Here is a 140,655-nt window from a genome sequence, read left to right as displayed (position 1 = left end):
GCCAGCTGGCTGTGATCACATGCTGCGGGCCCTGCGCACAGTGGCTGGTTGGCTGTGACCACGTGCTGGGGGCCATGCGCAGAGCTGCCCAGCCGGCGTCACCTGCACTCAGTCACGTGCTCCACGCGGCCAGCGGGCCGCACTTCCGTCTGTCTGAAAATGCACTGGCGGGCCCCAAAAAACTTCAATGGGGCCACATGCGGCCCTCCAGATGCCAGTTTGACATGCCTGGCGGTGTACACAAATCCTTGCTTTGATCAGCCTGGCTCCATTCCACCGAGCGCCCCCTTCTTTTTGCCAGGTGCTGGGGAGGGGACACTGAGCGAAATAGAGAAATGTTCCCGCCAAAGGCAGAGCCCGAGACTGCTGACCACTCACCTCTCAGGTTGTTGATAAAGACCCCCGCGCTGATCCTGTCCACTGCCAGTCAAGGCCCCCAATAACCCTCTCTCTTGGGGCACCCAGGTGCGAGAAGCTGCTCTGGGTCCAAGCCACGGAGCCCTTGTTTAATATTTACCTCCCACAGTCAGGAGTTGGGTGAATTATTTCCCTTGGCAGGCAGTGACCTCTGCCCAAAGACCTGCTGCACCCATAGTGCTGGTGGGGGGCAACCCTTCCCCAGATCACAGGCGTTTTGGGGAGGGCAGGTGCTGGATGTACAGTCCCTAGGAAATGAAGCCCAACGCTTGGGAAGCTTGGGGGGCAGTGACTGGGTTTCTCTGGCTCCACCATAGCCTAGCATGCAAGGGACAGCTCCCCAGTGGGTGCACATGGGTATCACGCCATTTATATCTCTTGAGGTCCAGGCCCCACATGCTTATTAGAAGCCTGCCCACATCTCTCAGCTTCCCTCCTGTGCCCCCCGGCCTCACAGGGAGATAAGGGGATCGGCAGGAGCTGGTGGAAGAGAGAGGAAGTCCCTGCAAGCTAGATTCCAGCCCCTGCTGTTCCTGCCCAGCCCAGCTGCTGCCTACAGGCCCCTTTGCTGCTCCACTCTTGTCTCCCCCACCACACCCAGCTCTTCTAATGCAGCTCAGCTGCGCCACTGCCATCCAAGCGCCGCCCCGCCCCCCTGCAGCTGTGCCAATGCCCCTCCATCCTGATTCACAGCCGCCCTGCAACTCCAGCTCCAAGCTCCCCCCCTCTGCTGAAGCCCTTCCCTCCTGACCCCCCCTAGCTCACCCTCCCCCCTGCTCTCACAGCCCTGCCCCCTCCCAGCTCTGTGGCTCCTCCTGACTCCTGCCCAGCTCCCCCCTCACTTTCCTAGCCCCAAATCCCTTTGTGTTACACTTCCTCAGAGCTTCTGAGGAACAAACCCAGACAAGGAGGGGTGGGCCTGGAGCAGTATGGCTTCTGGGGCTGTTTATTGGCACAGATTCTTAAGAGTCAAGTGATACTCACACAGGGTACGTCTACACTACAGCGCTAGTTCGAACTAACTTAGTTCGAATTAGTTAATTCGAACTAAGCTAGTTCGAACTAACGCATCTAGAACTAAAAACTAGTTCGAACTAGCGTTTTGCTAGTTCGAACTAGTAAGTCCACATTGAGTGGACTCTGAACAGGGCTTAAGGATGGCCGGAAGCAGTGCCGGCAGGGCATAAAAGGAGGACTTAGAGCATGGAGATACTGTCTCAGGCTAGCCGAGGGCTGCGCTTAAAGGGTCCCGACCCCCACCCCGGACACACAGTTCTAAGGGGTGCCCCGCTTGCAAAGAAGTTCTGGCTTGGAGTGCCCTGAGTGCCCACACTGGGCACATCACACCACTCGGCCATCAGCCCGGCTGCACTTGCCGCAGGCTGCCATCTGGGGAGAGGGAGTAATTGGGGGGCTGCAGGAGAGCTTCCACCCCCAGAAGCCCGCAGAGCCAGCCCAGTCCTCCCCATCGGGGGCTCGTACCCCATTCCTCCCTCACCTCCTTCCACTTGCCCTTCCCTAGCCCCCCTTCTTATTGATGTACAAAATAAAGATAACGTTTCTTCCAACATTGACTCTGTCTTTATTGAAAAAAACTGGGGGAGACTGGGAAAAGGAGGTGGGAGAGGGGAAGAGAAAGGCTGGGAGAGGGGAGGGCAACTAACATGATCAGGGGTTGGGAACAGGTCCCAGATGAAGAGAGGCTACAGAGACTGGGACTGTTCAGCTTAGAAAAGAGGAGATGGAGCGGGGACAGGATAGAGGTCTCTAAAAGCAGGGGTTGGGTGGAGAGGGTGCATTCAGAAAAGTTCTTCATGAGTTCCCATAAAGAAGGACTAGAGGACACCAAAGGAAAGGACTGGGTAGCAGGCTTGAAACTAGTAAGAGAAAGTTGTTGTTCTTCACAAAGCAAATAGTTAACCTGTGGAACTCCTTGCTGCAGGAGGCTGTGAAGGCTAGAACTAGAACAGAGTTGAAAGGGAAGTGAGATCAAGTGATGGAGGTTGGGTCCATGGAGTCCTATTAGCCAGAGGGTAGGAGTGGTGTCCCTGCCCAAAGTTTGTGGAAGGCTGGAGAGGGATGGCACGAGACAAATGGCTTGGTCATTGTCTTCGGTCCATCCCCTCCAGGGTCCCTAGGGTTGGCCGCTGTTGGCAGACAGGCTACTGGGCTAGATGGACCTTTGGTCTGACCCAGGACGGCCATTGTAAGCTCAGGGCTCAGGGTCGGGGGTCTCAGTGGACCCCCTTGATTTTCATGCACACCTGGTCCTGGGTGGCCAGGCTGGCAGCTCTCCTGCCCTAGCCGGCCACTTTCCTGTGCCTAGTGCGGAGATCGTGGACGAGGTCCACGATGTCCGCACTAGCCCAGGAAGGTGCCCGCCTCTTGCGGTCCAGGGCAAGCTCCCGGGAGCCGCCAGCCTGGTCCCGGCAAGAGGGGGTGGGCTGGGGGGCATCGGGTGGGTGGCTCTGTGCCGTGCCAGGTGCAGGGTCTGCTAGCTGGGTGCTGGCAGGCTTGCACCTGGCACGGGCACCGTAGCCAGCCCGTGCCCCTTTAAGGGGTCCGGGGCCGGGAGGGGGGCATAGAGTTTCCCTGGTGTTGGCCAGAGTGGCCACCAGGGAAACCTGGGGAGGGCTAGCCTCCCACTAGTTCGAACTAAAGGGCTACACAGCCCTTAGTTCGAACTAGCTAGTTCGAACTAGGCGTTAGTCCTCGTAAAATGAGGTTTACCTAGTTCGAACTAAGCGCTCCGCTAGTTCGATTCAAATTCGAACTAGCGAAGCGCTAGTGTAGCGCATAGGAAAGTTAGTTCGAACTAACGTCCGTTAGTTCGAACTAACTTTCTAGTGTAGACATACCCACACTCACACATATCACAGTCATGCTGGCAGTCTGGAGACAGGCTGCCAAGTGCCGTGTAGATTACTTCAGATTTCGCTGGTGGCTGGAGTGCTGGACAGGTGACCGCTTCCTGGAGACTCGGCCATGTCCCAGGTTTCTGCTGTGATGTTACATTTTGGCCAAGAGCGAGGGAGAGATTTTCTGGCTGCGTGTCCATTAATGTATCTGCTCGCAGGGTCTTTGTCTGCCTGAAAAGATCATGGATCCTCAACTGCCTTTTTGGTTGGGTATTTCTCATTCACACTTCACACACAGTGCACAGGTTCCATAAGCAATATGGTTTCTAAGCAGAGTGGTGTAGCAATATCGTTTTTCTGTAACCATGTTGGAAGGCCTGTAGCCATATTGGTAGGCATGAACTAAAGCCTTCTTCTACAGCCAGAGTGGAGAGCAGCAGCCATTAGCTGGAAAGCCTGGAGTCATAACCTCACATTCCATCTAAATTGCATTAAAATAGTGTCACACTAGGCTGTGAAAAGGCGACCTTGTCCTAATGGCCCCCATTGTCACCAGATAAAGAAAACAGATCTCAAGATGGGCAAAGAAAACTTAATTAACAGCATTTCGTCTGGCAAGAAACTGCTTATCAATAGTTGTGGTTGTGGAATCCTCATTCTTTGATTATTGGCCTCACATTTTCCTATTGTTTGTCTGTGTGATCTCTGTCCGGTTTGTAACCATTTCTGTCTGCTGTATAATTAATTTTGCTAGGTGTAAATCAACCAAGATGGTGGGGTATGATTGGTTAGGTAATTCTGTTACAGTATGTTATAATCACACAAAAATCATTGGTGAAGGCAGTGTTTCCCAATTCTATTTGGCCACGGAACCCTTTTAAACTTGAAAGAATTTTGCGGAACTCCCAATAACAATCTAATATATGGACAACAACGCTGAGTAGTGACATCATCGTCCCCACTCTCTGGCTAAGCTGGCATTACACAGGGGCACTTATCGTGGCAAACACAAATGAAAATTGTTTTCAATAAAATTCATAAATGCTTAAATATGAATTATTTTTAAATCATAAAATGTTATTGTAAAGGAATTTTCTCGCGGAACCCTTATTTTCGCTTCATGGAACCCCGGGGTTCTGCAGAAGACCATTTGGGAAACACTGGGTTAAGGTGTAGCTAAGCAGGACTCAGGCGTCACTATATAAACTGGGGTCCAAGAAGGAGATCAGCAAGAAGAGCACAAGTAATAGAAGCAGAAGGAAAGAAAGGAACACCAAGAGGAAGGGGGAAGACCTGGAAAAAGAACTCACCTCCAAGATCAGAGGCCTAAGATCAGAGCTGCCAGGACTCTCCTACACAACCATGACATGCAGCAGCTAAGATCCAGAGAGACTGACCTTGCCTGGCCAACAGGGGAAGTCTGCCTGCCTGTATCAGGATTGGTGAGCATGACAGTGTGTGCTTAGCATGTATATTCTGCTTGCTTGGGAATTGTCAATAAATAGAGGATAAAGATATTACTGAGTGAGGCTCTTTCAGTGGCTACAGATCCTGCAAAACCTGCAGGAAGTTCCGCCCTGAGCCCTCGGAATTAGGTAAGGGTGGGTGTGTAAATTAACAGGGTTGCACCTTCAGTCCTAGGAACTAGGTAAAGGTGTGTGTCCCTACAGTGTGGAAGCGTTAGAGAAATTTGTGCAGGTAACAGTGGGGTCTCATAGCGTTGAATGCAAGAAATTGCATTGTAACATACCAAAGGCATGATAAAGAGCGTAACTAATTATAACTAGGAAAGCCGAGGTCAGAGAAGAAGGGAAAAGCAGAGGAGTATGTCTTGTCAGCTAGACACCAGTGAAGAGGAGGGAGGGGTGTTGTCTGACTGGTTACACTTTGCAGGGTGGGAGCAGCACTAAGCTGGCTGTGAGGGGCGGACATGTTTCCTCTCCCTGCCTCCGGCATGCAGACAAGCCAGGCAGGAACTGAGTAGCAGCTGCCAAGAGACAGCCCAAGGCAGCAAGTCTAAGGGCCCCAAGGGCATGGACAACCCTGAGGGCTGCAATGGGTGGGGAAGGGGGAGGGCAAACTATCCATGAGCTTGATGGGCACTGGGCAAGTGTCTAGAACCAGACCAGTGCTCTGGCCTTGTCTGCTTCACCGGGGACCATTGCTCAGCTCCTGCCTTGCACAGCCCTGGCACCGGTCACCTTCCCACACTGCACCTCTTCCAACCCAGGGCCTGCGCTGAATGTGCAACTGGGACCCTTTCCAGTCTCTTCCATCTCCCCGGCCCTGTGACCCCAGCCCCACAGCTGCTGAGGGCTACTGCGGGCCCTGCCTTTCCTTGACACCTGGGCGTAACATAAGACCGTAAGAGCAGCCATATTGGGTCAGACCAAAGGTCCATCTAGCCCAGTGTCCTGGCTTCTGACTGGCCAATGCCAGGTGTCCCAGAGGGAATGAACAGAACAGGGAACCATCAAGCGATCCATCCCCCATCATCCATTTCCAGTCTCTGACAAACAGAGGATAGGGACACCATTCCTACCCATCCTGGCTAATAAGTATAGATGGACCTAACCTCCATGAATTTATCTAGTTCTTTTTTGGACCCTGTTAAAGTCGTGGTCTTCACAACATCCTCTGGCAGGGAGTACCACAGGTTGACTTTCTCTTCACACCTCAGTCTCCCTCTTTTCACCCATACTGAGAGCACCAAAGACGCTGAAGAACTGGAGAGGGTGCTGGGAAGAGCCGTGGACACGCTCTGAGCACAGAGAAAATGCCCGAGAATGAGAATGGAAGAGCTCTATGGGGTTAGCTTATTGCGTAGATTAAGATCAAGCAGCGGGGCGTCTTAGTGACAGTGTATCAGCACCTCCCTGGGCAAAAATACCAGCTTCTCTCTGAGCAGAGACTAGGCATGCAGGAGCCAAAGGGTTGGCTCTGAAGGCAGACACGTTCTGACTAGACACAAGGCCTGGCTTTAACCGTGAGGGTGGTTAACCATCGGAACAGGCTGGTGGTGGATTCTCTTTCTATTGGAGGCTTCAAAACCAGCCTGGAGGCCTTCCCGAATGGTGCTGTAGCCAAAGGCAAGCGATGGGGCTCCGCACAGGGGTAAATGGGTCACAGTCTCTGGCCTGTGCTATGCAAAAGGTCAAGCTGGAAGGTCTGATGCTCCTCAGCGAGCTGCGTGACAGGCACAAAGCACGAGACGGGCTATTTTTTAAAGCTGGTATATTTAGTTTTGTGGAGGCTGCGTTATTCCCAACCTGCGCCGTCCCCCCATTGCCTCCCAGCATCTGCGAGCTCTCGGTTCCCCATTTAATGTCGTCGCAGATGGAAGCTGGGAAGCTGCGGCGTGGAAGTGAAAATGCTGAGCTTGGGGATCAGGCAAATGCCAGCTTGTACGAGGCCCACCCCTCTGCCCCCGAGGGCCTCAGCCCAGCAGGAAGGAGACCTTGCTTTGAGTGCACCCTGGGATTGTCACTCCCCGACCGCAGACTCAGCTCGCACGGCTGGAGGCTGAGGAGATTGTGGGAAGGCGATGCAGAGACCCATTCTCACCCGTGTGGGGAGCTCTGCACACAGTTAACTGGCCTCTGTAGGCCCGAGGCCTCTCAATCTTTACTATATTTATCAGAGCTGTCCCGTCCATTCGCTCACCTGGGGGCCTGGCACGGGGTGGCAGCAGGGGTCGCCCCCCCACTCCCAATTGACCAGGGGTCACATGTTGACCAAAAAAAATGCTTTTTAACATCTCTAATGTGCACTTGTTCGTGCCCCTTTTCGCTGGGGGAGGCTGCATGGTGACTGGTGTGTGGGTGTGGTCAGGGCAGCTGCCCAGCCTGGCACGGGGTCTGGAGCCATCTCCAGTGAGGTTTTGTGCCTCCCAGAGCATGACATGCATCTGTCGAAGTGGGCCTTTGCTCACAAAAGCGTATGCTCCAAACACTTCTGTTCCACAGGACTCCTCACCACTTTTCCAGAGCACATTGAACACACATCCTGCACTGGCTGAGAATGCCATTTGCCGGGGCCTCTGAGATCAGGGTCCATGCGGCAAAACGGGAGACGCTGGAGGCAGCGGTCGGGCTCGTAATTCCATGGATGAAAACACCAGTTGGTGGGAAGAGTGACCCTGCCTGTCGGTGAGTATGGATTCCTGCTCAGCCAAAAATCCCGGCCTCATGCGTGTTTCCAAGGCAGCCCGTGGTCCACGAGAGCCTGCATAATAAGAGCAGTGTTCTTTGTGGTCCATGTGCCCCTGGAGGAGGGCGAGCTATGAGTCTCATCAATGGCTCCCAGCAGTTACCTCAGGAATATCTTGTAGGCTTGCAACCTGGGGGTAAATTAGTCGCCTGACAGTCTCAGAAATCTCTGCTCCCCTCCCTTACTGCCCTCCATTTTCCAACATCAAACTGGCTGGAAACAATCCTGTAGCAGTCGGGGCAGCCTGCTTCCGGACAGAGCAACCCAAGGCCGTCCCTAGCAGGTCTGGTGCTCCAGGTACCTCCTACAAGGGAAGGGGCTGCTCTGCATTGGGGGTTGGCCTGGCTGGGGAAGGGGCTGTGCTCAAGACAGCGGGGCAACAGGAGACAGGAGGAAGGCAGCTAAAATAACGGGTTCCTACAGCTAGAATTAAAGAGGAGGAAAAAAGGCTGGCCTTTTTTCCGTGGTACACCCACATCTTGAATACTGCGTACAGATGTGGTCACCACATCTCAAAAAAGATATATTGGCATCGGAAAAAGTTCAGAAAATGGCAAAAAAAAAAAAATTATTAGGGGTTTGGAACAGGTCCCATATGAAGAGAGATTAAAAAGACTTGGACTTTTCAGCTTAGAAAAGAGGAGACTAAGGGGGGATATGATAGAGGTCTATACAATCGTGACTGGTGTGGAAAAAGTGAATAAGGAAAAGTAATTTTCTTGTTCCCACAATATAAGAACTAGGGGTCACTAAATAAAATTAATAGGCCTCAGGTTTAAAACAAACAAAAGGAAGTTTTTCTTCACTCAGCGCACAGTCAACCTGTGGAACTCCTTGCCAGAGGATGTGGTGAAGACTAGGACTTTAACAGGGTTCAAAAAAGAGCTAGATAGATTCATGGACGTTAGGTCCATCAATGGCTATTAGCCAGGATGGGTAGGAATAGTGTCCCTAGCCTCTGTATGTCTGGAAATGGGTGACAGGGGAGGGATCACATGAGGATTCCCTGTTGTGTTCACTCTCTTTGGGGCACCTGGTGCTGGCCACTGTTGGCAGACAGGATACTGGGCTAGATGGACCATTGATCTGACCCAGTTCTTATTGCTGGACTGGCTTATAGAAGTCTGAGTACAAGCAGTAACCAATATACATCTTTTTTTCTTAGGTGCTATTGATTCCATAGTGTAGTGGTTATCACATCTGCTTTACATGAAGAAGGTCCTGGGTTCAAGCCCCAGTGGAATCAGAACTGACTAAATTTTATCAACATTGTGTGTAATACCAAGCCCCATGCCAGAGCCTGACAGATGCACCATAACGCCATCCAGAATTGTGTGGTCAGAGCCCTCTGCCGTCTGCATGAAGGACACCCGTATGTGACTGGACATCATCCGCACCAAAAAGGACCAGAAGAAGATCATGGTGGATGCCACAGTGCCCTTTGGAAACAGGAGCCCCAGTCTTCTCGAAAGCAGGAGAAATACTTGAGAGCTAGGGGCCACAAGGTTCAAACTCGCACACTGATGGTGAAAGCTCTGGGCACATGGAACCCCTAGTAACAAGAGAGAGAATGAAAAATCAGCCAGCACTGATGCATCAGCCCAAGTATTGGACACCATCAAATGGTCAAGGGACATCTATCTAAAACAACACCAGACATCAGCAATACCAGGAGAAATGAGCAGGATCCCCAATGAGAAGCCAAACTGAGAAAGTAATAAACCTACTTCCCTGATAGATTGTATGTTCTCAGAGCCAATCTATCACGAAAATCTCAATTGCTGAGGGACAAGCCCCATTCTTTCCTATATTTGCTTTTTACAACCAGCTCTCTCTATAATTTTTTCATGAGTGATGTACCCAAATCTTTCTTGGTGGCAAAATGGATTTGTCTTCTCCGTAGGGAAGCAAGTCAAAGGTTACAGATTCAAGATCCCTGTGGGTCATCGCTTTTGAAAATGAAACGAGCAACAGGAAAAATAATGGAAAACAATGGAAAAAAAAAGTTCAGAAGATCTCTGCCCTTCTTGGGAGAAAACATTCCCCATCTCTGTCAACTCCCTTTTATAAAAAAAACAAATAAAATGGTCTCAGTGCCTCAGCACTGAAAAAATAAACAGTTTTCAGTCGCCTCTCTCCTGAAAAAAATCTGCAAACATTTTTTGGGAGCAGGGAAAAAAGTAGATTTTTTTTGCTAAAAAAAGAAAAAGAAAAAAAAAAGAAAATAAATTTCATTTTTTGACCAGCTCTTCTCAAGCCGTGTGGAGGTCCAGGAGCCAGGATCAGTCAGGGCTATCATCCTGAGCCCCAGGAACTGTGTAGAGGGAGAGGTGACACTTTTGGTGGAGGCCATGTAAGGAGCCCTCTACTGCTTTAAGGACAGAACAAAAATGTGTGACCCCCATCAACAGCTCTTTCCATGCCAAACACAGGAATTTATCTGCTCTGCTGGCTGAAATAGATGATTCTGTTCACCCAGTCTCAAGTGGGTCCCTCGTTTGAGAGGGGATGGACAAGGGCCGGTGGGGAGGGCTGAATTAGACGAGAAAGATCCTGCAAAGAATTCTAGCAAGAAAAGCCCAGTCCTGAATTTCCTTGCTGTTCAGCTTCTCTTGTGGCTCCCAGGTGGAGAACTGTAGAGGGGTGTAAGCACTGGCTATGTTCTGGAGAGGGCTGAGCTCATGTGTTCATGAGAACAGTTATTTTACCAACAAAGGGCAGACATGGGTCGCCCAAAGCCAGTCAGGATTTCAGGTCGGGTTGTTCTAGCCGAAAGGGAAAACAAACCTGGAGGCAGATGCCCACCACCAGCCAGCCAGTCCCCGTGGGAGGAGCAGCAACCGGAGCCTGCTTCTTGCTCATCCTTGCACCACCAGAGGGGGATCAGGTGCAGGCAGCACAAGGGATGGAATCAATTGAATTGCTCCAAGCCTGTTGAGTGTTTGTTTTAGTGCATGGAGTTGCTTTCTCCTCAGGCAGACACTAGGAAGAACATCTGGGGCACATCTTCAGGAATCAATTTAGAACAAGACGTAGATTAAGTCCTGTCGTGTGGTTTGGCTTTTGGATATGAGAGAAGCCAGTGAAAACATCCCAGATAAACTCCTGGTAACTTTATTATGCACAGAATAGTAAAGGAAAGCAATGCAAAGTTACACAGATCTATTTCAGTACACAGGATAGTTAGCACAGACAATAATATAACACCTACACCTAGGGCACTACACAAGAAATTTGATTTTAAGGACAGGGATATACATGTACTTATTTCTATAAATCACACTCAGTTCCACTCCTAAGACCTTACGATTGTCAGACGGGAAGTTGTGGCCTTGTTGTTTCCCCACACGTAAAGGCCTCCACAATGCATTGGTCGGTAGGAACAGGCACAGCTTCTAGTTGCAGTGAGTAAGGTCGTGGGGATCCCTTTCCCAATCCCTCTCACCGATTACCTTTTCTACCCCTACTTTTATAGCCAGAGTGAGACTTGGTCACTCTAGTAAAATCTACCAATTAATTATGTATTGTATATGACCCTCTTTTGGACACGTTCTGCTGGTCAAACTATACTATACTTAATTGATCATTTTGTGGCTGCATCGGTGATTTTTGCTCATTAGAATTGTTGTGTGCCAAGTTACTCCCAATGTTCTTGGCACAATTTCTCTATACCAATACTCTCGACGCACTATTGTTTCATGCACTCCTGGCTTTCAAAGCTCACCTCTCCTCAGCCTGGCCCACGTACACTGGGCTTGAATCAGGCCTGGTTTGCTTTGTTAGAAGCCACCCTTTGGTCAACGTAGCCATTGCTAGTCCGGTTAAGGCAGGGCGGACAATGCAGACATGATTATTCTGGTTAAGACGGGGTTGTCCAGGCTTCCTTACAAGCCCACGCTCTTTGAATGGCTGCCCTGTTCTAGGAGGCCAATACACTGTCTAGCCTGCCACAGAGCTACCTAGAGCATGCTGCTTTCACCCTTCCCTCAGGGTAAATACACATCTCCAGCAGCCCCGGGAGTTAACTGAGCAATTCCAGGCTGTGTTTGGTAGCCCATCTTTGCCATCAGCATGGAGAGGAGAGGGAAGATGGGTTAGGATGGGGCCCTCGCAGAGAGCATGGGAGTCTAGGAGCTGGGCTATGAGCTCTGGTCTACACTAGGGCTGTGTCTACCGCTTTTCCGGAAATCAGCCGCTTTTCCGGAAAAACTTGCCAGCTGTCTACACTGGCCGCTTGAATTTCCGGAAAAGCACTGACGATCTAATGTAAAATCGTCAGTGCTTTTCCAGAAAACCTATGCTGCTCCCATTCGGGCAAAAGTCTTTTTCCGGAAAACTGTTCTGGAAAAGGGCCAGTGTAGACAGCACAGTAGTGTTTTCCGCAAAAAAGCCCCGATCGCGAAAATGACAATCGGGGCTTTTTTGCGGAAAAGCGCGTCTAGATTGGCCACGGACGCTTTTCCGGAAAAAGTGCTTTTCCGTTAAACGGAAAACTTTTCCGTTAAAAGCATTTCCGGAAAATCATGCCAGTGTAGATGTAGCCTAGGGCTTTATTTCAAAATAATCCCCCTTAGGTTGAATTTGTAAGTGGAACATCCACACTAACAAGCCCGTTATTTCAACTAGGAAGAAGGCTTCTATTGATCATTCCAAAGATTTGCCCACGGGACCGGCAGGCACAGACACTTCTGCATCCATGGGTGTAGCTACCCTGCCATTAAAACCTCACGGCTGGCCCAAGGAGCTGTTTACTTACCTTGCAGAGATGGATCCTCCCATCTTGCTGGATCCTAATCACTGGGCTCCAGTCTAAGCTTGAAAGGCAACATAAGGGGCAGGAGGAGTGCTGACCAGTGACTAAGGGGTTAAACTCAGGTAACTAGCAAAGGTGTTGGCCAGGGGGCCGGGAGAATCAATCGAGATAGAGGGTTGAAATTTGAATTGGATATAGGTTCCCTGCCTGCTTTTTTTGTGTGGGAGAGAGAAACCAGGAGAGGAGAGATACAGAATGATTTAAACCCAGGCAGGACTACCCTGCCTCCACGGAATTCAGGGCACGGGAGTGGACTGAAGAGAGAAAATTAGAAGCAAGTAAAAGTGAATCCAGTCACGTTCAGGATAATTTTTCTTTATTTTGTGGTTTGGTTTGAACTGCTCTGTGTGATTCTATACCTCCCCTGCCCCTTTAACAGCTAAGCATTGTGCCAGAGATGTTCTCTGATTTTTTAATTTGTTTTCCTCACTTGCTCTGCAACATCTAGCAACCAAGTACGCTTTTGCAAGTTTATCTTTTGTTTTGTAATAAAAATCACTATTTTTTTAGGTGATGATTTGATTCTTGTGTCCTGGAAGGTCTGTCTGTCTGTATCTGCATGCCTCTGAGGGGTCAGCTATCAGAGACTGCAGCTTGTTTTTCTTTTTTCAAGCTTTTTTTTCTTTTTGGCAAAAGAGCTTGGGGTACCCCTGGGGGTGATTTCAAGTGTTCACCCCTGGTTTTTAGGGCTAAAAAAGCACTTGATGGAGGCAACGTTTCCCCCAAATCTGTGTATTAGGATTCTGAGGGAAGGTTTTTTGTAACTGGTGCCTATAGAGGCAAGGTTTTGAAGCACTCTTGTGGGCCCTCACCTTCTGCACTTGGGGTACGTCTAAACTACATGCCTCTGTCAGCAGAGGCATGTAGATTTGTTTGTTCAGCAAAGGCAAATGAAGCCGCGATTTAAATGATCGCGGCTTCATTTACATTTACATGGCTACCGCGCTGAGCCGACAAACAGCTGATCAGCTGTTTATCGGCTTTCGTGCTAGTCTGGACGCTCCCCCTGTTGACATCAAAGCCCTTTGTCTGCAGCCCCGGTAAACCTCATCCCATGAGGAATAACGGGGCTGCCGACAAAGGGCTTTGATGTCGGCAGGGGGAATGTCCAGACTAGCGCGCGAGCCGACAAACAGCTGATCAGCTGTTTGTCGGCTCAGCGCGGCAGCCATGTAAATGTAAATGAAGCCGCGATCATTTAAATCGCGGCTTCATTTGCCTTTGCCTATCTGTCTAATCTACATGCCTCTGCCGACAGAGGCATGTAGTCTAGACACAGCCTTGGAGTGCCAGTCTGGGGAACAGCCCTGACTGCAACACTGCAATTAAACAACACCTCAGCCCACCTCTTTTCCATCGGGGCCACTGACCCACAGAAAAAATCAGTTGGGGGCCACATACACTTGGGAAGCAAAAAACAAACAAACAAACAAACAAACAAACAAACAAACACCTCACTGACCTGGCCCCCTAAGTGAGAAAGACAAAAAAAAAAAAAACCCATCCCTCACAGATGTGCCCCCCCCAAGTGACACTGTTCTCACACCCCTCCAGCTCCAGCTTTGGGGGGGGGGGGGAGGCACTGAGGCTCAGGGCTTACTCACAGGGTTGGATTAACTCTTCTGTGAGCCTGGGGTTAGTGGATTTTATGGGCCCTGCTAGGCTCTGGAGTGGGGCCCAAAATGAGGGGTTTGGTGTGCAGGAGGGAGTGGGCTGACGGTGAGGGTATAAGGTCTGGTCAGGAGTGGGTGTGTGGGAGGGGGCAAGAGTTGGGGGTGCAGCTGGCTCTGGGAGTGGTGCCCGCAGGGATTACTTCCCTGCAATGCACAGATCTGCTTCCTTTCCCCGCCAGGCAGGGACCCATGAGCCATATGCAGTCAGCAGCTTGCCTGAATTGGGTCCGCAAAGCTCAGGGCTCCCCCTCCGCAGCTGGGAGCCGGCCCCTGCCCCGCCCCCATCCCTGCCTTAGTCATTGGCTCAGGATGGCTGTTAGTCTTCAATTGCAGGGTAGACAGACTGTGTCAAATAAAGGTGACATCGGGCTTTGAAAGAGAGAAAAAGAACATTGCTACCAGAAGTGGGGTTCGAACCCACGTGGGCATACGCCCATTGGATCTTAAGTCCAACGCCTTAACCACTCGGCCATTCTGGTGTGCCTAGGAGCAAATAGCTGCATTGAATCATAAAGATTCTTATCAGCGCCTCACTCCATCCCACATTTAGGGTACTGCCATTTTCCAGCAGCCCTGAGGATGAGCTGGGTAATTACAGGGTTTTTGAAGTTCAAGGAACTCAAGCCCTAGCTTGTCTGTCAGCTAAAACAGGCCCTGAAAAGGGTGAGGGGGTGGGTCTCTCACAAAGAGCGTGGGGGTCCAGGGCTGCATTGTGAGGCAGGTGAATTGGCCAGAGCCTATAGAGCAGGGCTGGACAAGATACAGTCCGTGGACCGACTCCAGGCTGCCAAGCCTTTTGATCCGGCCCATGGCCTGTCCCTGCAGCCTGGAACAGAGGCTGCTCATAGTGGCTGGCTGCCTCCCTTGTGTCTTTCTGTGTTGTGTGGGCCATTGACATCAGGGCCATTGACAGGTTCCTGCCCCCCCAAAAATCACTCCGATCCTATTGGCAAGAAATTGGCCAATGGGAGCTAAGAGATATTGCTGGGGGTAAGGGCAGTGCAGTACAATTTCTCGGCTCCCATTGGCCAGTTTCCAGCCAAGAGGAGCTGAGAGAGTTTGCTGGGGGTGGGGCAGCATAGGAAGCCTCCCCCTTCCCACAGCCCAGAGAGCCGCATGGAACAGCCAGTGGCTTTGAGCTGTCTGGGGCTGCTGGCGGGCAGGGAAGTCTGCCTGAGAGCTGCTGGCTGGGAGCTGCTTAGGTAAGCACTTATGGCCAGGGCGGCCTATGAGGCTAGGCAGACTCGGTGCTCGCCTAGGGTGTTGCCGGCCCGGGTGCCCGATGATGATGTCACGTGGCACCCGATGATGATGTCACAGAGCACCTGATGATGACATCAGGGCCATTGACAGCTGTGCAGGTGTGGGCACCGATCGCGCCTTCTGCCTGAGATCAGAGCCTGCCTCTGGCACCCCACACCTCAACTCCCTCCCAGACCCTGCACTCCCTTCTACACCCCCAGTCCCCCAAGCCAGAATCCCCCCCTTACAGTGAACCCTGGTCTGGGCTATGTTCAGGTTTTGTACTGGTCTGCCCATTTCAGTTGAGAGGTGTGATTCTTTTTCATGAAGTATTCACACCGGTACAACCCCAAGTGTGGACACAGGGATAAGCTACAGTGGCACTTTTATACTGAGATAACAAACTCTTCGCTGGGGAGGCTGTGCGGCAAGGCCTGGTTGCACTGAAATGTCAGGTTGATCCAGCTACATTGCTCATGGGTGTGAAAAATCCACACCACCCGTTGTAGAGAGCACCAAGCCAAGGGCAGAGTTCTTCTGGTGACTTAGCTACTGCCTCTTAGGGAGATGGATTTACTACCATGATGGGAGAACCCCTCCCACCAGTATAGACAGCGTCTATCCTGCAGTTCTACAGCAGTTGTGGGAAGCCTACAGCCCACAGGCCAGATCTAGTCTTGGCTTACTTGGGTCTGGCCTGTAGCAACTGTCTGAGCCTCAGTGTCCCCTTCCTGCGGGACTGGAGTGTGATTGCTGGCTTGCTGGGGGAAGCCCTGAGCCCTGAATCCCCTTCCCCCGCCCCCAATTGTTGGGAGCATCCCTGTGAGGTGCTTCTATTTTATTTTATTTTGTTTGTTGGGAACAGCCCACTGAGGTTTATTTATTTTGTTTTGTTTATTTATTTTGCTTGCTGAGAGCAGCTCAGTGAGGTATTTTTGCTTTGTTGGGAGCAGCTCAGTATGGTGTGTTGCTTTTCACTTGTGTGTGACACCCCCCCCACACACACACACTGATTTTTCTGTGGGTCGGGGCCCCACCCCTGCTCTACAACATGCTGCTGCAGTTTTTCAAGTGTTGACAAGCCCCGACTATCCTGCTATAGATAAACTTAAACACATCTTTGCTGTTTAGACACACCCTCAGGGAGTTTCAGTTTAGCTCAGGAATTTGTTGGTACAGGAACTAAGGGTCAGGGTAGATTTTAGTGAGGTCTGTTTCTAATTTAGGGGGAAGTGTCTACAAAGATGCGATAAGAACTTCCAGGAGTGAAATTGTCTTACTTCTACCCTCCCCAGCACTGAATAAAGGGAATAATCCCTCCCCCTAGAGCTGCTGGCAGATAGGGTCGCCAGATGGTTTCAACCAAAATACCGGACACACTTGACATTGCATCACAATCGACATCACATCTTATTTAGAAACTACTGGACATTTCTATTTTCTCAATTTATTTCCCGAACAGAAAGCTCAAATACTGGACCGTCCGATTCAAAACCGGACACCTGGCAACCCTCACAGGACTCCTACTAATGCAGCCCAATATGCTGTTAGCTTTCTTGGCAACAAGGGCACACTGGTCACTTATCTCCAGATCCTTTCTTTGGTCCTGTCTCAGTACAGCACTTGAAGGTGTGGGAAGGTCTGGGCTTTCATGAATTGGTGGTTCCAGAAAGGTGTAAACTCCAGCCCAGCAATCTGTAAAGCAGGCACAATACCCGCCATGGTACAGAACTTCCATGAAACCCATGGAGAACACTCACTAGAGCAGGGGTGGAGAATCTCAGGTCAGAATGCAGCCCCCAGCTTACCTGGATCCGGCTCTGGAGCCTCAGGGTCACCCATAGCATTGGGGAGCCAGTTCTGGTGCTCCATCCTCCCTGCTGTCCCACCGTGGGGATGGAGCACACAAAATCTACTAGGCTGCCCCCCCCCACCAGGCTCTAGTGTGTGAGGGGAATGTGGGGAGCGTCTTGCTCCTCTTCAGTTAGGGGCCACACGAGTGAGGATTTTTTTCTTCTCGCTTGTGTACGGCCCCCTGACTGATTTTTCTGTGGGTCAGCGGCCCCCAACCCCAAAAATGGTTCCCACCCCTGCACTAGAGAGTTGAACCAATTGAAAAGGGTCTGACACAAAGCACAAGCAGCAAACCAAGTTTATAACAGAGATTGCAAGAAAAAAAAAATGAAGCCAGCAACAGAGCCTGCCAAGCGAAACAAACTCCTTGTGTTATCTGCTTAAACGAAGCATACGAGATTTTTTATAGGGAAAAAGGCAGTACACCGCATTTATTGAGAATACAACAGCTGCATATGCTCGGGGCCGGCTTTAGGCCGATTCGGCCGATTCCCTGGAATTGGGCCTCGCGCCCAGGAGGGGGGCCCCACGCCTAAGATGGCCCCGCTCCTGGGCACGCAGCGCATGCACAGTGCCACCCCGGGCGCGCAACGCATACGTGGTACCCTGGGTGCGCAGCGCATGCGTAGCCACACTCCCGCGAATCAGGCCTCGCGCTTGCTAAAGCCGGCCCTGCATATGCTTTTCAATCATTCACACACATAGGAACATAAGAATGGCCGTACTGGGTCAGACCAAAGGTCCATCTAGCCCAGTAGCCTGTCTGCTGACAGTAGCCAGCACCAGGTGCCCCAGAGGGGGTGGACTGAAGACAATGATCAAGCGATTTGTCTCCTGCCATCCTTCTCCAGCCTCTGACAAACAGAGGCCAGGGACACTATTTCTGTCCCCTGGCTAATAGCCTTTTATGGACCTAACCTCCATGAAATTATCTAGCTTCTCTTTAAACTCTGTTATAGTCCTAGTCTTCACAGCCTCCTCTGGCAAGGAGTTCCACAGGTTGACTACACGCTGTGTGAAGAAGGGCTTTCTTTTATTAGTTTTAAACCTGCTACCCATTAATTTCATTTAGTGTCCTCTAGTTCTTCTATTATGGGAACTAATAAATAACTTTTCTTTATTCACCCTCTCTACACCACTCATGATTTTATAGACCTCTATCATATCCTCCCTCAGTCTCCTCTTTTCTAAACTGAAAAGTCCCAGTCGCTTTAACCTCTCTTCATATGGGACCCGTTCCAAACCCCTAATCATTTTAGTTGCCCTTTTCTGAACCCTTTCTAAGGCCAAAATATCTTTTTTGTGGTGAGGAGATCACATCTGTACACAGTATTCAAGATGTGGGCGTACCATAGTTTTATACAGGGGCAGTAAGATAGTCTGTGTCTTATTTTCTATCCCTTTCTTAATAATTCCTAACATCTTATTTGCCTTTTTGACCACCGCTGCACACTGTGTGGAAGTTTTCAGAGAACTATCCACGATAACTCCAAGATCTCTTTCCTGATTTGTCGTAGCCAAATTAGCCCCCATCATACTGTACGTATAGTTGGGGTTATTTTTCCTGATGTTCATTACTTTACACTTACCCACATTAAATTTCATTTGCCATTTTGTTGCCCAATCACTCAGTTTTGTGAGATCTTTTTGAAGTTCTTCACAGTCTGCTTCTGTCTTGACTATCTTAAACAGTTTAGTATCATCCGCAAACTTTACCACCTCGCTGCTTACCCCTTTCTCCAGATCATTTATGAATAAGTTGAACAGGATTTGTCCTAGGACTTGGGAGACACCACTAGTTACCCCTCTCCATTTTTAAAATTTACCATTTATTCCTATCCTTTGTTTCCTGTCTTTTAACCAGTTCTCAATCCATGAAAGGACCTTCCCTCTTATCCCATGACAATGTAATTTACACAAGAGCCTTTGGTGAGGGACCTTGTCAAAGGCTTTCTGAAAACCGAAGTATACTATATCTACTGGATCCCCCTTGTCTGCATGTTTGTTAACCCCTTCAAAGAACTCTAAGGGTATGTCTACACTACCCTCCTAGTTCGAACTAGGAGGGTAATGTATGCATACCGCACTTGCTAATGAAGCCCGGGATTTGAATTTCCCGGGCTTCATTAGCATAAGCGGGGAGCCGCCATTTTTAAATCCCCGCTGCTTCGAACCCCGTGCAGCGCGGCTACACGGGGCTCGAACTAGGTAGTTTGGACTAGGGTGCCTATTCCGAACTACCGGTACACCTCGTTTCACGAGGAGTAACGGTAGTTCAGAATAGGAACCTAGTCCGAACTACCTAGTTCGAGCCCCGTGTAGCCGCGCTACACGGGGTTCGAAGCAGCGGGGATTTAAAAATGGCGGCTCCCCGCTTATGCTAATGAAGCCCGGGAAATTCAAATCCCGGGCTTCATTAACAAGTGCGGTATGCATACATTACCCCGCTAGTTCGAACTAGCGGGGTAGTGTAGACATACCCTAATAGATTAGTAAGATATGATTTCCCTTTACAGAAACCATGTTCACTTTTGTCCAACAAATTATGTTCTTCTATGTGCCTGACAATTTTATTCTTTACTATTGTTTTGACTAATTTGCCTGGTACTGAAGTTAGACTTACCAGTCTGTAATTGTCAGGATCACCTCTAGAGCCCTTTTTAAATATTGGTGTCACGTTAGCTACCTTCCAGTCATCAGGTACGGAGGCCGATTTAAAGGATAGGTTACAAACCACAGATAATAGTTCAGCAATTCCCCATTTGAGTTCTTTTAGAACCCTTGGGTGAATGCCATCCGGTCCCGGTGATTTGTTAACATTAAGTTTTTCTATTTGTTCCAAAACCTCCTCTAATGACACTTCAATCCAGGACAAACATCATGCATACACAGTCTTGCCACGATGTTATAGTTACCAGTCCTGAGTCTGTATCAATCTAGTGGCCAGCCAGATTGATCACAGAGGGGGAGTCGGGCTCTGTCGGTCAATCAATCCGATGTTCCTGGAGTTATTGGCAAGACGGACCCAAAGTTCCACAGCAAAGCACCCTGCTTTTATAATCTTTTTTTCTGTTGAAATCCATGGATTCCGCTCTGTCAGTGACCGGGACCTTATCTTTTTGATGTCAGTGTTCCTAAAACATTCTCCAAGGCTCATCCTGTAAACAATCGTTCTTCGGGGGTGCCCACTTGCTTTAAGGTTCATCAATCTGCCAATATCCAATCATCCTATGAGTTGGGGTACTCATGGATGGTTATAGATGGCTCCTCTGCAGCCAGGTTGTCTCGTCTTCACCCACACTTGCGACTCCTCCTTCTCTGGCCATCTGGTTCTGAGAAATAACCTTGCACCTTATCTCGACACATTCATACCCCTTTCACACACATAAGTAATGTTACAAAGACTTTCAAGGCTATGGGGCACATTCAACATCTGTATTGGTGAGACAAAGAGGCGTTCGAACTACCGGGCATTTAAAAATGGCGGCGCCCGGGAATATGCAAATGAAGGCCGGGATATTTAAATCCTGGGCTTCATTTGCAAGTTCGAATGACTACATTAGCCACCCTAGTTCGAATTAGCGTGGCTAGTGTAGCCATACCCTTTGAGTCTTGGCAACCTCTTTTATACCTAGATCAATCCGAAATATCCTTCCTAGAAAAAAGAATTGTACCTTTTTGGTCATGGACCGAAACTTGTCAACGGATTATGTTAGTTTCCCATATCAGTAGCATTTTTAGCAGAGTGTTTTGATTTTTAATATTGTTGGATGATCTCTAGCCACAACAATTCATTGCTTTAGTTTTTGGAACACGTAAGACAACAGAAATATACATGTACATTCAATGCAAACCAACGGGAAGCTTTGGCACCACAAACAATCAGACTCAGAAAAAAACATCAGTAGAAGAAATGTCTCTTGGAATTTAAAATGGCTGCCGGATCCAATGTGGCATGAGTTGGTGGTGTTCCCACAGCAGGGCTGACAGCCACCACGGGCCCCGCGGCAAGGTGTGTGTGTGAGGGGGAGGGGGCCTGATTCCCACCACTGGGAGGGGCAGGGCTTCAGGCAGAAGGGGAGAGGCCAGCCCTCAATGTCTCCTGGACCACCGCACACTCCCCTTCCCCACCAGCCCTGAGCTGTGAGCTACCCCTCTAAGGGTGTCTCTGCCCTCTCTCTCTGTCCAGCCCCCCATGTGGGAGCCAAGTTCTGCTCTGAAGGGGTCTGAGCCCCACTCCCTAGCCTCATGTGAGCCAGCTGCAGAGGAAGTCCTGCCCTGTTGGGGGGAGACCGGAGTTCAGGAGTGTGCCCCAAATACACACTTCTGAGCTGGGGGTGAGGAGATGAGAACAGGCAGGCTTGGTGCCTAGCACAGGCTGTATCGTCTCCATGCGCCCTACTCCTTCAGCTGACACCATCGCCCTGAGGTCAGTGGGCTCTCTCACAACCTCTGGAGCTGTGTTTGCTGCATTGCTGCACATGGATGTGCAGGGCCTCTTTCCTCTTGCCTTCATAAAGCTCCTGCTTTCAGCGTTTCCCTAGGCTGCGGATTTGGGTACAGCAAAGCAGGCGGGGATTTATTTCATACCATGTGACATGGAGCCCCAGCACCGCTATGGTTAAAAGTGGGAAACTTTTCCTGTTTGATGCATGATTCTCCTGAGTGCTCAAAAATCCCCGTACTTACGTGGGTTGTCTTGAAATTCGCTGCGCCTCCTAGCCGGGTGGAGAAGATTCAGTGATCTGGATGTGGGGTAGTTTAAGTAAAGAATTCCTGAGTTACAGCTCCCTTCCCGCCCATCCCCAAACACATAAACATAGCCGTGCTTAATGTTCACCAGTTCTAGCAACTTTGATGTTTAAAACCCACCCAGGGCAGAAATCTGAGAAGGGAATGTAAACATTTGGCTAAAATCTGCCTCTGTCAAGGAATTTTTTTTGGAGCAGTGCAGTCTGAGGAAAGGAAATGAGTCACAAGGCACGCACGCTGTTTTTGAAAAGTAAATAATTGACACACGTGGATACTTGCTGGGAGGGATGTTTGCAGTGGGGCAGAGGGGGTGGGAATATGGGTGTGGGATTTGGGTCTGGAGTGAGGGATGGGGATTATGGGGAGAAAATGGGAATGGGTGGTAGGGGTGAGAAGAGGAGTTGGGGATTTGAGGGACAGGGGAAGATGGGAACAGGGTGGAGTCAGAGAACAAAATGGCAGTGATTGGACAATTTGATGGGTGACATGGAATTAGAGTAAGTGGGGCAGTTAGGGGAGGAGTAGGGGGCTATCAGACCTGAATTCACCACTGCCATCTGGGCCATAGATTAAATTTATTGCTTCTTGTCCGATCTTCAGTGGACATGGAGCACAGTTGATCACCATCCTCTTTAAGACAGACATCAATTTATGAAAACCTTCTGCCTTCTTTTCTCATAACTAAACATGCCCATTTTGTATCCTTTCCTCATAGGTCAGTTTTTTCTCTGGGTTCTCTTCAATTTGTTCACATCCTTTCTAAAGTGCAGCACACAAAACTGGACACAATACTCCAGCTCAACCATACGAGGCTGGACAATTACCTACCATTTCTTACGTTCAACACTTTGCTTAGTACACCCCAGAACGCTACTAGCCTTTTTGCAACTGCATCCCGTTCTTAGCTCACTTTCAATCTACTATAACCGGCAGACCCTTTCCAGCAGTGTCCCCACCTCATTTTGTCATTCCTCATTTTGTAGTAGAACTCATGATTTTTCCTTCTAATGGGAGTACTTTACATTTGTTCTTTATTGAATTTCATTTTGCTAATTTCAATTAGTGGTAGTTGGTCATGCTAGACACCTGGAGGTAGTGGGAGATTTAGTTCTGTAGGCTGGCCTGGCCTATAGACAATGGCAGCATAAGGTAACTCAAACCATCTCCCCTGAAGCACCACAGAAAATAAAAATATTGCAGTTTATAACTCACATATTTCTAGTAGAGGTGTTTCGTTTTCTGACAAAAAATCCAAAAGTGCAAGGTAAATGGACATTAAAAAATAAAGACCGAAAACAGCTGATTTCTCAACAGTAAGCAACAGATACGGGAAATGTTTGACCCTCCCCCATGATATGTTTCTTTGCACCGTAACAGCTTTCTATTACATCAGTCTCATATGATTTAATCATAAGCCAGCCATTTCCTTCACGTTTAGGGGAGGAGGAGAAATGTGCAGAGTCCTGTCACTACGGATATTATCAAACAGTCCTGTGCACCTCAGACCTCCGGATGCCGTGGTTTCTCTGTCTCATCCTACAGTGTGGGCAAGACTGTTCTCTGCTAACACTTGCAGACGCTGGGTGCAGAAGCTGCACGGGGACTGGCCGGGACATCCTCTGCACCTGGATAACAGACGATTGCTTGGAAAATGTGCCCAAGAAGATCCTCCTTAGAGAATTGCAGTTAGTGACTGTGAGACACTGAGATTCTGAACTGGATCCAGCCCAGCCCAGCTCCTGTAAACACGTGATTTGGTTGCCAAGGGAGGAAGGCAGGTGAGGGATGGATTCACTCCTCTTTCCCCTCTCCCCCCGCATGCTGTTTTCTGACCATCCATGGCCAGCCAACATCAGGTCCCATTTCTGTCCCTCTGTCCTTGGCTGTCTGTACAGCTTTCTCCCTGGGTTTAATTCTCTCTCTGACACTTGCTGTCAGTCCAGGCTGCTCCCCACCCTTTGGCCTTTCTCCATGTCTCTCTCTGTCCCCAGCATCCTGGTCCAGGGCAGAAGGCTGGGAAGGAGCTGGAACAAACAGTGATAACACAGCGCTGGGGTGGAGTCAGTCGCTGATTCCCCTGTCTGCTCCCTGCCAACAGGCGTGTGCGAGAGAGGGGCAGCAGGAGACACCGGCATCCCACAGCAACAGTTTCATGATGGCCAAGCTGAGCACGGAGTCCCTGCCACCAACAGCCTCTAGCTGGGATTACAAAGATTTATATAATGGCACTGGATTTGGTGCTTTCCATGTACATTATGCCCCTCCAGTGACCATCAGCAGCATCACTCTGATCATCTGCCTGTTGGGGCTGGTGGGGAACGGGATCGTCCTCTGGTTTCTTGGCTTCCGCATGAAGAGGAACCCCTTCACCGTCTACGTCCTCAACCTGGCCGTCGCCGACACTGGCTTCCTCCTCTTCTCGGTTGCCCATCTTGTAGCTTACGTGCTGGGATATGCATTTCGTAATTCTATTGATTTTTTTAACATGTTATTGCTGTTTACAAGTCATTTGACGTACAGCACTAGCCTGTACCTCCTGACGGCCATCAGCACCGAGAGGTGCGTGTCCGTACTCTACCCCATCTGGTACCGATGCCACCGGCCAAGGCACTTGTCTGCCATCGTGTCTGCCCTGCTCTGGGCTCTCTCCTGCCTGCTCTGCTGTCCCGTGGCCATTTTTTGTCTAGATCCCTTTCAGAAAAGCTGCATCACCTCCCTCCTCCCCATCAGTGTTCTGAATGTCCTGATATTCACCCCCATCATGGTTCTGTCCAGTCTGACCCTGTTCATCAAGGTGCGACGAAGCTCCCAGCGGCGCCCGCCCGGCAAGCTCTATGTTGTCATCCTGCTCACCGTCCTCTTCTTCCTCCTCTTCACTCTCCCTCAGAGCCTCCACTTCTTCATCTGCTACTGTAACGTATTTGAGTACAGTGAGATATTTCACATGCTAGCCTGTGCAAGCAGCAGCATCAACCCATTTATCTACTTTCTAGTTGGGAACTATGGGAAGCGGCGATTCTGTGGCTCTCTCAAGGTCGCGCTCCAGAGGGTTTTTGAAGAGCAGAGAGATTCCGGAGAAAGCAAAGACACCCAGAGCACAGACCCAAAGGAGATGGTCCCTCCAGCAGGTCAGCCTGCTCTGGGAATGGAAGTTTCCCATCATCTTGAAATCAAAGAACTTCAGGAAAGGTCTTGACAGGACTTGCTAATCCGTCCCCATCCTGACTCAGAGCAGAGTCCTGCCCTAGAGTGGATCACCAGGGCTCTGTGCAGTTGTAATGACACCAGTGGGTCTCATGGGACCAAACCTTGCTCCCACTGGACCCAGATCGGAAAGTCTGAGCGATGTGAGTGGGAGCAGGAATGGGCCCCTCACGGTCTGATATGCTTTGTTTTAAAAAGAAATGCCACGGGTTCATCATGTCAGTGTTGGTGGCAAGTTTCTCCCAGTGTTGCTTCCTCTTTGTGGTGTGTTGTTGTGAGTTGGAGACCTATCGGGGATATCAGCTGGCGGCTCCTCCACAGAGCCTTGAGCACTGGCATGTACCTGGTGCAATTCATCCCTGTCTCTAATGCCTGCCTCTTTTGTGGCATGAGGGCAAATCTGTCGCCAGATTTTCTTAAATGCGCCAGGTTGCAGCCCCTTTTCGGCTTCTCCAGAGCCTATTGCTGATGTTCTGGCTGCACTTTTCCCCTCACCTCTTTATTTATGCACACCCCATTCATGACTCCACAGAGTCGCGAAACCTCCTCGTCAACGTCCTCCTGGCCCTGGCGAAAGTCGCTAAATACAACACCAGGAGGAGAATGCTGGACAAGGGGGTGTTCTGCGACAGAGGCCTGTTTTCCGTTTCTCCCTCGTGTCACAAATCTGGGCACATATATCCACTGTGCAGCATCCACTGCCTCCATGGACAGCTTCGAGGAGCTGTGTGAATGCAGGTATTCTCACCCCAAATCATGTAGGCATTTTTGCATTTAGCCACGAAAACAAAATGGTGGCGTGCCTCAGTTTCCCTTTTCACACAGGACCTTCTGACTGGAACCCTTTTTGTCCTGTAAGAAGTTCCAAGACCAGTTACAAGTGTTAACCATGAAATAGCAAGATCACAATGTTCCTTTACATACCGTCTGTCGTTTGGTACATCTCCAGACAGATTACATGGTATTTCCATAAGATCATGCACATTGTATACCTTTACATTTCTCTGCAACAATAATACATTGGTTATAAGAATTAACATTAGTAACAAGAACAATCCTATATCAGGTGTATATTGACATTCTCCATCATGCCCCTTCTTTGGCACCACCAGCTCATTAAAAAAGACCTTGGTACCCACACTCCTCACAGATACAGACCCGGGTTCAGGAAAGGATCTAAACTGACAGCATGAAGGATAGAGATGATTTAATCAGATCACGGGGTGCAGGGCGATGGGTCGTATCGAAGTAGTGTCAAAGAGCGGTAACCCGGAAACGTCAGAGGGGGCAACCTGATATATCAGCAGCGATGTGTAAGTTGTTAGAACCTGTATATAGAGTGGTGTCTTGGGGGTCAGTCTTTGCATGACCTAGGGAGCAGCGGAAATTTCCAACTGATGGAGTCACTCCATTGTTATGGGGTACATATGTGTAGTGGTTTGGTACAGTCTACTGACAACTATTCCTGTGCTTTGCTTAACAGTAAACCTGGCTGGGCGCCTTTGATCCTTATGTTGTTTGTGGTCTTTCTCTGGGGACTCTCTTGGGGTCTGCTGTGGAGACTAAGTGCACAAATCGACATGGCCCTCACCATGGAGCACACACACAAGTAACCATCTGGTTATCATTGTCCATGGAGACAGAGACCTGTGAGGACAACTTGACTGTAAATCCTGGCCCTTCCTGAACAATTGGAACTCAGGAAAGGATTCTCTAGATATGGAGATTGAGCCAGGGAGTCACTTCAGAAGTTTTTTAAGTGTGCCTGGGCTGCCCTGGAAGGGGCGAGGGCTTGGGCAGAAGGGGCTGCTGGCTCCCCCTGGTGGAAGAGTTACATCATTTAAAGCAGGGGTCGGCGAAAGAGCCTCCACAGGTCAGAGACACCCTGCCACTCCTCTACCCCCAGGTGGGGCTGGAGGAATACGCAAAGTCTCCTCCCTCGCCAGCACCGCATGGCGCTTAGAGTCAACTGCCCGGGGTTGGCTCTAAGCACAACCTGCCCTTTGCAGGGCAGAGGCAGGGTGGGAAGAGACTTCACATGCTCCTCCCACCTCCAGGCCCTGATTGACCTGGGGACAGGTGGGGGAACGCTCAAAGTCTCATCCCGCCTCTAAGGGTTTAGAACAGCTGGTGGTTCTCTCGGGAGGGGGGGGCAGGAGCAAACACTTCATGCGTCCTCCCATCCAAGGCCAGTCAGGAAGCAGGTAGTGTCCTGATCCCGCCCCTTCTGGCCAAGGTTCCACCCCTTCTGCCCAAGGCCACGCCCCTTCCAGGGAAGCCCAGGGCCACTTCAAACATTTCTGAAGTGGCCCTCACTGGCTAAATTTATTGCCCACCCCTGATTTAAAGGCTTCTGAGGTTCTGAGGCTATAACCTCAATGTTAACGAGTATGGAAACGATTACCTTCTTAATTACTCCTTTCCCCTCTTATTTTTCTAATTAGCTTATTCCTCTGGTATTTCAATCAATCATACAGACTCCTACATGGGTCAGCAGCACAGCTGGACCCTTTAGCTTCATCCACCGCACTGACGGCTGCTCGCCGACCCAGCGCACTCACCGCCAGCAGGAGTGGGTTGGCATGTGCCATGTGGCCAGCAGCGGAAGGGTGCGAGACACACGCTTTACCACAGGGTTGCACAGCTGTTTGGCACGAGCAGAGGAACAGTGAGACTCAGGCAGGATGGGTTCTCCTCCAGGCTGTGACTCTCTCTGACGTTACTGGATTTTAAAGGGAGTAGCCACATCACTGCTGCACCCACGAGTGACGGGGGTTGTCCCAAAGTCTGAAGAAAAGGCCCATGTGAGATGTCAAACAAAAGCTTATGTTCTACTGATTCTATGAATGCTACTCATGTACTTGTGTGATATCTGTATGTGGAGTTATAAATATGTTCTCTGTGTTGATGCTGGAAGATTGTCTGTCTGAGAATGTTCAGTCAGTGACTATGTAATTAGCAAGGCTCCAGGCACAAGGCTCTCAGAGAGGCCAATATACACCTGAGGAATGTGTCTGGGACCTGTAAACCAGGCAATATCTTGGCTGCTGACATAGGATGTTCACCAGAGACTTTTAAGATAGCAGTTTGTAACATCCCTGTATCGAGAACTTGGTGATTCAATGCATGTAATGAATTCTCCTTAACAACTTTACTCTCGTGCGACTCTTTCTTTTAGTAATAAACCTTTAGATTTTAGATTCTAAAGGGCTAGCCCAGTGTGATCCTGTGGGTAAGATCCAGAATGTATATTGACCGGGGATTTGTGGCTGGTTCTTTGGGACTGGAAAGACCCGTTTGGGGTAGGTGGGATTGGGTTTTATAGCCCCTCACCTGTGTGGTAGGCCTGGGGCTGAATGGGGCACAGAGAGAGCTGGGGTATCTGAGGGGTTTTGCTCGTGAGGCTTCCTATTGGCTGGATTGGCAGCTAAAGCGCTCGGTGTGACTGGTTTGTGGCCTCTTTGGGATGGGTCTCCAGTCAAGTGCTGTAAGGAGTGCTGAGTTTGAGGAATTCACCCTGAGTGGATGCTGTGAGCAGTGCCCAGACCCGGTCCGGTCCGTCACTCTCCTGCCTCTGTCTCCTCCCTCAGGTTATGTCTACACTAGCTTGTTAATTCTAGCTAGGTAGTCAAAGCAGGCAACCGGAGTTGCAAATGAAGCCAAAGATTTAAATATCCCGGGCTTTATTTGCATGTTCCCACCCGTCGCCATTTTGAAATTCCACTAGCCCGAAGTAACTGCTGTGAGACTACACGCAACAGTGAAACGGTAATTCGAACTAAGTCCTCCTCACTCTCTCTGTCCAAACAGCCCCATTATCCTCCTGCAGCCCTAGTTCCTCATCCATCTTCTGCCCACATTCTCCAGCCTTCATGCCCCGTCTGCACCACCCAGTCCAACCTGCCGCTGCAGCGCCTTGTTCCCATCTCCCGGCCCAGCCAATCCTAATCTTCACTCCCTTCACTGAGCCCATAGCGTGACCTCTGTTTACTGCCTTGTTGGCTTCCAGTCCGCCCTGTCTCTCCATTTCCCCTTCAAGCTCACTCACTGACTCCCCCTCTCCAAGCCTATTGCCCCAACCTACTCCTTCTCCTGCTCACAGGTCTAGCTCTTTTCTCCCCTTTATTTGGGTCAGGCTGTTTCCTCCTGCTCCTTCTCCTCCTCGCTGCCTTGGTTCCAGCTTTGGGAGCACTGAGAACTCACAGGATCAAGAATTACAGGGGAAGTCCTGCTTGGTGCGGGCAGTCCCAGGTTGGCCCATGCTCAGATGCTCTGCCCGGATGCTGCATGCACAGTTTGGTTACATGTAGGAGCTGTAAGGGGGAAGAGTAGGTGTGAATTGAATTTTTTTTAAAAGGCTCACATCTTGGCTCCATGTGGGTGATTTTCATGGGACCCCCTAAAAGACACATCCCTGATACAAGGTGTGAAACACCACCCAGAATTGAAAGAACATGCGAGAAGCTTCCCTTGATCCGAAAGGACTGAAATGTCACTGCCAAATGAAATGCACTAACGGTCTGGTTGTAAAATGTCCAAATCTTTTGACCTTTTGCGTATAAGGAGCACATCTTTATATGGGCAAAAGGCAAATCTAAATGCCTTTCTTAACTGTGGTGACCATGTACCTGTTCCCAAACATAGAAATAGTTCTCCACACCAAGGACACTTGTGGGTGATATTTGGATCTCAGCTAGCGATCGAGCTCGGATGCATTAATAGCGTAAAACTAGCCCTTTCACGCACATGTTCTATTTGGAGCTGCTCAATACACAATGCCCAGTGACAGAAAACAGCATGCTGAAATTCAGAAACGTTCCTCTGTGGTTCGTGAATCAGAGAATTGTTCTTGTCTCAGTTCAACAATTTTGCCCACGTAGCATTTTGTGGCCTCATAACATTGGTTCCCAAAGGTGTCAAGTAGTGATTTCTAGAAGGGGGAAAATGTGCCACATTACACTGCGGATGCTTAAGATAAAAAAAGTGGACGGTAGCATAGAATTCTGTCCCTGCTTGGTCCACGCCTGCATTGTTGTGTTGAGTGAGATGAAGCACGGTGGAATATCCACCTTGTGAAGCCATTTATCGTCCTGTAATTAAGCAACACCTTCTCCTTTCTGATCCACTGTGGTTTTTCCCAAACGATTAAAAAAAAGGGGGTGAGGGATTCAAGCCAGCACATTCACTTAGCCAGGGTATGTCTACACTACAAAGTTAATTCGAACTAACAGACGTTAGTTCGAATTAACTTTGATAGGCACTACACAAGCGCTCCGCTAGTTCGAACTTAATTCGAACTAACGGAGCGCTTAGTTCGAACTAGGTAAACCGCATTCTACGAGGACTAAGCCTAGTTCGAACTTACTAGTTCGAATTAAGGGCTGTGTAGCCCCTTAATTCGAACGAGTGGGAGGCTAGCCCTCCCCAGCTTTCCCTGGTGGCCACTCTGGCCAACACCAGGGAAACTCTATGCCCCCCTCTCGGCCCCGGACCCCTTAAAGGGGCACGGGCTGGCTACGGTGCCCGTGCCAGGTGCAAGCCTGCCAGCACCCAGCCAGCAGACCCTGCACCTGGCACGGCTCGAGCCAGCCACCCGATGCCCCCCAGCCCTCCCCCTCTTCCCGGGACCAGGCTGGCGGCTCCCGGGAGCTTGCCCGGGACCACAAGAGGCGGGCACCTGCCTGGTCTAGTGCAGACATGGTGGACCTCGTCCACGACCTCCGCACTAGGCACAGGAAAGTGTCCGTCTAGGGCAGGATAGCTGCCAGCCTGGCCACCCAGGAGCAGGTGTGCATGAAAATCAAGGGGGTCCACTGAGACCCCCGACCCTGAGCCCTGAGCTTACAATGGCCGTACTGGGTCAGACCAAAGGTCCATCTAGCCCAGTAGCCTGTCTGCCGACAGCGGCCAACCCTAGGGACCCTGGAGGAGATGGACCGAAGACAGTGACCAAGCCATTTGTCTCGTGCCATCCCTCTCCAGCCTTCCACAAACTTTGGGCAGGGATATCACTCCTACCCCCTGGCTAATACCACTCCATGGACCCAACCTCCATGACTTGATCTCACTTCTCTTTAAACTCTGTTCTAGTTGTAGCCTTCACAGCCTCCTGCAGCAAGGAGTTCCACAGGTTGACTCTTTGCTTTGTGAAGAACAACTTTCTGTTACTAGTTTGAAGCCTGCTACCCATTCCTTTCCTTTGGTGTCCTCTAGTCCTTCTATTATGGGAACTAATGAAGAACTTTTCTGTATGCACCCTCTCCACCCCACTCATGCTTTTATAGACCTCTATCATATCCCCCCTCCATCTCCTCTTTTCTAAGCTGAAAAGTCCCAGTCTCTTTAGCCTCTCTTCATATGGGACCTGTTCCAAACCCCTCATCATTGTAGTTGCCCTCCCCTTTCCCACCCTCTCTCTTCCCCTCTCCTACCTCCTTTTCCCAGTCTCCCCCAGTTTTGTTCAATAAAGAGAGATTCTATTTTTGAACACAATTGTCCTTTATTTTGTACATCAAGAAAAGGGGCTAGGGAAGGGTAAGTGGAAGGAGTTGAGGGAGGAATGGAGTATGAGCCCCTGATGGGGAGGACTGGGCTGGCTCTGCGGGCTTCTGGGGGTGGAAGCTCTCCTGCAGCCCCCCAATTGCCCCCTTTCCCCAGATGGCAGCTTGCGGCAAGTGCAGCTGGGCTGATGGCCGAGTGCTGTGATGTGCCCAGTGTGGGTACTCCGGGCAATCCAAGTCAGGACTGCTTTGCAAGCGGGGCACCCCTGAGAATTGTCTGTCTGGGGTGGGGGTCGGGTCCCTTTCAGCACAGTCCTCGGCTAGCCTGAGACAGCAGCTCCACGCTCTAAGTCCTCATCTGATGCCCTGCCGGCACTGCTTCTGGCCATCCTTAACCCCGGTTCAGGGTCCACTCTGTGTGGACATGCTAGTTCGAATTAGCAAAACGCTAATTCAAACTAGTTTTTTAGTCTGAATGCGTTAGTTCGAATTAGCTTAGTTCGAATTAACTAATTCGAACTAAGTTAGTTCGAATTAGTGCTGTAGTGTAGACATACCCCCAGTGACTCCAGTGTGATACGATGGGCCATGATAAATATTTGATTCTTCCAGATACTGGTGGCTAAGACATGAAAATAAAATTTTTAGTTCTAACCATGCTATCCACTACAATTTAACTGCAGAGACAGGGAACTTGGGGAACTGTTGCTTATAGTTGATAGTCTGCAATTGGATCTGCAATTTTGGCACCATTCCAGCTTTCTTGCCCTTCCCTGAGGACACCCTGTCTATGTCTGGACTGACTGCTCTTGTCCAGTCCCTACCCAGTTTGGTCAGAGCTTCCACCAAGCTGCTGAAAAGGCAATTTGCTGTTACTGAGTCTCTCATTGTCACCAATTCGGAGATAATACAATAGAATCCTATATGGCAGCTGATTAAAGAAGAAAGATTTTCCCCCTGATGATTTGAATAAATAAACAATTGTTCCTGACTCTTTTCCCCAAGGAAAACGTTAACTACTGAGTGAAAAATTAAAACCGGAGTGTTTGAATTCTGAAATTTCATTGGCCCTCCTTGTGGAGGTGGGGAGTTCAAGTGCCTCCCATTCCAATTTTCCTCTGTAGACTGGACTCCTTGGCCAAACTACAACTCCCACAATGCACCACGATCTTTCCCCTTGGGGAGGGGTGGTAGTTGGTCATGCTAGTCACCTGGATGTAGTGGGAGATTTAGTTCTGTAGTCTGGCCTTGCCCATAGAGAATGGCAGCATAAGGTAACTCAAACTACAACTCCCCTGAAGCACCACCGAAAATAAAAACATTGCAGTTTATAACTCACATATTTCCATTAGGGGTATGTAGTTTTCTGAGAAAAAAAATCCAAAAGTAAAAGGAAAATGAACATTTTTCAAAAAGAAAAAAGAAAGACTGTAAACAGCTGATATCCCCCCAAAAAGAAACAGATATGGGAAATGTTTGACCCTTCCCAATGCAACTTTTTTTTTTTTTTTGCATCATAACAGCTTTCTACTACAGCCTTGTCTGATTTAATCATGAGCCCGCCGTTGCCTTCATGTTTAGGGGAGGAGGAGCAACGTGCAGAGTCCTTTCACTACTGAATATTTTAAAACCTCCCTGTGCTTTTCAGACTTCTGGATGCCGTGGTTTCTCCGCCAACACTTGCAGGCGTTGGGTGCAGAAGCTGCAAAGGGACTGGCAAGGACATCCTCCACATCCTCCATACCTGGGTAACAGACGATTGCTTGGAAAATGTGCCCAAGAAGATCCTCCCTGGAGAATTGTAGTTAGTGACCATGGGACACTGAGATTCTGAAGTGGATCCAGCTCAGCCCGGCTCCTGTAAACACGCGGTTCATGCCTCCGGGAGGAAGGCAGGTGAGGGACGATTTCACTGCTCTTTGCCCCCACTGATTAGACAGGATTATTCTCTCTTTCTCACTATCCTCTCCTCTACCAAACCAGCATGCTGTTGACCATCTGTTTCTTTCTGTGTCTCTGTCCTTGTCTGTCTGTCCAGCTCTCCCCCTGGGTTTAATTCTCTCTCTGCAACATGCTGTCAGTCCAGGCTGCTCCCCACCCCTGAACTTAACACCATGTCTCTATCTGTCCCCAGCATCCTCTAAAGTCACTGGGATCGGCTGGTCCAGGTCAGGAGAGTGGGGAGAGGCTGGAATAAGTATTGATAACACAGTGCTGGATTCACTGCATTCCACCCCTCCAGTGATCATCAGCAGCAACATCACACTGATCATATGTCCATTGGGGTTGGTGGGGAACAGAATCATCCTCTGGTTTCTTGGCTTCTGCATGAAGAGGAACCCCTTCACAGTCTACGTCCTCAACCTGGCCATGGCCAGCCCTGGCTTCCTTCTCTCCTTGGTTGCCCATCTTGTAGCTTACATGGTGCGATATACATTTCGTAATTCTATTGAATTTTTTAACATGTTATTGCTGTTTACTAGTCATTTGACGTACAGCACCAGCCTGTACCTCCTGATGGCCATCAGCACGGAGAGGTGCATGTCTGTCCTCTACCCCATCTGGCACTGATGCCACCGGCCAAGGCACTTGTCTGCCCTTTCTCCTGCCTGCTCTGCGGGTGTTTTTTGTCCAGATCTAACCAATGAAAGCTGCTTCACTTCTCTGCTACCTGTCTTCGTTCTGCATGTCCTGATATTATTCCCTGTCATGGTTCTGTCCAGACTGACCTTATTCATCAAGGTGTGATGGAGCTCCCAGAGGCACCTGCCCTTCAAACTCTGTGAGGTCATCCTGCTCACCATCCTCTTCTTCCTCCTCAGAGCCTCCACTTCTTCATCTGCTAATGTAACGTATTCAAGTACAGTGAGATATTTCACATGCTGGTCTGTGCAAGTGTAACCACCACTAAGGTGGATTTGAACCTGGGACCTTGGGAGCTGATTATAGGAGCCTCTACCCACAGAGTTAAAAGCCAGCTGGCTCCCAGCCCATGCTATAGAGGTCTCTTGATCTTAACTGTTGCAGTGGTCTAGGTGCCACTTGCAGTACTTAGTAACCACACTAAGGCTATGTCTACACTAGCGCATTCTTGCGCCAGAGCTATGCAAATGAGGCTAAGCATGGAATATCGCCAAGCCTCATTTGCATAGCTAATAAGCCGCCATTTTGCGGAAGTGGCTCTTGGGCAAGAAGGAGCTGTCTACACTGGCTCTTCTTGCACAAGAATAACCCTCTTGCGCAACGCCGTTATTCCTGAAAATAATCAGCGTAACAGCATTGCGCAAGAGGGTTTTTCTTGAGCAAGAAGAGCCAGTGTAGACAGCTCCTTCTTGCGCAAGAGCCTCTTCTGCAAAAATGGTGGCTCATTAGATATGCAAATGAGGCTCAACAATATTCCACGCTTAGCCTCACTTGCATAGCTTTGGCGCAAGTTTGTGTCAGTGTAGACATAGCCTAGGTGTGTGGGTTATATACTTCTCCTAGGTGAGGAAGTGCGTCCCAATCTTCCAAGACACAGGTGAGATCCCAGACGAGCCCCTACTTGTAACCACCACCAAGGCGCATTTGAACCTGGGACCTTGGGAGCTGACTCTAGGAGCCTCCACCCTCTGAGCTAAAAGCCAGCTGGCTCCCAGCCCCTGCTATAGAGGTCTCTTGATCTTAACTGTTGCAGTGGTCTAGGTGCCACTTGCAGTACTCAGTAACCACACCAGGGCTATGTCTACATTCGCGGCTTCTTGTGCAAGAACATCTTGTGCAAGGGTTCTTGTGCAAGAAGTCTTGTGCAAGAAACCATCCACACTGCCATGTGCGAGCTGTGCTTTTGCACAAGAGCGCCCACGGCAGTGTGGACATTCTCTTGTGCAAGAAAGCTCTGGTGGCCATTTTAGCCATAGGGCTTTCTTGCGCAAGAAATCCCTGCTGAGCGACCACACTGCCCAGTTGCGCAAGAGCTCCTGCGCAAGAGGGCTTACACCTGTTAAAAAAGAGCGTAGCTCTTGAACAAGAAGCCCTCTCTTATCTTACACCGTACTGTAAATTTCCTTGCACGAGAGTGGGCGGGCAGTGTAGACGCTCTGCAGATTCTTGCACCAGAATGGCCATACTTGCACAAGCAGCCACGAGTGTAGACATAGCCTAGGTGTGTGGGTTACACAAGCAGCAGCATCAACCCATTCATCTACTTTCTAGTCGGGAGCTATGGGAAGCGGCGATTCTATGGGTCTCTCAAGGTCACGCTCCAGAGGGTTTTTGAAGAGCAGACAGATTCCAGAGAAAGCAAAGACGCCCAGAGCACAGAAAAGCCTTTTGCAAAGCCCGTGTGTGCGTTTGCTTCACTGTGCAGTCCCCTGAAGAGTGGCCTGGAAAACCCTGTCTGCTCACAGGTTGGCAGGTCTGGGAAATGGTGTGTCTAAGCTACGGAGAAGTTGAGGGGGGTTCAACACTGGTTTTGGGGCAGGGACTACTCAGCCATCTGCTCCCATTTCTGGGGAGGGCTCACGGAAAGACAGCCTGGGGCAGAGAGGGAAATGCTGCAGGCTGCTTGCACTGAGGGACACCTGAGAGCACACGGTTCCAGTGTGGTGAGAACCAACCCGAACAGCCTGGTGAGTGTCCAGGCGGGAGGTGCTGTGCCAGGGCTGGGTGGGACAATGCACATAAATCTGGTCTCACGGTCACTTTGCTTGGCCTGTGGCTATTCCTGGAGTCTGGCCTGACTGAGAGCCTTTAGGAAGGGCCCAAGGGAGAGCAAATGGTGTTTTCTCCTGGGAATTCTTGGGGCATTTCTGGGAAGTTCTCTTCCTCCTCAAAGACTAGAAAACAAACATTTCAGAAACATCAGTGTAGTAGAAAAATTCCTATTTCCTATTTTTAGTGACATTTTAAGCATTCAAGTCTTCATGTACCAAGTCTTAATATGGTCAGCGGGGAAGCCCAGTTAGTCTGTAACTTTAAACAACGCACAGTCCTGTAGCAACTGAGGGTATGTCTACACGACAGCACTAATTCGAATGAACTTAATTCAAATTAGTTAATTCGAACTAAGCTAATTCGAATTAGTGCATCTAGACCTAAAAACTAATTAAAATTAGCGTTTTGCTAATTCGAACTAGCATGTCCACACTGAGTGGACCCTGAACCGAGGTTAAGGATGGCCGGACCCAGTGCCCACAGAGTATCAGGTTAGGACTTAGAGCGTGGAGCTGCTGCCTCAGGCTAGCCGAGCGCTGTGCTTAAAGGGACCCGAACCCCACCCCGGACAGACAGTTCTCAGGGTTCCCCGCTTGCTGGTCTACCTCGATGAAGGACAGCAAAGCAGTCCTGTCTTGGAGTGCCCTGAGTGCCCACACTCGGCACATCACAGCACTCGGCCATCAGCCCAGCTGCACTTGCCACAGGCTGCCATCCGAGGGGTCAATCGGGGGGCTGTCAGGATCCAGGAGGCCCTGCAAGAGAGCTTCCACCCTGAGGAGCCCGCAGAGCCACCCCAGTCCTCCCCATCGGGGTCTCGTGCCCCATTCCTCCTTCACCTCCTTCCACTTACCCTTCCCTAGCCCCCCTTCCTGATGTAAAAAATAAAGGACACGTGTGTTAAATAAAGAGAGTTTCTATTTTTGAACAAAACTGGGAGGAGGGGGGGGGGGAGGATTAACCTCTGGGGAGACTGGGAAAAGGAGGTGAGAGAGGGGAAGAGAGAGGGTGGGAGAGGGGAGGGGGAAACCTGGGAGGAGGGAGCTGGAAGGGGGAAGCCAGGGGAAGAAGGAGGAGGGGAAGTATAAAACTATGGTACGCCATATCTTCAAACCTGTGTACAGATGTGGTCTCCTCACCTCAAAAAAGATATTTTGGCCTTGGAAAGGTTTCAGAAAAGGGTAACTACAATGATTAGAGGTTTGGAACAGGTCCCATATGAAGAGAGGCTAAAGAGACTTGGACTTTTCAGCTTAGAAAAGAGGAGACGGAGGGGGGGATATGATGGAGGTCTATAAAATCATGAGTGGTGTGGAGAGGGTGCATAAAGAAAAGTTCTTCATTAGTTCCCATAATATAAGGAATAAAGGACACTAAATTAAATGAATGGATAGCAGGCTTCAAACTAATAAAAGAAAGTTCTTCTTCACAAAGCAAATAGTCAACCTGTGGAACTCCTTGCTGCAGGAGGCTGTGAAGGCTAGAACTAGAACAGAGTTTGAAGAGAAGTTAGATAAATTCATGGAGGTTGGGTCCATGGAGTGCTATTAGCCAGGAGGTCGGAATGGCGTCTCTGGCCTCTGTTTATGGAAGGCTGGAGATGGATGGCACGAGACAAATGGCTTGGTCATTGTCTTCGGTCCATCCCCTCCGGGGTAGCTGGTGTTGGCCGCTGTCGGCAGACAGGCTACTGGGCTAGATGAACCTTTGGTCTGACCCAGTACGGCCGTTCTTATGTTCTTATGTTCTAAGCTCAGGGCTCAGGGTCGGGGGTCTCACTGGACCAACTTGATTTTCATGCAAACCTGATCCTGGGTTCGCACGTGGCCTTTGGTGGCCAGGCTGGCAGCTATCCTGCCCTAGACGGCCACTTTCCTGTGCCTAGTGCGGAGATTGTAGACGTTGGAGGCCTCCCCCCAAACCTGAATGAGGTCCACGATCTCCACACTAGACTAGGCGGGTGCCCGCCTCTTGCAGCCCCTGGCAGGCTCCTGGGAGCTGCCAGCCTTGTCCTGGGAAGAGGCGGAGGGCTGGCTGGCAGCGGGTGGCTGGCTCGTGCCATGCCAGGTGCAGGGTCTGATGGCTGGGTGCTGGCCTGTCTATGTCACACACACCTGTCTATGTAAGCATATGCTAATTGCTTGCTCCGAGCGGTGGCGGTTTTGTCACAGCCCACTCTTGAATTCCTGCCAGAGGGAATGCCCCGCCCTTCTCCCTGCAATCCCACCATCTTTTTTCAGGCCCCTCTTCCCCAGGATCCCTGGCCTCCTCATCCATGCACCCCTGCATCTGCAGCCGGTCTCTTTCCAGTCCGCGCCCAGAGACCATCTGTACACGTTCGTGCTCCATATGTTACATTTCCTAACCCTCCTGTCCTGCCCCAATACCATATGGCTGGACTATGTAAGGGTATGTCTACACTACCACCCTAGTTCGAACTAGGGTGGTAATGTAGGCAACCGGAGTTGCAAATGAAGCCCGGGATTTGAATTTCCCGGGCTTCATTTGCATAAAGCCGGGCGCCGCCATTTTTAAATGTCCGCTAGTGCGGACTCCGTGCCGCGCGGCTACACGCGGCACGAACTAGGTAGTTCGAACTAGGCTTCCTAGTCCGAACTACCGTTACTCCTCATTTCACTGGGGACGTCAGCTGGTGGCTCCTCCATAGAGCCATGAGCATGGGTGTGTACTTTGCGCAGTTTACCTCCGTCTCTCACGCCTGCCCCTTCTGTGGTGCGAGGGAAAATCAGGCACCTGCCTCTCTTGAATGCACCAAGTTGCAGCCCCTTTTCTGGCTCCTCCAGAACCTCTTGCTGAGGTTCTGGCTGCACTGTTTCCCTCACCTCTTTTTTTACGTGCACCCCACCTGTGGCCCCACAAAGTTGCGAGACCTCCTCATCAACCTCCTCCTGGCCCTAGAGAAAGTCGCTAAATACAACACCAGAAGGAGGACGCTGGATGTGGGGGAACTCTGCAACTGGAGCCTATTTCTACTCCTTCCTTGTGTCACGAATGCAGGTTAAGATCCTCTGTGCAGTATCCACTGGCTCCATGGACAGCTGTGCGGGGCAACGGGCACTGTCTGGGTTCTCTGCTCGGTGTCCCCAGCCTCTTCCCTCATTTTAAACCTTTGACCCACATCCCTTGACCCTGTTTTTCATTATTTGTGCCCTGTAATCAAGTGAACTTTGGGTCCAGTTGTCCCTCCACTAAAACTGGGGTAGGGCCCAAATAGTGCTCACTCCAGCCTGACTAGACAGATAAGCCATTTCTCCTTGTAAAATTGAGCCTCAAATAAATTGTCCAATGACTTCTGAATCCCCTTTCCACTGCCCTGTGCCAATCAAGCCCTTCGTATTGATAATATGACCAAAATAAGGACGAGAACATACAGCCTATTTTTGCTTTATTCAGATGAAGAGACTCTGACCATCTTTGGTAACATTTCAGATGCAGAGGCTCTAACAGAGATTGCCTATCAAATGTGTCTGCAGAAAGACTTCTTCATCAAAATAAAATCCTGACGAAAAAAAACTGCTTTACAGTTGTATGCTCCGGAAATGTGGGCTACATCTACACTGGCATGATTTTCCGAAAAGGTTTCCGTTAAAAGAGTTTTCGGAAAAGCGTGTCTAGATTGGCAGGATGCTTTTCCGCATAAGCACTTTTTGTGGAAACGCATCTGTGGCCAATCTAGATGTGGTTTTCCGCAAAAAAGTGCCGATCGCCATTTTTACGGTCGGGGCTTTTTTTGGAAAACAGTACTGTGCTGTCTACACTGGCCCTTTTGCGCAAAGTCTTTCGGAAAAAGACTTTTGCCCGAACGGGAGCAGCATAGTATTTCTGGAAAAGCACTGACAATCTTACATGAGATCGTCAGTGCTTTTCCAGAAATTCAAGCGGCCAGTGTAGACAGCTGGCAAGTTCTTCCGCAAAAGCAGATGATTTTGCGGGAAAACTTGCCAGTCTAGACACAGCCGTGGTGTTTTGCCTTTTGCCCATAGAAAGATGCCATGTGCTTCTCATATGCATGATGTCAAAAGAGTTGGACACTTTACAGCCCAAGAGTTTGGGCATTTCACTTGGTGGTGACATTTCCTAAGTAAAACATCACTTGGAATTGAAAGGACATGCGAGAAGCTGCCCTTGATCTGAATGGATTAGCTTTTGGCTTCCTCATTTCAACATGAGAAACTAAAGGTGTGTCTGAACTACACCTCTCTCGCGGCAGAGAGATGTAGATTAGGCACATGGACATTGCTAATGAAGCAGGGATCTAAATATCCGGTGCCTCATTAGCATGAACATGGCCGCCACTTTTTTTCGAAATTGCGTTTAAAAACAAAACGGCAGTCTAGATGCAGAGCTGTTGAAAATAAAGCCTTTTTCAACAGATCTTGTAAACTCATTTTGGAGGAATATTGGATCTGTTGAAAAAGGCTTTATTTTTGATAGATCCTCGTCTAAACTGCCATTTAAAAAAAACCAACTAATTTTTGTTTTAAGCGCTTTATTATTTTTCTACTTTTTACACCCTAAAATGTCATCGCCTGCTCAGCTATGATTAAGTTGCAATGGTAGAAAAACATTTTCTGTGTCTGAAAACTGTAGGTACTCGGGTTACCTATAATTTTTTTTATAAAAGGGGTACTTTATAAAAAAATGTTGAGAAACACTGTTCTAGATCATCCCTCGCAGATGTTTTTCTAACCTGCTCTTACGCATGTCAAATGATGGAGATTCCACAACTTGCCTTGGCAATTTATTCCAGTGTTTAACCACCCAGACAGGCAGGAAGTTTTCCTGATGTCCAACCTAAACCTCCCTTGCTGCCATTTAAGCCCATTGCTTTTTGTCCTGCCATCAGAGATCAAGGAGAACAATTGTTCTCCCTTCTCCTTGTAACACCTTTTTAGATACATGAAAACAGCTATCGTGTCCCCTCTCAGTCTTCTCTTGTCTAAATTAAACAAGCCCAATTTTTTCAGCCTTCCTTCTTAGGTCACGTTTTTTAAACCTTTTAATCATTTTTTGTGCTCTTCCCAGGGCCTTCTCCAATTTCTCTGCATCTTTCTTGAAATGTGATGCCCAGAAATGGACAGAATACTTCCCTTAAGGGCTAATCAACACATAGTAGAGCAGAGGAATGACTTCTCGTGTCTTCCTCGCAACATTCCTGTTAATGCATCCCAGAATCATGTTTGCTTGTTTTGGCCACAGTCTTAGATTACTGACTCATATTTAGCTTATGGTCCACTATAACCCCTAGATCAGGGGTGTCCAAACTTTTTTCAAAGAGGGCCAGATTTGATGAAGTGAACATGCGTGAGGGCCGACCATTTTGCCTGACATTCTTTGAACCATTAAAATTAAATGCAAATTAACTATTTTATGCAAAGTTTATTGCAAACGGCAAACGACATAACACCAACTATACATGTTGTGTCCAAATATATTTATAACTGATTTAGACCAACTGACATTAACTGAGATTTTACAATGTATTCATCTCAATTGAAAAAAAAACTTGCCTACACTAATGTGAAGGGTGAAACTGAGATCTGGACTGCAGTACATAGGGTAGGTCTGGTTCAAAGGCAGTCCCTGATCTCAGCAGCTGCGGAGTCCGTCCCTGATCTCAGCAGCTGCGGAGTCCGTCCCTGCACTCTCAGCCCCAAGGTAGAGGGCTTGCAGGGTCAGAGGCGGGCGGAGAGCGCAGGGCACGCTGGCCTCACGGCGGCCCGGGGGCAGGGCGAACCCGTAGCCAAGCGGGGGAGCGGGGCTGCGGACGTGCCCTACATGGTGGACTTTAGGACCGCAGCGGCCGCCATGGACGGCGGCGGCACGGCCGGAAGCGGCGCCAGTCAGAGGAGCGCCGGGGAGCCAGGAGAGGGGGAGGAAGCGGGGGCTGTCCCTGCACTCTCAGCCCCAAAGCGGAGTGCAGGGGCAGGGTTTGGGACCGCGGCGGCGGCCCGAAGCGGCGCGCTGAGCGCGCCAGTTAAAAAAAGCACCGGGGAGCCGGGAGAAGCGGGGGGCCGTATTAAATCCGACCGCGGGCCGCATTTGGCCCGCGGGCCGGACTTTGGACATGCCTGCCCTAGATCTCTTTCTGCAATACTCCTTCTTAGACAGTCATGTCCCATTCTGTATGTGTGAAACTGATCGTTCCTTCTTAAGTGGAGAGTTTTATTTATTATGAAATAAAATAAAAAGAAAATGAATACTGCAATATTTTAATAAGCATTTGGGATTTTATATGTATCTGTTTATTTGAGGCATGAACCAAAATTGTCCTTTTTCTTGACATAGCAAACAAAATCTGTTATCGTTAATACTGACACATGGAATGAAATAGTTGTTACAATTTATGCCCATGTATGGAAAAAAACGTTAGCATCTTTATATATGCAAATTGTATCAATAGTCTCTTTTGTGTTGTGACTTGTAAAACATATTTAAACATTTTGTTTTGATGCGAGAAATTACTTCATATATTTTATTTATTTAGGGGACCGCTAATCACAGTTACTGGAATGAGACCTATAGCCACTAGTTGGCACTGCCAGGTTAGATGATGGGTCCGTTACTTGCTGCTGGTCAGAATTATGTTGGACGTGTGAAATTTGATCCTCGTTAGCATGTACAGGTGATCTGCTTTCTATCTGCTACGTAATTTAGTTTTGTTATTCTTCATAAGACTGAAGCCACACTCACAATCAGCACTGGAAGCTTGACATCTGTCCAACCGTTGGGACCCTACATTGCAGTGGTCGGTATTCTATAGAATGAAAGTCTCCATTTTCTGCAACTTTCTCATCATCTCTGCTTCATGTTTCTCTGAAATTATGTATTTGTAAACTTTGTATTGGTTCCCAATGCACTCCTTCTCCTCCTCTACAGTCTTTTGGGCCGATGACCTCACTTGACTCAGGTCCAACATTTTTCTGTATTTGTCAACTAGCTTGCTAATGTTTCCAGTGCCAAATTCATACCTGATTTGATGTGATGAAAGTGAGGCAAAGTCAAAAGATGCCCATTCGTTTAATTCATTCTTTGCAAACCTCTTATTTAGATGCTCTCACAGCAGGGAAATAAAATGTAGAATAGGTTCCCTGTGGAATTGTTCATCTGCTGCGCTTGATGCAGTTATATTTTTCATAATGTTGCTCTAAGGCAGTGGTCACCAACCAACAGATTCGGATCTACTGGTAAATAATGGAGCCTCTGTCCGGGGATCCTGACTGGTTTTGGTAGGACACCCTCAACCACTGGCACTTCAGTTGCTCCTTCCCCCACTGTCTGCTACTCCTGCCCTTTGCCTTGGAGCTGCCCTCTCCCTCCTGGGAGCTTCCTGCTGGCTGTGCAGGATGTGGGAGGGAGAAGGGGGTGGGCTGATGTCAGGGTGTCCTTCCTCCCCCCACACCTGTAGCCTATTCCTACACCCAGAGAAGAGGATGGCGGGAGCTTGGCAATGCAAATGTCTGTTGCTCACACACCGAGTGTGTCTCTGTCATTCCCACAAACACCAACTGTCCTTCCCTCTCATCTCCCGACCTAACACACATGATGGGGGGAGGGGGGGTTGTTAATTCTAGTACTGCTTACAAAGGGGATTATATTTTTATTTTTGACAGGTCTGTGCATTACGTAACTTTCATCTCTTTCTTATGCTTAAATATAACCGTTGAGTTATGAGTTCTAACAAACCTCACCTGTCATGGCTGAGTAATTATCCCTGTGCTAACTGCTTCTCCTGGAAGTGGCTGGCATATCCATGGAACCCCTGAGAGAGGCAGAGCAAGGGGTCTCCACAGGCTGTCCTTGCCGGCAGACACCGCTCCTGCAGCTCCCATTGATCAGTAACAGTGGCTAGTAGAAGCTGTGGGCTCAGTGACTGTAGATGAGGGAAAATACATGGTGCCATTGCTCTATATACCAGCTGCTTTCAGGAGTGGTGCAGGGCCAGGGGTGGAGTAAGCCTTCCTTAGCCCCACTGCTCCGTCACCTAGAAGCCATCTCAGTTGAATGGTGCCCAGCCAGAGCCTGGTCCTTGAACCTCTGTCCCAGCCCCGAACCTCCTCCTGCACCCAATTTCCTGCCCCAGACAAGAGTCCTCCTGCACCCAAACTCCTTTCATGAGCTTGCACCCTCAAAACCCTCCTGAACTCAAAACCTCCACCCTGGGCAAAGCATGGAGACCTGGCCACAATCCAATGCCCTTGACCCAAGGCCAGAGCCTGCACCCCAAACACCTACCCCAGCCTGGTGAAAGTGAGTGAAGATGGGGGAGAAAGAGGGATGGAGTGCGCAGGGTGAGGCGTTTGAGAAGGGGCAGGCAGGATGTGCTACAGGACTGTTTGGGTTTGAGGTCGATCTTACTTTGCACTTACATTGAAAACACGAATTTGTGGTTAAAGAGGTTGGAGAGCATCAACTCTAAAGGTACGTCTAGACTACATGCCTCCGTCGACGGAGGCATGTAGATTAGCCAGATCGGAAGAGGGAAATGAAGCCGCGATTAAAATAATCGCGGCTTCATTTAAATTTAAATGGCTGCCCCGCTCTGCCGATCAGCTGTTTGTCGGCAGATTGGGGCAGTCTGGACGCGACATGCCGACAAAGAAGCCTTTCTTGATCGGCACAGGTAAACCTGGTTTCACGAGGCTTACCTGTGCCGATCAAGAAAGGCTTCTTTGTCGGCACGTCGCGTCCAGACTGCCCCGATCTGCCGACAAACAGCTGATCGGCAGAGCGGGGCAGCCATTTAAATTTAAATGAAGCCGCGATTATTTTAATCGTGGCTTCATTTCCCTCTGCCGATCTGGCTAATCTACATGCCTCCGTCGACGGAGGCATGTAGTCTAGACACACCCTAAGAGCCTGTTTCTCCGTGGTACGGTCCTCTCATCTAGCGGATCCAGGCCCTTGCTAACTGTACAGCTTCCATTCTTAAAAAGCTCTTCTGAAAGCATTTGGTCAGTTCTGCTAATTCATGTAAGACGTTTTATACAGCAACCATGAAATGGTAATTAGTGTTAGAGAGTTCAGGCTGTACGTAGCTATTGGGCCATTATTTTCTGAGATTTTCTATTCAAAATATTTAGGAAGAGTCTCATAATTATAAATCAAAGCACGTACAGCAAAATCTCTAAATAGCCACTTTACTTCATTTGGAGGTTTAAACAATAGTCTCATTTTTGGTTACTGAAATTGTCTTCTTCTGACTGAGGATCTGCAAAACAAAGGGTTTTCAAAAGTGTTCCTATTGTCTTCATCATTGGCCCTTCCTTCCACGCATCAACTAAACCCAGGTCTTTTTGATGGTCTACGTAGTGTTGTGCTGTGAAATGCGAGATGCATGGCTTAAGTTGTGTGGCAACACCCTCATTTTTCCCTAGCATGACTGCAGCAGCGACTGAAGTGAACATCACAATTTTCATCCCGTCCAGTTTATTCCTGGTGTAAACGTCGTATTTTTTGCTGGACCAACCAAACCTTCCTCCTTAGTTACACTACGGAGAACTGCAGTAAGATACGGAGCATGGAGGCTTCTGAAAAAAGCAGCATGAAGCTGGTTCTTTACTTTTTAGTTGAGAGCTGCCGAAGTGGGATTTGAAGGGATCCAGCAAGGTCACACTGCGGAGTGGCTTTGAAGGGAGGGTGGATCTCACAGAGGAGGCAGAAAGCCCCAGGGCTAACCCAATGGAGATGGTCAATTAAATTTCTACAGTGCTCAGCCTGGGAAACTCCGCTCTGGGATGGAGATTTCCCCACATCACAGAATCAAAGAACAAACTGCTAATTTACTAGCATCAGGAAAATATGAACATATGTGACCCTGCCCAAGGCTGCATTTATCTGACCCATAACAGCTTCCTACTACATCGATCTCGTCTGATTTAATCTTGGACCAGCCACTTCCTCCTCATTTCAGGGACTAGGACCAATGTGCAGAGCCCTGTCCCTTGATGCTATCAGACCACCCAGAGACACAGCGTAGCATAGGACTGATCTGAACACAGGGACCAAGGGCAGGCAGTATTGTTCCTCTCGGGGAGAAGGGGTCCCAGGCCCTACTCCCCCCTTTCTGCTCTGAGCCCCTTCTCTCAGCCTTACAGAACAGAGACTGGCCCATTCCTCAGACCACAGCCTGGTGTAGCTCTGCCTACCCCTTTGCTCCCTGAGCCAGGCTCCGGGTGGTTTCTATGCCGCACCCTCCAGTGTGGGCAAGACAGTTCTCTTCCTGCACTTGCAGGTGCTGGGTGCAGAAGCTGCACCGGGACTGGCAGGCACATCCTCCACACCTGGGTAACATGATTGCTTAGAAAACGTGCCCAAGAAGATCCTCCCCAGAGAATTGCAGTGAGTGACCATGAGACACTGAGATTCTGAAGTGGATCCAGCCCAGCCTGGCTCCTGTGAACTCGCAATTTGGGCCCCAGGGAGGAAGGCAGGTAAGGGACGGCTGGAAGGATTCACTGATCATTGCCACCACTGATAGATTAGACAGGATTATTCTCTTTCTCTCTCACTATCGTCTCTCCCTCCCCCGCCCCCGCGTGCTGCTTCCTGAGCATCCATGGCCAGCCAACACCCTGTCACATTTCTGTCTCTCTGTCCTTGTCTGTCTGTCCAGCTCTCTCCCTGGGTTTAATTCTGTCCAGACTGCTCCCCAACCCTTGGGCCTTCCTACGTGTCTCTGTCTCAGCATCCCCCAAAGCCACTGGATCAAGTGGTCCTGGGCAGGAGGCTGGGGAGGGGCTAGAACGAGCAGTGATAACACAGCACTGGGGGTGGGGTCAGTAGCTTATTCTCCCATCTGTTCTCTGCCACCAGGAGTGTGCGAGAGAGGGAGAGCGGGGACACCGGCATCCCGCAGCAGCGGTTCCATGATGGCCGAGCTGAGCACAGAGACTCTGCCAGCAACATCTTTTGGGAGGGATCATACACATACAGATAACCACACTGGATGCGCAAAGCTCCATGCCCCTGAGGTGACCATCAAGAGTGTCAGCCTGCTCATCTGCCTGTTGGGGCTGGTGGGGAACGGGATCGTCATCTGGTTCCTGGGCTTCCACATGAAGAGGAACCCCTTCACCGTCTACGTCCTCAACCTGGCCGTCGCCGACTCTGGCTTCCTCCTCTGCTCGGCTGCCCTTGTAGCTCACAAGGTGGGAAATCAGTATTGTGACAGTACCGGAGTTGAGGTATTCATTATTTTTACAGTGCTGTGTTTCTGGACGTACAACACCAGCCTGTACCTCCTGACAGCCATTAGCATCCACAGGTGCATGTCCGTCCTCTACCCCATCTGGTACCGATGCCGCTGGCCACAGCACTTGTCTGCCATCGTGTCAGCCCTGCTCTGGGCTTTCTCCTTCCTGCTCTGCTGTTCCCTTACTATTTTTTGTATAGGTCTCACACAGGAAAGCTGTATCACTTCCCTACTATTCGTCTTTGTTCTGAATGTCCTGATATTCTCCCCCATCATGGTTCTGTCCAGTCTGTCCATGTTCATCAAGGTGCGACGGAGCTCCCAGCGGCGCCCGCCCGGCAAGCTCTATGTTGTCATCCTGCTCACCATCCTCTTCTTCCTCCTCTTCACTCTTCCTCACAGTGTTGTGTTTTTCCTCCCTTCCCATGGTATATTTCTGGACAACTGGTTATTTGAGGTGCTGGCCTGCGCAAGCAGCAGCATCAACCCAGTCATCTATTTTCTAGTCGGGAGCTGCGGGAAGCGGCGATTCCGTGGCTCTCTCAAACTCGCACTCCAGAGGGTTTTTGAAGAGCAGGCAGATTCCAGAGAAGACAGAAACGACCCCAGCAGAGACACAATGGAGACGGCTGTTTAAATCCCTTCAGCAGCCAGCCTGGGAGACCCTTTCTGGGCATGGAGATTTCCCTAGGTTCCAAAAAGGGAAAGGACCTTCCTAATTCTTCCCCACCCCTGCCCTTGTGTGGATCCCCAGGGCTCCTTTGCTGTTGTCAGCCACCAATAGTTCTCCCGCTGCCTGATCTGGCTCCCGCTGGAATCAGTTTGGAAAGTCCAAGTGACTTGAGTGGGAACAAGTCTCAGGGGCATCACTGTGTTAGCCTGAGTCTGCACAAACAACGGGGAGTCTTGACACCTTAAAGACTCTCAACACAGGGGAAGTGGCTTTAGACAGCACAACACTAGGCTCTCACCATGGTGATTTTGGAGCATCGGCATCAGGCCTCATTAGCAGATAAGTGCAAGCAGAGTGAGTAGCAGATAGTAATGGTCTGTTGGGCCAATGGAACAGGGGTGAGTGGTTCAAATATCAGCTGCAGCCTCTAGGTGCAGGGGCAGCCCCGGAGGCTCTGCACACTGCCCTCCCGCCCACAGGCACCCCACCATGCAGCTTCCGTTGGTCACGGTTTCTGGCCAATAGGAGCTGTGGAGTTGTCCTTCAGGGCAGGGCTAGTGCACAAGCCTTCCTGGCTGCTCCAAGCCTACCCTACCCATGGTCCAGGCCGGGTTCTGGCAGGGACACTGTGCTCAGTTCCATCATGGAAAAACCTCTGCTGCAGGTACAGGTCTCTCTCTGCCACCCTCTCTCACACACCTGTTAGCAGAGAGTAGGTGACTGGAACATCCCCGGCACTGTGTTCACAGATCATCCCAGCCGCATAGGACCACAGAGTCAGAAGGCACTGCCAGTTCAATCCAATGCCAAGGGATGTGGCCAATGAATGGGAGTGAGAAATAGCCAGCGTTATTGCCCGGGAGGGATGAAAGAGCCATGGACAGAGGCCGATGAACGGGGACCAGCTTGGACAGAGAGAGATGGGCAGACTGAGGAGGAAGAAACAGACAGGGGAGGGGCTGTTGGCCATGCCTGGGCAGAGAATGGCAGGTGGGATAGATATGGAAGAAGCAGTGGAGCGTGAGAACAAGTTCTTGTTGCAAGGGGATGTGGATTGCAACTGCTTTAAACACTAAGGAGAGGGGATCACCACATAGGAGTGTAAAGGGTTTGTTTATTCAATTAAAACTGGGAAGGGAGGGGAATCTCACTCATCCACTCAATCACACTTACAGTCCCAGGCAGGATGATAAGGCAAGCAGAAGGCAGTTCATATTTGATCTTCCCAAGTTGACTCCTAATCTGGTCCACTGGCCAGGCGATCTGAGCAGAGGGCGTTCTGGGAGGCTCCACTTGATAGTCAACAACCACTGTGTCTCTGTCCCTCTCTCCTTTAAGGATCAGCCACATGCAGCCTCTGAGTCTGAGCCTCTTGGGGCCGTGTTCACTCCCTGCTGGGGGCGTGTGCATTGTTGTTTACTCCTGCTGTTTACCTCAGACATTCTTCTGCACTCACTCAGGGAAGGGCTGGGGGGTTAACAGACAACACTCCAACAGTTTAGGGAACCAAATAACATTAACAGGTGAGAAAGAACAACCACCATTTTAACTCTCCCCTCCTCCTCCTTTGCCTCCAACAGTTCTGGCTGATTAATAATTGACCAGGACTATTCCCCTGCCACTGCCTGGTAGTGGCCAACGTCCGGGCTCCCCCATCCCCGCTCTTGGCAGAGGAATGTCTCCCCACGCTGGGGAGAATGGAGGACACAGTGTACAACATCAGGAGGTCTCGTGCTCCCTGGGGGTGTGATAACATCAGGCAGTAACGGGGCTCAGCGCACTGCTTCCAAGCTCCTCAACGAAAATGAAATGATGTTCTCAAGATAGGGCTCAGGGGACAGATATCACAGAAAGCCGCCCTTATCGATGTCAGCAGGGTCTGAAGAAATTCTTCCATTACAGCCAGCCAGAAAGGGAGAGAAACCCCGGATGTGTCTATGTAAATACAGTTTACGCCTGCTTTGCTAGGTGTGTAAATAAACTTGGAGGGACACTTCCAGAGTCCTGTGAGATTAAGCTGGGGAGGGTAGTCCTCTGAGTCAGCCGGCTGCATGCCTTCCAGGTGCAAACTGTAAGAGTGGTTCAAGCTGTTCATCCCTCCCTCCCCGTCTCAATGATAGAGCTAAAGACAGGTTCCATAAGGAGTCTCTTTTGTTATTTAAATTTACTTCGGTGGATGTTGGACTTTCTTGTGGCTAGACTGTGTTTTGGGCCAAGAGCTGAAATCACTAGGTTTGGCCTAGAGCCAAATCTACCAGAAGCCGGCAGAAGCAGCAAAGCGGATGGTGATAGAGCCAACAGGTCGGTGGCAGAAACATGAAACGAGCAGCCAGGAAAGCAGCGGCAGCACAATGAGCAGACAGCAGGTGGGTGATGCAGAGGCATAATGAGAGGCTAGCAGGGCGGATGGGGAGTGACCAGCGGAGTGAGGAAGTTGCCTCTTTACCTCCTGCCACTCAGGATGTCAGGTGAGCTCTGGGCCTGCCCTGACCAAAGGCAGCAAGTGTGAGTGGGGTGCAGGGAAGGGTTGGGCATGTGAAGGGGACATTGACATTGCTGGACTTACGAAGCTGAGAGGAAAAGGTCTTTGCCCAGCCTGCTTGGGGTGGGAAGGTTACTCATGGATTTGGTTATGAACTCTGTGCTGGTTTCCCAAACTAATGCCAGGTAACCTACCTCCCTTTTTATTAAAAATTTATTTTCCCCGCTCCGACTCTGTGGCTACGTCTACACTGGCATGATTTTCTGAAAATGCTTTTAACGGAAAAGTTTTCCGTTAAAAGCATTTTCGGAAGCATGTCTAGATTGGCACGATGCTTTTCCGCAAAAGCACTTTTTGCGGAAAAGCTTCTGTGGCCAATCTAGACGCGGTTTTCTGCAAAAAAAGCTCCGATCGCCATTTACGCCATCGGGGCTTTTTTGTGGAAAACGCTACTGTACTGTTTACACTGGCCCTTTTGCGCAAAAGTCTTTCGGAAAAAGACTTTTGCCCGAACGGGAGCAGCATAATATTTCCGGAAAAGCACTGACAATCTTACATGAGATCGTCAGTGCTTTTCTGGAAATTCAAGCTGCCAGTGTAGACAGCTGGCAAGTTTTTCCGCAAAAGCAGATGATTTTGCGGAAAAACTTGCCAGTCTAGACACAGTCAGAATGTACAAGTGGGGAAGCATTTCCCAAGGGTGCTGTGTGATTTTCCCAGGTTACAGGTGTAGTAAGATGAAGGCCTAAAACATAAGTCCTTGTAGCACAGACCTGGTGTGAGGCCTAACAACAGACTAAACATGGGTAACATAAAGCAAATAGCTTCTTTCACACTGTTGTTGGACACTCTGCCGCTCCCCTACCTCTAGGACAATCAGGACCCAGGGTTGGAGGACGCACAACGTCTCCTCCCCCACCAGCAGCGTGTAGCGTGTAGAGTCAATTGGCAGTGTTGGCTCTAAGCACAGCCTGCCCTTTGCAAGGTGGAGGCAGGGTGGCAGGAGACTTCACATGCTCTTCCCACCTCCAGGCCCCGATTGACCTTGGGGCAGGCGGGGGAAAGCGCAAAGTCTCGTCCTGCCACGAGAGGCGCAGGCTCCTAGAAGGAACCACCAGCTGTTCAGAAAAACTGGTGGTTCTCTCTGGGGGGCAGGAGCAAGGACTTCATGTGCCCCTCCCCTCCAACTGAGGCCAATCAGGAAGCAGGAAGTCTCCTGGCCCTGCCTCTCCTGGCCAAGGCTCCACCCCTTCTGCCCAAGCCCACGCCCCTTCCAGGGCAGCCCAGGGCCACTTCAGAAATTTCTGAAGGTGCCACCCTGGGTAAATTTATTGCCTGCTCCTGATTTAAAGACTTCTGAGGTACTGAGGCTGTAATCTCAATGTTAACGAGTATGGAAATGAGTACTTTCTTAATTACTCGTTTCCTCTCTGATTTTTCCAATTAACTTATTCCTGTGGTGTTTCAAGCATACAGACTTCCACATGGGTCAGCAGCAGTCGGACCCTTTAGCTCCATCCACCGCACTGACGGCTGCCCTCTGAGCCAGCACACTCACTGCCAGCAGGAGTCAGTTGGCATGCGCCATGTGGCCTTCCGCTGCTGGCCATGAGACACACACTTTACCAGAGGGTTGCACAGCTGTTTGGCATGAGCAGAGGAACAGTGAGACTCACGTAGGGTGGGTTCTCCTCCAGGCTAAGACTCGCCTGCCTCTGTCTCCTCCCTCAGGGTACATCTACACTACAGCATTAATTCGAGTTAACTTAATTCGAAATACTTAATTTGAATTAAGCTAATTCGAATTAAAGCATCTACACACAAAACCTATTTTGAAATAGCGTTTTGATATTTTGAAATAGTGCGTCCACACTGAGTGGACCCTGAACCAAAGTTAAGGCTGGCCGGAACCAGTGCTGGCAGGGCATCAGGTTAGGACAGGGGTTGTGTCTACATTGGCGCAATCTTGTGCCAAAGCGGCCGCTTTTGCCCAAAAACATGCTGCCTGTCTACACTGGCGGGGAGTTCTTGTGCAAGAACACTGACATTCTAATGTGTGAAATCAGTGCTTCTTGCGCAAGAACTATGATGCTCCCGCTCAGGAATAAGCCCTCTTGCGCAAGAGGCCAGTGTAGACAGGCAACATGAATTTCTTGTGCAAGAAACCCCAATGGTTAAAATGGCCATCAGAGCTTTCTTGCACAAGAGAGCATCTACACTGGCACGGATGCTCTTGCGCAGAAGCACATCTGTTGCGCAAAGGCACATGCCAGTGTAGACGCTCTCTTGCGCAAAAACTTGGTTTCCAGTTCACCCTGTCTCTTCATTTCCCCCTCAAGCCCACTCATTGACTCCCCCTCTCCAAGCCCCTTACCCCAACCCACTCCTCCTGCACACAGCTCTAGCTCTTCTCTCCCCTGTATTTGGATCAGGCTGCTTCCTCCTCCTCGCTGCCTTGGTTCCAGCTTTGAGAGTATTGAGAACACACAGGAGCAAGAACTGCTAGGGAAGTCCTGCTTGTTGCCGCAGTCCCAGGAATTGAAAGGACATGCGAGAAGCAGCCCTTGATCTAAAGAGACTGAAATGTCACTGCCAAATGAAGTGCACAAGCTGTTTGGTTATAAAATGTTCAAATCTTTTGATGTGATGAGTATGAGAAGCACACGGCATCTTTATATGAGCAAAAATCAAAACGCTGCATTTATTGAGCATACAATGGTAAAGCAGGTTTTTTTTTCCTTTCATGAGGATTTTATTTTGCTGAAGAGGTCTTTTTGCAGACACATTGGATATGCATTTTGTTTCTATTAGAGCAGGTTACTCAACTTTGGGAGGCTTGGGGGCTACAGTGATACTCACAGCACATGCTGATGGCTGCAACTTACGTGCAATTGTCTATACATGCAAATATATATACAAATAGATGCAAATACCTTCTTTCACACTGATGGGCATGAATACAAAGATTAAGGCAAGACAACACAACACACAGCCCCCATTTAATTCAGTTCTGATGGTATTAATAACATGCAATATTTACTCATTTCCACCCATATGACAGCACTTTTAATGAGTAATGACAGTCCAGGAATGTAACTACTAAAAATAATATTAACGACTTGTTTGTTTTGGCTCCCACCCATGGGCTGTGTATGGAGCCCTGTGTAAATAGAAAGCATGCCACAGGCCACAAACAAATGGGCTGTGGGCTGCATGTTGAATTGCCCTATATTAGAGCCTCAGCATCTGAAATGTTACCAAACTCTGACAATCTCTTCATCTGAATAGGGCAAAAATAGGCTGTATGTTCTCACCCTTATTTTGGTCATATTATCAATACGAAGGGCTTGATTGACACAGGGAAGTGGAAAAGGGATTCAGGAGTCATTGGACCATTTATTTTAGGCTTGATTTTACAAGGAGAAAAGATTATCTGTCTAGTCAGGCTGTAGTCAGCACTATATGAACTTAAGGGCAGGTGGGCTTGTGCTAGCCTTGCGTGAAGGACAACTGGACCAGGGCTCAACTGCTTTTGGGGGACAGATAATGAAAATCAGGGTCAATGGATGCCGGTCAAAGGTTTAAAATGAGGGAACCAGATGGGGACAATGAGCAGAGGACCCCGGAGAGCACCCACTGCTCCTCAAAGCTGTCCGTGCAGCCAGTGGAAGACACATAGACGAACTTTGCCCACATTCATGACATGAGGGAGAAACAGAAATAGTCCCGTTGCAGAGCACCCACTCATCCAGCAGCCTCCTCATGGTTTTGTATATAGTGACTTTCGCCAGGGCCAGGAGGAGGTTGATGAGAAGGTCTCATGACTTTGTGGGGCCACGGATGGGGTGTTCATGAATAAAGAAGTGAAGGGAGTAATGCAGCCAGAAACTCAGCAAGAGGTTCTGAAGGAGCTAGAAAAGGGGCTGCAACCTCGCATATTCAAGAGAGGCAGGCATCCGATTTTCCCTCATGCTGCAAAAGAGGCAGGCATCGGAATAGGGATGAACTGCATCAGGTACAGGCACATGCTCAAGTCTTGGTGTTCTCAATGGGCCGTGGGATTATGGTGGAGTAAACACTGGCCCATCAGGGTTCCCCTCTCTCAATACTTCTTAGTCCCCCCATTTGGTATTGGGGTGGGGCATGAGGGTGAGGAAATGCAACATATGGAGCACGGGGATGTACAATGGTCTCTGAGCGCAGATCAGAAACAGACCAGCTGCGGCATCTAGGACCCCTTTTGTCCCAATTGAGAAATGCTTGTGCTTTTCCTTGGGTCTGTCCCCCATCTGCCCTCCTTCAATATGCAGCAACTGTTGACAGAGTATACAGCATAAAACACACACTGACTTAAAATAACAAGCAGTCTGGTAGCACCGTAGGAACCAACAATATGAGATCATGATTATGCATATAGATTATTTTTTGTTAGTCTCCGAGGTGCTACAAGACTACGCGTTGTTTTTTTTAAAGTTACAGACGTACAGGGCTTCCCCTCTGAGAATATTAAGACTTGGCACATGAAGACTTGAATGCTTCAAATGTCACTAAATATAGGAAATAGGATTTTTTTCTACTATACTGATGTTTCTGAAATGTTTGTTTTCTACTCTTTGGGGAGGAAGAGAAGAATTTCCCAGAAATGCCCCAAGAATTCCCAGGAGTAAAACCCCATTTGCTCTGCTTTGGGATCTTTGCAAAAGGCTCTCGGTCAGGGCCAGATTCTAGGAATAGCCACAGACGAAGCAACGTGACTGAGACCAGATTTATGTGTTGTCCCACCCAGCCCTGGCAGAATCCCTTCTGCTTGGAACCTCAGCAGGCTGTTGGGGTTGGGTGCCACTGCACCGGAACTCTGTGCTCTCAAGTGGTCCTCAGTGCGAGCCGCCTGCACCATTTCCACCCCTTGGCCTCTCTGCCCCGGGCTGTCTTTCTGTGAGCCCTACCCGGAAATGGGACCAGATGGCCCAGTGGCATCCGTCCAAGGACACAGAGTGAGCCTTAGGCAGATTCGGCCGATTCGGCCAAATCGGGCCCCATGCATAAGGGGGCCCAGTGCCAGGCACCTAGAAGTCGACTCGGGTCCTCCTTACCTGCGCACGCTTCCGGCTGCTGCTGTCATGCGCGGTGTTTGCAAGTGAGCAGGGAGATGCCTGGGCATGATGTGACGTCACGGCCTGGGATTATAAAACTGAAAACTGCTAGGCGGAGGTACAGGTGGTTTGGAGTCTGGCCCCACAAAGTAGAAGGCAGAAGGTAAGGGAGGGCGAAAACTAGGGGGAAAGGTTGGGAGGGGCAGGGGCTTGTGTGGAGGGGATGGGGCAGGGGCAGGGGCTTGTGTGGAGAGGACGGGGGGAGGAATGGGAGGAGCAGGGACTTGTGCGGAGGAGACGGGGAGAGGTGGGAGGGGTAGGGGCTTGTACCGAGGAGGAGGGGCTTGTATGGAGGAGATGGGTCAGGTGTGGGAGGGGCACCGTCTTGTGCGGAGGGGGAGGGGCTTTTACGGGGAAGGGGAGGAAGAGAGGGGAGAGGAAGAGGCTTGTGCAGAGGGGGAGGGGGAGAAAAAGGGGAAGGTAACAAGAGACAGGGTGGAAGAAAGACACATGCCAGGTGGCCAAGTGCAGACAATGAGGAAAAGGGCAGAAGGGGAGGTGTCAGTAGAGGGGGGGGGGGCAGGGTGATGCTGGGAGAAGAGAGGAAAGGAGAGGGGAAGGGCACTGGGAGTTAGAGCAGGGAGGGGGTGGTGCTGGGAGAAGGTTTGAAAGAAGGTGTGGGCATGAGGAAGGTGGGGATGGAGCAAGTTATGTGTGAGAGCACAGAGGGGCATGAGTGGAACGGGGGCAGAGAGTGGTGAGGGGATGGGCAGTAGGGAAAAAGAGGGCAAAGGGGGTAGGGGCAGTGAGGGAAGAGGGATGCACCAGGAGAGTGCAGGGGTAAGGGAAGGTGCAAGTGCCAGGGGATTCTGGGGGTGAAGCAGAAGGGCAGACACCTGCAGGGGAGGGACCAGCACCAGAGGAGAGAGGCAGGGCAGATGTGTAGATGGAGGTGTTAGAAGAGGGGATGAGGAGGGGTAGCTCACGTGATTGGAGTGGGGCTACTGGAGGAGTGGGCACAGGGGCGGGGGGAAAAGGGCTGGTGGAGGGGGCAGGTCACAGGAGGGCTGAGGGCAGTAAGAAGGGCAGGAGTCAGAACAGCAGAGGAGGGTGAGGAGTTGGGGGGCAGCAGGCACCAGGGGAGCTGATGGAGAAAGGAGAGGAGACATGGCAGCAGAGAGAAAAAGTAAAAGTTTATAAAATATTTATTAATAACTTGGTATGCTGCCCACGGCCACTTTGTTTCCACCCCACGGTGCAGTTTGAGTTTATGTGGGGATCAACATGTGGCCAGCAAGTGGGAGCCAAAACAAAAAAGTAGTCAGTGTAATGATTTTCTGTTGATATGTGTTTTAGTAGTTTAATTCTTGGACTGTCATTGCTCATGAAAAGTGCTGTCAAATGGGTAGAAATGGGGTAACTATTGCATTTTATTAGTATCAGCAGAACTAAAAGGGGCCTGTGTGTTGTGTAGTCTTGCCTTAATGTTTGTAATCGTGCCTGTCAGTGTGAGAGAAGCTATTTGTATATATTTGCTTGCATATGCAACCACACTTAAGTTGAGGCCCTCAGCATGTTCTGTAAGTATCAGTGTGGCCCCGGGTGCTTCCAAAGTTGAGTTGCCCTAGCTCATCCCTGACAAGTATCTGTCTAACCTGGTCTTAAGTATCTCCAGTGTCGGAGATTCTGCAATCTCACTAGGCAATTTATTCCAGTGTTTAACCACCCTGACAGGCAGAAAGTTTTTCCTAATGTCCGACCTAAACCTCCCTTGCTGCAATTTAAGCCCATTGCTTCTCATCCTAACATCAGATGCCAAGCACAACAATTTTTCTTCCTCCTCCTTATGATGCTCTTTTAGGGTATGTCTACACTACCACCCTAGTTCGAGCTAGGGTGGTTAATGTAGGCAACCGGAGTTGCAAATGAAGCCCGGGATTTGAATTTCCCGGGCTTCATTTGCATGTTGCCGGGCACCGCCATTTTTAAATGTCCACTAGTGCGAACTCCGTACACGCGGCACGAACTAGGTAGTTCGGATTAGGCTTCCTATTCCGAACTACCAGTACTCCACACAAAGGGGAGTGATTCAAATCTCAGCTGGAATCAGCAGGAGGCCAGAGCTGTGTGAAAGGATCCCCTGTCGTCCATGGAAGTGTCTCTGTGTGGAGGAGCAGGCTGGGGAATGCGTTACACGCTGAGAGTCCTACACTCATGCTGCTATTATTCCCCCCAGCCCCTGTCAACCATTTCTCCTGGCCACTGTGGTCATAGCCATGCGCAGCACATTTCATTAGGGTGTGCACCGAAAGAATTTTTTTAAAATGCACTTTGACCCCCCTCATTAGCCACACACCTGACCCCAGTTAACCATGCCCTGGCCCCCATTAGCCACACCCCTGGAGGTAACCCTCTCCGGGCAAGATGGGCACATGACCAAGAGTAAAAAGTGTTATGTGACCCCCCGACCCAAGGACTTTTCCCACCATCCTCCTACCAATAGGGATTAGTTTGGCCTCCACCAACCCGCTCCCCATGCAACTATCCTGCAATTGCATTAATCCAATGTGTGTGACATTAATGCGGGGGTGGAGAGGTTGGGGGGGGGGGGAGGGAGTGTTCCCTCTAAGAGTTTTGTCCCATGAGCAGAATGAATTCTGTGTTGTGCACCAGTACTGAGTTCATATGGTTTATTTGGATGTGCCATTGTGGCACCCAAGTTATTAATAAATATCTACCTTTCCCCTCTGCTGCCATGTTTCCTCCCCTTGCTCCATCAACTCCTCTGGTGCCTGCTGCCCCCCAGCTCCTCACCCTCCTCTGCTGTCCTGACTCCTGCCCTTCTCACTGCCCTCAGCCCTCCTGAGACCTCCCCCCTCCACCAGCCCTTCTCTCCCTGCCCACTCCTCCAGTAGCCCCACTCTGACCATGTGAGCTACCCCATCTCATCCCCTCTTCTAACACCTCCCTCTACACACCTGCCTTGCCTCTCTCCTCTGGTGCTGGTCCCTCCCCTGCAGGTGTCTGCCCTTCTGCTTCACCCCCAGAATCCCCTGGCACCTGAACCTTCCCTTAGCCCTGTACCCTCCTGGTGCCTCCCCCTTCCCTTACTGCCCCTGCCCCCTTTGCCCTCTTTTTCCCTGATGCCCACCCCCTCACCACCCTCTGCTCTCATTCCTCTGTGCCATCACACATGACTTACCCCTTCTGTCAAGCCTTCTCCCACCACCTCCCCCTCCAATCCACAATGCCCTTACCCTCTCCTCTTCCAGCATCACCCTGTCCCCGTTCCCACTGACACCTCCCCTCCTGCCCTTTTCCTCATTGTCTCCACTTCCCCCATAGCATTTGTGTCTCCTCTACCCGGAACCTTCCCCCCTTTTTCCCCTCTCCCCTCCTCCTCCATACAAGCCCCTTCCCCTTTCTTCCTCCTCCACACTTTCCCACCGCAAAAGCCCCTTTCTCTGCCACCCCTTCCTCTTATTCCCCCCCCCCCCCCCTTACCTTCAGCTTCTGCCTTACAGCTTGCAGGGCTGGAGTCAGAGCCAGCCCAAGCTACAGGGCTGGGGGGGGCACCCCCGGGGCACCGTGAGGTGCTGCCGGGAGAGGTGGGGTGCCCCCAGGTGCCTCAACATCGCTGGGCCATGTGCGCCATACTGCCATGCTGGGCAGGGGTGCTCCCAGGTGCCTCAAGGGCACCGCGCGGTGCTGCCGGGACGGGTGGGGCCCAAGGCGCAAAAATGGCTTGGACTAGCCAGCCCGAGACATTAGGGTGTGCCTGGGCACACCCGGCACATCCTGTGCACAGGCCTATGACTGTAGTGTTATGTGTCTAGGGGGGAAGCTGTGAGAGGTCTCCATCTCACAGCAACACAACACCAAGGGGGGGCAACACTGAGAGAAACTTCCCCGCAACACTGACATGAGGCACCTGTGGCATTTTTTTTTAAAACAAAGTGAATCAGACTTTGAGGGGCCCATTTCTGTTCCCACTCCTCTTGCCAGACGTTCTGATCTGGGTCCAGGGGGATTGGTCCCACGAGACTCACTGGTGTCATTACAACTGCACAAAGCCCTGGAGATCTGCTCTAGGGCAGGACTCGGCTCCGAGTCAGGGTGGGGACGGATTAGAAAGTCCTCCCAGGACCTTTCCAAAGTTCTTTGATTTCTTGATTTATGAAGAGATGCATCAAAAATAAAAAAATAAGTCACTTTGTGAGCAGTACAAGAAGTAACAACCCCCCACCCAACATGTCTATTCAGTCGGGAGATGAGTGAAGGACAATTGGTGTTTGTGAGAGTGACAGAGGCAGATGCAGTGTGTGAGCGAAAGAGATTTGCATTGCCAAGCTCTTGCCATCCCCTTATCTCTGTGTGGAGGGTGCACTCAGGGTACAGAAGTGGGGAGAGGAGGGACACCCTGACATCAGCCCCCCTCCTTTCTCCCATATCCCTCACAGCCAGCAGGAAGCTCCCAGGGGGGGCAGCTCCAAGGCAGAGGACAGGAGCAGCATGACAGCGGGTGGAGGGGCAAATGAAGCGCTAGCGGTTGAGAGCTTCCTACCCAAACCATCCCTACAGTGCTCAGCCTGGGAGACTCTGCTCTAGGATGGAGATAGCCATCAAAGAACAAACACCTAATATATCAACGTAACAAAAAGATGAAAATATGTGACCCACCCCAAAGCTGCATTTATCTGCCCCATAACAGCTTCCTTCTACATCAATCTCGTCTGACTTAATCTTGGGCTAGCCACGTCCTCTTTGTTAAGGGGAGCAGGACCAATGTGCAGAGATCTTATCAGGCCACCCCGTGCTCATGAGACCTCCGGATACCGTTGTCTCTGTGTCCCACCCTCCAGTGTGGGCAAGACAATTCTCTGCCTACAGTTGGCAGGCGCTGGGTGCAGAAGCTGCACCGGGACTGACAGGGACATCCTCTGCACCTGGGTAACAGACGATTGCTTGGAAAATGTGCCCAAGAAGATCCTCCCTGGAGAACTGCAGTTAGTGACCATGAGATACTGAGATTCTGAAGAGGATCCAGCCCAGCCCGGCTCCTGTAAACACGCAGGGTATGTTTACACTGCAGTGCTAATTCGAACTAACTTCGTTTGAATTAGTTAATTCGAACTAAGCTAATTCGAACTAACGCAGCTAGACCTAAAAACTAGTTCGAATTAGCGTTTTGCTAATTCGAACTAGCGCGTCCACACTGATTGTACGCAGGGGGGCATTTAAGGGCACCTGAAACCGGTTCTGGCAGGGCATCAGGTCAGCAGTTGCTTTGTGTGGCTGCTGTCTGAGGCTATCTAAGGCTCGTGCTTAAAGGAACCCCCCCCTGGACAGCCGGTTCTCAGCTTTTCCTGCTTGCTTGCCAACATCGCCGAGGGACAGCAAAGCGTTGGTCTCTGTGCCCGTCTGTGTCAGTGGTTCCCTTTGGGGCCGCCGCTGCAGGTGGCAACATGGAGCCAGAGTTTGCCCTGCACCTTCTGGTGCACTTTCTGGACTTGCTGCTGCAAGCCTGCCAGCAATGGCTGGAGGCTGCCTGGCACCACCTGGTGCACGTCAGCCCCCTGCCTCTCCACCTGGCCGCCCTGGGGGCCGTGGAGGAGACGCGGCGGTGCCCGGACGCCGGCGTGCCCCGCCGCATCTGGCGTCTGGACACCAGTAGCGACTGGTGGGACCACATCGTCCTGGAGCGCTGGGGAGACCGACAGTGGACCCAGAACTTCAGGATGAGGAGGGACACCTTCCTGGAGCTCTGCGAATGGCTCGCCCCTATCCTGCGCAGAAGGGACACTCGCATGAGGCCCGCCATCCCCCTCCAGAAGCGTGTGGCCATCGCCCTCTGGAAGCTCTCCACGCCGGACAGCTACCGATCCGTCGGGAACCAGTTCGGCGTGGGGAGATCCACTGTCGGAGCGGTGCTCATGCAGGTACGGCACTTGCCGACCACTGGACCGGGGGAGGAGGGGGGCTGCAAGGAGGGGATGGGCTGCCCCAGGGAGGGAGGAGGCGAAAGTGCCCCGCACCGGTCTCTCCCGGCCATACTACACGCTGCCCGGGGGGGTTGCTTCCGGCAGTGGGGCGCGGGGCACTGCCAGGGCACGAGCACTCCCAGCCACCCGGGCGTCCCACTGATTCACGCTTTGCTGTGTCTCTCCGCAGGTGGTCAGGGCCATCAACTGGGTGCTGCTCTGCAGGGTGGTCCGCCTCGCCGACCTGGACGCCATCATCCGGGGCTTCGGTGCCCTGGGCTTCCCCAACTGCGGGGGGGGGGGGGCATCGACGGGACGCACATCCCCATCTGTGCCCCGGAACACCAGGCCTCCCGGTACGTCAACCGCAAGGGGTACTTCTTCGTGATCCTGCAGGCCGTGTGTGACCACCAGGGACAGTTCACGGACATTAATGTGGGCTGGTGCGGCAAGGCACACGACGCATGGGTGTACCGCAACTCCTCCGTGTGTCAGAGGCTGCGGGCCGGGACCTTCTTCCCCAACTACCACATCAGGGTCGGGGACGTGGACATGCCCGTCTGCCTGGTGGGGGATGCCACCTACCCCCTACAGCCGTGGCTGATGAAGCCCTAGACGGGGCACCTCAATCCCTCCCACCAGGCCTTCAATGTCAGGCTGACCAGGGCCCGCATCATGGTGGAGGGGGTCTTCGGGTGACTGAAAGCCCGCTTTCGATGTCTCCTAACCCGTCTGGACCTCGCCGAGCACAATATACCTCCTGTAGTGGCAGCATGTTCTGTGCTGCACAATTTGTGTGAGAGAAAGGGGGAGGCTTTCCTGCCAGCCTGGATGGCTGAGGCTGACCGCATGGCTGGCCACTACGCTCAGCCCCGCACTGCCGCTGTCTGGGAAGCCCACCGGGGGGGCCGTCCGGATCCGGGAAACCCTGTGGGAGAGCTTCCTGGTGGAGGAGGAGGAGGAGGAGGACTGAACTCTCCCTGCATGCCCTACTGGGGCCTTCTTCCACCATCCCCCCCTTCCCATTTCCCCTTCCTAACCACCCTTCCTAATGTCAAATAAAGACACCTGTTTTGGCAAACAACCTCTCGTTTTATTTAACATAAGTGGGGTGGGGGGACGGAGGAGTGAGGATGGGAGAGGGGAGGGGGAAACCTGGGAGGAGGGAGCTGGAAGGGGAGAGAAGGGAGGAATGGAATGGAAAGCTCAGGGGTGGGGGTCCGGCTGCCTCTCCCGTCTTGCAGCACTGTGGGTGCGGGGGTCTCGGGGGGAATGGGTGTGGAGGTTGGGGCAGGAGGGACGGGGGCTGCGGAGGAAGCAGGAGGAGCACGGGGAGCAGGGGAAGCAGGAGGAGCAGGGGAAGCAGGAGGAGCAGGGGGAGCAGGAGCAGGAGCAGGAGGAAGCGGGAACTGGTCGAGGAGGCTCTGGAGGTGGCCTCTGAGGGCACGGCCCTGCTCCTCCAGCGCCTCCAAGCTCCACTGGCGCAGCCAAAGGTCCTCCTGGACCCACTGGTCCTGGGTGCGGAGCTGGTGATCCAGGAAGCAGAGGTGCCGCCGCTGGTACTCCTCCTGGTTCCTGGCTCTCCTGCTGGACCGGGTGCAGGTGGCTGCTACAGGCGGGGTGGTGCGCCCTGCAGGCCCAGGTGCTGCGGCTGTGGTGAAACAAGAGCAGCGGTCAATTCTCCCTGGGGCCCAGGTGGGTGAAACCGAGCCCCCCTCTGCAAGGCCAGGGCCCCTGCATGACACCCAGCTGCTGCTCCGTGGTGGGCAAGGCCCAGGCGCACAGCCCCTGGGCTCCCTCCTGGGAAGAGGGGGAGGGCTGGGGGGCATCGGGTGGCTGGCTCATGGGGTGGCAGGTGCAGGGTCAGCTGGCAGGGTGCTGGCAGCCTTGCAACTGGCACAAACACCGTAGCCAGCCCGTGGCCCTTTAAGGGCTCCGGGGCTGGGAGGGGGGCAGTAGAGTTTGCCTGGTGTTGCCCAGAGTGGCCAGCAGGGCAAGCTGGGAAGGGTTAGCCTCCCACTAGTATGAACTAAAGGGCTACACAGCCCTTAGTTCGAACTAGTAAGTTCGAACTAGGCGTTAGTCCTCGTGAAATGAGGTTTACCTAGCTCGAACTAAGTGCTCCGCTAGTTCGAATTAAGTTTGAACTAGTGGAGCGCTAGTGTAGCGCGTATGAAAGTTAATTCGTTAGTTCGAATTAACTTTGTAGTGTAGACATACCCGCAGTTTGGGAGGAAGGCAGGTAAGGGACGGCTGGAAGGATTCACTGCTCATTGTCACCACTGATTGATTAGACAGGGTTATTCTTTTTCTCTCCCACTCTCGTCTCTCCCTCCTTCCCCCGCATGCAGTTTCCTGACAATCCATGGCCAGCCAACATCCTGTCCCATTTCTGCTTCTCTCTCTTTGTCTGTCTGTCTGTCCAGCTTTCTCCCTGGGTTTAATTTTCTCTCTGCCACTTGCTGTCACTCCAGGCTGCTCCCCATCTCTGGGCCTTTCTCCATGTCTTTCTCTGTCCCCAGCATCTCCAAAGCCACTGGGTTCTGCTGGTCCAGGGCAGGAGGCTGAGGAAGGGCTAGAAGAAGCAGTGAAAACACAGAGCTGGGAGGTCAGTCACCAATTTCCCCATCTGCTCTCTCCCAACAGCACAGGAGTGTGTGAGAGAGGGACAGCGGGGGACACCAGCATCCTCCAGCAGTGGTTCCAAGATGGCTGAACTGAGCAGAGAGACCCTGCCACCAACAGCATCTGTCTCATATCACAAATATGAACATAACGACACTGAATGCCCAGAGTCTGATGCCCCTGAAGTGACCTTTAGCAGCATTGCTGTGATCATCAGTATATTGGGGCTGGTGGGGAACGGGATCGTCCTCTGGTTCCTGGGCTTCCACATGAAGAGGAACCCCTTCACCGTCTACGTCCTCAACCTGGCCGTCGCCGACACTGGCTTACTCCTCTCCTCGCTTGCCTATCTTGCCGCTTACACGGTTGAATATCTGTTTTGTGACAATGCAAAGTTTGATGTCATATTATCCCTGTTTGCAGTGCTGTGTGTGTGGACGTACAGCACCAGCCTGTATCTCCTAACGGCCATCAGCACGGAGAGGTGCGTGTCCGTCCTCTACCCCATCTGGCACCGATGCCACAGGCCAAGGCACTTGTCTGCCACCGTGTCTGCCCTGCTCTGGGCTCTCTCCTCCCTGCTCTGCTGTCCTGTGGCCATTTCTTGTCTAGATCTCAAGAGTGAAAAGCGTTTCACTTCTTTCCTGTACGTCTATGCTCTGAATGTCCTGATATTCTCCCCTGTCATGGTTCTGTCCAGTCTGATCCTCTTCATCAAGGTGCAACGAAGCTCCCAGCGGCGCCCGCCCGGCAAACTCTATGTTGTCATCCTGCTCACCGTCCTCTTCTTCCTCCTCTTCACTATCCCACCGAGCGTTGAGTTTTTCCTCACCTACCTGCACATACCTGTGCCCTCTGAGATATTACATGTGCTGGCCTGTGCAAGCAGCAGCATCAACCCAGTCATCTATTTTCTAGTCGGGAGCTACAGGAAGCGGCGATTCCGTGGGTCTCTCAAACTTGCACTCCAGAGGGTTTTTGAAGAGCAGGCAGATTGTGGAGAAGACAGAAACGCCCCCAGCAGAAACCCAATGGAGATGGCTGTTTAAATCCCTTCAGCAGCCAGCCTGGGAGACCCTTTCTGGGCATGGAGATTTCCCTACATTCCAGAAAGGGAAAGGACCTTTCTAATTGTTCCCCACCCCTGCCCTTGTGTGGATCCCCAGGGCTCCTTTGCTGCTGTCAGCCACCAATAGTTCTCCCGTTGCCTGATCTGGCTCCCGCTGGAATCAGTTTGGAAAGTCCAAGTGACTTGAGTGGGAACAAGTCTCAGGGGCATCACTGTGTTAGCCTGAGTCTGCACAAACAATGGGGAGTCTTGACACCTTAAACACTCACAGGTTTATTGGGCTTTAGCTGTTCCCAGCTGGGATTTGAATCATTCCCCGTTTGTGCCAATGGCAATGGTACAAACTAACCCACAACCGGTCAGAGTTCAGTCCATCTATCAGCATTGCCAGGTTGTAAGGGAGGGCCTGTCACTGGCCATTGGAGAGACAGAGAGAGGAGAGCACTGAGCACAGTGGGAAAAGAATAAGGTGACCTGGTTCAGAAGAGAAGCCATGTGCAGGACTGAGGACCCGGCACCCGCTAAGGGGCTCTCAGTTTCACCCCATGCATACACCAGCATGGTGGGGAAAGCAAGGCAGGGCAAAGGGGTTGGTGTTTATTGTGGTGTCAAGATTTGTATATTTTGTGCACTCGCTACAGCAAAGAGGGATTGGTTTGAAATCCTTTTGAAAGCCCATGTGTGCGTTTGCTTCACAGTTTTATGATGTATACTCTGTCCAATTATTTGTACGTAGAAATAGATATGGAATCTTATGGTTATTATTGTAGAAATATTTCAGACTTTTACGGTTATTATTTTGTTTTTATTTCTATAGTAGATATTGTAATATCATGTAGGGAAAGAATGGAGTGATCTGAATTTTTTGTACTTCTTTTTGTAATCCCTGCTCTGTATGGGTGTGTCTAAACTACATGGCTCTGTCGATGGAGCCATGTAGATTAGACATATAGGGAAAGGCATATGAAGCCGCGATTTAAATGATCGCGGCTTCTTTTAAATTTACATGGCTGCCACGCTGAGCCGACAAACAGCTGATCAGCTGTTTGTCGGCACAGCGCGCTAGTCTGGACGCTCCCCTGCCGACATCAAAGCCCTTTGTCAGCAGCCCCGTTATTCCTCATGGGATGAGGTTTGCCGGGGCCGCCGACAAAGGGCTTTGATGTCGGCAGGGGAGCGTCCAGACTAGCGCGCTGTGCCGACAAACAGCTGATCAGCTGTTTGTCGGCTCAGCGTGGCAGCATGTAAATTTAAAAGAAGCCGCGATCATTTAAATCGCGGCTTCATTTCCCTTTGCCAAAAAAACAAATCTGCATGGCTCAGTCGATGGAGTCATGTAGTTTAGAGGTACCCTATGAGTATGTCTACACAGCAAAGTGATTTTGAAATAATAGCCATTATTTCAAAACAACTTTACCACAGTCTACACAGCCAGACCGCCATTTCAAAATCAAATTGAAATAGTGGAGGGCTTAGTTTGAAATTGGTAAACCTCATTTCATGAGGAATAGCACCAATTTCAAAATTGCTCTTTCAAAATAAGTGCTGTGTAGACGCTTATTTCAAAATAAGGGGCCTTCAGCCCTTCCCAGGTGCCCTGGTGGCCACTCTGGGCACAATGAAGAAAACTCCTCTCCCTCCCCCCTCCCTGGTGCCCTTAAAGGGATAGATTCTGGCCATAGTGCCTATGCTGACTCCAAGCCTGCCAGGCCAGAGCCAGCAGTTGCTAAAGTGGTCCCAAGTATGTGCCCAATTGACCCAAGTATGAGCCAGGCAGCCAGTGCCAGCCAACCCTCTACCGCTCCTCAGAACAAGTCTGCCAGCTCCCAGGAGCCTGCCATGGACTGGAAAAAGCAGGCACCTGCCTAGTCTAGTGCGGAGATCACGGACTCAATTCAGGTTTGGGGGGATGCCTCCAACGTCCATGATCTCCGCACTAAACAGAGGAACACAACTGTCTACAGGCAGGATGGCTGCCAGCCTGGCCACCAAAGGCCACATGAGAACCCAGGAGCAAGATCACATGAAAATAAAGGAGCTGTAGCAGGTGTACCCCAGGACCACGGGGGGCAGCTCCCAACCAGGGGCAGACCCAGGCCCCTTTTGATGCCCTGGACTGAATCCTGGGGGGATGACCCGCAACTCTTGATTCTATTTTTCATTATTTGTGCCCTGTAATCAGTTGAACACTGGGTCCAGGTGTCTCTCCTGTAAGGCAGAGGCCTATAGAAGTGGATGCTCACGGCCCCATGAGTTCAAATTTTGCTCACTCCAGGCTGACCAGACAGATACCCTTTTCTCTTTGTAAAACCGAGCCTAAAATAAATTCTCCGACATCTTCTGAATCCCCTTTCCACTGCCCTGTGTCAATCAAGCCCTTCATATTGATAATATGATGAAAATAAGGGTGACAACATACAGCCTATTTTTGCCTTGTTCAGATGAAGAGATTGTCAGAGTTTGGTAACATTTCAGATGCAGAGGCTCTGATAGAGACAAAATGCCTATCGAATGTGTCTGCAGAAAGACCTCGTCATCACAATGAAATCCTGAGGAAAGAAAAAAAACCTGCTTTACTATTGTATGCTCCATAAATGCAGCATTTTTCCTTTTGCCTTTTACCCATAGAAAGATGCCGAGTGGTTCTCATACGAAAGATGTCAAAGGATTTGGACATTTTACTGCCAGAGAGTTTGGGCATTTCACTTGGCATTTCCTAAGCGAAACATCACTTGAAATTGAAAGGACATGGGAGAAGCGGCCCTTGATCTGAGGGACTGGCTTTTGGCTTCCTCCTTTCAACATGAGAAGCTAAAATCCCTTCCACTCTGGCACAAATAATGGATGTTCCTGTCCATGGTTTCTTGCTCTAACCACACAGAGAAGCTACCTAGACGATCTCCCTACAGCAGAGCTGCATCAGCCTAACCATACTGCTGTGAGCTCCCCACTGCAGACCCGGTCTGGGGGTGCAGGGAAATTGTCCAAGGGACAACAAGCATTTCTGCTGGCTGCGCCATAATGCACAAGCCCTGGTGAGTGGGTGGCATTCAGCTGCAAGGGGACACATCTGGAGCCAGCTCGCTGACAGGGAGTTACTCCATTAACTGCAGTGGCAGAGGACTGTATTGTGGGTCATTGTAGACCAGTGTTTCTCAACCAGTGTTACCAGTATCTCTAGGCCTCCTCCAGACAGGTCTGGGGGGAATGTCAACACAACTGAAATTTGGAGAAAACTGAATTTTTATTTTAAGTTTGACAGCGCTTTATTGTTGTGCTTTCTACACCCAAAAATTTCATCACCTGTCCGGCTATGATTAAGTGGTTTAAATAAATACATTGCAATGGTGGGGAAAAAAAAATGTGTGTCTGAAAACTTTTTTTAAAAAAGGGGTACTTTATTACAAAAAAAGTTGAGAAACACTGTTCCAGATCATTCCTCATAGATGTTTCTCTAACCTGCTCTTGAGTAGGTCCAATGATGGGGATTCCACAACCTCCCTAGCCTATTTATACCAGTGTTTAAGCACCCTGACAAGCAAGAAGTTTCTTTTTAAATCTCTCTTGCTGCCATTTAAGCCCATTGCTTCTTGTTCTATCCTCAGAGGCCACGGAGAACAATTTTTCTCCTTCTTTCTTGTAACACCTTTTTACCTACTTGAAAACTGCTATCATGTCCCCTCTCAGTCTTCTCTTTTCTAAACTAAACAAGCCCAATTCTTTCAGCCTTCCCTTTTAGGTCATGCTTTTTAGTCCTTTTAATCATTTTTATTGCTCTTCTTTGGACCTTCTCTAATTTCTCCACATTTTTCTTGATATGTGGTGCCCAGAACTGGACACAATTCTCTAAGGGTATGTCTACACTACAGCGCTAATTCGAACTAACTTAGTTCGAATTAGTTAATTCGAACTAAGCTAATTCGAACTAACCCGTCTAGAACTAAAAACTAGTTCGAATTAGTGTTTTGCTAATTCGAACTAGCATGTCCACATTAAGTGGACCCTGAACCAGGCTTAAGGATGGACGGAAGCAGTGCCGGCAGGGCATCACAGGAGGACTTAGAGTGTGGAGATGCTGTCTCAGGCTAGCCGAGGGCTGTGCTGAAAGGGTCCCGACCCCCACCCCGGACAGACAGTTCTCAGGGGTGCCCTGCTTGCAAACCAGTCCTGGCTTGGAGTGCCCGGAGTGCCCACACTGGGCACATCACAGCACTCGGCCATCAGACCGGCTGCACTTGCCGCAAGCTGCCATCTGGGGAGAGGGGGTAATTGGGGGGCTGCAGGAGAGCTTCCACCCCCAGAAGCCCGCAGAGCCAGCCCAGTCCTCCCCATCGGGGGCTCGTACCCCATTCCTCCCTCACCTCCTTCCACTTACCCTTCCCTAGCCCCTTTTCTTGATGTACAAAATAAAGGACAATTGTGTTCAAAAATGGAATCTGTCTTTATTGAACAAAACTGGGGGAGACTGGGGAAAGGAGGTGGGAGAGGGGAAGAGAGAGGCTGGGAGAGGGGAGAGCAACTACAATGATCAGGGGTTGGGAACAGGTCCCATATGAAGAGTGGCTAAGGAGACTGGGACTTTTCAGCTTAGAAAAGAGGAGACGGAGGGGGGACAGAATAGAGATCTCTAAAAGCATGAGTGGTGTGGAGAGGGTGCATACAGAAAAGTTCTTCATTAGTTCCCATAAAGAAGGACTAGAGGACACCAAAGGAAAGGAATGGGTAGCAGACTTCAAGCTAGTAACAGAAAGTTGTTCTTCACAAAGCAAAGAGTCAACCTGTGGAACTCCTTGCTGCAGGAGGCGGTGAAGGCTACAACTAGAACAGAGTTTAAAGGGAAGTCATGGAGGTTGGGTCCATGGAGTGCTATTAGCCAGGGGGTAGGAGTGGTGTCCCTGCCCAAAGTTTGTGGAAGGCTGGAGAGGGATGGCCCTAGACACATGGCTTGGTCACTGTCTTCGTTCCATCCCCTCCAGGGTCCCTAGGGTTGGCCGCTGTTGGCAGACAGGCTACTGGGCTAGATGGACCTTTGGTCTGACCTAGGACGGCCATTGTAAGCTCAGGGCTCAGGGTCGGGGGTCTCAGTGGACCCCCTTGATTTTCATGCACACTTGCTCCTGGGTGGCCAGGCTGGCAGCTCTCCTGGCCTAGCCGGCTACTTTCCTGTGCCTAGTGCGGAGATCGTGGACGAGGTCCACGATGTCCACTCTAGACCAGGCGGGTGCCCGCCTCTTGCGGTCCCGGGCAAGCTCCCGGGAGCCGCTAGCCTGGTCCCGGGAAGAGGGGGAGGGCTGGGGGGCATCGGGTGGGTGGCTCGATCTGTGCCAGGTGCAGAATCTGCTGGCTGGGTGCTGGCAGGCTTGCACCTGGCACGGGCACCGTAGCCAGCCCGTGCCCCTTTAAGGGATCCGGGGCCAGGAGGGGGGCAGACGAGTTTCCCTGGTGTTGGCCAGAGTGGCCACCAGGGAAACCTGGGGAGGGCTATCCTCCCACTAGTTCAAATTAAGGGGCTACACACCCCTTAATTCGAACTAGCTAGTTCGAACTAGGCTTAATCCTCGTAAAATGAGGTTTTCCTAGTTCGAACTAAACGCTCCGCTAGTTCGAATTAAGTTCGAACTAGCGGAGCGCTAGTGTAGCGCCTATGAAAGTTAGTTCGAACTAACTCTCTAGTGTAGACATACCCTAACTGAGGCCTATTCAGCGCAGAGTAGAGTGAAAGAATGACTTCTCTTGTCTTGCTCACAACACTCTTGTTAATGCAACCCAGAATCATGTTTGCTTTTTTAGCAACAATGTCACATTGTTGACTCATATTTAGCTTGTGGTCCACTATGACCCCCAGATCCCTTTCTCCTGTGCTCCTTCCTAGACAGTCGCTTCCAATTCTGTATGTGTGAAACGGATTGTTTCTTCCTAGGAGAAGTCCTTTGCATTTGTCCTTATTAAACTTCATCCTATTAACCTCAGACCATTTATCCAGTTTGTCCAGGTCATTTAGAATTATGTCATGTTCGCTTGCACAGATGTGTGCCACCGTATTATGGAAGAAAGAATACTAAAACAAGGGATAATTAGAAGTTGCATGACTTTAAATGTTTTATTATTATAAAATCAAATAAAAAGAATATTAATACCGCAACATTTTCAGTATCCATTAGGTATCTTCACGTATCTGTTGCTTTGAGGCATAAAACAAAATTGTCCATTTGTGACATACCAAACAAAGTTTGTTATGATTAATATTGATACATGAAATGAAATAGTTGTTATAATCAGGGCTCGCCGAACCGCAGCGAGCCCTGCTTGCCAGCCACGCTGTCCGGCGATCTGTACATGCCCAGATCGTTCTGCACATGTGCAGATCGCCCGAACCCGGCTCTTCCGGGTTACAATCTACTAGCCATGGCTGAGTAGATTGTATAATTTGGTTATAGTTTATGCTTGAAATTAAAGATTATGTCTCTTGACTTGACACATATGAAAAAAACGTTAGCAGCTTTATACATGTAAAAGTGTATTGGTTGTCTCTTTTGTGTTGTGACTTGTGAAACAAATTTAAACATTTTGTTTTGATGCAAGAAATTACTTCATTGATTATTTTTATTTAGGAGACCACTAATCACAGTAACTAGAATGAGACCAGTAGCCACTAAGGGTATGTCTACGGTACATGGCTCTGTCGACGGAGCCAGGTAGATTACCTTTGTAGACATAGGAAAGTGAAGTAACGATTTAAATAATTGCAGCTTCATTTAAATTAAAATGGCTGCCGAACTGTGCCGATCAGCTGTTTGTCGGCACAGTGCTGTAGTCTGGACGCTCCACAGTCAACATCAAAGGCATTTGTTGACCTCCCCGTAAGGGGGAAGGGTCTTGTGCAGCAAGGGAGGGGAAAGAGGAGGGGCTTGTGTGGAGGGGGAGGGGAAGAAACGGGAAGGCACCAAGAGACAAATGGCAGGGGGCCAAGTGCAGACAATGAGGGACATGGAAGGAGGGGAGGTGTCAGTGGTGGGAGGGCAGGGTGATGGTGGGACAGGAGAGGAGAGGGCACTAAGAGAAGGGGGAGGGACCAGGAGGGTGCAAGGCTAAGGGAAGGTGCAGGTGCCAGGGGATTCTGGAGGTGAAGCAGAAGGGCAGACACCTGCAGGGGAAGGACCAGTACCAGAGGAGAGAGGCAGGTCAGGTATGTAGAGGGAGGTGTTAGAAGAGGGGATGAGGAGGGGCAGCTCACATGATCAGAGTGGGGCTACTGGAGGAGTGGGCAGGGAGAGAAGGGCTGGTGGAGGGGGGCAAGTCGCAGGAGGGCTGAGGGCAGTGAGAAGGGCAGGAGTCAGGAGAGCAGTGGAGGGTGAAGAGTTGGGGGGCAGCAGGCACCAGGGGAGCTGATGGAGCAAGGAGTGGAGCCATGACAGCAGAGGGAAAAGGTAGAGGTTTATAAAATATTTATGAATAACTTGGTTGCCACAGTGGCACATCCACACATAACTTGAAATGATGCTCACAGCCAGTTTGTTTGCGCCCCACAGTGCAGTTTGGGTTTATGTGGGGATCAACACGTGGCCGGCGAGTGGGAGCCAAAACAAAAAAGTAGTCAGTGTAATGAACTTCTGTTGATATGTGTGTTAGTAGTTAAATTCTTGGACTGTCATTGCTCATGAAAAGTGCTGTCACATGGGTAGAAATGGGGTAACTATTGCATTTTATTAATATCAGCAGAATTGACTTAAATGGGGTCCATGTGTTCTGTAGTCTTGCCTTAATCTTTGTATTTATGCCTGTCAGTGTGAGAGAAGCTATTTGTATGTATTTGCTTGCATATGTAACCACACTTAAGTTGAGACCCTGAGCATGTTCTGTAAGTATCAGTGTGGTTCCTGAGACTTCCAGTCCCTGACAGGTGTCTGTCTAACCTGGTCTTCTTTCGAGGTGAATGTGGCAGCATTGAGACACCACCCAGAAGCAGGCAGCACAGACACTAATTGCAGATTCATGGGACAGCTCTCACAGATCTTGCACATGCATAAGCTGATAGATCTGCAGGAGGGGGGACTGTGGCATAGTGAGGGGGGCGGAGGGATCAGTTGCCCCTGTGAGAAAAATAATCTAATATTTAGTTAAAAATAGATGTCACACGTTTTTAAAAGGAATACCATATCTCCTGCCTTTTGTCTATTTTTGTCTCTTTAGGCCCCCAGTTAAAATTTTCAAAAGCACTTGAGTGACTAAAGTCACTTTTGAAAATTGGACTTGGAAATCTAAGCTCAGATTTTCAAAGGTAATTAAGCTCCTAAAGAGACACTTGCCAACTCGGATCTTCAAAGAACTTTATACAGCTTTGAAAACTGGTCATAAGAGTCCTAGTCAGTTCTGAACATGAGATGTAGGACTCTAGTCCTAATTCCTTCAGCCTTTTTTTTTCAATTTGAACATTTATCTACACTAATTCCCCTCCTTTCTCTTTCACAATCCAATAAATGCATGGATCAAAATTATAGGTGCTTTGTGAATATCCTGACAAGAGAGTGGAAAGATTTCATATTGTCATGTATGATTCCTGGTCACCCATCTCAAATATGACAAACTAGGTTGATACCTGTTCATATCAGGAGCTGTTGAATTCAGTTTGCCATTTGCAGTATCTCATTAGGATGTTTAGTGGAGAAGATATTGGGTTTTTTTATTTATACCATGGGCAAAGCATAGGCTCACAGGAAGTCCTCCATTGTTTTACCACGTGTCTCAAAACATTTGGTGTTTTTCTAAAGGCTGGAGTCAATTGATTATGTAGGAGTCTCAGCTTTCATTTAGAAAAAGTTCTCTATACTTCTGAGCCTTACAGCTAAGAAGGAAACCTTTAAAACATGAACCCTAAATGCTCAAGAAACAAAAGGCCAATAAAAATCCAACATGTTTTATTTTTAAAAAAATCTTATGATTTGTAGACCATTCTCATAACATTGTGTAGGCGTTCCGTGTGATTTTTGGGTTGGCAATACTGCTCTTGGGTTGGTGAATTTAGAAAGGTCTCTCCCTTCAGTTTCCCTTTCCACTCTCCTTTTTGGTCATAGGTCATCAGAGAATCATAGAGACAAGGGAGAGTAGGGTGTGTCCATGACTATGGTTAATGACTGGTCAGGGTGACTAACTATTATCAGCCAGTGGTCTGAATGAGCTAACTACTGCCATCTGCTAATCAACTGTAGGAAAAGGCTTCAGGAGCAGACCTTATTTATATAGACATACCTACTTTGCCACAGAGATCAGTAGATACACTTGCCGTGTCAAGGTGATCAATATTGGCTCTTTTGGGTTGAAATTCATTTAAGACTTGGAGCTGGGAGAGTGAAATGTTGTTATCCATATTGTATGTATGCTTTTGCAGAAAAAGTTGCCAGCTGTCTACACTGGCCGCATGAATTTCCACAAGAACACTGACGACCTCATGTAAGATTGTCAGTGCTTCTTGCGGAAATACTATGCTGCTCCCACTCGGGCAAAAGTCCTTTTGCACAAAAGCTTTTGTGCAAAAGGGCCAGTGTGGACAGCTCAGATTTGTTTTGCGCAAAAAAGCCCCCATCATGAAAATGGCGATCGGGGGTCTTTTGGGCAAAAGTGCGTCTAGATTGGCCACGGATGCTTTTCCGCAAAAAGTGCTTTTGTGGAAAAGCGTCCGTGCCAATCTAGATGCTCTTTTCTGCAAATGCTTTTAACGGAAAATCATGCCAGTGTAGACGAAGCCCCAGTGTTTAAAGGCAGAGCCGACTATGAAACAATTGAGAGTCTTTGTCTTGTCTCAGTGATCGCTTGAGCAAAAATCATTGATAAAATTTGTGTAGACTGACCTTGGACTCAACATGCAGGCAGTGTGTTGAAGGGCAGTGCAAAGGAGGCAGTGATGGGGAGGTACCATATTACCTAGTGAAATCATTGGTGCTGAAATCACTAAGGTCTGGCATTTGACCATAGAACTGACACTTTCTTAACAAAGACTCCTTTTTTGCTATTTAAAAAGTGAATCAATGTAACAGAAAACTGCAGCGCTCTCTGGTAACTTTTTAAAAATCAAACGTTAAACTTTATTGAAAAGATTGGATAGTTTGCAATTGAAAATATTTGACCTGCACTTAGGGCAACTGATTTAATTTTGTATAAAATTTTCCATAATAAAGGATGGCATTTTTTTTTAAAATGTTCAACAATATTGTTATACATTTTGATCAAATCTACTTCTGCTGTGATACCTCATGTCCTTAACTTGCATTGCTGTTTCATAAGTGACCCAATGAATGAATGGAAACAATGCTACATACTGACAAGAGCCATATTTAGCTACCTAATTATGGGCCTCTTCCAAAGCCCATTGAAATCAAAGGGAGTCTTTGGGATTTGGATCAAGCTTAAAACATTCTGATTTTGGCAAGTGCTGAGCATTTGCAGCTCCTACAACAGTCACTTCAAGCTTTCCAAGCTAAACATGTTTGAAAATTGGACCATTTATTTAGATTCCTAAGGTCCTGATCATGACGATGCTAAGGCCATGGCTTCTGTTTAGATGGGATGGTAAGTAGACCAACTGGAGAATGTTCCTTTGTCTCTCTTACCCCGCAATGAACATCTAACATGTAAACTGGATCTGATGTATAGACCTTGTTTGAAAAATTGACTAAGTGGGTAGGTATAGAAATTGCTTTGGATAATCCTTAGCTGTCAGCCACCATGAAGCCCAAAAGGTAACTTCTGGATATATCATCTTTGTTAATATTGCAATGCTCGCTGACTATCAATGTTAAAAGCTTAATATATGCCGCAATGTACCGAAACTTTTGTGTGTGGTTGTGGTTTGTTCTGTGGGTTTTGTTTTTTGTTTTTTGCTCACCAAAAAAATCCTATGTTGTAGGGCCAAAACTGTTCGAATTGGGCCCCCCATTCCCTAAAGCCGGCCCTGCAAGGACCAGTGCTGATACCCCCTCACAACTTCTCCATTGCTTAGACAAACACACACCAGCTTTGCAAAAGGGTTTCAGATCAATCCCTCTTTGCTTTAGCGAGTGCACGACACACACAAATCTCGACACCGCAATAAACACCAAGCCCGTTCCCCTGCCTCGCTTTTGTCACTATGGGTATGTCTACACTACCCCGCTAGTTCGAACTAGCGGGGTAATGTATGCATACCGAACTTGCTAATGAAGCCCGGGATTTGAATTTCCCGGGCTTCATTAGCATAAAGCCGGCGCCGCCATTTTTAAAAGCCGGCTAGTGCGAACGAGGAGTACAGATAGTTCGGAATGGCTACGTAGTTCGAACTATCTAGCCCGTGCCGCGTGTAGCCGCGCGGCACAGGGTTCGCACTAGCCGGCTTTTAAAAATGGCGGCGCCGGCTTTATGCTAATGAAGCCCGGGAAATTCAAATCCCGGGCTTCATTAGCAAGTTCGGTATGCATACATTACCCCGCTAGTTCGAACTAGCGGGGTAGTGTAGACTTACCCTTAGATAGTGCATGCGTGGGGTGAAGCTCAGAGTCCCTTAGTGGGTTCTGAGTCCCCTGTCCTGCACATGGCTTCTCTCCCAAACCAGGCCACCTCGTTCTCTTGTCTCTGTGCTTAGTGCTCTCCTGTCTCTGGCTACGTCTAGACTGCAGAGATAAACTGGAAAAAGATATGTAGTTTGCTGTACTCCAAAATTTGGAAACGCTTGCTCGTTTGATATATCCCTTATGCCTTGTAGAATGAGGTTTACAGGGATGATGAAAGAGCATGTTCACTTTTTAGAATTTTTTTTCAGGAAAAGAGACATGTTTCTTGGGCGCGGGAAAAGCACTGCAGTCTAGACATAGCCTCTGTCTCTCCAATGGGACAGGCTCTCCCTTACAACTTGGCAGCACTGGTAGATGGATTGAAATCTGACCAGTTGCGGGCAGGGGCAGCCTGTGAGCCTGGGCAGACTCGGCAGTCGCTTAGGGCGCCGCCAGCCCAGGCACCTGATGATGACATCATGGCCACTGACAGCCGTGTAGGCGGGGGCGCCGATCACGCCTTCTACCTGTGGTGCCAGCTGCCACAGCCCACCTCGGGCCACTCTTGGTTGTGGGTTAGTTAGTGTAATTGCCATGGACACAAAGGGGAGTGATTCAAATCTCAGCTGGAATCAGTAGGAGGCCAGAGCTGTGTGAAAGGATCCCCTGTCGTCCATGGAAGTGTCTCTGTGCGGAGGAGCAGGCTGGGGAATGCGTTACACGCTGAGAGTCCTACACTCATGCTGCTATTATTCCCCCCACCCTCCGTCAACCATTTCTCCTCGCCACTGTGGTCATAGGCGTGCGCAGCACATTTCATTAGGGTGTGCACCCAGAGAATTTTTTTAAAATGCACTTTGACCCCCCTCATCGGCCACACACCTGACCCCAGTTAACCATGCCCTGGCCCCCATTAGCCACGCCCCTGGAGGTAACCCTCTCCGGGCAAGTGTTATGTGACCCCCCGACCCAAGGACTTTTCCCACCATCCTCCTACCAATAGGGATTCGTTTGGCCCCCCCAACCCCCCCCATGCAACTATCCTGCAATTGCATTAATCCAACGTGTGTGACATTAATGCGGGGGTGGAGAGGTTGGGGGGGGGGGGGGAGTGTTCCCTCTAAGAGTTTCTTCCCATGAGCAGAATGAATTTTGTTTTGTGCACCAGTACCGAACTCATGTGACTTGTTTGGATGTGCCATTGTGGCAGCCAAGTTATTAATAAATATCTACCTTTCCCCTCTGCTGCCATGTCTCCTCCCCTTGCTCCATGAACTCCCCTGCTGCCTGCTGCCCCCCAATTCCTCACCCTCCTCTGCTGTCCTGACTCCTGCCCTTCTCACTGCCCTCAGCCCTCCTGAGACCTCCCCCCTCCACCAGCCCTTCTCTCCCTGCCCACTCCTCCAGTAGCCCCACTCTGACCATGTGAGCTACCCCTCCTCATCCCCTCTTCTAACACCTCCCTCTGCACACCTGCCCTGCCTCTCTCCTCTGGTGCTGGTCCCTGCCCTGCAGGTGTCTGCCCTTCTGTTTACACCCAGAATCCCCTGGCATCTGCACCTTCCCTTAACCCTGCACCCTCTTGGGGCCTACCCCTATGCTTACAGCTCCTGCCCCCTTTGCCCTCTTTTTCCCTGATGCCCACCCCCTCACCACCCTCTGCTCCCATTCCTCTCATGCCCCTCTGTGCCCTCACACATGACTTGCTCCAACCCCACCTTCCTCATGCCCACCCCTTCTGTCAAGCCTTCTCCCACCACCTCCCCCTCCAATCCACAATGGCCTTACCCTCTCCTCTTCCAGCATCACCCTGTCCCCCCTCCCACTGACACCTCCCCTCCTGCCCTTTTCCTCATTGTCTCCACTTCCCCGCTAGCATTTGTGTCTCCTCTACCCGGTGCCTTCCTCCTTCCCCCCCTCCTCCTCCTCCATACAAGCCCCTTCCCCTTTCTTCCTCCTCCACACTCCCCCACCGCAAAAGCCCCTTCCTCTCCCACCCCTTCCTCTTATTCCCCCCCTCCTTTCCTTCATCTTCTGCCCTACAGTTTTCAGGGCTGGCGTCAGAGCCAGCACAAGCTGTAGGGCTGGGGAGGGGCACCCCTGGGGCACTGTGCGGTGCTGCCGGGAAAGGCGGGGAGCCCCCAGGTGCCTCAATGGTGCCATGCTGTGCTCACCATACTGCCATGCTGGGTTGGGGTGCTCCCCGGTGCCTCAAGGGCACTGCACTGTGCTGCTGGGCTGCACAGTGCTGCCGGGCAGAGTGCGCCCAGGGCGCAAAAATGGCTTCGGCTAGCTGGCCCGAGACAGTAGGGTGGGCCTGGGCACACCCGGCACACCCCGTGCACACGCCTATGACTGTAGTGTTATGTGTCTAGGGGGGAAGCTGTAGGAGGTCTCCATCTCACAGCAACAAAACACCAAGGGGAGGAAACTCTGAGAGAAGCTTCCCACCAACACTGACATGATGCACCTATTGCATTTTTTTTTTTTAAACAAAGTGAATCAGACTTTGAGGGGCCCATTTCTGTTCCCACTCCTATTGCCAGATGTTCTGATCTGGGTCCAGGGGGATTGGTCCCACGAGAATCACTGGTGTCATTACAACTTCACAAAGCCCTGGAGATCTGCTCTAGGGCAGGACTGTACTCCAAGTCAGGGTGGGGATGGATTAGGAAGTCCTCTCAGGACCTTTCCCAAGTTCTTTGATTTCCTGATTTATGAAGAGACGCATCAAAAATAAAAAAATAAGCCACTTTGTGAGCAGTACAAGAAGTAACATCCCCCCACCCAACATGTCTATTCAGTCGGGAGATGAGTGAAGGACAATTGGTGTTTGTGAGAGTGACAGAGGCAGATGCAGTGTGTGAGCGACAGAGATTTGCATTGCCAAGCTCTTGCCATCCCCTTATCTCTGTGTGGAGGGTGCACTCAGGGTACAGAAGTGGGGAGAGGAGGGACATGACATCAGCCCCCCCCTTTCTCCCATATCCCTCACAGCCAGCAGGAAGCTCCCAGGGGGGGCAGCTCCAAGGCAGAGGACAGGAGCAGCATGACAGAGGGTGGAGGGGCAAATGAAGCGCTACCGGTTGAGAGCTTCCTACCAAACCATCCCTACAGTGCTCAGCCTGGGAGACTCTGCTCTAGGATGGAGATAGTCATCAAAGAACAAACACCTAATATATCAACATAAAAAAAAGACGAAAATATGTGACCCTCCCCAAGGCTGCATTTATCTGCCCCATAACAGCTTCCTACGACATCAATCTCATCTGATTTTATCTTGGGCGAGCCACTTCCTCTTTGTTAAGGGGAGCAGGACCAATGTGCAGAGAACTTATCCGGCCACCCCATGCTCACAAGACCTCCGGATACCGTTGTCTCTGTGTCCCACCCTCCAGTGTGGGCAAGACAATTCTCTGCCTACAGTTGGCAGGCGCTGGGTGCAGAAGCTGCACCGGGACTGGCAGGGACATCCTCTGCACCTGGGTAACAGACGATTGCTTGGAAAACGTGCCCAAGAAAATCCTCCCTGGAGAATTGCAGTTTGTGACCATAAGACACTGAGATTCTGAAGTGGATCCAGCCCAGCCCGGCTCCTGTAAACACGCAGTTTGGGAGGAAGACAGGTAAGGGACGGCTGGAAGGATTCACTGCTCATTGTCACCATTGATTGATTAGACAGCATGATTCTTTTTCTCTCCCACTCTCGTCTCTCCCTCCTTCCCCCGCATGCTGTTTCCTGGCAATCCATGGCCAGCCAACACCCTGCCCCATTTCTGCTTCTCTCTCTTTGTCTGTCTGTCTGTCCAGCTTTCTCCCTGGGTTTAATTTTCTCTCTGCCACTTGCTGTCACTCCAGGCTGCTCCCCATCTCTGGGCCTTTTTCCATGTCTTTCTCTGTCCCCAGCATCTCCAAAGCCACTGGGTGCGGCTGGTCCAGGGCAGGAGGCTGAGGAGGGGCTAGAACAAGCAGTGAAAACACAGAGCTGGGAGGTCAGTCACAGATTTCCCCATCTGCTCTCTCCCAACAGCACAGGAGCGTGCGAGAGAAGGGCAGCGGGGGACACCAGCATCCTGCAGCAGTGGTTCCAAGATGGCCGAACTGAGCAGAGAGACCCTGCCACCAACAGCCTCTGGCTGGGATTACGAATATGAACATAACGACACTGAATGCCGAGAGTCTGATGCCCCTGAAGTGACCTTTCTCAGCATCACTCTGATCATCTGCCTGTTGGGGCTGGTGGGGAACGGGATCGTCATCTGGTTCCTGGGCTTCCGCATGAAGAGGAACCCCTTCACCGTCTACGTCCTCAACCTGGCCATCGCCGACACTGGCTTCCTCCTCTTCACACTTGCCTATCTTGCCGCTTACACGGTTCAATATCTGTTTTGTGACATATTATCCCTGTTTGCAGTGCTGTGTCTGTGGATGTACAGCACCAGCCTGTACCTCCTGACGGCCATCAGCACCGAGAGGTGCGTGTCCGTCCTCTACCCCATCTGGCACCGATGCCACCGGCCAAGGCACTTGTCTGCCACCGTGTCTGCCCTGCTCTGGGCTCTCTCCAGCCTGCTTTGCTGTTCTGTGGGCATTTTTTGTCTAGTTCTCGTCAGTGAAATTTGTTTCACTTCCTTCCTGTACATCTTTGTTCTGAATGTCCTGATATTCTCCCCTGCCATGGTTCTGTCCAGTCTGATCCTCTTCATCAAGGTGCAACGAAGCTCCCAGCGGCGCCCGCCCGGCAAACTCTATGTTGTCATCCTGCTCACTGTCCTCTTCTTCCTCCTCTTCACTCTCCCTGAGAGTGTCGACCTTCTCCTCACCTACCTGCGCTTACCTGCACTTACTGAGTTGTTACATGCGCTGACCTGTGCAAGCAGCAGCATCAACCCAGTCATTTACTATCTAGTCGGGAGCTACAGGAAGCGGCGATTCCGTGGCTCTCTCAAACTCGCACTCCAGAGGGTTTTTGAAGAGCAGGCAGATTCCGGAGAAGACAGAAACGCCCCCAGCACAGACCCAAAGGAGATGGCTGTTTAAATCCCTTCAGCAGCCAGCCTGGGAGACCCTTTCTGGGCATGGAGATTTTCCTACATCCCAGAAAGAGAAAGGACCTTCCTAATTCTTCCCCACCCCTGCCCTAGTGTGGATCCCCAGGGCTCCTTTGCTGCTGTCAGCCACCAATAGTTCTCCCTTTGCCTGATCTGGCTCCCGCTGGAATCAGTTTGGAAAGTCCAAGTGACTTGAGTGGGAACAAGTCTCAGGGGCATCACTGTGTTAGCCTGAGTCTGCACAAACGATGAGGAGTCTTGTCATCTTAAACACTCAGGGTATGTCTACACTTCAAAGTTAATTCGAACTAACAGATGTTAGTTCGAATTAAGTTTGATAGGCGCTACACATGCGACCCACTAGTTCGAACTTAATTCGAACTAGCAGAGCGCTTAAATCGAACTAGGTAAACCTCATTCTACGAGGACTAACGCCTAGTTCGAATTAACTACTTCGAATTAAGGGCTGTGTAGCCATTTAATTCGAACTAGTGGGAGGCTAGCCCTCCCCAGCTTTCCCTGGTGGCCACTCTGGCCAACACCAGGGAAACTCGTATGCCCCCCTCCCGGCCCCGGACCCCTTAAAGGGGCACGGGCTGGCTATGTTGCCTGTGCCAGGTGCAAGCCTGCCAGCACCCAGCCAGAAGACCCTGCACCTGGCACGGCTTGAGACAGCCACCCGCTGCCACCGAGCCGTCCCCCTCTTCCCGGGACCAGGCTGGCGGCTCTCGGGAGCCTGCCCAGGACTGCAAGAGGCAGGAACCCGCCTGGTCTAGTGCGGACATCGTGGACCTCATCCACGACCTCCGCACTAGGCACAGGAAAGTGGCCATCTAGGGCAGGAGAGCTGCCAGCCTGGCCAGCCAGGAGCAGGTTTGCATGAAAATCAAGGTGGTCCAGTGAGATCCCGACCCTGAGCCCTGAGCTTAGAATGGCCGTACTGGGTCAGACCAAAGGTCCATCTAGCCCAGTAGCCTGTCTGCCGACAGCGGCCAACCCTAGGGACCCTGGACGGGATGGACCAAAGACAGTGACCAAGCCATTTGTCTCGTGCCATCCCTCTCCAGCCTTCCACAAACAGAGGCCAGGGACACCACTCCTACCCCCTGGCTCATACCTCTCCATGGACCCAACCTCCATGACTTTATCTCACTTCTTTGTAAACTCTGTTCTAGTTCTAGCCTTCACAGCCTCCTGCAGCAAGGAGATCCACAAGTTGACTCTTTGCTTTGTGAAGAAGAACTTTCTGTTATTGGTTTGAAGCCTGCTACCCATTCCTTTCATTTGGTGTCCTCTAGTCCTTCTATTATGGGAACTAATGGACAACTTTTCTGTATGCACCCTCTCCACACCACTCATGCTTTTATAGACCTCTATCCTATCCCCTCTCAGTCTCCTCTTTTCTAAGCTGAAAAGTCCCAGTCTCTTTAGCCTCTCTTCATATGGGACCTGTTCCAAACCCCTCATCATTGTAGTTGCCCTCCCCTCTCCCACCCTTTCTCTTCCCCTCTCCCACCTCCTTTTCCCAGTCTCACCCAGTTTTGTTAAATAAAGAGAGTTTCTATTTTTGAACACACATGTCCTTTATTTTGTACATCAGGAAGGGGGGCTAGGGAGGGGTAAGTGGAAGGAGGTGAGGGAAGAATGGGGTACGAGCCCCCGATGGGGAGGACTGGGGTGGCTCTGTGGGCTCCTCGGGGTGGAAACTCTCCTGCAGCCCCCCGATTGACCCCTCTCCCCAGATGGCAGCCTGCGGTAAGTGCAGCTGGGCTGATGGCCGAGTGCTGTGATGTGCCCAGTGTGGGCACTCAGGGCACTCCAAGCCAGGACTGCTTTGCAAGCGGGGAACCCCTGAGAACTGTCTGTCCGGGATGGGGGTCGGGACCCTTTAAGCACAGCCCTCGGCTAGCCTGAAGCAGCAGCTCCACGCTCTAAGTCCTCATCTGATGCTCTGCCGGCACTGCTTCCGGCCATCCTTAACCCCAGTTCAGGGTCCACTCCGTGTGGACATGCTAGTTCGAATTAGCAAAATGCTAATTCGAACTAGTTTTTAAGTCTGGATGCACTAATTCGAATTAGCTTAGTTCGAGTTAATTAATTCGAACTAAGTTAGTTCGAATTAGCGCTGTAGTGTAGACATACCCTCACAGGTTTATTTGGGCTTGAGCTGATCCCAGCTGGGATTTGAATCATTCCCCGTTTGTGCTGATGGCAGTGGTACAAACTAACCCACAACCGGTCAGAGATCAGTCCATCTATCAGCATTGCTGGGTTGTAAGGGAGAGCCTGTCACTGGCCATTGGAGAGACAGAGAGAGAAGAGCACTGAGCGCAGAGGGAAAAGAATAAGGTGAACTGGTGACCTCCCTAGGCTATTTATTCCAATGTTTAAGTGCTTGTCCAGTGACAAGCAGGAAGTTTCTTTTTAAATACGTCTTGCTGCCATTTAAGCCCATTGCTTCTTGTCCTATCCTCAGACGCCCAGGAGAACAATTTTTCTCCTTCCTTCTTGTAACACCTTTTTAGCTACTTGAAAACTGCTATCATGTCCCCCCTCAGTCTTCTCTTTTCTAAACTAAACAAGCCCAATTCTTTCAGCCTTCCCTCTTAGGTCATGTTTTTTAGTCCTTTTAATCATTTTTATTGCTCTTCTTTGGACCTTCTCTAATTTCTCCACATCTTTCTTGACATGTGGTGCGCAGAACTGGACCCAATACTCTAACTGAGGCCTATTCAGCGCAGAGTAGAGTGAAAGAATGACTTCTCTTGTCTTGCTCACAACACTCTTGTTAATGCAGCCCAGAATCATGTTTGCTTTTTTAGCAACTGTGTCACATTGTTGACTCATATTTAGCTTGAGGTCCACTATGATCCCCAGATCCCTTTCTGCTGTGCTCCTTCCTAGACAGTCGCTTCCAATTCTGTATGTGTGAAACGAATTGTTTCTTCCTAGGAGAAGTCCTTTGCATTTGTGCTTATTAAACTTCATCCTATTAACCTCAGACTATTTATCCAGTTTGTGCAGGTCATTTTGAATTATGTCATGTTCGCTTGCTCGGATGTGTGCCACCGTATTATGGAAGAAAGAATACTAAAACAAGGGATAATTAGAAGTTGCATGACTTTAAATATTTTATTATTATAAAATGAAATAAAAAGAAAATTAATATCGCAACATTTTCAGTAACCATTAGGTATCTTCATGTATCTGTGCTTTGAGGCATAAAACAAAGTTCTCCATTTGTGCCATACCAAACAAAATTAGTTATGATTAATATTGATACATGAAATGAAATAGTTGTTATAATCAGGGCTCGCCGAACTGCAGCGAGCCCGGCTTGCCAGCATCGCTGTCCGGCGATCTACGCAAGCGCAAATCGTTCTGTACATGCGCAGATCGCTCAAACCGGGCTCTTCCGGGTTACAATCTACTCGCCGTAGGCGAGTAGATTGTATAATTTGGTTATAGTTTATGTTTGAAATTAAAGATTATGTCTCTTGACTTGACACATATGGAAAAAACGTTATGAGTTTATACATGTAAAAGTGTATTGGTCCTCTCTTTTGTGTTGTGATTTGTGGAACAAATTTAAACATTTTGTTTTGATGCAAGAAATTACTTCATTGATTATTTTTATTGAGGAGACCACTAATCACAGTTACTAGAATGAGACCAGTAGCCACTAAGGGTAAGTCTACACTACATGGCTCTGTCGACGGAGCCAGGTAGATTGCCTTTGGAGACATAGGAAAATGAAGTAACGATTTAAATAATTGCAGCTTCATTTAAATTAAAATGGCTTCCGCGCCGTGCCGATCAGCTGTTTGTCGGCACAGTGCTGTAGCCTGGATGCTCCGCAGTCAACATCAAAGGCATTTGTCTACCTCCCCGGTAAACCTCATCCCATGACGGGGAAGGGACATGGGCAGCAAAGGAGGGGAAAGGAAAGGGGCTTGTGTAGAGGGGGAGGGGAAGAAAGTGGAAGGCACCAAGAGACAAATGCAGGGGGCCAAGTGCAGACAATGAGGGACAGAGCAGGAGGGGAGGTGTCTGTGGGGGGGGAGGCAGGGTGATGCTGGGAGAGGAGAGGAGAGGGGAAGGGCATTTGGGGCTAGAGGGAAAGGGGGAGGTGCTGGGAGAAGGCTTGAAAGAAGGGGTGGGCATGAGAAAGTTGGGGATGGAGCAAGGCACGTGTGAGGGCACAGGGGCATGAGGGGAATGGGGCAAAGAGTGGTGAGGGGGTGGGCATCAGGGAAAAAGAGGGTCAAAGGGAACAGAGGCAGTAAGGGAAGGGGGAGGAACCAGGAGGGTGCAAGGCTAAGGGAAGGTGCAGGTGCCAGGGGATTCACAATGGCCTTACCCTCTCCTCTCCCTGCATCACCCTGCCCTCCCTCCCACTGACACCCCCCCTCCTGCCCTTTTCCTCATTGTCTCCACTTCCCCCCTAGCATTTGTGTCTCCTCTACCCGGTGCCTTTCCCCTTTTCCCCCTCTTCCCTCCCCCTCCATACAAGCCCCTTCCCCTTTCTTCCTCGTCCACACTCCCCTACCACAAAAGCCCCTTCCTCTCCCATCCCCTCCTCTTATTCCCCCCCTCCTTACCTTCAGCTTCTTCCTTACAGCTTGGAGGGCTGGAGTCAGAGCCAGCCCAAGCGGCAGGGCTGGCGAGGGGCACCCCCGGGGCACCGCACTGTGCTGTTGGGAGAGGCGGGGCACCCCCAGGTGACATGATGCACCTGTGGCATTTTTTTTAAAACAAAGTGAATCAGACTTTGAGGGGCCCATTTCTGTTCCCACTCCTATTGCCAGACGTTCTGATCTGGGTCCAGGGGGAGTGGTCCCATGAGACTCACTGGTGTCATTACAACTGCACAAAGCCCTGGAGATCTGCTCTAGGGCAGGACTCTGCTCCGAGTCAGGGTGGGGACGGATTAGGAAGCCCTCACGGGACCTTTCCCAAGTTCTTTGATTTCTTGCTTTATACTCAGACTCATCAAAAATAAAAAAATAAGCCACTTTGTGAGCAGTACAAGAAGTAACAACCCCCCACCCAGCATGTCTATTCAGTCGGGAGATGAGTGAAGGACAATTGGTGTTTGTGAGAGTGACAGAGGCAGATGCAGTGTGTGAGCGACAGAGATTTGCATTGCCAAGCTCTTGCCATCCCCTTATCTCTGTGTGTGGAGGGTGCACTCAGGGTACAGAAGTGGGGGGAGGAGAGACACCCTAACATCAGTCCTCCCTTCTCTCTCCCATATCCCTCACAGCCAGCAGGAAGCTCCCGGGGGCCCACCTCCAAGGCAGAGGACAGGAGCAGCATGACAGCGGGTGGAGGGTGAAATGAAGTGCTAGCGGTTGAGAGCTTCCTACCCAAACCATTCCTACAGTGCTCAGCCTGGGAGACTCTGCTCTAGGGTGGAGATAGTCATCAAAGAACAAAAACCTAAGGGTATGTCTACACTACAAAGTTAGTTCGAACTAACATCCATTAGTTCGAACTAACTTTCATAGGCGCTACACTAGCGCTCCATTAGTTCGAACTTAATTCGAACTAGCGGAGCGCTTAGTTCGAACTAGGTAAACCTCATTCCACGAGGATTAAGCCTAGTTGGAACTTACTAGTTCGAATTAAGGGCTGTGTAGCCCCTTAATTCGAACTAGTGGGAGGCTAGCCCTCCCAAGGTTTCCCTGGTGGCCACTCTGGCCAACACCAGGGAAACTTGTATGCCTCCCTCACGGTCCCGGACCCCTTAAAGGGCCATGGGCTGGCTACGGTGCCCGTGACAGGTGCAAGCCTGCCAGCACCCAGCCAGCAGACCCTGCACCTGGCACGGCACAGAGCCACCTACCCGATGTCCCCCAGCCCACCCCCTCTTCCCGGGACCATGCTGGCGGCTCCCGGGAGCTTGCCCTGGACCGCAAGAGGCGGGCACCCATCTGGGCTAGTGTGGACATCGTAGACCTCGTCCACGATCTCTGCACTAGGCACAGGAAAGTGGCCGGCTAGGGCAGGAGAGCTGCCAGCCTGGCCACCCAGGAGCAGGTGTGCAAGAGAATCAAGGGGGTCCACTGAGACCCCCGACCCTGAGTCCTGAGCTTACAATGGCCGTACTGGGTCAGACCAAAGGTCCATCTAGCCCAGTAGCCTGTCTGCCGACAGCGGCCAACCCTAGGGACCCTGGACGGGATGGACCGAAGACAGTGACCAATCCATTTGTCTCGTGCCATCCCTCTCCAGCCTTCCAAAAACCTTGAGCAGGGACACCACTCCTACCCCCTGGCTAATAGCACTCCATGGACCCAACCTCCATGACTTGATCTCACTTCCCTTTAAACTCTGTTCTAGTTGTAGCCTTCACAGCCTCCTGCAGCAAGGAGTTCCACAGGTTGACAACTTTCTGTTACTAGTTTGAAGCCTGCTACCCATTCCTTTCCTTTGGTGTCCTCTAGTCCTTCTTTATGGGCACCCCTGAGAACTGTCTGTCTGGGGTGGGGGTCGGGACCCTTTAAGCACAGCCCTTGGCTAGCCTGAGACAGCATCTCCATGCTCTAAGTCCTCCTCTGATGCCCTGCCGGCACTGCTTCCGGCCATCCTTAACCCCGGTTCAGGGTCCACTTAATGTGGACACGCTAGTTTGAATTAGCAAAACGCTAATTCGAACTAGTTTTTTAGTCTGGATCCGTTAGTTCGAATTAGCTTAATTCGAATTAACTAATTCGAACTAAGCTAGTTCGAATTAACGTTGTAGTGTATACATATCCTAATATATCAACATAAAAAAAAGACGAAAATATGTGACCCTCCCAAGGCTGCATTTATCTGCCCCATAACAACTTCATACGACATCAATCTTGTCTGATTTAATCTTGGGCCAGCCACTTCGTCTTTGTTAAGTGGAGCAGGACCAATGTGCAGAGATCTTATCAGGCCATCTCGTGCTCATGAGACCTCCGGATGCCGTTGTCTCTGTGTCCCACCCTCCAGTGTGGGCAAGACAGTTCTCTGCCTACAGTTGGCAGGCGCTGGGTGCAGTAGCTGCATCGGGACTGGCAGGGACATCTTCCACACCTGGATAACAGACGATTGCTTGGAAAACGTGCCCAAGAAGATCCTCCCTGGAGAACTGCACTTAGTGACCATGGGATACTGAGATTCTGAAGTAAACACGTGGTTCGGGAGGAAGGCAGGTAAGGGAGGGCTGGAAGGATTCACTGCTCATTGTCACCATTGATTGATTAGACAGCATTATTCTTTTTCTCTCCCACTCTCGTCTCTCCCTCCTTCCCCTGCATGCTGTTTCCTGACAATTCGTGGCCAGCCAACACCCTGCCCCATTTCTGCTTCTCTCTCTTTGTCTGTCTGTCTGTCCAGCTTTCTCCCTGGGTTAAATTTTCTCTCTGCCACTTGCTGTCAGTCCAGGCTGCTCCCCAGCTCTGGGCCTTTTTCTATGTCTTTCTCTGTCCCCAGCATCTCCAAAGCCACTGGGTTCCGCTGGTCCAGGGCAGGAGGCTGAGGAGGGGCTAGAAGAAGCAGTGAAAACACAGAGCTGGGAGGTCAGTCACCGATTTCCCCATCTGCTCTCTCCCAACAGCACAGGAGTGTGCGAGAGAGGGGCAGCGGGGGACACCAGTATCCTGCAGCAGTGGTTCCAAGATGGCCGAACTGAGCAGAGAGACCCTGCCACCAACAGCCTCTGGCTGGGATTACGAGTATGAACATAACGACACTGAATGCCCAGAGTTTGATGCCCCTGAAGTGACCTTTATCAGCATCACTGTGATCATCAGCGTTTTGGGGCTGGTGGGGAACGGGATCGTCCTCTGGTTCCTGGGCTTCCACATGAAGAGGAACCCCTTCACCATCTACGTCCTCAACCTGGCCGTCGCCGACACTGGCTTCCTCCTCTACTCGCTTGCCTATCTTGCCGCCTACATGGTGGAATATCTGTTTTGTGACAATACTGACTTTCATTACATATTATTTCTGATTACAATGCTGTGTCTGTGGACGTACAGCACCAGCCTGTACCTCCTGACGGCCATCAGCACCGAGAGGTGCGTGTCCGTCCTCTACCCCATCTGGCACCGCTGCCGCCGGCCAAAGCACTTGTCTGCCATCATGTCTGCCCTGCTCTGGGCTCTCTCCAGCTTGCTTTGCTGGTTTATGGGCATTTTTTGTCTAGTTCTCAGTGAAAGCTGTATCAATTCCCTCCTGTACGTCTTTGTTCTGAATGTCCTGATATTCACCCCCGTCATGGTTCTGTCCAGTCTGATCCTCTCCATCAAGGTGCAACGAAGCTCCCAGCGGCGCCCGCCTGGCAAGCTCTATGTTGTCATCCTGCTCACCGTCCTCTTCTTCCTCCTCTTCACTCTCCCTCAGAGCGTTGACCTTCTCCTCACCTACATGGACATACATGAGCCCACTGACATGTTTCATGCGCTGGCGTGTGCAAGCAGCAGCATCAACCCATTCATTTACTTTCTCGTCGGGAGCTACAGGAAGCGGCGATTCCGTGGCTCTCTCAAACTTGCACTTCGGAGGGTATTTGAAGAGCAGGCAGATTGTGGAGAAGACAGAAACACCCCCAGCAGAGACCCAGTGGAGACGATTGTTTAAATCCCTTCAGCAGCCAGCCTGGGAGACCCTTTCTGGGCATGGAGATTTTCCTACATCCCAGAAAGGGAAAGGACCTTCTTAATTCTTCCCCACCTCTGCCCTAGTGTGGATCCCCAGGGCTCCTTTGCTGCTGTCAGCCACCTATACGTCTCCCGTTGCCTGATGTGGCTCCCGCTGGAATCAGTTTGGAAAATCCAAGTGACTTGAGTGGGAACAAGTCTCAGGGGCATCGCTGTGTTAGCCTGAGTCTGCACAAACAATGGGGAGTCTTGGCACCTTAAACACTCACAGGTTTATTTGGGCTTGAGCTGATCCCCAGCTGGGATTTGAATCATTCCCTGTTTGTGCCAATGGCAATGATACAAACTAACCCACAACCGGTCAGAGTTCAGTCCATCTATCAGCATTGCCAGGTTGTAAGGGAGGGACTGTCACTGGCCATTGGAGAGACAGAGAGAGGAGAGCACTGAGCGCAGAGGGAAGAGAATAAGGTGACCTGGTTCAGAAGAGAAGCCATGTGCAGGACTGGGGACCCGGCACCCGCTATGGGACTCTCAGCTTCACCCCATGCATGCACCAGCATGGTGGGGAAAGCAAGGCAGGGCAAAGCGGTTGGTGTTTATTGTGGTGTCGAGATTTCTATATTTTGTGCACTCGCTTCAGCAAAGAGGGATTGGTTTGAAATCCCTTTGAAAGCCCATGTGTGCGTTTGCTTCACCGTTTTATGATGTATACTCTGTCCAATTATTTTTATGTAGAAATAGATATGGAATCTTATGGTTATTATTGTAGAAATGATTCAGACTTTTATCGTTATTATTTTGTTTTTAGTTCCATAGTAGATATTGTAATATCATGTAGTGAAAGAATGGAATGAGCTGATTTTTTTTTTACTTCTGTTTGTAATCCCTGTTCCATATGGGTATGTGTACACAGCAAAGTGATTTCAAAATAACAGCCATTATTTCAAAATAGCTTTACCAGAGTCTACACAGCCAGACCGCCATTTCAAAATCCAATCAAAATAGCGGAGGGCTCAGTTTGAAATTGGTAAACCTCATTTCATGCGGAATAGCACCAATTTCAAAATTGCTATTTCAAAATCAGCGCTGTGTAGACGCTTATTTCAAAATAGCGGGCCTCCAGCCCTTCCCAGGATGCCCTGGTGGCCACTCTGGGCACAATGAAGAAAACTCCTCTCCCTCCCCCCTCCCTGGTGCCCTTAAAGGGGTAGATTCTGGCCACTGTGCCTATGCCAGCTCCAAGCCTGCCAGGCCAGAGCCAGCAGTTGCTGCACCTGACCCAGTGGCCCAAAGATGAGCCAGGCAGCCAGTGCCAGCCAGCCCTCCACCGCTCCCCAGAACCAGTCTGACAACTCTCAGGAGCCTGCCAGGGGCTGGAAAAAGCAGGCACCTGCCTAGTCCAGTGCGGAGATCATGGACTCAATTCAGGTTGGGGGGGATGCCTCCAACATCCATGATCTCTGCACTAAACAGAGGAACACAACTGTCTACAGGCAGGATGGCTGCCAGCCTGGCCACCAAAGGCCACATGAGAACCCAGGAGTGAGATCACATGAAAATAAAGGCGCCACGGAAGGTGTATGCCAGGACCACAGGGGGCAGCTCCCAACCAGGGGCAGACCCATCCTCCTTCCCCTATTTTGATTCCATGAACTGAATCCTAGGGGGCAGGATGATCCGTGCCCCTCATGTGGTCATTGACCCTGGGGCAGAGTTTGCTGCCCCCTGCTACTCCAGCCCCTGCTGCCTCCCCAGCTACCGCTCCTCCTCCCACTCCTTCTCCCCCTCCTGCTTCTTCCTCCCCACCCACCCCTCACCCCCAGTGATGCCAAGGCCCCGGCACCGACGGTGCTGGGAGACAGTTGGGCCAGCAAGATCCCCAATCCTAAACCCAGCGCTTCTTCTCCCCCTTCCTCCCCCTGCTTGCCCCTTTCAGCTCCCTCCTCCCAGGTTTCCCCCTCCCCTCTCCCACCCTTCCTCCTCCCCTCTCCCACCTTCTTTCCCCAGTCTCACCTCAGTTTCATTCCCCTCCCACCCCAGTTTTGTTCAATAAAGAGGCTTTGTTGTAATGAACACATGTGTTTTTTACTGTACATCAGGAAAGGGAGCTAGAGAGGGGTAAGCGGAAGGATGTGAGGGAGGAATGAGGCACAAGCCCTCAGTGGGGCAAACTAGGAAGACTGTTACTGCCTGCAAAATATGCTGCCAGGCTCGCAGCAACACGTCCAGGAGAAGCATCAGTGTCCTGGGGCGGCTCCGGCTTCATGCTGAAGAGTGCTGTGGTGTTCTGAGTGAGGGCAACCAGAGTATACAGAAAAAAAATGCTTTGCTGTCCCTCAGCGAGGTAGGCAAGCAAGCAGGGAAACCTTAGAACCAGATGTCCAGGGGGTCCCTTTAAGCACAGCTCTCAAGGTAACTCCTGACCTGATGCCCCGTCAGAACCCGTTCCAACTGGCCTTATATGTGATTCAGCATTCTACCAGTGTGGATGCAATATTTCAAAATAGCAAAACGCTATTTCAAACTGCATTTTGTGTCTACACACGTTATTTCAAAATAAACTATTTCAAAATAAGATATTTCAAAATAATGCTTTAGTGTAGACATACCCTATGAGAGTAAGGAATGAGTGAGAGCACAGGGTAAAGGCCACTGTTGAACCAGAGATGGTAGACGGGAGGATCCAATTTAGAGAGGTCTCTCCCTTCAGTTTCCCTTTCCACCCTCCTTTTTTGTCACAGGTCAGCAGAGAATCATAGAGACAAGGGAGAGTAGGGTGAGTCCATGACTATGGTTAATGACTGGTCAGGGTGACTAACTATTATCAGCCAGTGGTCTGAATGAGCTAACTACTGCCATCTGCTAATCAACTGCAGGACAAGGCTTCACAAGCAGACCTTATTTATATAGACATACTTACTTTGCCACACAGATCAGTAGACAGACTTGCTGTGTCAAGGTGACCAATTTTGGCTCTTTTGTGTTGAAATTCACTTAAGACTTGGAGCTGGGAGAGTGAAATGTTGTTATCCATTTTGTCTGATTAAAAGGTAAAAGACCTGAACTTAAAATGACCTGACTTAGGGTCTACCATCACATCACATCTAACTGAAAGGCACAGAAGATGGAAACATGTTTTATTTCTGGTGGTGTAGAGTCTGTTTGGGAGTCCTCAATATGCAGGCAATATGGGTATATCTACAGTACATGGCTCCATCGACGGAGCCATGTAGATGAGGTTGGTAGACATAGCAAAATGAAGCGGTGATTTAAATAATTTCCGCTTCATTTACATCAAAATCGCTGCCACACTGTGCTGATCAGCTGTTTGTCGGCACAGCACAGTAGTCTGGACGTTCAGCTGTCGACATCAAAAGCCCCATTATGCCTCGTGATCAGATCTACTTCTGATGTGATATTTGTGTGGTTTTGAGTGGGGGTGGTTTTTTTTTTTTTTGCTCAATAAAAAATCCTGGGTGTTGGGGCCCCACGAAAACTGTTCGAATTGGGCTCCACACTTCCTAAAGCCAGCCCTGACTGGCTTGGGCAGGAGGTTCTCAACCGCTGGCACTTCAGTCACCCCTGCCCCCACTGTCTGCTGCTCCTGCCCTTTGCTTTGGAGCTGCCCTCTCCCTTCCCGGGAGCTTCCTGCTGGCTGTGCAGGATGTGGGAGGGACAAGGGGGACGTTGATGTCAGGGTGTCCCTCCTCCCCCCACTCCTGTCACCCATCCCTACACACCGAGAGAAGGGGATGGAGGGAGCTTGGCAATGGAAATCTGTGTCGCTCACACAAACACCAACTGTCCTTCCCTCTCATCTCCCGACCTAACACACATGATGATGGTCGGCGGTGGAGGGGGGAAGGGTTTGTTATTTCTTGCACTGCTTACAAAGGGGAGTATTTTTTATTTTTGATGGGCATTATATAATTTTCCTCTCTCTTGCACTTAAATTTAGTCCGTTGAATGGTGAATTCTAACAAGCCTAAACTGTCGTGGCTGAGCAATTATCCCTGTGGTCAGTGCTGCTCCTGGAAATAGCTGGCACGTCCCTCTAGTCCCTGAGAGAGGCAGAGCAGGGGGTCTCCACAGGCTGTCCTTGCCGGCAGACACCGCTCCTGCAGCTCCCATTGATCAGTAACAGTGGCCAGTAGAAGCTGTGAGCTCAGTACCTGTAGATGAGGGAAAGCACATGGTGCCATTGCTCTATATACCAGCTGCTTTCAGGAGTGGTGCAGGGCCAGGGCAGGAGTAAGCCTGCCTTAGCCTCACTACTCTGCCACCTGGAAGCCATCCCTGTTGAATGGTACCCAGCCAGAGCCTGATCCTTGAACACCTGTACCAGCCCCGAACCTCCTCCTGCACCCAACCTCCTGCCCCAGACATGAGTCTCCCTGCACCAAAACTCCTTCCCACAGCTTGCACCCTGAAACCGCTCCTGGACCCAATCCCCCACCCTGGGCTAAGCCCAGAGCCCCTCCCACATTCCAAACCGCATGACCAAAGGCCAGAGCCTGCACCCTAAACCCCTACCCCAGCCTGGTGAAAGTGAGTGAGGATGGGGAAAGAAGCGGGATGGAATGAGCAGAGGGAGGCCTCAGAGAACGATTGGGAAAGGAAGTGCTGCTGGGCTGATTGAGTTTGAGGTAGACCTTACATTGCGCTTAAATTGAAAACACAATTTTGTGGTTAAGAAGGTTGGAGACCTCTGCTCTAATAGGCTGTTTCTCTGAAGTACGGCCCTCTCATCTGGCGGATCCAGGCCCTTGCTAAGTGTACAGCTTCCATTGTTAAAGAGCTCTATTGACAGCATTTGGTCAGTTCTGCTAATTCATGTAAGACATTTCATACAGCTACCGTGAAATGATAATTAGTGTCAGAGAGTTTATTCAGGCTGTATGTTACTATTGGGCCATTATATTCTGAGATTTCCCATTCAAAATATGTAGGAAGAGCCTCATAATCAGGGCTTGCCGAACCGTGGCGAGCCCTGCTTGCCAGCTGCGCTGTCCAGCGATCTGCATGTGAACCTGGCTCTTCAGGGTTACAATCTACTCACCACACACTCTAGCATTTCATTTCAATATTTAGGTGTGTCTAAGCTACAGAGAGTGGGATGGAGCTGTGGGGTGTCCACAAGGAACTCTCTAGCGATATCTGGTGCTGCCACAGGAGCAAGTCAGCTGATCAGCATGTCAACAGGTAATCCTAGGTCAATAATATCTCTATTCTATGGCTGATTGTATGGCTAGTCCATCAGGGGTTTAGGAGGCATAGGAAGTTGCTAAAGCCCACGCTGTCTATCCTGTATTGAGCTATATGAGCCTGAAGAACTGGTGCTGAAAGAGAAACTTAAAAAACAACTAATGTTTTGGAAGCACTTTAAAGACTAACAATACAGGTAGATCAGCTGTTCCCAACCTTTTCTGAATGAGGACTCATTTTGACAATTCAGGAAGACTTGGTGACCCAAGGCAATTCAAAAATGGGGGGAGGAGAGAGGGCAGAGCCACCTGGGGAGACACTTGGCGACCCTTTTGGAATGTGATGGCGACCCATATTTGCATCCCGAACCATAGGTTGGGAAACCCTGATGTAGATGGTATCATGAGCTTTCATGGGCACTTCTTCAGATGAGCTGTGCCCATGAAAGCTCATGATCCCATCTACATGTTTTGTTAGTCTATAAAGTGCTACCAGACCATTTCTTGTTTTTTTCAGTTTATCCTCTACAGACTAATTCGACTACCCCCTGAAGTTGGTGTTGAAAGGTTCACGTTCAAGAAAAGAGTTTGAATATAGGCTGTAAAATTCTACACAAATTGTGTCAGCTGAAATATTCGGAGTGGTGGAGAAATGTGCAGTGCAGTGCATATACAAATGCAGCTGGACAGCTAACCTAGGTCACTGGTTTTGAGCCTGAACATTGGTCTTCTGGTCAGGCTGATTAATCTGAAAAGGAGGAAAAAGGGTTTATTCCAGGCTGATGCCTCTTAGCCTGAGAGACAGCTCCCCACTCACCCTGCATCCCAAGAGGAATCACAGTCTGAGTGTGTTTCACTGTGTGGGAGAAGTACACTGGACAATGCTCTCACTGGACTGAAAGCCAATTTTAAATTGTAGTTTTGTTGCTGACAATTAAAGAAAGACCAGACTGATGGGTTGGGGGGAGGGGGTCTTTTCCCCGTGGGTGTGGTTGAGTTAGACACTACAGATGGAAAAAATTGGCTTGATCAACATGCACCTGGTGGACAGTGCAAGATGGTTCCTACAATAATCAGAACAGGAGAAAAGTGCTGGGTTGAAAGTGTTGGTGAGGAGAAACCTGCAGGAGGAAAATTAAATGCAGAATTTTTTCTATCATAAACACCCTCAATTCTAAGAGGTCTGCTGAGACTGTATGATTGACCCAAGCAGTGCACTCTGCAGAGCTTACTTGTCTACATTTAAAAGCCAGAGGTGCAGTGGGGGACTGGCGTGAGCAGGGAGTGCTGTGTCCTGTCTCACACTGGGTTTGGGACTGCTGCACTTCTTACATCCTTAGTGCGGGGTCTCAGTGGAGGCAGGCTGGGGATGTGGGGTCTTGGCAGAGTGGCAGTGAGCAGTCTGAGAGTGCGGGGTCTGAGCACAAGGGAAAGAGAGGCCACTTACATGTTTTCATGCAGCTCCCAAAACTGCATGCCCTAAGCACTGCCTCTCATTGCTCCTATTGACTGGATTGCGGAGCAGCGGGAAAACCCTCCAGGAAATATCCCCGTGCTGCTGTTCCCCCAGCTGTGGGAGGGGAGGGCAAACAGCAGTGCACAGCCACTTCTAGCTGCGCTTCACCTTTCCAGGACATTTCAGTGCTTTATGGGGACACAGGGACAGGAGATTTCAAATCGGGACTGTCCCAGAAAATCCAGGCCGTATGGTCGGCCTACAGATATCACATTAGTGGATGTGCAGTTGCATGAGCCTCTGATATGGTGGCTTATGTGGTTAGGTCCAGTGATGATGTCGCTTTTACAGATCTGTGGACAGAGTTGCCAATGGAGTTCACTGCAGGGGTGGGTTCCTGAGGAATGATGTGCGATTACTGGAAAGAATTTGCTTCAGGGTAGCGGGGGTGCCTGCGAGGATTGGTCATCCTGTGCATTTTGTGGGGTTGTCCCTGCACAGGAGCCCTCATGACAGGCTGCTTTAAGCTGGGATTTCAGTTCTTCTTCTGAGACCGTTTTTTTCCAAATCTGCACATGTTCACTCCTCTATTACCAAGTCTAATTTACAGGAGGCGAGATGCTATTTGCAAACAGCCGCTACAGAGGAGACAGTAACACACCTGAGAGCACGTCATTATCAGAGTGACCCGTTTGCCACTTGGGGTTGGCTTCCAAACAGTACAAAACAGAACCAGCCCAAACCTGCCAGCCAGAAATCTGGGAAAACTGAACACCACCTTGGCTACCTCTCTGAAGCAATCCTTGTATTACTGCATGCACTAACTCTGTGTGTAACACAAGCAAAGTTTTACTAAGGGAAGAAAACACAGCAGTGATGTGGGAAAATGCTGCTTCAGTGCCTGGAAAGTGCATCTACAAATAATGAAACATCCTCCTTGCAATATTTTGGGCGTAGCCCTTTGCCTCAATTTCCTATGTCAGGGCTGAGTTAGTTTAGAATCTTCTTACATCAGATCAAGCTAATGTGCTTTACTTTGGAGAAACAGAACATCCAAGGAGAGATTCATGATCAGAGATTTTTATTTCATTATAGGGAAATGAACAGTATGGTCCTGACTCTACTCGTATTAAATTCATAGGAAATGATGCCCCCGATTTCAGTGGCACCAAGATTGGGCCCTGAGTGAGGAAAACGACAGACACGCACCTTCCGCACTGATGGCTGTCAGGAGGGATACGCTGGAGGCTAACGTGAACACCAGCAACAATTCCAAGTACCTAAGTAAGTAAAATAAAACCAATATAATGACTATTAGGATAAGAGCCAAGCAGAGGAGAAAGCTGAAGTCAGCAGCAGCCAGGTTGAGGACATAGACGGTGAATGGGGTACCTCTTAACACGGAAGCCAAGGATCCAGAGCACCACCCCATTTCCCACCAGCCCCAATGGGCACACGATCAGAGTAATACTAAATAGTGCTGTCAGTACATGGTCATCGCTAATTGGTTTGGATCTATTGAAATAGCTCCCATTATATATGGTTCCATTTTCCAGGCTGGATTCTATTGGAGGCAGGGATGTGGTCCTCAGGTCAGTCATCATGAAACCTCTGCTGCTGGATGGTGGTCTCTCCTTCTGCCCCTATCACATGCACCTGTAGGCAGAGAACAGATGGGGTATCAGTGTCTCAGACTTTCCCCATGCCGTGTTTCACTGATTTTTCAAGTTGCACCCAGGCCTCTTGGCATGGAACTGCTAGGTTCTGCGTGTGAGATCTCCAGAGCCCATAATGGCCTTGAGGGGTCTTAGTAACAGAGAGAGACATGGAGAAAGGCTTGTCGGTGTAGACCACTTTGGATGCAGAGGCAGAGAGACACTTCAAGATGGAGAGAGGAGCAGTGGGGGAAGAAAGATATAGGAAGGGCTGTCAATCGTTTATGGAAAGGGAATGATAGAAAAGGGACAGGGGTGCAGAATGGATGTTGGGAGAGAGAAAAAGAAGATCCATATAGTGTTAATGATGACAAAGAACACAGAATCCATCCACCAAATCCTTACCTTGCTTCCCTCTACTGAACTGAGTGTGTACTGAAGTGTCTTGAGCTTTGACTAAGTGTGTATTGGAGCTGGAGCAGTGTGGATCCAACTTAGATTATCAGGGTCAGTTGGTCAGTAATTGAGATTCTCCCCATAGGGTCCTTTTCCAAAAGTTATTTGAGGAAGACTCTGTTTTTCAGGATACTAAAAATTTCCCTGTGGGCTCCTGTGCCACACCTGACACTCAGTCCATAATGGACCCCATGTGAGAAATGCCTGCAATGCATTGGACAGGGAGATACATTGAGATCAGAGGTTTTGCATGAGTACTGGGAGGCTTTGTGATATCTGAAAGTATCAGGTCTCTGCTCCCTGTACATGTTTGCTTTTGATCTGCTTGGCATAATGGAAATAGCTTTCTAATGATTAAATCTCATGGAAAAGATAAGATAAGAAAAAAATCATTTTAATCTGAGAAATTCTCCTACTATATTTAGGCTGTAACTGACTGTTAATTATCTTGAAAATTATCACTTGCTTAACTGTTTAATTTTTCTGTAATTTTTACCAAACATACTTCTGGGAACTTTGATTAGGTATTTTGTGTCTGCTTTGAAATGCCCATCACTATGGTGTCTTGCTTTAAATATATATATATCTTTCACTGCCAAAATACATAACCTACCATATTTTTTTTTTAAATTATGCTTGGAGTAGGTTGTGTATGTTCTTCCTGCAAACCCACCAACCAGAAGGAGAGATTGGGAAAAAAATGCATTTGGACAGTGTGGACATGAGCAGAATTAACATTGACTGGTGCCTATTGTACTCACCTGAAGAAAAGGTTTTCAAAAGAAAGTAATTAATGTAAATGTTGATATTGTTAAACAACACACGTTGTCGCAATGTCCATTAAGTATGATCATTAATAAATGTCCATAATCCCAGAAGGACTGAAAGAAAGGAGCAGTTCACAAATGAAATACAATGGATAGAGATTACCCACTGGCTACATAAGAAAGAAACTAGTCTGTATATTCCACAATGTGATAAAAGCAGCTCTGCTACCACAAACAGTATTTCATTGTGTGGTTCGAAGAGAGATATCCCCAGTTTTCTGGTTTTCTTGAAAAGGGGGGGATATCTTACTCCTGAGTTCCTGTTGCCTGCCGATCCTACCTACCCACCTCTTATTTAGGGCGCCCCCCGCGATCATGCTAATGAAGCCCGGGAAATTCAATCCCGGGCTTCATTAGCAACTCCGTATGACTACATTAACCACCCTAGGTCAAACCTTTGGGTTTGAGGTGGATCTTACATTGCACTTGGTTTGGAAAAACTGATGTTGTGGCTAAGGAGGTTGGAGAGCACTACTCCAAGAGACTGTTTCTCCGAGGTACGGCCCTCTCATCTGGCGGATCCAGGCCCTTGCTAACTGTACAGCTTCCATTGTTAAAGAGCTCTTCTGAAAGCATTGGGTCAGTTCTCCTAATTCATGTAAAACATTTAATACAGCAACAGTGAAATGGTAATTAGTGTCAGAGAGTTCATTAGGGCTGTACGTTACTATTGGGCCATTATTTTATGAGATTTCCCATTCAAAATATTGAGAAAGAGTCTCCTAAGCACATCTCAAAGCACTTCCAGTAAAATGTCAAAAGAGCCACTTTGCTTCATTTGGAGGTTTCAGTGATAGAGTCTCAAAGCCACTCTGGTCTCAAGTTGTGGTGGGAGAGGTCCAGGTTGGATATTAGGAAAAACTATTGCACTAGGAGGATGGTGAAGCACTGGAATGGGTTACCTAGGGAAGTAGTGGAGTCTCCATCCCTAGAGGTGTTTAAGTCCCGGCTTGACAAAGCCCTGGCTGGGTTGATTTAGTTGGGATTGGTCCTGCCTAGAGCAGGGGGCTGGACTTGACCTTCTGAGGTCTCTTCCAGCTCTATGATTCTATGATTCTAGGATGGAGATGATCCTAGGGCCAACCCAATGGAGATGATCAATTAAATTTCTTAGCCTGAGAGACTCTGCTTTGGGATGGAGATTTCCGTATATCACAGAATCAAAGAACAAAACCTAATGTATCAACATAAAAAAAATACGGACATATGTGATCCTTACCCAGGCTGCATTTATCTGCCTCATAACAGCTTCCTACTATAGTAATCTTGGGCCAGCCACTTCCTGCTCATTTAGGAAACTAGTGAGCAGAGCCGTGTTCCTTGATGCTATCAGACCACCCCATGCTCATGAGACTTTCGGATGCCTTTGTCTCTGTGTCCCGCCCTCCAGGGTGGGCAAGACAATTCTCTGCCTGCACTTGGCAGGCGCTGGGTGCAGAAGCTGCACAGGGACTGGCAGGGACATCCTCTGCACCCGGGTAATGGACGATTGCTTGGAAAATGTGCCCAAGAAGAACCTGCTCAGAGAACTGCAGTTAGTGACCATGAGACACTGAGATTCTGAAGAGGATCCAGCCCAGCCCAGCTCCTGTGAACACGCGGCTCAGGAGGAAGGCAGGTGAGTGACGGCTGGAAGGATTCACTGCTACTTGCCGCCATAGATTACACAGGATCATTCTCTTTCTCTCCCACTATCCTCTCTCCTCCCTCCTCCCGCATGTTGTTTCCTGACCATCCATGGCCAGCCAACATCCTGTCACATGTCTCTCTCTCTGTCCTTGTCTGTCTGTCCAGCTCTCCCCCTGGGTTTCATTGTCTCTCTGCCGCTTGCTGTCAGTCCAGGCTGCTCCCCACCCCTGGGCTTTTCTCCATGTTTCTCTCTGTCCCCTGCATCTCCAAAGCCACAGGGATTGGCTGGTCCATGGCAAGTGGCTGGGGAGGGGCTGGAATGAGCAGTGATAACAGCGTTGGGGGATCAGTCGCTGATTTCCCCGTCTGCTCTCTGCCAACAGGCGTGTGCGAGAGAGGGGCAGCGGGGGACACCAGCATCCCGCAGCAGCGGTTCCATGATGGCTGAGCTGAGCACACAGACCCTTCCAGCAACAGTCTCTAGCCTGGATTACAAAGCTTTCTATAATGGCAGTGGATGCTCACGGATTCTTGCCCCTAATGTGACCACTCTGAGCATCACTCTGATCATCTGCCTGTTGGGGCTGGTGGGGAACGGGATCGTTCTCTGGTTCCTGGGCTTCCGCATGAAGAGGAACCCCTTCACCGTCTACATCCTCAACCTGGCCGTCGCTGACACTGGCTTCCTCCTCTGCTCGGTTGCCCATCGTGCCGCTTCCATAGTACAATATCTGTTTTGTGGCAATCCTGAGTTTCTTCACATATTATTTCTCATTACAGTGCTGTGTGTGTGGACGTACAGCACCAGCCTGTACCTCCTGGCGGCCATCAGCACCGAGAGGTGCGTGTCCGTCCTCTGCCCCATCTGGTACCGATGTCGCCGGCCAAGGCACTTGTCTGCCATCGTGTCTGCCCTGCTCTGGGCTCTCCCCTTCCTGCTGTTCTGTTCCGTGTGCATTTTTTGTCTTCTCCTCAATGAATTCTGTGAAACTTCCCTCCTGTACGTCTTTATTCTGAATGTCCTGATATTCTCCCCCATCATGGTTCTGTCCAGTCTGACCCTGTTTATCAAGGTGCGATGGAGCTCCCAGCGGCGCCCTCCCGGCAAGCTCTATGCCGTCATCCTGCTCACCATCCTCTTCTTCCTCCTCTTCACTCTCCCTCAGAGTTTTGCATTTTTCCTCTCCTACCTGCGCATAATTAAGCCCACTCCGATACTTTACATGCTGGCCTGTGCAAGCAGCAGCATCAACCCCTTTATTTACTTTCTAGTCGGGAGCTACGGGAAGCGGCGATTCTGTGGCTCTCTCAAACTCGCACTCCAGAGGGTATTTGAAGAGCAGAGAGATTCCGGAGAAGACAAAGACCCGCCCCCCAGCACAGACCCAGTGGAGACAGTTGTTTAAAGTCCTTCAGCAGCCAGCCTGGGAGACCTTTTCTGGGCATGGAGATTTCCCTTGATCCCAGAATCAAAGCACAGAGAAAGGGAAAGGACCTTCTTAATTCTTCCCCACCCCTGCCCTAATGTGGATCCCCAGGGCTCATTTGCTGCTCTCAACCACAATCAGTCTCCAAGCAACTGATCTGGTTCTCACTGGAATCAGTTAGTGAGTCTCAGGGGGTCACTGTGTTAGCCTGTGTCTTCACAAACAACTTGGAGTCTTGGCATCTTAAACACTTAGGGTATGTCTACACTACCCTCCTAGTTCGAACTAGGAGGGTAATGTATGCATACCGCACTTGCTAATGAAGCCCGGGATTTGAATTTCCCGGGCTTCATTAGCATAAGCGGGGAGCCGCCATTTTTAAATCCCCGCTGCTTCGAACCCCGTGTAGCGCGGCTACACGGGGCTCGAACTAGGTAGTTCGGACTAGGGTGCCTATTCCGAACTACCGGTACACCTCGTTTCACGAGGAGTACCGGTAGTTCGGAATAGGACCCTAGTCCGAACTACCTAGTTCGAGCCCCGTGTAGCCGCGCTACACGGGGTTCGAAGCAGCGGGGATTTAAAAATGGCGGCTCCCCGCTTATGCTAATGAAGCCCAGGAAATTCAAATCCCGGGCTTCATTAGCAAGTGCGGTATGCATACATTACCCCGCTAGTTCGAACTAGCGGGGTAGTGTAGACATACCCTCAGGCTATGTCTAGACTGGCAAGTTTTTCTGCAAAATCATGCGATTTTGTGGAAAAATTTGCCAGCTGTCTACACTGGCCGCTTGAATTTCCAGAAAAGCACTGACGATCTCATGTAAAATCGTCAGCACTTTTCTGGAAATACTATGCTGCTCCCATTCGGGCAAAAGGCTTTTTCCGAAAGATTTTTGTATAAAAGGGCCAGTGTAGACAGCACAGTACTGTTTTCTGCAAAAAAGCCCCGATTGCGAAAATGGCGATCGGGGCTTTTTTGCGGAAAAGCGCATCTAGATTGGCCACAGACGCTTTTCTGCAAAAAGTGCTTTTGCGGAAAAACATCCTGCCAATCTAGATGTGCTTTTCCGAAAATGCTTTTAATGGAAAACTTTTCCGTTAAAAGCATTTCTGGAAAATCATGCCAGTGTAGACACAGCCTCACAGGCTTATTTGGGCTTGAGCTAATCCAAGCTGAGATTTGAATCATTCCCCTTTACACCCATGGCAATAGTACAAAGTAACCCACCCCCGGTCAGATCTCAGTTCATCTATCAGCATTGCCAGGTTGCAAGGGAGGGCCTCTCACTGGCCATTGTAGAGAGGGAGAGGAGAGCACTGAGCGCAGAGGTAAGAGACCGAGGTGGTCTCGTTCTGTAAAGAAGCCATGCACAGAACTGGGGACCCAGCACCCGCTAAAGGACTCTGAGCTTCACCCCACGCATGCACCAGCATGGTGAGGAAAGCGAGGCAGGGCAACGGGGTTGGTGTTTATTGTGGTGTCGAGATTTGTATATTTCATACATTCGCTACAGCAAAGAGGTGTTGGTTTGAAACCCCTTTTCAAAGTCCGTGTGTGTGTTTGCTTCACAGTTTTATGTTATATACTATGTCAAGTTATTTTTATGTAGCAATAGATATGGGATCTTATGGCTATTATTGAAGAAATGATTTAGACTTTTCTGGTTATTATTTTGTTTTTAGTTCTAAAGTAGACATTGTAATATAGTATAGGGAAAGAAAGGAATGATCTGAAATTTTTAAAATTCGGTGTGTAATCCTTACTGTGTGAGAGTAAGAAGTGAGTGAGAGAAAAAGGTGAAGGCCACTGTTGAACCAGAGTCGCTAGAGGGGAGGATCCAACAACAGACTAGAAGCTGCCAACGGCTGTTACATATCAAGAGAGGGCAGATTGGTAAGTGCGGACACCAAGGAAAAGCATGAGCATTTCTCAATGGGGACAAGAAATTCGTGATCAAAACCTGCTTTGTGTGGCAGAACAAAGAAGATAAGGATCAAGAGAAACAACTGGAGATAACGAATATCTGTCATGAGAACAGCATGATGATGCAAAACCCACTGATCCTGATGGAGAAGGACCTTTATGAAAGAAGGACGGCTTTCCCATAACAGCCAGGTTTGTCGTGGCATTCTCAGACTTGAACCTCCTTCAGGGTTGAAGCAAAGCTGGGTCCTCCCTTTCACTTAGTTTATTTGGCCACCAGCCTAATGCGGGCATCAGACCGCTATCTAGACCATTAGTGGCAGGTGTGTGTGTGTGTGTGCCTGTCTATGTAAGCATATGCTAATTTCTTGTTTCAGCAGGCGGTGGTGGTTTTGTTGCAGCCCACTTTCAAATTCCTGCAGCGAGCCCTGCCAGAGGGTACACCCCACCCTCTTCCCCAGAAGCCCTCCATCTCTTTTTCTTGGGCCCCTGTTCCGTAGGTTCCCTGGCCTCCTCATCCATGGACCTCTGCATCTGCAGTTGGTCTGTTTCCAAACCGTGCCCAGAGACCATCTGTACACGATCATGCTCCATACGTTGCATTTCCTCACCCTCGTGTCCTGCTACCAAATCACAGGACTATGTGAGACCTGTTGAGGGTGAAGAACCCCAATGGGCCAGTTCTTACTCCATCTTAATCCCACAGCCCATCGGGGTCACTCCAGCCTGACTAGACAGATACCCTTTTCTCCTTGTCAAACCAAGCCTAAAATAAATTGTCCGACGTCTTCTGAATCCCCTTTCCACTGCTCTGTGACAGTCAAGCCCTTCATATTGATAATATGATGAAAATAAGGATGACAACTTACAGCCTATTTTTGCCTTATTCAGATGAAGAGATTGTCAGAGTTTGGTAACATTTCAGATGCAGAGGCTCTGATAGAGACAAAATGCCTATCGAATGTGTCTGCAGAAAGACCTCGTCATCACAATAAAATCCTGATGAAAGAAAAAAAAACTGCTTTACCATTGTACGCTCCATAAATGCGGCGTTTTGCCTTTTTCCTTTTGCCCATAGAATGATGCCGAGTGCTTCTCGTACACATGGGCTACATCTAGACTGGCATGATTTTCTGCAAATGCTTTTAACGGAAAAGTTTTTTGTAGAATTGCCAAATTTCAGAAAAGCCTCTTTAGAAAGAAAATTGCAAAAAGATATGCAGTTTGCGGTATGCATATCTCCTCATTCCACGAGGAGTAACGGTAGTTCGAACTAGGAAACCTAGTTCGAACTACCTAGTTCGTGCTGCGTGTAGCCGCGCAGCACGGGGTTCGAACCAGCGGGGATTTAAAAATGGCGGCGCCCCGCTTATGCAAATGAAGCCCGGGAAATTCAAATCCCGGGCTTCATTTGCAATTGCGGTATGCCTACATTACCCTGCTATTTTGAAATAGGAGGGTAGTGTAGACATACCCTCTGACACAATGGACTGTCAGAGACCCTCTCTTTTACAACCTCCCATCCCCTTTGTCGGGTGGCTCCAAATCTGCCCCATCAGCTCATCAAGGCCTCCATCTTGGACAAAAGTGGAGCCGACAAACTGGCCGGGCCCCTGGCCAAGATGGAGGAGCCCTAACCTGGGCTAAGGCCGAAGCCCATCCCACACTCCAAACCCCTTGACCCAAGACCAGAGCCTACACCCTAACCTCGTACCCCAGCCTGGTGAACGTGAATGAGGATGGGGGAGGAAGGGAGATGGAGTGAGCGGGGGAAGGACTGGGAAGGACGTGCTGCAGGGCTGTTTGGGTTTGAGGTGGATCTTACATTGCACTTGAATTGAAAAACTGATGTTGTGGCTAAGTAGGTTGGAGAGCACTGCTCCAAGAGACTGTTTCTCTGTGGTACGCCCCTCTCATCTAGCGGATCCAGGCCCTTGCTAACTGTACAGCTGCCATTGGTAAAGAGCTCTTCTGAAAGCATTTGGTCAATTCTCCTAATTCATGTAAGACATTTAATACAGCAACAGTGAAATGGTAATTAGTGTCAGAGAGTTCATTAGGGCTGTACGTTACTATTGGGCCATTACTTTATAAGATTTCCCATTCAAAATATTGAAGAAGAGTCTCCTAAGCACATCTCAAAGCATGTCCAGTAAAATGTTGAAAGACCCACTTTACTTCATTTGGAGGTTTCAGTGACAGAGTCTCGTTTGCTTTGACTCATTAAGGTCACACTCCAGAGTGGCTTTGAAGGGAGGGTGGATCTCACAGAGGATGGAGATGATCCTAGAGCCAACCCAATGGAGATGATCAATTAAATTTCTCAGCCTGGGAGACTCTGCTCTGGTTGCAGATTTCCCTACATGGCAGAATCAAAGAACAAACAGCTAATGTATAAACATAAAAAAATACAGACCCCAAGGCTGCATTTATCTGCCCCATAACAGCTTCCTACTACATCAGTCTCATCTGATTTAATCTTGGGCCAGTCACTTCCTGCTCATTTAGGGGACCAGGATAAGTGAGGAGAGCTGTGTCCCTTGATCCTATCAGACCACTCTGTGCTCATGAGACTTCCGGATGCCGTTGTCTCTGTGTCCCTCCCACCAGGGTGGGCAAGACAATTCTCTGCCTGCACTTGGCAGGTGCTGGGTGCAGAAGCTGCACAGGGACTGGCAGGGACATCCTCCACACCTGGGTAACAGACGAAAACATGCTTGGAAAATATGCCCAAGAAGTACCTCCCCAGAGAATTGCACTTAGTGACCATGGGATACTGAGATTCTGAAGAGGATCCTGCCCAGCCCGGCTCCTGTAAACACGCAGCTAGGGAGGAAGTCAGGTGAGTGACGGCTGGAAGGATTCACTGCTCCTTGTCACCATTGATTACACAGGATCATTCTCTTTCTCTCCCACTATCCTCTCTGCCCCCTCCTCCCGCATGTTGTTTCCTGACCATCCACGGACAGCCAACATCCTGTCACATGTCTCTCTCTCTGTCCCTGTCTGTCTGTCCAGTTCTCCCCCTGGGTTTAATTGTCTCTCTGCCACTTGCTGTCAGTCCAGGCTGCTCCCCACCCCTGGGTTTTTCTCCATGTTTCTCTCTGTCCCCGGCATCTCCAAAGCCACGGTGATTGGCTGGTCCAGGGCAAGTGGCTGGGGAAGGGCTGGAACAAGCAGTGATAACACAGAACTGGAGGGAGTCAGTCGCTGATTTCCGCGCCTGCTCTCTGCCAACAGGCGTGTGCGAGAGAGAGGGGCAGCGGGAGACACCGGCATCCCACAGCAGTGGTTCTATCATGGCGGAGCTGAGCACAGAGACCCTGCCACCAACAGCCTTTAGCCTGGATTACAAAGCTTTCAATAATGACACTGAATGCCCAGGGATTCGGGCCCCTAATGGGACCATTCTGAGCATCACTCTGATCATCTGCCTGTTGGGGCTGGTGGGAAACGGGATCGTCATCTGGTTCCTGGGCTTCCGCATGAAGAGGAACCCCTTCACCGTCTACGTCCTCAACCTGGCCGTCGCCGACACTGGCTACCTCCTCTGCTCGGTTGCCCATCGTGCCACTTCCATAGTGCGATATCTGTTTTGTGACGATCCTGAGTTTTTGGACATATGGTTTGCAGTGCTGTATGTGTGGACGTACAACACCAGCCTGTACATCCTGACGGCCATCAGCACGGAGAGGTGCGTGTCCGTCCACTTCCCCATCTGGTACCGATGTCGTCGGCCCAGGCACTTGTCTGCCACCGTGTCTGCCCTGCTCTGGGCTCTCCCCATCCTGCTGTTCTGTTCCATGAGCATTTTTTGTCTTCTTTTTTTCAATGAATTCTGTGCAAATTCCCTCCTGTACATCTTCATTCTGAATGTCCTGATATTCTCCCCCATCATGGTTCTGTCCAGTCTGATCCTGTCCATCAAGGTGCGACGGAGCTCCCAGCGGCGCCCACCCAGCAAGCTCTATGCCGTCATTCTGCTCACCGTCCTGTTCTTCCTCCTCTTCACTCTCCCTCACAGTTTTGCGTTTTTCCTCTTCGACCTGCACATTATTAAGCCCACTCCGATAGTTTACACACTTTCCTGTGCAAGTAGCAGCATCAACCCCTTTATTTACTTTCTAGTCGGGAGCTACGGGAAGCAACGATTCCGTGGCTCTCTCAAACTCTCACTCCGGAGGGTTTTTGAAGAGCAGAGAGATTCCAGAGAAGACAAAGATCCCCGCCACAGCACAGACCCAATAGAGACAGTTGTTTAAAGTCCTTCAGCAGCCAGCCTGGGAGACCTTTTCTGGGCATGGAGATTTCCCTTGATCCCAGAGTCGAAGCACAAAGAAAGGGAAAAGACCTTCCTAATTCTTCCCCACCCCTGCCCTAGTGTGGATCCCCAGGGCTCATTTGCTGCTCTCAACCACGATAGGTCTCTCCGCACCTGATCTGGTTCCCACTGGAATCAGTTAGCAAAGTCCAAGTGATTTTGGTGAGTCACAGAGGGTCAGTGTGTTAGCCTGTGTCTGCACAAACAACGGGGAGTCTTGAGAATCAGTTTTGAACCCCTGTCCTTTCAATTCCAAGTGATGTTTCGCTTAGGAAATGTAACTGCCAAGTGAAATGCCCAAACTCTCTGGTTGTAAACTGTCCAAATCTTTCGACATCATGGCTGTGTCTAGACTTGCCAGTTTTTCTGGAAAATCAGCCACTTTTCCGGAAAAATTTGCCAGCTGTCTATACTGGCCACTTGAATTTCTGGAAAAGCACTGGCGATCTCATGTAAAATCATCAGTGCTTTTCCGGAAATACTATGCTGCTCCCATTCGGGCAAAAGTCTAGACACAGCCTCACAGGTTTATTTGGGCTTCAGCTAATCCAAACTGAGATTTGAATCATTCCCTTTTACGCCGATGGCAATAGTACGAAGTAACCCACCCCCTGGTCACATCTCAGGTCATCTATCAGCATTCCCAGGTTGCAAGGGAGGGAATCTCACTGGCCATTGGAGAGAGGGAGAGGAGAGCACTGAGCACAGAGGTAAGAGACCAAGGTGATCTGGTTCAGTAGAGAAGCCATCCACAGAACTGGGGATCTGGCACCCGCTAAGGGACTCTGAGCTTCACCCCACGCATGCACCAGTATGGTGAGGAAAGCGAAGCAGGGCAACGGGGTTGGTGTTTATTGTCGTGTCGAGATTTGTGTATGTCTTGCACTCGCTACAGCAAAGAGGGATGGATCTGAAACCCTTTTGCAAAGCCTGTGTGTGCATTTGCTTCACTGTCCAGTCCTCTGAAGAGTGGCACTGGAAACCCTGTCTGCTCACAGGAGGGCCGGTCTGGGAAATGGTTTGCCTAAGCTACGGAGAAGGGGATGGAGCTGTGGGATGCCCACAAGGAACTCTCTAGCAATAGCTGGTGCTGCCACAGGAGCAAGTCAGCTGATCAGCATGTCACCAGGGAATCCTATGTCAATAATATCTCTATTCTATGGCTGATTGTGTTGCTAGTGTGTTGGGCTTTACGAGGCATAGGAAGTTGCTAAAGCCCGCGCTGTCTATCCTCTATTTAGCTGTATGAGCCTGAAGAACTGGTGCTGAAATATAAACTTAAAAAACAACAAATGTTTTGGTAGCATTTCAAAGAGCAGCAAAACATGTAGATCAGCGGTGCCCAAGCTTTTCCAGATGGAGACCCATTTTGACAATTCAGGAAGACTTGGTGACCCAAGGCAATTCAGAAACGGGGGGAAGAAGGAGGGCAGAGCCACCTGGTGAGACATTTGGTGACCCCTTTGAAATATAATGGCAACCCATATTTGGGCCCCGATCCATTGGTTGGGAAACCCTGATGGAGATGGTATCATGAGCTTCCATGGGCACAGCCCAGTTCTTCACATGGACTGTGCCCACGAAAACTCATGATATCTTCTACGGCTGTGTCTACACTGGCACCTTTTTCCAGAAATGCTTAAAACAGAACAGTTTTCCATTTTAAGTATTTCCAGAAAAGGAGTGTCTACATTGGCCCCGGAGTTACCGTTATAACGATGCGCTTTTCCGGAAAAACGCGTCTACTTTGGCGGCGCGCTTTTCCGGAAAAGCAGAAGCCCGGAGCCATTTTGAAGAGGGTAAAGGCCAGCAGACCTTTCCGGGGGCGGGGGCGGGGGCGGGGCCGGGGCCAGAGCACGGTTCAGACACGTGCTTAAAGGGGTCTCGCTGGACAGCCGTTGGTCTCCTGCTCCCGTGCCTTGGGACCTCTGCCAGGGACTGGCACCCTTAGCAGGTTTGGTGGTTGCCCTCTGAGTTTTGGAGACACCACCCTTTGGCCCGCAACTGCTTTTCCCTGCGGGTTTTTTTTTCTGCCCTGCTCTGTCTGCTACGGAGCCGTGGGTGGCCATGTGCCTGCTCGGGCCCCTGTTGCAGCTGTACAAGTGCCTGCTGCTCGTGCTGCAGGCCGGTGCCATGGTGTACATGTACCAGGAGGCAGAGATCGCCTTGGACTCCCTCACCAGGGAGGCCCTGTCAACCATGTCGCATCAGCACCCCACCATGGAGAGGCCAGTCTGGAGTTTGGACACCAGCACCGACTGGTGGGACCGGGTGGTCCTCGGACTATGGGACGATCAGCAATGGATCAGGAATTTCCGGATGAGAAAGCGGACCTTGCTGCAGCTGTGAACCTGGCTCACCCCCGCGCTGCAGAGAGCCACCACCTGGCTGCGGGCACCCATCCCCATGAACAAGGGGGTCGCCATCGCGCTCTGGACGTTGGCCACACCGGACAGCTACCGCTCGGTGGCACAGCAGTTCGGGGTGGGAAGATCAACTGTCAGAGTGATCGTCGTGGAGGTAAGTCCCAGGGGGAGTGGGATGGGGGTAGGGTGCTGTACTCCAGGACCAGGGACAGCCAAGACTCCAGGCTGGGTCGCCCAGGGGTTTGGGCCATCCCTTCCTTGCACAGGCGCGGTGGTGGTGGGGGGCCGTGGGCCGAGCGGGGCCCTGGGGTGTGTGTGTGTGTGTGAGGACAGAGGGAATCAAAGGGGGGCCCAAGGGAGCGCACACTCACCCCTGCCGTATGTGATGTGTTCCCTTGTGTTTCTCTGCACCCTTCTGCAGGTCGTCCATGCCATCAACGACGTCCTGCTCCCGCCAATCATCCGCCTGCGCGACGTCAATGAGACCATGGCCGGCTTCACTGCCCTTGGGTTCCCCAACTGCGGGGGAGCTCTGGACGCCACCCACATCCCCATCCGGGCCCCGGAGCATCGAGCGGGCCATTTCATGAACCGCAAGGGGTACTGCTCCATTGTTCTGCAGGCCCTCGTGGACCACCGGGGCCGTTCCTGGACATTTACGGGGGCTGGTCCGGCCGGGCACATGACGCCCGCATCCTCCGGAACTCTGGACTGTTTCGCAGGTTGGAGGCGGGCACCTACTTCCCCCGGCGGGACTTGACTGTCGGGGATGTGCCTATGCCCATCTGCATCGTCGGGGACGCGGCCTACCCCCTGAAGCCCTGGCTAATGCGGCCCTACACGGGGCAGCCGGAGCAGAACCGGGCCCGGTTCAATGACCGCCTCAACCGGGCCCAAAACCCAGTGGAGCTCGCCTTTGGACGTTTAAAAGCCCGCTTCTGTTGTTTGCTCACCCGTCTCGCGATGGGTGAGCAGAATGCAACGGAGGTACTGGCCGCGTGCTGCGTGCTCCACAACATTGTGGAGCGCAGTGGGGAGGCCTTCCTCCCTGCATGGATGGCAGCTGAGGCACAGACGTTGGAACAGCCCGACACAGCTGCCATCCGCCAGGCGCGCCAGGATGCGGTGCGCATCAGAGAGGCCCTGCTGGACATGTTTGCCCAAGCCCCGTAGTAGGGTCGCCTGGGTCTCCCCAGACTACTCCCTCCCATCCCCTACCCTTCCCCACCCCCTCCCCTTACCTCTCCCCCCAATCGTACAGTGTCGGGTCAAAGCACATCCGCCGTCATCGTGACTGTTCGTCAGGTGCGTCGGGCTTAGTTAGGGTTTTTCTTTTTAGTTCAGGCTAGGGTTTAGGCCACCATCACCTGTCCCGAAGAACAGCCAAGAGGATTCGGGGTTCGTGCGGAAGGCTCAAGTCAGCGTACCTGATTCCAGTCGTCTTCCGTCGAGGGATCTCCTGGCTGTTCCTCTCCCGAGGCCCGGAAGGACCAAAGGATTGAGGTGGTCAGCAATACTACCCAATTGTCCTCCCTGCACCTATACTATGTTTAATAATCTGTAGTGTGCATCTTTAACCGTTCTTGCTTGTTTGTTAGCTATGTAAATATAGTTTGTGGTTTACATTTTACTGAAAAGTCTCGGTATTTCTTTATGCACCACAAACCAATGACCACTTACAAAGGGCCCCCCGGTGATAGAGTAAAGAATTTGTTGTCCACAGTTTGTAACCCTGTTAAATTTAAGTGGCTAATTGGCATCTCAAATCATTTCTTACAGTTACTAGAGTAACACAATAACCAACACAAGAATGAACAGAAAAATTGAAAACTTTTTATTTACAGGGGGGAGGGGAGACCTGCAACTGGGACGGGGGGGAGGGGGAGACCTGCAACTGGGACGGGGGGGAGACCTTCAACTGGGACAGGGAAGGGGGGCAGTTACTGCGACGGGCGGCCCCTGTGCGTGCTCCTCCCGGGGGGACCTGCACAGGCTGGGCAGACCGCGTCGGGGCAGCCTGCACAGGGAGGTGGGCAGGAGCAGGAGCAGGGACAGGAGCAGGAGCAGGAGCAGGGGCAGGAGCAGGGGCAGGAGCTGGGAGAGGAGCAGGGATAGGAGGGGGCATGGGCTGTGCTCTGGGAGGGATGGTGGGGGCATGTGGTCCGGCCATGCCATAGTGTATGGCGTGCACTAAATGTGCCGTGAGCATGTCCATAGAGGTGCGCATCCCTCTGCACTCCGTTAGGAAGGCAGTCCAGCCCTCCTGCTGCCACTGCAGATCCCCCTGCACCCGCTCTGCAATGGAGCCCTGGATTGTCTCCACGGCGTTCACGTGGCGGCGCAGAAGCTGGTCCCTCTGTCGCAGCCTGCGCCTCCGGGGTTGGCCAGCTGGGGGTGCCGCTGCTGCCAGACTGGGGGGTTTAGTGCTCGGTCTCACTGCAGGGAAGAGAAGAAAGGATGGGTCAGTCAGGCAGGCCATCCACTGTCCCCACACCTCATGCCCTCCACCCCTGAGCCCAGGTGACCCCACAGTAGTGTGGCTTGGGCCCACTCGGTTCCCCTCCTGTCCCCATATTGTATGTTGGCAAGGAGAACCGCCCCTGGAGTAGGGTCCTCCCTCCAGTATTGTAAGCACCGGTCTGTATCCTGGCCCCGTGGAGGGTGGGAGGGCGCTTGTGCTGTGTTCACCTGTGGAACTCCCTGCCGGTGGAGACTGTGAAAAGCTTTGGGCTAATCACTGGTGTTTGACAGGGAGTGAGATGCATCCCCACACAGTGCCTGGGAGCACATCTGGCAGAGGCGGTCTGGGCTCTCAGATCCCCTCGCGTGGGATATCTCCTGGACGGAACCAGAAGAGTGACTGGGTGGGGGGGGGGGGTCCCATCCTTGCAGCAAAACTCAGGGGCCCTTGTCCCTCCCACTATCCCTCCCGCAAGGCCGGTAGCCCAGGGACATGTGTGGCCACAGTGGGGACTTCCCTCGGGGAACCAGCCAAGGCACAGGGAGCAGGCAAAGGGCTCGGTGGGGTCCACGGTCACAGGACCATGACGCTGAAGTATACCCAAGAGCAGCTGGCTGTGCCTCACAGCCAGGTATGGGACAGTGTGCCGTTCTCTGTGCTCCAGCCTTGGCGGAGGTGCGGGCTCTGGGCTGAGTCCCTGGGGCCCTGGCCGGTTCCAGCCGGCATCCACCCTTCCCCCTGGTCCCGCCGAATGTGTGTGAGCAGCGCGGTCCCAGGCGTGCCCTGCTGCAGCCACATGCCGCTCGGTCACCAGGCTGCATGTGGTTGCACGTGCTGCTTGCTGCCTAATGCTACCCAGCGTGCAGCTCACATGGCCTCAGTGACATGCTCTCCCCCTCCTCCCTCCGGGCACCTGGTTCCCCCTCCCTGCCCTCCACCCCCCGCCCTTTGGGAGTGCAAACTACAAAGACTCACCAGTGGGTTCCTCCCCGGCCTCAGCCTCGGAGGAGCTGCTGGAGGGGGCCTGCTGGATGGTGGCAATGCTGGCCTCCTCAGCACCGGACGTGCTGCCGCTCTCCTCTCCCAGCAGCCTCCGAGCTCTTTAACAGCTTGGGTAACCAGGAAGTCCAGGGTTCCTACGGGGTCTCGCGCTGTCCAAACCACTTTTTTCCGTTTCTTCTGCTTTTCCGGAAAAGCTGTCTACACTGGCCCTTTTCCGGAAAAGCTTTTCCGGAAAAAGGACTTTTGCCCGAGCAGGAGCAGCATAGCGTTTCCGGAAAAGCAGCCGATTTGGTACAGTAGATCGTCGTTGCTTTTCCGGAAAAGCAAGCGGCCAGTGTAGACAGCTCGCAGCTTATTCTGGAAAAGCGGCTTCTTTTCTGGAATAAGTGGCCCAGGGTAGACACAGCCTACATGTTTTGTGAGTCTATAAAGTGCTACCAGACCATTTGTTATTTTTTAAGTTTATCCGGTACAGACTAATTTGCCTACTCCCTGAAGCTGGTGCTGACAGATTCACCTTCAAGAAAAGAGTTTGAATACAGGCTGTAAAATTCTACACAAACTGTGTCAACTAAAATATTTGGAGTGGTGAAGAAATGTGCAGTGCATATACAAATGCAGCTGAACAGCTAACCTTGGTCACTGGTTTTGAGCCTTAACATTGGTCTACAGGTCAGGCTGATTAATTTGAAAAGGAGGGAAAAGGGTTTATTCCAGGCTGATGCCTCTTAGCCTGAGAGACAGCTCCCCACTCACCCTGCATCCCAAGAGGAATCACAGTCTGAGTGTGTTTTGCTGTGGGGAGAAGAACACTGGCCAATGCTCTCACTGGACTGAATTCCAATTTTAAATTGTAGTTTTATTGCTGACAATGAAAGAAAGCCCCAGGGGGAGGGAGGCGTGTCTTTTTCTCTGGGGTGCAGTTTAGTTAGACACTAGAGATGGAAAATATCTGCTGGGTCAATGTGCACAGGGTGGACTGTACAAGATTGTTTCCTACAATATATCAGAACAGGAGAAAAGTGCTGGGTTGAAAGTATTGGGGAGGAGAAACCTGCAAGAGGAAAATTAAATGCAGAATTTTTTCTCTCATCTTAAACACCCACAGTTCTCAGAGGTCTACTGAGACTGTGTGATTGACCCAAGCAGTGCACTCTGCAGAGCTTACTTCTCTACATTGAAAAGCCAGAGGTGCAGTGGGAGACTTGGCGTGAGCAGGGAGTGCTGTGTCCTGGCTCACACTGGGTTTGGGACTGCTGCACTTCTTACATCCCTAGAGCAGGGTTTTGGTGGAGGCAGGCTGGGGATGTATCGGGGGTATATCTAGACTACAGGCTTACGTCGACATAAGATTTGTAAGACATTTCATGTAATTCATGTAAGACATTTAATACAGCAACAATGAAATGGTAATTAGTGTCAGAGAGTTCATTAAGGCTGTACGTTACTATTGGGCCATTACTTTATGAGATTTCCCATTCAAAATATTGAAGAAGAATCTCCTAAGCACATCTCAAAGCACGTCCAGTAAAATGTTGAAAGACCCACTTTACTTCATTTGGAGGCTTCAGTGACTGAGTCTCGTTTGCTTTGACTCATTAAGGTCACACTCCAGAGTGGCTTTGATGGGAGGGTGGATCTCACAGAGGATGGAGATGATCCTAGGGCCAACCCAATGGAGATGATCAATTAAATTTCTCAGCCTGGGACACTCTGCTCTGGATGCAGATTTCCCTACCTGGCAGAATCAAAGAACAAACAGCTAATGTAGCAACATAAAAAAATACAGATCCCAAGGCTGCATTTATCTGCCCCATAACAGCTTCCTACTACATCAGTCTCATCTGATTTAATCTTGGGCCAGTCATTTCCTGCTCATTTAGGGGACCAGGATAAGTGAGGAGAGCTGTGTCCCTTGATCCTATCAGACCACCCCCTGCTCATGAGACTTCTGGATGCCGTTGTCTCTGTGTCCCTCCCACCAGGTGTGATGGACCGGGCCGTGTCTGGGCACAGCTGAGGGCGTCCGCTCAGGGCGAATTGCTCAAATCCGGGGCTCCTTACAGCCCCCAGACTGGTGGCCTCTCCAAACAGGCCACAAACCAGTCCCACAGAGCACTTCAGCAGCTTGCCTGAAGCCTCACGAGCAAAACCCCTCCGACACCCCAGCAATATCTATGCTCCAGATGGCCCCGGGCCTCATACATCGGTGGGGTGGTCCTAGCACCCAATCCCACCTACCCTGAACAAGTTCTGTCTGGTTCCAAGGAACCAGCCACATATCCCTGGTCAATTTACCCTCTGGATCTTACCCACAAATCACGCTGGGCCAATCCTTTAGAATCTATATCTAAAGGTTTATTATTACAATAAAGAAACGCATGAGAGTCAGGTTGTTAAAGACTAGTACGTTACATGCACCGAAACTCCCAGTCCTCGATGCAGGCTCTAGCAGAGATGTTACAGCTGCTGGTTTAAAAGTTCTTGTTGCACATCCTAACATCAGGATGGGTTCACAGGTCTTCCGGGATCTTCGATCCCTGCACTGCTGCCTCTGGGATGAAGTGCTGAGCTGAGAACAAAATGGCATCGACCACATGGCCTCTTTATACCTCCTTCCTGGCCTCTTCTGGTCTCAGCCGGTCACCTGGTCCTCAGCCTCTCTCTGCTGGCCACTCTTAGGTGTCCGTCCTCATGCATTAGGTGTGTCGTTAGCCCATTGAGTGCCATTGTCCCACAGGGCCTCGCTAATTAGCATGTCCACAGGCCCAGACTCTGCCCAATGCTCAGCCACATGCAGAGAAGTATTCAGTATCCACACAGATTACAGATTCCTAACTACACACAGACATTATACAACCACATAAATAGCTTACATAGGCTTATCAGATAATAAGCTTGTATTCAGCACCCCACATGGCTCCCTTTTATACCATTGTTGGGGCCAGCACCCCCACCTATGGGTGCAGCCATGATCTGGCTGCTTCCCTCCAATTTGGTAATGTGACACCAGGGTGGGCAAGACAATTCTCTGCCTGCACTTGGCAGGTGCTGGGTGCAGAAGCTTCACAGGGACTGGCAGGGACATCCTCCGCACCTGGATAACAGACGAAAACATGCTTGGAAATATGCCCAAGAAGATCCTCCCCAGAGAACTGCACTTAGTGACCATGGGATACTGAGATTCTGAAGAGGATCCTGCCCAGCCCGGCTCCTGTAAACACGCAGCTAGGGAGGAAGTCAGGTGAGTGACAGCTGGAAGGATTCACTGCTCCTTGCCACCATTGATTACACAGGATCATTCTCTTTCTCTCCCACTATCCTCTCTCCTTCCTCCTCCTTCATGTTGTTTCCTGACCATCCATGGCCAGCCAACATCCTGTCACATGTCTCTCTCTCTGTCCTTGTCTGTCTGTCCAGCTCTCCCCCTGGGTTTCATTGTCTCTCTGCCACTTGCTGTCAGTCCAGGCTGCTCCCCACCTCTGGGCTTTTCTCCATGTTTCTCTCTGTCCCCTGCATCTCCAAAGCCACGGGGATTGGCTGGTCCAGGGCCAGTGGCTGGGGAAGGGCTGGAACGAGCAGTGATAACACAGCGCTGGAGGGAGTCAGTCGCTGATTTCCCCGTCTGCTCTCTGCCAACAGGCGTGTGCGAGAGAGAGGGGCAGCGGGAGACACCGGCATCCCACAGCAGCGGTTCCATGATGGCTGAGCTGAGCACAGAGACCCTGCCACCAACAGCCTTTAGCCTGGATTCCAAAGCTTCATATAATGACACTGGCTGCCCAGGGATTCGGGCCACTAAGGTGACCACTTTGAGCATCACTCTGATCATCTGCCTGTTGGGGCTGGTGGGGAACGGGATCGTCATCTGGTTCCTGGGCTTCCGCATGAAGAGGAACCCCTTCACCGTCTACGTCCTCAACCTGGCCGTCGCCGACACTGTCTTCCTCCTCTGCTCGGTCGCCCATCGTGCCGCTTCCATGGTGTTTTGTGAGAATCCTAAGGTTTTGGACATATGGTTTGCAGTGCTGTATGTGTGGACGTACAACACCAGCCTGTACTTCCTGACGGTCATCAGCACTGAGAGGTGCGTGTCCGTCCTCTGCCCCATCTGGTACCGATGTCGTCGGCCCAGGCACTTGTCTGCCATCGTGTCTGCCCTGCTCTGGGCTCTCCCCTTCCTGCTGTTCTGTTGTTCCATAGGCGTTTTTTGTCTTCTTCTCAATGAATTCTGTGCAAATTCCCTCCTGTACGTCTTTGTTCTGAATGTCCTGATATTCTCCCCCATCATGGTTCTGTCCAGTCTGATCCTGTCCATCAAGGTGCGATGGAGCTCCCAGCAGCGCCCGCCCGGCAAGCTCTATGCCGTCATCCTGCTCACCGTCCTCTTCTTCCTCCTCCTCACTCTCCCTCACAGTTTTGGGTTTTTCCTCTCCTACCTGCACATTATTAAGCCCACTCCGATATTTTACATGCTGGCCTGTGCAAGCAGCAGCATCAACCCCTTTATTTACTTTCTAGTCGGGAGCTACGGGAAGCGACGATTCCGTGGCTCACTCAAACTCTCACTCCGGAGGGTTTTTGAAGAGCAGAGAGATTCCGGAGAAGACAAAGATCCCCGCCCCAGCACAGACCCAATAGAGACAGTTGTTTAAAGTCCTTCAGCAGCCAGCCTGGGAGACCTTTTCTGGGCATGGAGATTTCCCTTGATCCCAGAGTCAAAGCACAGAGAAAGGGAAAGGACCTTCCTAATTCTTCCCCACCCCTGCCCTAGTGTGGATCCCCAGGACATCCTCCACACCTGGATAAGACACGATTGCTTGGAAAACATGCCCAGAGAACCTCCCCAGAGAATTGCAGTTAGTGACCATGAGACACTGAGGGTACGTCTACACTACAACGTTAATTCGGACTAACTTAGTGTGAATTGGTTAATTTGAACTAAGCTAATTCGAACAGATCCAGACTAAAAAACTAGTTCGAATTAGCGTTTTACTAATTCGAACTAGCATGTCCACATTACGTGGACCTTGAACCAGGCTTAAGGATGGCCGGAAGCAGTGCCGGCAGGGCATCAGAGGAGGACTGAGGGTATGTCTACACTACCCCGCTAATTCGAACTAGCGGGGTAATGTATGCATACCACACTTGCTAATGAAGCCCGGGATTTGAATTTCCCGGGCTTCATTAGCATAAGCGGGGAGCCGCCATTTTTAAATCCCCGCTGCTTCGAACCCCGTGCAGCGCGGCTACACAGGGCTCGAACTAGGTAGTTCAGACTAGGGTGCCTATTCCGAACTACCGTTACTCCTCGTGAAATGAGGTGTACCGGTAGTTCGGAATAGGCACCCTAGTCCGAACTACCTAGTTCGAGCCCCGTGTAGCCGCGCTGCACGGGGTTCGAAGCAGCGGGGATTTAAAAATGGCGGCTCCCCGCTTATGCTAATGAAGCCCGGGAAATTCAAATCCTGGGCTTCATTAGCAAGTGCGGTATGCCTACATTACCCCGCTAGTTCGAACTAGGAGGGTAGTGTAGACATACCCTTAGAGCGTGGAGATGCTGTCTCAGGCTAGCCGAGGGCTGTGCTTAAAGGGTCCCGACTCCCACCCCAGACAGACAGTTCTCAGGGGTGCCCTGCTTGCAAAGAAGTCCTGGCTTGGAGTGCCCTGAGTGCCCACACTGGGCACATCACAATACTCGGCCATCAGAGCGGCTGCACTTGCCACAGGCTGCCATCTGGGGAGAGGGGGCAATTGGGGGGCTGCAGGAGAGCTTCCACCCCAAAAGCCCGCAGAGCCAGCCCAGTCCTCCCCATCGGGGGCACGTATCCCATTCCTCCCTCACCTCCTTCCACTTACCCTTCGCTATCCCCTTTTCTTGATGTACAAAATAAAGGACAATTGTGTTCAAAAATGGAATCTGTCTTTATTGAACAAAACTGGGGGAGACTAGGAAAAGGAGGTGGGAGAGGGGAAGAGAAAGGCTGGGAGAGGGGAGGGCAACTAAAATGATCAGGGGTTGGGAACAGGTCCCAGATGAAGAGAGGCTACAGAGACTGGGACTTCTCAGCGTAGAAAAGAGGAGATGGAGGGGGGACAGAATAGAGGTCTCTAAAAGCAGGGGTTGGGTGGAGAGGGTGCATTCAGAAAAGTTCTTCATGAGTTCCCATAAAGAAGTACTAGAGGACACCAAAGGAAAGGAATGGGTAGCAGGCTTCAAATTAGTAAGAGAAAGTTGTTCTTCACAAAAAGCAAATAGTTAACCTGTGGAACTCCTTGCTGAAGAAGGCTGTGAAGGCTACAACTAGAACAGAGTTTAAAGGGAAGTGAGATCAAGTCATGGAGGTTGGGTCCATGGAGTAGTCTTAGTCAGGGGGTAGGAGTGGTGTCTCTTCCCAAAGTTTGTGGAAGGCTGGAGAGGGATGGCACGAGACAAATGGCTTGGTCACTGTCTTCGGTCCATCCCCTCCAGGGTCCCTAGGGTTGGCCGCTGTCGGCAGACAGGCTACTGGGCTAGATGGACCTTTGGTCTGACCCAGGACGGCCATTGTAAGCTCAGGGCTCAGTGTCGGGGGTCTCAGTGGACCCCCTTGATTTTCGTGCACACCTGCTCCTGGGTGACCAGGCTGGCAGCTCTCCTGCCCTAGAAGGCCACTTTCCTGTGCCTAGTGCAGAGATCATGGACGAGGTCCACGATGTCCGCACTAGCCCAGGAAGGTGCCCGCCTCTTGCGGTCCAGGGCAAGCTCCCGGGAGCCGCCAGCCTGGTCCCGGGAAGAGGGGGTGGGCTGGGGGACATCGGGTGGGTGGCTCTGTGCCGTGCCAGGTGCAGGGTCTGCTGGCTGGGTGCTGGCAGGCTTGCACCTGGCACGGGCACCGTAGCCAGCCCGAGCCCCTTTAAGGGTTCCGGGGCCGGGAGGGGGGCATAGAGTTTCCCTGGTGTTGGCCAGAGTGGCCACCAGGGAAACCTGGGGAGGGCTAGCCTCCCACTAGTTCGAATTAAGGGGCTACACACCCCTTAATTCGAACTAGCTAGTTTGAACTAGGCTTAATCCTCGTAAAATGAGGATTACCTAGTTCGAACTAAGCGCTCCGCTAGTTCGATTCAAATTCGAACTAGCGGAGCGCTAGTGTAGCGGCTATGAATGTTAGTTCGAACTAACATTGTCGTGTAGACATACCCTGAGTGAGAGAGAAAGGTGAAGGCCACTGTTGAACCAGAGATGCTAGAGGGGAGGATCCAACAACAGACTAGAAGCTGCCAACGGTTGCTACATATCAAGAGAGGGCAGATTGGCAAGTGCGGACACGATCATGCTCTATATGTTGCATTTCCTCACCCTCGTGTCCTGCCCTGATACCAAATCACAGGACTATGTAAGACCTGTTGAGGGTGAAGAACCCCAATGGGCCAGGGCTTACTCCATCTTAATCCCACAGCCCATCGGGGTCACTCCAGCCTGACTAGACAGATACCCTTTTCTCCTTGTAAAACCGGGCCTAAAATAAATTATCCGACATCTTCTGAATCCCCTTTCCACTGCTCTGTGACAGTCAAGCCCTTCGTATTGATAATATGATGAAAATAAGGGCGACAATTTACAGCCTATTTTTGCCTTATTCGGATGAAGAGATTGTCAGAGTTTGGTAACATTTCAGATGCAGAGGCTCTGATAGAGACAAAATGCCTATCGAATGTGTCTGCAGAAAGATCTCATCATCACAATAAAATCCTGATAAAAGAAAAAAAAACTGCTTTACTATTGTACGCTCCATAAATGCGGCGTTTTGCCTTTTGCCCATAGAAAGATGCCGAGTGCTTCTCATACACATGATGGCTACGTCTAGACTGGCATGATTTTCCGCAAATGCTTTTAATGGAAAAGTTTTCCGTTGAAAGCATTTTCGGAACAGAGTGTCTAGATTGGCACGGACGCTTTTCTGCAAAAGCACTTTTTGCGGAAAAGCGTCCGTGCCAATCCAGACGCGCTTTTCTTCAAAAAAGCTCCGATCGCCATTTTCGCAATGGGGGCTTTTTTGCGGAAAACAAATCTGAGCTGTTTATGCTGGCCCTTTTGCGCAAAAGGACTTTTGCCCGATTGGGAGCAGCATAGTATTTCCGCAAGAACACTGACAATCTTACATGAGATCGTCAGTGCTTTTGCGGAAATTCAAGAGGGCGGTATAGACAGCAGGCATGTTTTTTCGGAAAAGCGGCTGATTTTCTGAAAAAACTGGCCAGTCTAGACACAGCCATGATGTTCAAAGATTTGGACAGTTTACAACCAGAGAGTTTGGGCATCTCACTTGGCAGTGACATTTCCTATGCGAAACATCACTTGGAATTGAAAGGACATGGGTTCAACACTGATTCCTGCGCATCCGGATATATAATTTATGCTATCATGTGCCCAAAGTGTCCGTCTGCTATGTACATTGGAAAGACATCTCAGGCACTTCGCCAAAGGATCAATGCCCACAAAACAGATATTAGACAGGATCACAAAGAAAAAACAGTTTCTTGCCATTTCAACCAGAAAGGACATTGTCTCAACATCTTGATTACCTGCATCCTGCTTCAAAGACCTTTTCAGACCACACTTGAAAGAGAATCCTCTGAACTGTCATTCATGCTTAAATTCGACACTTACACTTAGGTTTAAACAAAGACATTAATTATCTTAATTAAACAAAGATAGCTTTCCCAATTATCACCTCTAATATCATTAGCTCACAGACATTTACCTTCCCCCCCCATCCTCCTTCTGTTCTGAAATTTGATTTGTCCTTTTCATATGTGTTCACTTTTTTAAATTGTATCCTTTGGTGTATATGGTTGTGACAATTTTCTTCCACAATTTGATCTGAGGAAGTGGGTCTGGCCCACGAAAGCTCATCACCTAATCAACCATCTTGTTAGTCTTTAAAGTGCTATATAGTCCTGTTTTTTGTTCTGGCTATGTCTCATCGGCTTTTCTGAATTACTTTTTTAAAAATAGGATGTGCTCTTTCGCCATCCCTGTAAACATCATTCTATGAGGCATAAGGGATATGTCAAAAGAGGAGGTTTTTCTGAAATTTGTAGAATTGCCAAACTTCAGAAAAGCCTCTTTAGAAAGAAAATTGCAAAAAGATACGCCGTTTGCATACCGCAAACTGCGTATCTTTTTCCAGTTTATCTCTGCAGTCTAGACGTAGACAGAGAGAGGAGAGCACTGAGCGCAGAGTTAGGAGACCGAGGTGGCCTGGTTCATGAGAGAAGCCACTTGCAGGACTGGGGACCTGGGAACCGCTAAGGGACTCTGAGCTTCACCCCACGCATGCAGCAGCATGGTGAGGAAAGGGAAGCAGGGGAACAGGCTTAGTGTTTATTGCAGTGTTGAGATTTGTGTACGTCGTGCACTCGCTACCACAAAGAGGGATTGATCTGAAACCGTTTTGAAAAGCCCGTGTGTGCGTTTGCTTCACTGTCCAGTTCCCTGAAGAGTGGCACGGGAAACCCTGTCTGCTCACAGGAGGGCCGGTCTGGGAAATGGTTTGTCTAAGCTACGGAGAAGGGGATGGAGCTGTGGGGTGTCCACAAGGAACTCTCTAGCGATAGCTGATGCTGCCACAGGAGCAAGTCAGCTGATCAGCATGTCACCAGGGAATCCTATGTCAATAATATCTCTATTCTATGGCTGATTGTGTTGCTAGTGTGTTGGGCTTTAGGAGGCATAGGAAGTTGCTAAAGCCCGCGCTGTCTATCCTCTATTTAGCTGTACGAGCCTGAACAACTGGTGCTGAAAGATAAACTTAGAAAACAACAAATGTTTTGGTAGCATTTCAAGGAGCAGCAAACCATGTAGATCAGCGGTGCCCAAGCTTTTCCAGATGGAGACCCATTTTGACAATTCAGGAAGACTTGGTGACCCAAGGCAATTCAGAAACGGGGGGAAGAAGGAGGGCAGAGCCACCTGGTGAGACAGTTGGTGACCCCTTTGAAATATAATGGCAACCCATATTGGGTCCCGATCTATTGCTTGGGAAATCCTGCTGGAGATGGTATTATGAGTTTCCATGGGCACAGCCCAGTTCTTCACATGGACTGTGCCCACGAAAGCTCATGATATCATCTACATGTTTTGTTAGTTTATAAAGTGCTACCAGACCATTTGTTGTTTTTTAACTTTATCCGGTACAGACTAATTTGCCTACCCTCTGAAGCTAGTGCTGAAAGATTCACCTTCAAGAAAAGAGTTTAAATATAGGCTGTAAAATTCTACACAAACTGTGTCAACTAAAATATTCGGAGTGGTGAAGAAATGTGCAGTGCATATACAAATGCAGCTGGACAGCTGACCTAAGTCAGTGGTTTTGAGCCTTAACATTGGTCTACAGGTCAGGCTGATTAATTTGAAAAGGAGGGAAAAGGGTTTATTCCAGGCTGATGCCTCTTAGCCTGAGAGACAGCTCCCCACTCACCCTGCATCCCAAGAGGAATCACAGTCTGAGTGTGTTTTGCTGTGGGGAGAAGAACACTGGCCCATGCTATCACTGGACTGAACTCCAATTTTAAATTGTAGTTTTATTGCTGACAATGAAAGAAAGCCCCGGGGGGAGGGAGGCGTGTCTTTTTCTCTGGGGTGCAGTTTAGTTAGACACTAGAGATGGAAAATTTCTGCTGGGTCAATGTGCACAGGGTGGTCTGTACAAGATTGTTTCCTACAATATATCAGAACAGGAGAAAAGTGCTGGGTTGAAAGTGTAGGTGAGGAGAAACCTGCAAGAGGAAAATTAAATGCAGAATTTTTTCTCTCATCTTAAACACCCACAGTTCTCAGAGGTCCACTAAGACTGTGTGATTGACCCATGCAGTGCACTCTGCAGAGCTTACTTCTCTACATTGAAAAGCCAGAGGTTCAGTGGGAGACTTGGTGTGAGCAGGGAGTGCTGTGTCCTGGCTCACACTGGGTTTGGGACTGCTGCACTTCTTACATCCCTAGAGCAGGGTTTCGGTGGAGGCAGGCTGGGGAGGTGATGTATTGACAGGGTGGTAGTGAGCAGTCTGGGGGTATGTCTAGACTACAGGCTTAAGTCGACATAAGTTTTGTCAGAAACCAATTTTGATATAGAGGGTGTGTCTAAACTACATGGCTCTGTCGATGGAGCCATGTAGATGAGGCTGATCGGCGGAGGGAAATGAAGCCGTGATTTAAATAATCGCAGCTTCATTTAAATTGAAATGGCTGCCATGCTCAGCTGACCAGCTGATGATCAGGTGTTTGTTGGCAGATCGGGGCAGTCTGGATGCTCCCCCGTCGACATGAAAGCCCTTTGTCGACCTCCCTGGTAAACGTCATCTCACGAGGCATAAGGAGGAGGTCGACAAAGGGCTTTCATGTCGACGGGGGAGCGACCAGACTGCCCCGATCTGCCGACAAACAGCTGATCATCAGCAGGTCGGCAGAGCGCGGCAGCCATTTAAATTTAAATGAAGCCGCAATTATTTAAATCGTAGCTTCATTTCCCTCTGCCGATCAGCCTCATCTACATGGCTCCATCGACGGAGCCATGTAGTTTAGACACACCCAGAGCGTCCAGATTACATCCCATTGTTGACAAAGCGATGAGTTTTCTCAACAAAGAGCATCCAGACTGCAGGACGCTCCATCGACAGAAGAAGGCACCCGGAAGTGCTTCTGAAAGGTCACGGGGGCAGACATAAAGCCCAGGCCCTGCTGCATGCTCTCTGCAAAGACACGTGCTTAAAGGGATACTCCTGGACAGCTGTAGCTCTGCTCCTGCTTCTGGCTTGCCTACCTTATACAGGGAACGCAAAGCTGCTGCAGTTTTTCTGGCTCTGGTTGACCTGCTTTGTCGGACACCACAGCTGCTTTTTTTCTGGTTTGTCTGTTTGTGTGTTTGCTTGTGCGTTTGTTTGCTTGTTTGTTTGGGTTTGGGCTTTTTCGGTTTTTCGTTTCTTTGTATTTCTGTCTGTTCGTTTGTTTCTTTTGTTCTTTTGTTTGTGTGTTAATTTGCCTTTTTTAGCCATGGAGCCTGAGCTGCCCCTGGGCAGGCGATGGCCCCACACGGTGCTGCTGGAAGCTCTGCTGCATGCTCAGGAGAGCAGGATGAGCTTGGCAGCAGAGCTAGATTCTGAGCCCAGCTGTGAGCCCCTCGCTCAGGCTGCAGCCCTGCTGCCCTTGCCCCCCAACTTAGTCCTGGAGAGGCGAGTTTGGAGACCGGACACCAGTTCCGACTGGTGGGACCAGCTAGTGCTGCAGCAGTGGGATGACGACCGGTGGCTCCGGAACTTCCGGATGCAGAAGGCCACTTTCCAAGAGCTCTGCGTCTGGCTCGCCCCTGCCCTGGAATGCCAGGACACCCACTTGTGGCCTGCCATCCCCCTGGAGAATCGTGTCGCCATTGCGCTGTGGAAGCTGTCCATCCCTGAAAGCTACTGCTCCGTGGGGCATCAGTTTAGTGTGAGGAAGTCTACCATCAGGGCCGTCTGGATGGAGGTAAGTCACTTTCACGGGACGGTCCAGGGGGACAGTCAGGACCAGGCACAGGGAATTGGGGATGGGGTGGCAGAGGTAAGAGCCTTTTCAGCCTCACTGTGCCCTGGTGTGGGGAACAGGGAGTGGGGGAGCGGGGGATGGGGTTGCAGAGGTAGGTGCCCTCTCAGCCTCACTGTGCCATGGTGTGTGGAACAGGGGGTGGGGGAGCGGTTTTGGGGGGGGATGTTGGGTCTGGGGGGGAGGGGAGGAGCATCTCTCATCAGCTGAGCCAACCCCTCTAATGTCCTGTTCTGTGTCTTTCTATTTGTCCCTTTCTGCAGGTGGTGACGGCCATCAATTCCAAGCTGCTCCACAGGACCGTCCTCCTCGGAGACCTGCAGACCATCCTGGCCGGATCTGCGGGGCTGGGGTTCGCAAACTGTGGTGGAGCACTCGACAGGACCCACATCCCCATCTGCGCCCCGCCTCATCGAGCAGCACAGCTCATCCACAGGAAGTGCTACTTCTCCATGATGCTGCAGGCCATGGTCAACCACAGGGGACAGTTCAGCGACATTTGTGTCGGGTGGTCAGGCCGGGCACACGTTGCCCGCATGTTCAGGAACTTGTACCTGTACCGCAGGCTGCAGGCTGGGACATTCTTCCCACAGAGGAACCTGGCAGTTGGGAAAGTGCAGATGCCTACGTGCATCACGGCCGATGCGGCCTACCCTCTCATGCCCTGGCTCATGAAGCCCTACACCAGACACATGGATGTGAGCAGGGAACTGTTCAACTCCCACCTCAATAGGTCTCACCTCCAGGTGGAGTGCGCCTTTGGCCGTCTGAAGGGCAGATTTAGGTGCCTGCTCACGCGGCTGGACATGGGGGAACACAACATCCCCGGTGTGGTGGCAGCATGCTGTGTGCTGCACAACCTGGTGGAGAGGAAAGGGGAGCCTTCCTCCCTGCTTGGGGGACCCGGGCTGATATGGGGACACTTTGAGCAACCCCGGACAGCTGCCGTCTGGCAAGCCCACCAGCTGGGCTTGCGCATTCGAGAAGCCCTGAGAGAGCAATTCTCCCATGGAGGCCAATGAGTTTCCCCAGGATCTTCCAACTGTGGGGGATTGCCCCATGTCCCTCGTGTCTTCCTCCCCAAAACCCATTCACACACTGAGGACAGAGACAGGGGTTGGTGAAAACATTTGAACTGTTTATTGCTCTGTTCCTTTGTTGAAAAACTAACATATAAAACTCTTTTGTTCAGAGACAATATAAAACTCCTCTGTTCAAACCAAATAAAGTGTTTGTAAACAAACTAAAGTGCTTCCCTCAGTGACTCTCGCAGGTGGGAAGGGGGAATGTCAATGTGGAAGGGGGGAGGGAGGCTCAGGGCTGAGGGGGTTGCCTGAAGGAAGAGCCCCAGGCAGTTTGGCTGTAGAGGCCTTCTCGCACCTGGCTGCACATGCGGGCTAGGACAGTAGGGGGCTGGGCAGGAGGTGGGGCTGTACCTGGGTCTGGGATGGCAGAGGTTGAGGGGGGGCAGGGGCTGAGGAGGGGGCAGGTTCTGGAGGGTGGGCAGGCTGAGGAGGAGGGACAGGACCAGGCACAGGACCGGGGAAGGCCATGGCCTCCCTGATGGCTGTGCAGATGTCCCTGTGCTGCTGGGCAAATTCAACCAGCAACTGCCTGCACCACTCAGCTTCTGCCTCAAGCCTCCTCTCCATGGAGTCCCGCATCCTTTGCAGGACTCCTACGTGCTGGTGCACCAGGTCCAGATAGGTGCGCCAGTGCCGCCGGGTTCCCTGTGGCCGTCTGGATGGTGGGGCAGGTGTGGCTCCCCCCTCCTGGTCAGCTGGTCTGACTGTGGAGGACATGAGGGAAAAGTCGTCAGTCATGCATGCTGACCATTTCCCTGAGAGGGCATGTCCTCCTTCTTCTCAGCAAACAGTGCCTGTCCTAAGGGTCAGAGGTTGCTCGTGTGCAGCCACGGCCTTCCTGTTGCCCAGAAGGTGTGCAGGCCACCATCCTGCCCCCCCCTCGCACAGACCCCATTCCCCTCAGGCTGTGATCAGCATAACATGTCATAGCACTGCACCATCCACTTTGCTCCTGCCTGCCCTGCCCTGTGTGTGCTGGACCCTCACAGCACTCACCTGATGTTACCTCCCCAGTGTTTGAAGTTTCCTGGGAGGCCTCTTGCATCTCCTGGGTGCTGTCCCCCTCCTCTTCCTCTTCCTCTTGGAGCTCTGGGTCATCTGGCAGGAGTTGCGGCCGCTGCTGCACAGGGGTCTCCATGGCAGACTCCACAAGCCTCTCAGGAGGCAAGGGTTCCCCTGCCCCCAGGATCCTGTCCAGGTCCTCGTAGTAGGCGCAGGAATGTGGCCTTTCCCCGGAGCGGGATCTGTGCTCACAGGCCCTGACATACCCCTGCCTCAGCTCCTTCACCTTGGCTCTGACCTGTGGTGCCAGGTGGGGGTGGTTGACTTTCCTGGCCAGGCCATCTGCCATTCTGGTGTAAATGTCCACGTTCCTGTGCCTGGCCCATGGAAGCTGAAGTGCCTCCTCCTCAGCCCACAGCTCTAAAAGGGCTTTAATATCAGGGCCAGACCAGGAAGGTGCCCGCCGTTTAGTGCCTCGGGATTCCTGGGGGGATGTTTCCCTGTGTAAGCAGAGTCAGGATAAGCTCTACCCTGACATCTGGTGGTGAATTGTGGCGAGTTGAAGGATAAAATTAATTTCTTGTCAGTATGACCTCTGTGTGATCTGGATGTTAAGCCTGGTCTTTGTAAAGGGGTACGTGCTTGGTCACAGGTATGCAATCAGAAGGGGATCGGTGAAACTGGTACAAACCTGTTTTACTGGTATGAACCTTTTGTAAGGCCTGAGAAGGGAATGTGAGGGGGTAGGTAATGATTGGAGGGGATTTGGTGCAGAGGGCATGACCTGTGTATGTGTGTATCTGTAAGTGGTCAGTGGGAAAGGGGTGATTACCATTTAAGATAGTACAAAAGACTTTACCTTTTGTTTGGGAAGTGGTGAAAACTTTCCTGAGAGTATCCTGGAGATTTTTGCCCTGGAATGCATTCCTGAATAAAATTGGTTGCTTAAGAAGGGTATCTGAAATTGACTGGGATAGGGCCTTGGTCCCCCGTCCAAACCTTCGGATTAAAATTCTCTGTCATTTAAGTGGTACAAAAAGACTTCAGGGGCTGATGTCGTTTGCATAGGCACACCTACCCATCCTAGTATGTGCTCACAGCAGCCCAAATGGTCACTTTGGCCACTGTGGGATCCCCAGTCTCTCTGTTATTGAGGCAGGGGGGATAAAGTGTTGTTATCCTGATTATGTGAATCAAAGACAGTGGAATAGTGGAGCTGTTTTATGACAGAGGGATTCGCCATAAACTAAGTAGCACTTGCTAGACAAGGGGCATGGGTTCCAAACCCAGTCAAGCTGAGAGAAGCTGGGGACAGGTATTTGTATTTGGTGGTGGGGCCCTGTCTGAAGGCCTAAAAAATGTCTCCTTCTCCACTATGGAATATCAGTGGTAATTTGGATTCCATTAGGAGTCTAGCTACAAGCTGCTGAGCTGACTTCATTGTGGACCAATGGTGCGCTAGCACTGAGGCTCCTTTACTATGAGCTGAACTTGCTGAAGAACTAATATCACTGTGTGCTGTGGGGAGCCTGAAGCTATACTGCTGAGCTACTAGCAGAGCAGTTTGCAGGCACGACCGGCGGGTGCAAGAGGCCAGCACAGTGGCTGGTGGGGACAACCAGTGGGCAGCCGACAGAGCAGTAGCAGGAACAACCAGCCGGTGGCCAGGGGCGTGGACTGAGACAGTTCGTGGGACAGCTGGAGTGGCTCACAGGACAGCAGGTGGAGTGTGGCAGAGAGACTTGTGTTGACGGCTGCAGCAGAGCACTATGGAGTGGCGGAGCCGTCGGTGGACCGCGTAAGGTGTATCAACACCCAGTCCCACCTTTCATCCTAGATTGGGATGGTAAAACCCTACCGGTGAACTTTTGAATCCTGGGGCGGCCCTGAGGCAGAGACTTTTGGGGTGTTGGACTTTGGGACTTTGGGTGATTTTTTGAGTTGCTGGACTCAAGAGACTCTCGGGCTGTGTCTACACTGTGTCGACAAAACCCTGTAGTCTAGACACACCCTGGGAAGGCAGGGTCTGGGCACAAGGGGAGAGGCCACTTACATGCTTTCATGCTGCTCCCAAGACCACATGCCCCAAATACTACCTCTCTCTGCTCCTATTGGCTGGATTGAGGAACAGCAGGAAAACCCTTCAGGAAACATCCCTGTGCTACTGTTTCCCCAGCCAGCGGAGGGGAGGGGAAACAGCACCACACAGCTACTTCTAGCTGTGATTCATCTTTCCGTGACATTTCAGTGCTGTGTGGGGACACAGGGACAGGAGGTTTAAAATCGGGACTTTCCCAGAAAATCCAGGCCGTATGGTCGGCCTACATATATCACATTAGTGCAGCATTTCTCAAACTGTGGGTCCCAACGCCACCAGGGGGGTCACAAGCACCTTAGAGGGGGGTCGCGGTATCACAAGTTGGAGAACCCCTGCATTAGTGAATGTGCAGTTGTATGAGCCTCTGATGTGGTGGCTTCTGTGATTAGGTCCTGTGAAAATGTCGCTTGCACAGATATGTGGCCAGAGTTTACAATGGAATTTATTGCAGGGGTGGGTTCCTGAGGTGTGACGATGGTTGCTGGAAAGAATTGGCTTCTGGTTGTGCAGGGGGGGGGTTGCCTGTAGGTCAGGATTGGCCTGTCCCCCAAGGCCTGTGGGAGTGAGAGATTGTTTTCCAGGATAGGTTGTACATTGTTAATGATGCGCTGGAGGGTTTTCAGTTGTGGCTGTAGGTGATGGCCAGTGGTGTTCTGTCGTTTTGTTTGTTGGGCCTGTCTTGAAGAAGCTGATGCCTGGGTGTACATGTGGCTCTGTCAATCTGCTTTTCCACTTCCCCAGGTGGCTATTTAAGTTTTTAAAATGCCTGGTAGAGATCCTGTAGGTGTTTGTCTGTCTGGGGTTCAAGCAAATCTGATTGTATTTTAGGGGCTGGCTGTAAAGAACTGGTCGGGTGATGTGTCCGGGATGGAAGCTAGAGGCAGCTGTCACAGAGTTTGGGGGAGTCACCGGGCCCTGCACCCTCATCCGCAGCCAGACGTGACCCTCATCCAGCAGGTAGAACAGAAGGTTTATTCGTTAACAGGGAGAAAGCAACTTGTTGAGCTGAGGCTAACGTGAGTATTAAGATCAGGTGAGCGTGACTTAGTTGAGAACGGCATTTAGATTTGTTACCGCTGAGGATGGAGAATGCTGGTTCACACGTAACCTGCGTCCAAACATGGAAAGAATTCTCAACATCAAAGACTCTCGTGGGTCATAATTGGATCCCAGCTAGTGATCGAACTCAGGCGCACCAATAGTGTAAAACTAGCCCTTTCACACATATGTTCCATTTGAGCTGCTCTGATACACAATGCTCAGTGACAGAAAACAGCGCGCTGAAAATTGCAAACATTCCTCTGTGGTTCCTGAATCAGAGAATCATTCTTGTCTCAGTTCAGTAATTTTGCTCACATACCTTTCTGTGGCCTCATCACGTTGGGTCCCAACGACGTCAGGTAGTTATTTCAAGACAGGGAAAAATATGCCACATTAGACTGCGGATGCTTAAGTTAAAAAAAGTGGACGGTAGCACAGAATTCTGTCCCTGCTTAGTCCCACTCTGGCATTCTCATGTTGAGTGAGTTGAAGCACGGTGGAATATCCACCTTGAAAAGCCATTCATCATCCTATAATTCAGCTACACCTTTTCCTTTCCTTTCCTTCACAATCAATTTTTTAAAGCCAGGGGGAGAGCGCTCACTGACTCCAGTGAGATATGACGGGCTATGATAAACATGATGAATATCTGATTCTTCCAAACACTGGTGGCTGAGACATGAAAATAAACTATTCAGCTGCGTCTAGACTGCCATGATTTTCCACAAATGCTTTTAACAGAAAAGTTTTCTGTTAAAAGCATTTGCGGAAAGGAGCATCTAGATTGGCACGGACGCTTTTCCGCAAAAGCACTTTTTGCGGAAAAGCGTCCGTGCCAATCTAGACTCGCTTTTCCGTAAAAAAGCCCCGATCACCATTTTTGCGATCGGGGCTTTTTTGCACAAAACAAATCTGAGTTGTCTACCCTGGCCCTTTTGCGCAAAAGTTTTGCTCAAAAGGACTTTTGTCCGAACGGGAGCAGCACAGTATTTCCACAAGAAGCACTGATTTCAGACAGTAGGAAGTCAGTGTTCTTGCAGAAATTCAAGCGACCGCTGTAGACAACTGGGAAGTTTTTCCACAAAAGCATCTACTTTTGCGGAAAAACTTTCTAGTCTAGACACAGCCTTGAAGTTTAACCACCTTATCCACACAGGATAGACTTTCAGCGTTTTACTGCAGAGACATGGAATTCAGCGAACAACTCTTGCTTACAGTTGCTAGTTTGCAATTTGCCCTTCAATTTTGTCACCTCTCCAGCTTTCTTGCCCCTCACTGAGGATGTCCTGTCTACATCTGGACTGACTGCTCTTGTCCAGTCCCTATCCTGTTTTGTCAGCGCTTCCACCAAGCTGCTGAAGAGGTAATTTGCTGTTACTGAGTCTCTCATTAGCCCCAATTCTTAGATAATACAATAGAATCCTACACAATAGCTGATTAAGGAAGAAAGATTTTCCTCCTGGTGATGAGAAGAAATAAACAATTGCTCCTGACTCTTTTTTACAAGGAAAATGTTGACTGCTGAGTGAAAAATAAAAACCGGAGTATTTGAATTCTGAAATTTCATCATCCTTCAACAAGTGCCTCCTGTTCCCATTTTCCTCCCCAGACTGGGCTCCCTGGCCAGACTACAACTTCCACATTGCACCACAGTCTTCCCCCTTGGGGAGAGGTGATAGTTGGTCATGCTACTCACCTGGATGTAGTGGGAGATTTAGTTCTGTAGGCTGGATTGGCCCATAGAGAATAGCAGCATCAGGTAACTCAAACTACAACTGCCCTGAAGCACCAAAGAAAAATAAAAACATTGCAGTGCTGCCCAGAGGATCAGGGGGCCTGGGGCAAAGCAATTTCAGGGGTCCCTTCCATAAAAAAAAGTTGCAATACTATAGACTTTGTGGCGGGGCCTGGGGCAAATTGCCCTACTTCCCCCCGCCTCCCCGTGCGGCTCTGAAACATTGCAGTTTATAACTCACAAATTTCCATTAGGGGTGTTTAGTTTTCTGAAAAACAATCCAAAAGTGCAAGGAAAATGGAAATTAAAACAAAAAAGAGCGAAAACAGCTTATTTCTCGACAAAAAGCAACAGATACGGGAAATGTTTCACCCTCCTCCATGCTGCATTTCTTTGCACCATAACAGCTTTCTGCTAAACCAATCTCATCTAATTTAATTAAAAGCCGGTCATTACCATCACTTTTAGAGGTGGAGGAGGAGCAACGTGCAGACCCTGTCATTACTGGATATTATAAAACTGAACTGTGCATCTCAGACCTCCGGATTCTGTAGTTTCTGTATCTCACCCTCCAGTGCGGGTAATACAGTTGTCTGCCTGCACTTGGCAGGCACTGGGTGCAGAAGCTGTACCGGGACTGACAGGGACATCCTCTGCACCTGGATAACAGACGATTGCTTGGAAAACGTGCCCAAGAAGAACCTCCCCAGAGAATTGCAGTTAGTGACCATGAGACACTGAGATTCTGAAGTGGATCCAGCCCAGCCCAGCTCCTGTGAACACGTGGTTCAGGCCCCAGGGGTGAAGACAGGTGAGGGACGGATTCATTGCTCTTTGCCACCATTGATTAGACAGGGTTATTCTCTTCTCCTCCCGCTATCCCCTCTCTCCAGTTCTCCCACATGCTGTTTCCTCACCATCCCTGACCAGCCAACATCCTGCCCCATTTCTGTCTCCCCGTCCTTGTCTGTCTGTCCAGCTCTCTCCCTGTTTTTAATTCTCTCTTTGCCACTTGCTGTCAGTCCTGGCTGTTCCTCACTGCTGGGCCTTTCTCCATGTTTCTCTCTGTCCCCAGCACCTCCAAAGCCACTGGGATAGGCTGGTTCAGGGCAGAAGGCAGCGGAGGGATGGAACAAGCAGTGATAACACAGAACTGGGGTGTCAGTCGCTGATTTCCCCGTCTGCTCTCTGCCAACAGGCGTGTGTGCGAGAGAGGAACGGCGGGGACACCAGCATCCCCCAGCAGCAGTTTCATGGTAACCAAGCTGAGCACAGAGTCCCTGCCACCGACAGCCTCTGGCCTGGGTTATGAAAGCAAATGAAAGCAAAGACACACAGAGCACAGACCCAAAGGAGACTGTCCCTCCAGCAGGCCAGGCTGGACACTCTGCTCTGGGAATGGAGGTTTCCCGCCATCCTGAAATCAAAGAACTTCGGGAAAGGTCCTAACAGGACTTACTAATCTGTCCGCATCCTGACTTGGACCAGAGTCCTGCCCTAGAGTGCATCGCCAGGGCTCAGTGCAGGTGCAATGACACCAGTGAGTTTCATGGGACCATATCCCCCTCCCACTGGACCCAGATTGGAAAGACTGAGTGATGTGAGTTGAAACCGGAATGGGTGGAAATAGGTAAATATTGCATTTTATTAATATCAGCAGAACTGAATTAAATGGGGCCTTTGTGTTGTGTAGTCCTGCCTTAATCTTTGTATTTATGCCCATCAGTGTGAAAGAAGCTATTTGCATATATTTGCACATATATTTGCATGTCTATGCAACCGCACTTAAGTTGCAGCCCTCGGCATGTGCTGTGAGTATCATTGTGGCCCCCAGAGCTTCCAAAGTGGAGTAGCCCTGCTCTAATAGAAAAAAAATGCATATCTAATGTGTCTGCAGAAAGACCTCTTCTTCAACATAAAATCCTGATGACAGGAAAAAAACTGCTTTACCATTGTATGCTCAGTAAATGTGGCATTTTGCCAAAGCAGGACAAGAAGTAACAACCCCCCAAGTATGTGTTAGGTCGGGAGATGAAAGTGAAGGACAGTATGTGCATGGGCAGTGAGTTATATGAGTTCGTAGTGCCCATGCTCCAGCAATATTCAGAGCCGGGGACTGTAGCCAGACACAAACCCCATCTTGTTTTTCCACGAACCCCATCTTGTTCCCCGCTCCCAGAGAGCAAGAGAAAGGCAGTCAGCCTTTGATGCCCTGGGAACTCAGGTGTGCTGCTTGTCCCTGACTCTACCATAAACAGAAACCAGACAGTAAATGGGCTAGCTGACGACCCGGGGCCTCCCGTCGCCCTGATGGCTAGTACCAGTAATTGACACACCTGCACTGTCCCAGGAGAGGAATCTTCACCCATCACATACCAGAGGTGCCCATTGTCGGCATTTTCCCAGGTGTAAATTATGCTTTGCACCCTTCGTGGGAAACTTGGCGTTCAAAGCCATTTTTCCTAATTGGCCACTTGAGCCCAGGAAGAAGCCTACATGACCCAAGGGGTATAAAAAGAGGTTCCGTTGCCAACCCCATTTGAGCTCCAATCATCTATACCTGCTGGCAGGTATTGATTGTCTCCCGAGGTCTGTGGGACGCCCAACCTCGCCCTACTTCTTCCCGAGGGATTGAGAGAAAGACGCTGGCCACGCCAAGTCTGGAACGCAGGGGTGAGAATATATACCTGCTATGTGTCTATTTTGCATGCATTTAATAAGAGCTCAGAGAACCAAAAGGGTTTCATGGTACCTGTAAGTGACTTATTAGTGTAATTTCTGTCCTGTCCTTTGTAGTGGCTGTGTTATCTGTAACACAGCAGTAGCATTTAACAACTAAGTTTACCCTGTAACAATAAAATAGTAACTGTTTAAGCTTTAACCTGACTCCTTCAGTTGCTGTAACAGAACCAAGCACAATTTAAAAGAACTTCAGCCGGTCATAAGGGACTCACTGCCCTGACCGTCGGCTGACAGGGACCCTGCTCCACTAATATTTGGAGCTGGGTCTCTCCCCCAGCCCTGCCTTGAGTGGGCCCCAGCCCACACCTGCTAGCCCTTCCACGCATCCCCCCATCCCGGCCCCAGATTGTCCTTGCAGTGCACAGTTTTCAGTTCAGCTCCCCCTTGCCGGTGCGCGCAGACAGCTGCTGCTGCCATGCGCAGCATTTACAGGTGAGCTGGGAGACGCACGGGCGTGACATGATGTCATGGTCCAGGACTTTAAAACTGCTTAGCGTAGTGTTGCGCCACACGGTCTAGCTCTGGGTTCGGAGTCCGGAGACTTCTTGGGCCTGAGTGCAGACTCCGGCTCCACTAAGTGAAAGGCAGAAGGTAGGAGAGGGGAGAGGAAGGGGAAAACTAGGGGAAAGAGGTGGGAGAAAAAGGGCTTGTGCAGAGGGGGAGGAGGAAGACAGGGGAAGGCACCAAGGGACAGGGTGGAGGAGAGACAAATGCCAGGGGGCCAAGTGCGGACAATGAGGGAAAGGGCAGGAGGGGATGTGTCGATGGGAGGGGGGACAGAGTGATGCTGAGAGAGGAGAGGAGAGAATAAAGACATTGGCGGTTAGAGGGCAGGAGGGGGTGTTGGGAGAAAGCTTGAAAGAAGGGGTGGGCATGAGAAAGGTGGGGATAGAGCAAGTCATGTGTGAGAGAACAGAGGGGCATGAGGGGAATGGGGGCGGAGAGTAGTGAGGGAGTGGGCATCAGGGGAAGAGAGCAAAGGGGGCAGTGGCAGTACGGGAAGAGGAAAGCACCAGGAGGGGGCAGAGCTAAGGGAAGGTGCAGGTGCCAGTGGATTCTGGGGGTGAAGCAGAAGGGCAGACACCTGCAGGGGAGGGACCAGCACCAGAGGAGAGAGGCAGGGAAGGTGTGTAGAGCTGTGCTTTTGCACAAGATCATCCATGGCAGTGAGGACGCTCTCTTGTGCAAGAAAGCTCCCTTGGCCATTTTAGCCATAGGGGTTTCTTGCGCAAGACATCCCTGCCAAGCATCCACACTGCCCTCTTCTGCAAGAGAGCTTACACCTGTTAGAAAAGAACATAGTTCTTGCGCAAGATGCCCTCTCTTACCACGCCATACTGTAAATTTCTTTGCACAAGAGCAGGCAGGCAGTGTGGATGCTCTGTGGGTTCTTCCACAAGAATGGCTGTACTTGTGCAAGAAGCCACGATAGTAAACATAGCCTTAGAGGGAACACTTCCCCCAGCCTCTCTGTCCCCGAGTTAATGTCACGCACATTGGATTAATGCAATTGCAGGATAGTTGAATGAGGGAGGTTTGGTGGGGGCCACACTAATCCCTGTTGGTAGGAGGATGGTGGGAAAAGTCCTTTGAGAGGGGTGACATGACACCTTTTACTTCTGGTCATGTGTCCATCTTGTCCTGAGCTTGTTACGTCCGGAGGCCTGGCTAATGGGGGGTTAGGGAATATGGCTAATGGGGATCCGGGACATGGTTAAAAGGGGTCGGGGTGTGGCTAATGGGGGTCGGGGTGTGGTTAACAGTGTTCCAGGCGTGTAGCTAATGGGGCACCACCAAAAATTATACAAACCAGCCACCCCCCCAGTGTGTGTTTGTGGGAATGACAGAGACACAGTTTGAGCGACAGATTTGCATGGCCAAGCTCCCTCCATCCCCTTCTCTCTGTGTGGAGACGGGGTACAGAATTGGGGGGAGGACGGAACACCCTGACATCAGCATCTCCCCTTCTCCCTCTCATATCCTGCACAGCCAACAGGAAGCTCCTAGGGGGGAAACTCCAAGATTCATCATGCAGACCAGCAGCAAGTAACGGCCCCATCATCTAGCCTGGCAGTGACGAATCGTGGCTATAGGTCACATTCTAGTAACTGTGATAAGTGGTCTGCTAAATTCCTGCATCAAAACAAAATGTTTAATTTTTTTTCACGAGTCACATCACAAAAGAGATAGTCAGTACACTTTTCAAATATAAAGATGCTAAAGTTTTTTCCATACGTGTCAAGTCAAGAGACATAATCCTTAATTTCAAGCATAATTTGTAACAACTATTTCATTTCATGTGTCAATATTAATGATCAATTTTGATTACTATGTCAAGAAAAAGGACCATTTTTTTTTCATGCCTCAAAGAAACAGATAAATGTAGGATATCAAATAGTTATTGAAAATGTGCAGGATTAATTTTATTTTTATTTGATTTCATAATAAATAAAATTCTCCACTTAAGAAGGAACAATTGGTTTCACACATACAGAATGGGAAGTGACTGTCTAGGAAGGATTACTGCCGAAAGAGATCGAGGGATCATAGTGGACAACAAGTTAAATATGAGCCAGCAGTGTGAGACTATGGAAAAACAAAGCAAACATGATTCTAGGATGCATTAACAGGAGTGTGGTGAGCAAGACACGAGAAGTCATTCTTCCGACCTACTTTGCGCTGACGAGGCCTCAATTGGAGTCCAGTTCTGGGCACCACATGTCAAGAAAGATGTGGATAAATTGGAGAAGGTCCAGAGAAGAGCAACAAAAATGATTAAAGGTCTAGAAAAGAGGAGCTATGAGGGAAGATTGAAAGACTTGGGCTTGTATAGTTTAGAAAAGAGAAGACTGAGAGGGGACAAGATAGCTGTATTCAAGTACCTAAAAAGGTGTCACAAGGAAAAGGGAGAGAAATTGTTTTCCTTGGTCTCTGTGGTTAGAAGCAGAAGCAATGGGCTTAAATGGCAGCAAGGGAGGTTTAGGTTGGATATCTTGAAAAACTTCTTAACAGTCAGGGTAGTTAGACACTGGAATAAGTTGCCTATGAAGGTTGTGGAATCTCCATCACTGGAGAGATTTCAGAGCAGGTTGGGCAGA

The 140,655-nt window shown here is 50.3% G+C and overlaps 9 protein-coding genes, 2 non-coding genes and 1 pseudogene across 14 annotated transcripts in view; 10 read left to right on the top strand and 2 right to left on the bottom strand.

Moving 5' to 3' along the window:
* ACY3 (aminoacylase 3) overlaps positions 1–21,879 on the bottom strand; it is a 33,575-nt gene extending 11,696 nt beyond the window's left edge. For 2 of the 4 annotated variants that reach the window (XM_075928508.1, XM_075928509.1), the window contains exon 1: positions 1–91. This exon is cut by the window's left edge and continues 106 nt beyond it. In XM_075928508.1, coding sequence (XP_075784623.1) covers positions 1–76 — 76 coding nt within the window. In that variant the 5' untranslated portion in view covers positions 77–91. Of the gene's footprint in view, positions 92–378; positions 486–21,755 lie in introns of those variants that run through there. The other 2 variants (XM_075928511.1, XM_025187824.2) reach the window with 2 other exon arrangements.
* On the top strand, positions 8,658–8,730 carry TRNAV-UAC (transfer RNA valine (anticodon UAC)). Its single transcript has one exon. It is a non-coding gene; the product is annotated as a tRNA-Val (tRNA).
* On the bottom strand, positions 14,367–14,449 carry TRNAL-UAA (transfer RNA leucine (anticodon UAA)). Its single transcript has one exon. It is a non-coding gene; the product is annotated as a tRNA-Leu (tRNA).
* Positions 21,880–23,329: 1,450 nt separating the features above from the next.
* LOC102462526 (proto-oncogene Mas-like) lies at positions 23,330–26,862 on the top strand. The gene has a single exon (XM_075926062.1). It carries the CDS (start codon positions 23,971–23,973, stop codon positions 25,012–25,014), a length of 1,044 nt encoding a protein of 347 aa, XP_075782177.1. The 5' UTR covers positions 23,330–23,970; the 3' UTR covers positions 25,015–26,862.
* LOC142829322 (proto-oncogene Mas-like) lies at positions 26,256–39,741 on the top strand (annotated as a pseudogene).
* A 7,315-nt stretch (positions 39,742–47,056) lies between these two features.
* On the top strand, positions 47,057–49,957 carry LOC102449712 (mas-related G-protein coupled receptor member H-like). Its single transcript, XM_075926061.1, has one exon. It carries the CDS (start codon positions 47,107–47,109, stop codon positions 48,067–48,069), a length of 963 nt encoding a protein of 320 aa, XP_075782176.1. The 5' UTR covers positions 47,057–47,106; the 3' UTR covers positions 48,070–49,957.
* Positions 49,958–63,996: 14,039 nt separating this feature from the next.
* Positions 63,997–66,224, top strand: LOC102449958 (proto-oncogene Mas-like). The gene has a single exon (XM_075926060.1). It carries the CDS (start codon positions 64,370–64,372, stop codon positions 65,333–65,335), a length of 966 nt encoding a protein of 321 aa, XP_075782175.1. The 5' UTR covers positions 63,997–64,369; the 3' UTR covers positions 65,336–66,224.
* Positions 66,225–80,271: 14,047 nt separating this feature from the next.
* LOC102450657 (mas-related G-protein coupled receptor member H-like) lies at positions 80,272–84,996 on the top strand. Its single transcript, XM_075928507.1, has 2 exons — positions 80,272–80,500; positions 80,905–84,996. The coding sequence occupies exon 2, from the start codon at positions 80,967–80,969 to the stop codon at positions 81,912–81,914; it is 948 nt and encodes a 315-aa protein (XP_075784622.1). The 5' UTR covers positions 80,272–80,500; positions 80,905–80,966; the 3' UTR covers positions 81,915–84,996.
* A 3,547-nt stretch (positions 84,997–88,543) lies between these two features.
* On the top strand, positions 88,544–92,744 carry LOC102447570 (proto-oncogene Mas-like). Its single transcript, XM_075928506.1, has 2 exons — positions 88,544–89,112; positions 89,517–92,744. The coding sequence occupies exon 2, from the start codon at positions 89,579–89,581 to the stop codon at positions 90,539–90,541; it is 963 nt and encodes a 320-aa protein (XP_075784621.1). The 5' UTR covers positions 88,544–89,112; positions 89,517–89,578; the 3' UTR covers positions 90,542–92,744.
* An 8,749-nt stretch (positions 92,745–101,493) lies between these two features.
* LOC102449471 (mas-related G-protein coupled receptor member H-like) lies at positions 101,494–103,481 on the top strand. The gene is made up of 2 exons (XM_075928504.1): positions 101,494–101,780; positions 102,175–103,481. The coding sequence occupies exon 2, from the start codon at positions 102,229–102,231 to the stop codon at positions 103,195–103,197; it is 969 nt and encodes a 322-aa protein (XP_075784619.1). The 5' UTR covers positions 101,494–101,780; positions 102,175–102,228; the 3' UTR covers positions 103,198–103,481.
* LOC102451140 (mas-related G-protein coupled receptor member H-like) lies at positions 102,496–113,642 on the top strand. Its single transcript, XM_075928505.1, has 3 exons — positions 102,496–102,632; positions 108,386–111,986; positions 112,254–113,642. The coding sequence occupies exon 2, from the start codon at positions 108,445–108,447 to the stop codon at positions 109,405–109,407; it is 963 nt and encodes a 320-aa protein (XP_075784620.1). The 5' UTR covers positions 102,496–102,632; positions 108,386–108,444; the 3' UTR covers positions 109,408–111,986; positions 112,254–113,642.
* Positions 113,643–117,696: 4,054 nt separating this feature from the next.
* On the top strand, positions 117,697–120,370 carry LOC102447818 (mas-related G-protein coupled receptor member H-like). Its single transcript, XM_075926059.1, has one exon. It carries the CDS (start codon positions 118,682–118,684, stop codon positions 119,948–119,950), a length of 1,269 nt encoding a protein of 422 aa, XP_075782174.1. The 5' UTR covers positions 117,697–118,681; the 3' UTR covers positions 119,951–120,370.
* The last annotated feature ends 20,285 nt before the right edge of the window (positions 120,371–140,655 follow it).

This window comes from Pelodiscus sinensis, chromosome 4, assembly GCF_049634645.1.
Source record: "Pelodiscus sinensis isolate JC-2024 chromosome 4, ASM4963464v1, whole genome shotgun sequence".
NCBI lineage: Eukaryota > Metazoa > Chordata > Testudines > Trionychidae > Pelodiscus > Pelodiscus sinensis.
Note: the sequence above shows the minus strand (reverse complement) of the source record. Positions and strands in the feature narration are given on the sequence as shown.

Excerpts from the sequence above, each read along its gene's own strand:
- LOC102447818 (XM_075926059.1), top strand. The coding sequence starts at position 118,682 with ATGTCTCTCTCTCTGTCCTTGTCTGTCTGTCCAGCTCTCCCCCTGGGT.
- LOC102449471 (XM_075928504.1), top strand. The coding sequence starts at position 102,229 with ATGATGGCTGAGCTGAGCACACAGACCCTTCCAGCAACAGTCTCTAGC.
- LOC102449712 (XM_075926061.1), top strand. The coding sequence starts at position 47,107 with ATGATGGCCGAGCTGAGCACAGAGACTCTGCCAGCAACATCTTTTGGG.
- LOC102450657 (XM_075928507.1), top strand. The coding sequence starts at position 80,967 with ATGGCCGAACTGAGCAGAGAGACCCTGCCACCAACAGCCTCTGGCTGG.
- LOC102449958 (XM_075926060.1), top strand. The coding sequence starts at position 64,370 with ATGGCTGAACTGAGCAGAGAGACCCTGCCACCAACAGCATCTGTCTCA.
- LOC102451140 (XM_075928505.1), top strand. The coding sequence starts at position 108,445 with ATGGCGGAGCTGAGCACAGAGACCCTGCCACCAACAGCCTTTAGCCTG.
- LOC102462526 (XM_075926062.1), top strand. The coding sequence starts at position 23,971 with ATGATGGCCAAGCTGAGCACGGAGTCCCTGCCACCAACAGCCTCTAGC.
- LOC102447570 (XM_075928506.1), top strand. The coding sequence starts at position 89,579 with ATGGCCGAACTGAGCAGAGAGACCCTGCCACCAACAGCCTCTGGCTGG.